The 144,179-nt window shown below is 38.2% G+C and overlaps 2 protein-coding genes across 4 annotated transcripts; both read right to left on the bottom strand.

The window, feature by feature from the left end:
- Nucleotides 1–49,108: 49,108 nt before the first annotated feature.
- Nucleotides 49,109–95,481, bottom strand: klhl4 (kelch-like family member 4). Of its 2 annotated transcripts, none has more exons than XM_036568547.1 (11): nucleotides 86,651–87,075; nucleotides 67,377–67,544; nucleotides 66,689–66,825; nucleotides 64,696–64,892; nucleotides 60,937–61,149; nucleotides 60,474–60,660; nucleotides 57,967–58,191; nucleotides 55,468–55,630; nucleotides 53,266–53,478; nucleotides 52,224–52,395; nucleotides 49,109–50,355 (listed from the first exon to the last, which is right to left on the bottom strand). In XM_036568547.1, exons 1-11 carry the CDS (start codon nucleotides 87,073–87,075, stop codon nucleotides 50,296–50,298), a joined length of 2,160 nt encoding a protein of 719 aa, XP_036424440.1. In that variant the 3' UTR covers nucleotides 49,109–50,295. The 2 variants fall into 2 exon arrangements, with proteins under 2 accessions (XP_036424440.1, XP_036424441.1); XM_036568548.1 differs by lacking the exon at nucleotides 86,651–87,075 and adding an exon at nucleotides 94,977–95,481 and having other exon boundaries at nucleotides 50,296–50,355.
- A 275-nt stretch (nucleotides 95,482–95,756) lies between these two features.
- ahnak (AHNAK nucleoprotein) lies at nucleotides 95,757–131,320 on the bottom strand. Of its 2 annotated transcripts, XM_036568545.1 has the most exons (6): nucleotides 131,075–131,255; nucleotides 122,646–122,699; nucleotides 117,323–117,386; nucleotides 116,584–116,740; nucleotides 116,241–116,446; nucleotides 95,757–115,987 (listed from the first exon to the last, which is right to left on the bottom strand). In XM_036568545.1, the coding sequence occupies exons 4-6, from the start codon at nucleotides 116,738–116,740 to the stop codon at nucleotides 96,578–96,580; spliced, it is 19,773 nt and encodes a 6,590-aa protein (XP_036424438.1). In that variant the 5' UTR covers nucleotides 117,323–117,386; nucleotides 122,646–122,699; nucleotides 131,075–131,255; the 3' UTR covers nucleotides 95,757–96,577. The 2 variants fall into 2 exon arrangements, with proteins under 2 accessions (XP_036424438.1, XP_036424439.1); XM_036568546.1 differs by lacking the exon at nucleotides 117,323–117,386 and having other exon boundaries at nucleotides 131,075–131,320.
- Between the last annotated feature and the right edge of the window lie 12,859 nt (nucleotides 131,321–144,179).

Below are 144,179 nucleotides of genomic sequence, written 5' to 3'. Positions count from 1 at the left end.
TGATACGTTCAACTGCTGCAGTAAAAATAGTATTTAAACAAAATGAACATACTTTTATAAATGTTCACTTGCTCGCTCACCTACGAAGATGAAATTTCAGTTCACCTCTGGTTTGGTTTATCATACACATTTTCATTGAAATATATTCCGTCAATACTCAGTGCCAAAAAGGGTTTTCCAGAGTTATGCCACAGAAATAATTACAATGACAAGTTCTTGGGAAACCTTTTTGTTTTGTTAATGAGATGTTTGAGCATGAAGAACTTTATTGAGAAGTTCCACATAATATAAAGGTTCTGGACCAATTAAATGCCTATCCATAACCCGACATCCAAGCCAAGAACCATATAGGAATCTTTGTTTTTAAGACTGTCTCTAGGATACATCATCTGCCTATAGTGAGAGCCTGCCTTCATTGAGGCGTTAGCAAACCACTGGTGTAATCAAACAATGTTGCAGTGTTCTGCTGAAGACTGGGGTCGTGAAAACTATATTCTGTGACAATCTGCAGCAAAAAGCAAGATGACTACAACACAGAAGAGAAGAAATAACAATCCAATTCCCTCAACAGTCTTTGCAATCACATATTGAAATGGAAATTACACCCTCTTGGAAGTGCGTAGCTGTTTCATGAATTACTTTTGCATTGATTGTGTATTTTGCATGTGCTAGAACAATTTTTCGCTCTTCACAATTGCTTTTAACATTTAGAGTATTGTAATTTAAAGCCAATTTTGTGTTGCTGGTGCTTGAAAGAGACACAAATCATTTTTGATCCTTTTTGCAAGATTTATTTTAATACTGCAAACCAGTGTGCCTATTTCCTACCAAGAGGTGGAAATGCATTAGAAATTATGGCATTGCAGGGCTGAGAGTATTATGTTGAAGAACAAATCAGACAGGCTGGAAAGCCCCCTTTTCAAAGGAAGCTTTGTGACACTCTAAAAAACACTCTCACCTTAGTCATTCATGGAGTGACATTATATGCCATGTGTTTTCCTCAAGCATTTACTTATTCGCAATGCAGTTTTGGAGTTATGAACGTGGACTCGTTCTAGATTCTAATATTATTTTACCACAGACTCCAAAGAAGGTGCAGTTCTGAGTCATGCCTTAAGTTAACTATGCCTTATTTTCTAATGCAATCCAGTAGATGAAAGTAGCTGTAGCTTTGCCAGCCATTTAACCAGCCTGTCAGCAAGTCCAGATTTTAAAGTAGGCACCTTTCATTTGACCTCATTTCTGTTCCAATATTGGTCCTCTTATGTACACTGGGTGACATGGCTGTTTCTAGCAGATAGTGCATCTCGCCCCAAGTCATTGTGATTTTTAGATATTGTGTTTGGCTTTGCCAGCTGATCAATATTCTATGAATTTTTGAAGCTCATTAAGACTCAGAGAGAGATCACTCAAACATGTGTTGGGGCACCTTCGAGCCGAGCACAAGGGGAGGAAAAATCTTGATTGTGAGAAGCTGTTCACCTCCACTGAGCCTCAGTTCTAATGTCTGTCACACTTGTTCATATTATTTCCATTGCTGTCAATATTTCATTTCTCTTAATGAAATGAAATATTGAACATTGGTGGCTATGATTTTCATATGTATTGCCTTTAAAATGTATGTTTGCAGACAAATGTATAAATTTATTCTTATACATAAGTCCTGTTCAACATAACAAGTTTCTAGTATTTAGTAGGACAGTAAGCTGTAAATAAAAATGAAGATGAACAGAGCTGTAGAAGATTCTGAAATGGCTGAAAAAGAGAATAATATAGAGCATTAAGCTATAATACAATTAATATCCAGAGTTCAACACAAATCAAAAGTGAAGATCATATTTCAAACAGATAACTTGACAAAAAGGATGTAAATAGATAATTAATATAATTATTTTGTGCTGAATAGCTGAATTATTTTGTGATTATTTTCCAACCCCTGGCAACTATGTGGATAGTATTGTCCAGAATATCCTGTCTTCTGCTTGGTTCTTCAGGCTTGGTAATGTCTTGTTCATGATTCCTCTGACTATATCAATCCATCTTGTTGCTGGCAACACTCATCCTTTTTACCTTCAACAGTTCCAAGCATAACTGTCTTTTTGAATGAATTCTTCTCATAATATGTCCAAAAATAAGTTTCATTTTGGTTATCTGGGCTTCGAGTGAATGATGTTTTTTTCATTTGGTCAAAGATCCATTTGTTTGTTTTCTTTGCTGTCCAGGGTACTTTAAAGTTCTTCAAAGGCATCAAGATTTTTCCTGACCCACTTTTTTTGTCCAGCTTTCACATCCAAAAAGAACCACAGAATAGACAATTCTGATCTTTGTTTGTAGAGATACATTACATTTGAAGATATTTTCTTTGTCCTGCTGAGTGACAATCTGTGTCATATTTCATGACTGCTGGATTCTTTGTTGATAATAATTGATCAAAGTAGGCAAAAGCTGTCCACTGCTTGTCAGCGGTGGATCTAGAAATTTTTACTCAAGGTTTTGGGAATTTTTAGCAGGTAGTTCTGGCAGGCAGGCTGAATGCGCGAGATGGTGGGGGGTGGGGGGGGGTGGTCAATGGAAAGAGTGGTTGGACAGGTGTTCTGCAGGTCACCAATAGCAAAACAACTTTCCCTTTAAAGGCAGAGCAGGAAAGAATACACATACTCGCAATGTGAATGTGCGAAGCAATGACACAACAAATGAATGAAAGTCAAACAAGCAAAATAGCTCTGTATAATCACTCGCCCCACAACCAGTAACATGGCAGAAATTTTGGGGTGGCATCTGGAGTGGCCAGTCAGATTTAAGGGAAGGTACTGGTCACCTCAGCCATCCCTTTAAAGCCACACATGACACTTGCACATCTTCGATGTCAACATTTTCTTTAACTATGCTTGGGTATGAGTGCTGTGTCATCCTCATATCGAGGGTCATTAATGTTTCTTCCACAAATCTACTGTTTTCAATCATATTTCTCTAGTTCTCCTTTTCCTATTAAACATTCAGCATACAGACAGAACAACTATGGTGATGAAAGAAACAATAATAGCATATTATTTATTTTATAACTTCTTTCTTTATAAAATTCCTAAAATATTGAATAAAACTAAAAATACCTTTGGGTGAACAGTCTGTAATAATATCATATATAGAATAACAAAAGTTGTTAACATTGCAAGTGTTTCCAAACTTTTCAATGGTAGTATATATACAAACACTGTGATTCAAAATGCAAGACATCATGGTTGTTTACACGGTTACATGGCCTTTAATAATTACTATCTATCCAGTGCGCAAATGTAAAGTTGTTTTTCTGTGTCTGCCTGGCTGTTAGTGAAATCATTGTCTCGCTCTACTGGCAGTGAATGCCTCTACTGTTTATTTTTCACTTGTAAATGCTCCTACAGTATTCAAAGACATGGGTCTGGATATGTACCGTACGTCCTTGAGTGCACTGCCAAGGAAGTTGCACTAAGGTGGTATATTATTACTAAGAAATTGCTGAAGGGCAAATACTTTAATTTGTGGAATAAAAGTCAGAGAATGAGGAGAGTTATTGTCTGATGAATCAGCTATTGGTAAGATCCACTCTTCTCATTTCAGGTATTCTATGTTTCAGGCAAAATCGTACAGATACTGGTCTGAGTCTGCACTCTATGCAAAGTCTCTTGCAGTATTTAACCTTTGATGAATATTACAGAGGGTGGTGGGATGTGGAATGTAAAGCTGATAACTCAGAAAAGTAACTTAACACACCAACACTTGGTTGCACCTACAAGGCTTGGGTTTTAACCTGGATTAAATCAAGGTTTATGAATTAAACTAGTTGTACTTTAAACCTTATTCCTGGTGATTTGTCATATACCCACTTAAACCTAGCAAAAACACATCTGTGCCTACATGTTATGTTTGAGTTTGATTTGACTGCTGCGAACAAAGACACTCATCCAGTCACGAGTGTGCATTTCTATGTTCTGCCTTTTTTTTTCCTGCCGTTGTTCGTTTTCCTCCCGCCATGCTACACAGTCACTGATAATGGGTCATTCTACAGAAACTTCCACTTTTCTATCTGTCCATAGGTGTCACTGGTGTTATCAAACCTCATTAGTGTTACATATAAGAAAGGTAACACCAGTGACAGTAACACCAGTGACATTTTTGATAAAAAATGCATTTTACAAAATGACTGCTACAGAGCATCAAACCACATGTTGTCAGTCATGGAATATCCACTAAAATATGTAATTTAATCCACTTGTATTCTATTTTTCCACAATGACCTAAGAGTAAAGTAGGTCACACCAGTGACTTCAACTAAAAGTTTTATATGAAATCATGAGCTAAATCAGAAAATTCCTGATAACTAAAAAATTAGCTTTTTTCATAGATCCTCAAAAAATAGGTAAAAGGAAGTCGTGATGTCATCAGTGTGATTTTTATTTCAAAATAAAAGATATTTTTTGTGATGCAGTAACACCAGTGACACAATTCCTGGGGACAACAACTTTCATTTTATATTTTATAATATTTATTTGCCATTTGTTTTCTTTGTCATTTAATTTATATATTCCGTAGTCATGTACAGATTATTGTGGTTAAAATAGCAGAAAAATGTGTTTTCTTCAAAATATGGCACTCAGCCTTTACACATGACTGTGGGGACAAGCAGTTCTGTGGTTCTTGGAATTCTAGATAATTGTTTTAAAAACCAATATTGCTAAATTCTTGGCTGAAGAAGGTGTAATTGTTAAAATAACTTATTGCTTTATTTTAAAATATAGATAAATTGTAACCCTAACATGTTTTTTAGTGTAATATATCTCTAAACGCTAGGGACACAAAAATGGACGTTTCTGTAGAACGACCCTATCACAGTACTGTAATGCTAACTGGCTAGCAACGAGCTAATCTGTGACAGTAGTCAGTAGCAGCACCAGGACTTAGACAGGAGTTCATTCCATGATACACTTCCACAAACATGTGTTGTGAAGATCAGTCTATGATAGATCTCTGTTCTTTAAATAAAAGAAGGTGGTCATCCCACTGATTGAAAACACCTGACTCTAATTTCACCTGTACAAATTATGTGCTAATCCTAAGGGTTCACATACTTTTGCCACTCATAGATATGTAATACTGGATCATTTCCCTCAAAAAATAAATGACCAAGTCTAATATTTTTGTCCAATTTGTTTAATTTGGTTCTCTTTATTTTCTATTATAATCTGACGAAGTTTTAGGTCAAATTTATGCAGAAATATAGAAAATTCTAAAGGGTTCAAAAACTTTCAAGCACCACTGTACATACGTAAACTGAGTACACTTTCATTTGTGTTTTGGTTGAATGATTAATGATTTCTTAATGCTGAAAGTCGTTCTAGGTGGGACAATGACAAAAGTGGGTGGGTCTAGGTCCACAGGTCCCAATCAATCTGCCACAGGCAGTACTGGATGAATGAAATTAACACATCAAAACACGTTATTCGAATTTATGAGGAACCATAAAGTTACGTCTGATGATGACAGTGACCCAAGCAGCCATGTTGCAGCTCCAAAACCAGTTCTGTTGATTAAATTCTCTTAACCTCAGTTCCTTTGATGAATGTTCAACTTTCACACATTCCAACATGAATCAGTTCACTGATGAAACATCAGTAAATGTTCTCATACTGTGTTGATACTGTGTTTGTATTTTCTTGCTATTCACAAGATTTCTAGACCAACTTTAGATTATAGAAATAACCTAGCTATATATCCAAGACATAAACACATATACAGTACCATTTAGTTTGGAATGTTGTCATATTAAGAGTTTTGTCATTTAATTCAATAGTAATTTATACAGTGTAGATTTAAACCTCTTAGAATTGTCTCATTAAAGTGTTTATGGTACAGACACACACACTTTGTAATGGGGATTCCTCATAAAGACACAGTATACCCACCTATCCAGTACTACTACACCACTAAGCAAGATTACTATCAGTATGAAGTATTTCAGACTATATGTCATCTTAATTACTTAAATGAAGTACTAGAATAATACACTTCTGAAAATATGAATAATTAAATAGCAGTTTTTAAAGGATTATTATTTTCAGGATTACATTTTTGATTAGGTAACATTAACAAATGAATTCTTAATTTACAGAATGCATCCATTACCTGCATAATAGCTGTGTCACTCTGACTGATAATGACAGTTACATGTAGTTTTGGGAGAAGGAATGGAATAAAAAAGAAGAGAGAGAGAATATTAATGCTGAATCTTAATCTGTATGGAACCTATTTGGTAATTAAGAAATTAAATCAAATTTGAACAGTTAGATATTCCAAATGTAATCTTATTAGATTTCATACTCTGGACGATTTTTACTGATTACATTTTTCATCATGTAGCATGCAATCAGCATCACATTACATTTCTTAAGCAATCTCCCCAACACTGATTACTATTTATTACTCTTCAATTATTAATAATTGGTATACAGTTGTATGCAAAAGTCTGGTCAATTTGCATGTTTTGTTAATGCTCAATTATTGTTTATTAACTGAATTTAACATGCTGGGAAAAAAATAAAACATAAAATATGGTCTGTGCAATATTTTGGGCATATTTTCTGTTTTATGTTTGCATTTACATGTAAAATAAATAGGAATTGTGCACTACAATTTGCAGAAAACACCATTTTTTTTGTGAATTTAAGGCTATATGAGTTGCAGTCCAGCTTGCAGTACCACAACAAGTATAAGCTCCTGTGTATTTCCCATCAGAATGAATTTTTAAGCAGAAGTAAGTAATGAACTGGTCTGTGTTTGTGGTCTTATGTACCATTTGAGATGTTTGTCAACATCACAGGTTTCACATACTAAACGCCAAGCTGACTGACTACTCATTACAACGTGTCTTGCACACATTTTTGCACATTCTTGCTCCACATGATTTTGGCAGCGCTCTTCTGAAAGGGAATGAGTTCGCATTTTGATAGGATCTCTTTGTTCTGTATCTGTACCATGGATACGCTCTGGACACAGTGTCCACATCCTGCGGAGACATCATCCATCAGAAACAATTTACTCATTTAAATATTCCGCCAGAGGAAAGACGTCTGAATGCAGATGCAAAGGCTGGGTTGAAATGGACTGATGAACTGTGTCTCGAGCAACTAGTGAATCAATCACTGTGACTGGCATACAGTGGTCAGACATTACTGCAAGACATAAACAAGGTGTAGACAGAGTCTTAGCAGTTGATGCTGTTTACCAGTAGAACCACTGTTGTAAATAAGTGAGAAGAACAATTTTAAGCTTAAAAAACCTCTGGATTGTCCCAATATAAGGAGATGCTGGAGGCAGGATGTAGATGTGAGTTTCCGAAAACAGATGTATTAAAAACAAAGTACCACTAACAATAAAGAAAACGCAGCTCATTGAACACAGAACATGGAACAAACTGGTTTAGCATACTCAGCTAACATGAAGACTCAAGACCAGGCATAGAACACTGGGAAGGATTACAAGGGGGTACAAGGTGAGGGACGTGACACAAGCACAGAATCAAATTACTATAAGACCCTTATTTTATATCAACGTTCCTCATAATCACACATTTCTTTTTCAAAGATGGTTCTTCAGGGAACCAAAAGTGGTTCTTCTTTGCTAAGAACCCTATTTCTTAAGCATATGGTATAGATCCTTTACATTATGTGGATATTCTTTAAAATTTAAAAAAGGTTCCTCGCAATCACACATCTCATTTACAAACAATGATCTTTAAAGAACCACCTGTTAAAAGGTTCTTTAGGAAACTAAAAGTGATTCTTCTGTTCTTATGTTACCCCAAATAACCTTTTTGGAGCCTTTATTTTTAAGAGTGTAACATAAAAGCTTAATGAAAAAAAATAACTGTGCAAAAATAAGACTATACTCTTCATTTTCAGTCAAAATGACCATTAAATACAAGTTATTCATTTTTAGGATATATTTGTGAGATGTCCCCTTGTATAATGGAGGTTAAAGTTAAAGGAACATAAATGAAAAAACAGTAGTTTCCAAAAATCTTAGCAGATATAAAGAAAATGGGAATCCCAACAACCATGTAAGACCTGGTGGACCACCAAGACTGTCACCATCTAATAGACAGTACTTAAAGCTGTCATCTTTGAGGGAGAGGAGAAAATCAAGTTCCACTCTTACTTCGGATCTGAAAAAATCCACAGGTGTTTCTGTTCATCCTTCCACTGTGAGAAGACAACTCAACATGATGAGTCTGTAAGGATGTGCAGCTGTTAAGAAGCTGTTACTGAGAAAATGAAACAGACACTAATAAAGAATCAAACAAAGAAGATGCTGGTGATCTCAGAACAAAAGACTGACCACCCCATGTTGAGTCCAGACCGCAACATCATTGAATGTTTTTTGAATTTCATGGATTGTGAGAATAAAATACAACCAACTTCTAAGACTGAACTTTGGAGGTGTAGTGGAATATCCCCGCAGGTTTATTTTTAAAAAATGAAGGTGAACACTGTAAAAGCTGAAAATATTATATCAAGGTGATGAGGCTTCTCTCTTGTGTTCTGTTCTCTCTTGTGAATGTTTTCTGTTTTTTCCTCTGACACTGAAAAATGAATAAGCCATTTTGACTGCAATTTAAATAAATGAGTCAAAAGTTTCTGACATTTGCAAATACTATGTGTAATATTTCTTAAATGTTTGCATCCTGCTGATTAACCTCCTCCACCTTGCTTTCAGAATAGTTGACCTATGAATCTTTGGATTAATTGTTTTGGAGAGACTGACTGTAAAACTGTCAATTATACTCAGTTAATCAACCAGTGTAAAACCTAATATCTGACTACAAGGTTGATTTGTACCTTATCTGTAATCACAACAGCCACATGCATCTTTCAAGAGATGATTTGTGCTGAAGAACCGTCCCTCGAGGAAACTCACCAGCAGCTGACCACATGATCACATATTTGGTCACTTGTCCGGGGGATAAATTAAATATGGCTGCAGATAAAGTTAATGATTAGATGTGCACCCTGCTCCAAGAAAAAAAAAAATCACATCATCTAGCATCATTAGCACTCTTTCCCCCAGAGGAGTAAAGCTTGTGGCACTGTGTGGAACTGAAATTAATTCCCAGACCTAATCACAACTGCTATCCAAGATTTGGGTTTGATTTTCTATTGCGGTGCAACAGAATTTATTAGATAACCCCTCTTCAATTTGGAGTCCATAATTATGATTATAGCCAAGCAATTAGGCTACATCCAGTAGACATTCTGCACTCTGCTGAAACACATACAAACACATTCGGCTGCTAGTTTCTTCCTTCTAATAAACATTTTGATTTATGTTAATGCTATTGCTATCACATTCGTGCATGTACAAACAATTACTATTAACAAGGTTTTTTTGAATCAACCTGAGGTCATTTGGACTGGTTTATATGTGAATTTATTATCAGTTACATCAGAACATGTAGGTAGAGTTTTCACAAAAAAAGCTTATGAAAGTATAAATCTGATAAGAAGGAGATTTGTTGTTATATACAATGAGGTACACTAGTTCACCTTCATTACATTTCTTTGCATTCTCTGTGACGACTGGCCAGGATGTATCCTGCCTTTCGCCCAGTGACTGCTGTGATAGGCTCTTGCACCCCCACCAAACACTCCTGTGTGTGTATTTCTTTGTTGAGGCTTCTTTTCATGAGTTTCATCCATTTTTATTTTTTTAATAAAGATTGTGTTAATAATAACATAGTATTGGTATTTGTACATATAAAGCCCCTTCTAGAAATGTATATCATAAAGGAAAAGAAAATTCTTGAAACTGGTCTATATTGTGTTTTGCAACTGCTTATATTACTGATGTTGAAAATGATTAACTTACCTAGCGACTGTTTTGACTGGAAATTTAAGAAATGAAGGGTCTACATATATAGTGGTAGACAAAAGTATACAGGGCAAATTATGTTTTGTTGATTTTCTGAGCAAAAATAAGTCAACACATTCTCTACAGTGAATACACTTCTGTTCATTTTAATGCACATTTATTGTTTATTGGCTGAATTTAACATTGGGGAAAAAAACATAAAGTGTGGTCTCTGCAGAAGTTATTGCACATTTTTGTAATTTTTTCAAGCCCCGGTGATGCTACAGCCATCTGTGGCCGAGGGTCCAAGAGAGAACAATTGGCTTTGCTCTCCCTGGGTGGGTAAGACGGTCCTTCCTCTCTCCCCATCACTCAGCATGATTCTAGCCAGCACAGATATCTGTTAGCTGACGTAATAGAACTGGCAGTTGATGCTTTCCTCTGAGCACATTCAGCTGTCAGTTCAGCGGCAGTTTGAAAAGACGCGGTGGCTGGCTTCACAGGACTTGGAGGAAGCTTGTGTTTGCTTTTGTCCTCCTAGCACTGGTGGGTTCATGTGATTTGGGGGGTCCTAGCTAGTGGTTAGAATTGAATACAACTAAATTGGGGAGAAAAATGGAAAAAAAAAAAAATTATAAATATAAACAGCAGAAAAAAATTTGAAGATTTCCTGTAGTGTGTAATTTGACAGAGGGTGTTCAAACTTTTGCAATTTATGACTCTATATATGTATACATATATATTCATATACATGCATAGTGGCGACCCACTCGGGAGGCATGGCCATGTGAGCGGCCATGGGTGGAGGCTTGTGGTAGGCAAGCGCCCTCCTGTGGGGGACTGCTTGTTGTTGTTGTTTAAGTTGTGTGTGTGTTGTTTGTGTGGTTTTGTGTCAAGGGTGGGTCTGCCATGACGGTGAAGCCTGTGGCTAGTAGTGACTTCCCCTATAGGTTCATGCTTCAGTATGTGCCTTTCTGCTTGGAGAATAAAGAGCATTTCTTGTGATGGAATCATAGCTCTATACAGTCTTATATACATACTACTACTACTGTTAATAATAATAATAAGTAATAATAATAATAATAATAATAATAATAATACATTTTTATAGATCAGTTTCATACACAAAGCACAAAAAAACAACAAAAACAGAAAAAAATGACAACAGTATTTTAAATAAAGACTAGGTTAAAAAGATATTTTCTCAAATGTTTCTTAAAAATTTGTACTGAACTTGACTGCCTATTTGTAAAAGATAGTAAGTTCCACAGTTTAGAAGTATAAAACAGGAGGAAGTCTCTCCACTGTTTCTGTAGTTTACTGAGGGAATTTGGAAAAGGCCACAATCTGCTGGTCTAAGATCACAGGTTGGAACAGAAAGTAAGACATTCAGTTAGGTACACAGGTCCTAGAAAATTTAAGCCTTTAAAACCCATGATATAATCAATAGTGCTAGCCATAAACACCAACAAGTAAACTCAACAGCAGATTGGTAGTATTAGCAAATTACATATGACGTGTTAATAGGTTAACTAATTGTGATGGACTAGTACAAGTAAAATTTGTATGATTTTCTGCAGTGTGGTCCATCAAGCAAGATGACTCTTGAACTTACCTTTCCTCTTTAGCATTGCACTGAGGCTAAAGCTGCTAACAAGCAGAGAAAGCTATGCATGCTGAATATGCAGATAAGTTAAATGAACTAATGTGACTGTTGCTGGCACTTCAACATCACTGAATGCATTGCACTCCTCAAAGTTAGGGGAGTATTTACAATGCAGTGCAACTCACTGGAGGATAACAAGTGCTTGTGCAGGTAATTTATTCAAATCCTAAGCCTAAGTGCAAAAATTATCTCAGATCTGTCACCTCATGTCTGTGTCAGGGATATCAGTGCTCATTAGCATGTGGTCACACTGTATGAAATATTATAAATATATATTTTTGTTATAATGTAGTTAAAGAGAATCAGCCTCAAAAGCACTGAAAAAGTAATGCATTGAACTGACATGATTTGAAAGTGTACATCATTCACAGTAATAACAATGAAATATACTACCCCAATTTTGTATTTCATACATTTCATTATTGAGAAAATTATCTTGAAAAGGTTACTAAGGCTCACTAAACACTAACATTAGAAAAAATACAAATAATATAAATGAAAAAAGTAGTCTAATATAACATTAGAATAAATATTAACAATAACTAATATATATATATATATATATATATATATATATATATATATATATATATATATATATATATATATATATATATATACTTCTTATAGTGTGCTATGAGAAAAATAACCTATAACAAAAACATTGAAATATGCGATGAAGACCATGTAATCCGAATGGGTGCAATACCACGAGCCTCCAATACCACACGATTCCAAGCCAAGAGGCAAAGTCTGCCCTCTTGATTGGTTCATATCTTAATTTGGCCACAAGGCCGCAGCTGTCACAAACATGAACTTACTTGCTTGAATGCCTCTTTAGTAGTGACAGGACACTGTGAAATATGCTTTTAGACATGACCCTATGTGCATGCCAGAGCCATAGTCTTCCCACTACATGCCACAATGTATTTGAATCATCCTCACACCATCCTGTGCGTCTGTGGGATTTTGTTTTATTTTTTAATTATTTGTTGAGATATAGAGTATATTTGGAGCACTATTCTTTATGCTTGGTTTAACTGAGTGATGGCTGATATAAACATCAAAACTTTTTTTATCAGCTTTTAATGATCTGTATAATTTATTTGGCAGTATTTATGTCCAAGATAAATTTCCTTATGTGACAAATAAAGCAATCTTAAATCTTGAAAGCTAACAGCAGAGATGCTGGTTACGGATTACAGTTACAATCTAAATTCTGCACACACCACATGCTCCAGTTGTCATAAATTATTCTTCTGGGTTGATCCATTTTTGCAGTGTTTCAGCAATGTAGCTGGCACAGGGGATAAGTGTAACTAAAAGGCTCATTGGAATTCCTCGAGTAACTTCGTGTGGGAGCTGAACTGAAGCACACAATAATTAATTGAGGAGTAATGACCGCATCCTGACACAAGTCTCAATTTTACATCAGCCAGAGTGGGTCGGAACAGGACTGTAACCTCACTGAGAGTGCAAGGTACATATACTGGTTGTTAAAACATACTAAGTCTGGCAATTGAACCCCGGTCACTGAGCATTAGGTTTGAGCAAAAATGTGGACCATCTGGGGGGTCCTGAAGACTGGTTTGAGCAGATCTACCAGAAAGACTTGAGAGGGGAGGTTAAAGGAATAAACTTTAATCCTCGAGAGGATTTTACAATTTGAAAGATAACAATTCTGAGAAATTAACATTCTTTGGCATAGGTCTTGTCATCGGCCCAGGTCTTGGAACATCTTGGAACATCTTGCAGATCCTGCCATATAGGGATGGCAGGGATGGACAACTGGGTGGGGACCAAACTGGTGGCAGCAGGGAGGAGGGAGAGTAGCATTGAAACGTTGGTACCTGAAAGCAGCAGAACAAGTACATAAGTCAAGTAATTTTAAAGTAGAGTAATTAGTGATATAGCATTGAAGTCTCCCTGGTAGAATTTGCACTAAAGCTTTTATTTCTATCAGAGAGTTTTCATGGTCTTCCAGATCCTGCCTTGACTTCCACAGTTCCCCTTAACTGCCATTTTTAGATAAATGGAAATTTATATACACCCTTATAAATAAAGGTTCCTAAATGGCTCTTGGCTTTGTAGTGTGAAAAGACCTTTACCTTTTACCAAGCTGAAAGGATGAAGGCTAGCATGTATTTCCTCCAAGACACAAGATGCCATCCACCACATTTTTAATTACCCCTAATCCAATATCTTTGGACAGCTCAACACACTTGTAGGAGGACGCTAACTGCCAATTCTGTTTGTAGTTCATTAGTAGAAAGTTTTTTCACCCTCACACATCTCTCTTCAAAGAATCATCAGTTAAAAGGTTCCTTTAAGACGCCAAATGTTCAGCATCACTCCAAGGAACCTTTGTTTTTAAGAGTATAGATCATTAATTTGAAAAAAAAAAGATGTAGGTCATCAATCAAATAAAATAGCTGGAATGTTTGCACAGCATGTCTTTTAAAAGCAGGTAATTCAATGGAACACAGATGACGTAAAGAAGCAGCTTCCTAGGAGTTTCAGCTTAATCTGAAGTAGATTTGGCACCTGTGTCGCCTTGAACCTAAGCATATGTGTTATCGACCAGATGAGGAAGAGGATGTCTCTGTTAGTGTAAAGCAGGATTTAAGTAAACTCTGAAACAGTGCTTATTTCTCAGTTATCCACTTTTGCTGTAATGAAAAGCATGTCCTGAATCTGTCATGGGAGATTAGATGAATGTGATTACTGTTGTCCTTTTGCCAAAGGAGATTTCTATCCAGCAGGATTTCAGTCAAACCGTCTGGATTTGTATTATCTTTTCCTCTGCCAAGGGAACATTCAAAAAGGTTGGATGGGTGATAAAGAGTTGAAGTAAACAGGTGTCATCAAATTACACTCGAGAAAGGAAAAAAAAACACTCCACCGCATGAAGTCAATGATGTTTATCATCATCACTGAGCTGTTCAGGGCCATTTGTAGTGATTTAATCACAGGGTTCATTTACTTGATATGCTTCTATAGTAATGTCGTCCTATTACTTCTTGTACGTTTACTATGCTAGCCGAACAGAATTGTAGTGACCATTACCTGTGTTCTCATAAGACAACTTTCCATCTGAATTCACTGAGCACTTTCCATCCTACACTCTTAGCAAATGTTCTTGCTATATAGAACATTTTTTTAAATAGTTCTTTGAAGAACCCAATACAACTGGGTTTTGATCATAGGGAAGAACCATTTGACCATGCAGAGAACCATTTATGCATTCAGATGGTTCTTTCAGTGTGTGTGTTTCTTCTGCATAGAACCATTGCCTTTACTAAAGAACCCTTGAAGAACCATTTTTAATAGCATAGATGTGCAGGTAAACATATTTTCTGGTACAGATTACTGATATTCTGTTAAAGATTGTAATCTGTAACCTGATCCAAAGGATAACGGTAGTAAAGTAATGTAATCTGATTATTTTCCATTCCTTTTAGATTACTTGTCTTTTTGAAGTCATAATTAAATGTAGATAAGAAAAAAACAGTAACAAGATGACTTTAAAGTAACACAAGGCGAACAGGAAAACTGCACTGTTTGATAAATCTAAACGATATTATCGGTGACTGAACTGGCTGTTCTTTATACCAAAGTTAAAAAAGGTCAGTCTAGCAGACATCTTTTCAGACCCCTCACCAACAATGTTTCTAAATCAAACCCACTATTAAAACTCTAACTGACCATCATTCGTGTTATGTCTGTTAAAAGGCCTGTAGTGGCTTATTAGGCTTTATATTGGTGTGTCATGCTCACAAAATCAACATGTCCTATGAGTTTCAAAAGCAAAAAAAAAATGGGAGTTGATTTTTTTTTTAGTTACCAATAATGATCAATTGGGCATTTAAACATGTTTGCATCCACCATTTGGAAATTTCAAAGAACAAAATCATTTATGTAAAAATGAAAATTTTACCACTCACAAGACTCACAAGACTTTCACATTTATTCCTCTGTTCCACATTATTCTTCTTAGTTAATGTTAATGTTAACTCAACTCAGCACATCAGCAAAGTTAGATTCATAGCTAGTCAAACTGTACAAGTTTATGTGGAGAATAAGAGACCTTACTTACAGTTTGCTGTGGAAGAATCTGGCATTAAAAGTGCGATTTTAAGATTTCTAGTTTAAAATATTCCAAGATTGACTAAAATTATCAACAAAATGTGAGGAAACAACAGTTTTGATGTTGTGTCAAAGACAATATGTATCATGTTGCAGAGATATCTACTGAGGTTACCATGCTAACCACCTAGCTCCAGCTTATCCCATCTCGTGACTACTACTTTGTACCCCAAGAGGCGATAGTGGGTCACTGTAACATCGAGTCTGCCATCACTTCACCTGAACACTTGACATCACACATTGGTTCTTAGCTTGGACATACAGTACTGTGCAAAAGGCACAGACTACACTTCATTTTTTTCCATTTCCAGTCAAAACAACCATTAAGTACAAGTTATTCATTTTCAATGAAAAAAAGAAAGCACATATTTAACAGAAAACTACACAGAAGCCTCAACAATCAAATGTTATATAAATGCTCAGTACTATTAGTGTGTCACCCTTTGCTTTTATTACAGCTCCCATTCTTTTCGAAAGGCTTGCTTTATGTTTTTCTAAGAAACCTGCAGGGATATTTTTCCACAGCTCTAAAGTTCAGTCTTAGAAGTTGTTTGCATTTTCTGATTCTTATTTTCTAGGTAATCCCAAACACATTCAATGATCTGGACTCTGGAGTGGTCAGTTCTTTGTTTTGAGAACACCAGCAGCTTTTTTGTTGGATTTGCACATGGTCTTTCTTTTTTGTCTGTTTCCTTTTCTGAGTGACAGCTTCTTGACATCCTTTCAGATCTACAGCGTTGAGTTGTCTTCTCACAGTGGAGGGATGGACAGGAACACCTGTGGAATAGTTAAAAGGTAAAGAATGGAGCTTGATTTTCTCCTCTCTCTCCAGGAGGAAAGCTTTCAATGCTGTTTATCTGATGGTGACCGTTCTGGTGGTCTACCAGGTTTTACACAGTCCCATTTTTTCTGTATCTTTTAATCATTTTCAAACTCCAGTTTGGGAAATTTCTGGGTTTTTTAATTTTCCTTGACTTTCCCTTTCATTGTAAAAGGGAATTATCTCATATCTAATCTCCTCAGAAAGATCTCCAGATTTTGTACTTAATGACTGTTGAGACTGGAAATTAAATAAACGAATGGTGGTCTCTTTTTTTTTTGCACAGTACTGTACAGTTCTAGGAAAACCCCTCAATTGGTACGGATCATGGTTCATTTAAAGGGTTTGTCACAGTTATACATGTACAAAAAAAGGTTCTTTGAAGAAGCATCCATTGTAAGCTTCTTTAGAGAACCAAAATTGGTTCTTGTATGGCAGCGGTCTCAAACCCTTGTCCTGGAGAGCTACCTTCTTGCAGAGTTTAGCTCCTACCTGTAACCAATAACCTGCCCCTCCACTTACTTAACTCTAATACATCTAATCCAGCCAATCAGTGACTTGGGAAGATGCTGATTAGCTGGTGCAGATGTGGAAAACTATGGTTGCAACTAGGCTCTGCAGGAGGGTAGCTCTCCAGGACCAGAGTTGGAGACCACTCTTCTATGGCATCACTCCAAAGAACCTTTTTTGATGTCTTCATTTTTAAGGGTTTTCATAATCTGTATTGGTAGTTCCACAAGTCACCATGGCACATTCAGTTTAATAAAAAAGTACGTTTTACTGGTGTGAGACTAGAAGCTAAATATTTAATAGTTTAAAATATTAAAATAATATCTGAATAGGATTATATGACAGTCTCAGTATCACACAAGAATGAAGTGTCACAGCTGTCTGATACCATCTATTTAAGATCATCTGAGAAAATAGGGTCTCTCAAGCATTACAGTAATAGGGTAATTTCTGTAATGGTTCAATTGTGGGCTTCAAAGATGTTATCGTGAGGTTTTGGCTCTTGATTTGGATTCTTCTGACCTTCTAACAAGACCAGCTCACATCTGACTATTTTGGAATTTTCTCCTTTTGGATATTTTTTTTGCATTTGATGATGCAAATATGCACAAACAGTATTTCAGATATCTGTCACAGGTGGAAGGGAGCCTGAGGCACTCAATGATTTGATGCTGAATGACACAATTATTTTAATTGACTTAAAATCAAGATTTTCCTGATTACCAAAATACATTACGTTCTCTTTATATGTTTTCTTTGTAACGATAAATGCCAAAGGCTTTCGACAGGATCATTTCCTCTCTTATCTCTCATCTCTCATCAATACTACGTAAGCAACGGTACAAACATTTGGCTATTCTCTGATGGTGCCCAGTGAGATGAATGACTCAGTTTAAAAACTGAAGCCAGTTCGATGTGTTTGATGAATAGCCTGATGAAATATTAATGCAACATCCTCATTAGAGCCATATCTGGTGCATAAAGAGGCTGAGGTAATGTCAAAACGTTCATTTCTTTCACCATTTCAAGGCACTGGTGGTTTTAAAACTCATTGTGGGAGTGGCCTCACCATCAGTCATGTTTGGTGATTGAAAGGGGGAGAGAGAGCCGGCTTAATTAGCTTCATTTGAGGAATTATTAAGCGCTAATATAATGGCGTGATTCATCTCTCCCACCATCTGGTCCAGGAGAAGTGCTTCTCCGGTGCTGATTGCTTTCCCTGGTGCAGTGTGGAGGTAATAGGCTGTTCAAAGGCTGTTCTGCCATGGACAGCTGAACAGAGGTGGGGCTGGAGCAGCTGGGGCTCGGGCTCACACCAGCTGCCTGTCATTCTAGCACCCTCACTAGCAAACCCATCTTGGATTATGTGCTTATGTTGAGGGGGATCTAATCATTGAGTCTCTAAAGATCTGTCAAATGGAAGACATGAATGAAGGTTGACAGGATGTTTTTTTTCTTAATGAAAACAATTTTTAACCCCTTTACACACCAATAGATTTGTAGAACACTCTTGGGGATTCCTAACACTTTCCAGAGTTAGAGGCTTATTGAGCTCTTGCAAATTGATTTTATTTTAAAGGTGAGTGCCATTCTTTTAATATGAATGTAATGCCAATGGACAGAAATCAACACAGAGCTCAGGACTGAGGGGAAATATGCACTGAAATTGTAATAGGCATTATAGTATTATTGAAAATACATAATAAATATAAGAAATCTTAGAAATAAAGAACAGGGATATGAAACTAACTGGCTAAAACAATTAATAATCAGCATCAATTCGATCAGCATTTTCTAGCGATTAACAAGACAGCCTACAAAGCTATAAAAATCATCATGCCATACCCAAGGTAGCTTTCCTTATCCTGGAGAGCAACTACCCTGCAGAGCCAATACTAGTTCCAACCACAGTTTACCATACCTGCTCCAGCTTATCAAACTCTTCCCAAGGCCCTGATTGGCTGGATCAGATGTATTAGAGTTAGGTAAAGAGTGGGACAGCTTATTGGATACAAGTTGCAACTAAACTCTGCAGGAAGGTAGCTCTCTAGGACCACGGTTGGAGACCACTCAGCTAAAAGTTCCCCATTTAATATCACGTCTAATATCTCTCCCCATCTAGAACTTCGCCAGGCTGATTATTTCTTTGAAAGACTGAGATAGGAGATATTAAGTAGTGAGTAAAAATGGAAATCCAAACATGTAGTTTTAACTGCTGAACAACACTCAGCAGGATGAAGCTGAAAACTTCTTCAGTCACTTGTATAGTCTGTAAGGAACTGAGAAAACAGAGGGATAACCAGGTGGCTAACCGATTTAGCTGACAGGTGAATACTATGAACTGCCTTTACAGATTAATATCAGTACCAAACACAGAAATAACACACCAAGTCATTAGCCACGTTTACATGCAGCCTAATAACCCGCTAATAATCCGACTAATAGCTCAATCGGAATAGAATACGTCCATGTATACACTTCAATTGGAATAGTCTAGTCCAATTGAGACCATTTGAGATACAATTTCTATCTGATTGAACGAGGTGGGTAATCCTGTAAATAATCCATTAAATAGAAGAATAATAGCCATATAAACACTTGTATCTGATTACATTTCCAATTGGAATGTGTGAGCACGTTCTGCGCATGTGCGTTCACGTTATAGCAAAAGTTTATAACGTTCAACATGGCGGGAGCAGAAACTGGTCTGCAAAGGACGTCAGAGGGACGGGTGTCCAGCTTATGTGTCTCAGAACACGACATCTTCCTCTCAACTGTCTTTAATTAGCATATGTGAAATACGTTTTCCTGAGTCTGACATCATTTTAAGGCAATTAAAAACACAAGCGTGCCAACTGAAAACTCATCTCACTCTGACTGGACCTCACGTGATGTTCGCTGTCATGGTAACGTGTACTCTAAGTGGTACTCCACGCATGCGCATCATTTTGGATCGGATTACTTGTAGTGCGCATGTAAACAAAGATTTTCATCAGATTGTTGAGTAGAATGAGCATATAAACACCCCAGTCTTAATCTGTAATCAGAATGTATTCAATCGGATTGGCAAAAATCTTTGCATGTAAACACAGCCACTGATACTAAATGAGATTTATGTTCGACCCCTGAAGTTATTTCACGCACAATGGAACATGAAGTTGTTTATGTGTTCAGTAAACCAGCTTTTAAAAGGTTGACGTCTTACAAACTTACTTCCATTATCATTTCTATATGGATAAGCAGAAATCATTTTACATGTCTGATAAATATCTGTGCACTCTTTTAAGTCAAAAGCGATGAGTGTTTGTAGTTCCCCCTTGTAAAGAATAATCAGACTGCTGAACACTTACGACCTGTAGATATGCTGTTTATCATTCACTGGGCTGAAACATTAAGAATCAACATTTTAATTGATCACGTTTTTAATAATTGCCTATTAATTTAAATTTATTTAAATGAATATGAAATGTAAGCGGCATAGCGCCCCCTTGTGGAGAAAATTTCGACTGCTGAACACGGCTTTATAAAGACCTACAGACACAATGTTTAGCAATCAATTTGCAAACTAATCACTAAGCTGATTCATCAACAATGAAAATGTTTAATCATTTTTATCTGAGATATTGTGATAGCCCTAAACTCAATTTTGCACATTTTATTTGTTTATACCTTTCATTTGCATATATTTAATATACCAGTTGCCCTTTACAATGTGTGAACAATTCACAATGATAATAGAAATGCGAAATTACTTGGGATAAAATCTTGATATATTAGCTTATATTAAAGTTATTTTTTCAGAAATTTTGTAGGACCGATACTGTCTGAGTACATAATAACATTACCCATTTATTTAATACTGCGACGGTTACTTTAAAATTGGATTCTGTTATTGTTTACTGTTTCCCTGTTATGGCTTATGTAATTCATAATCCTGTTATGTATTCTCTCATTGCTCACCATTGAAAAAGTGTACGCCTATAGCATAGCGAATTACAATTCACAGATACACTGTGAGGAACTTGAAACAGATCAACATTGTGTCCACTTTTGACAGGACTGTCAAAAAAATGCTCGACACAGCAGTAACAAGCATTATTCATCAAGTCGCTGCCCGTGCCCTCGCCCTCCGAGCCCTCAGTGTGTGACACGAGAATCTGGGGGTCTAATTTAGAGCAGTGAGTAATTACAGACAGTGGATGTCATTGTGCAGATGATGCGTGGCTGAGGCCAGTTCTCCGCTTTGATATTAGCCAGCCCCCCTCACAATTAAATGGCTGGTGGCACAGGAGGGAGGCCTCTTTTCACACAAACAAATTATCTAGAACTATTCTTGTTTCTTAAACTCGTGGTGCATGAAGCACATTACCTGTGATTTCAATCCAAAGGCCCAATTAAAACTGCACAGAGCTTGCACTTCATTACCTGGGCTCCAGGCGATTTTTGGGCCATTAAGCTCCAACTTGTATCACTGGAAATGTTTTAGAGGTGAACATCTGGAGGTTATGAGACAGAGCATGAAATGAAATGTCTCTGCCTTCTCTCACTGCCTCGTGTCCTGAGAGGCCAAGGATAATGAAATGTAATGCCATAAACAGAGCACCATGAGATAAAGATCTTGGCAGCAACTCCTCAAATCTAACCTCTACCTTGTATACAAAGCATGTCTGTGCTATGAGAAAGGGTAGAAAGTCTGAAAAGTGCTGGTTTCTGGACTCTTCATAGACTACTTTAACATGTCAATACTGAAAGCGATGGCTGAAAATCATCTTGGTCATGCACTTTGTTAAATGGCACGCATAGTGTGTTAATGCATTCAAGTTCTTCTTAGTCCTTGGGGAAAAAAGATTCCATGCTGTCTTTTTCAACTTAATCAACCTCTCGCTGATATATCTATTCTGTTCGCACCTAAATAGACACTGCAGCCTTTGTACATTTTAAACGGTAACCACATAGCACAACGCTGTGGGCTGATGAGGCACCACACAATTCCTCAAGACCTCTGGGGCAGGAACATTTTTCATTGCTTCATTCATTGTCTTCTTTATCTGTGGACTTCCTGCAGAATCAATGGCAATGCGTCTGACACATCATACAGGCAGTGAGACTTCTGAATAACCTCTCTGACTCATTCCCTCAAAGCCCCCAGAACCTGTGCGCTGGTAAGATGGATCTTTGCTGCAAAAACAGTAAGAAGAACCCTTAGCTGATAGCCTCTATTCCATCAAAATAACTTCCTTCTGCAAAGTCTTTGCCTCTGCACCAGGCTGCTGATCATTGCTACAAGGACTGTACAAATATATTTCTTTAATTTATGTTTGCTTGAATAATTTAGCTGTTCATCTATGTTAAATGTCCCTTTCCTCTTAGTAGATCCACACCCAGTTAAAGGTAGCCTTGGGCTGATTTTGCAAAGTCTTGGTTAATCAATATTTTTAAAGCAGAGATCCAAACTAAATCTTTCATCACCTATTAACTCAGTGCTTTCCAAAGGTTCCATAAGTAAACTTTGAGAAAGGTTGCACAATTAATATATATCATGTTTTAGATTGTGGAATGTATGCCAATAAGACAAACATTTCATGATCTTTGAAAAGCTCTTGAACTGTAGCCTCATAATAACCATGTAATATTTCACCCTTTCAATATTTTTTTCCTTCTGAACTCTATACACCAAAAATTTGTTAAAGATTGGACTAGAATTAGAATTTCCAGACATCACTGCCAATTATTGAATTCAGATTGCACCCATTACTAAAACAGGTGTTCAATTGTGCACAGATCTTGTATAATTTCCATAGAAAAGCCAATAGAATGAGACACTCTACAGCAGGCACAAATGAGCCAAAGGTCACCGTGGCCAATGCCAAGCATTGGCTTACAGGGGTATGAAGCCCCCCAGCACTGGGCTGCGGAGCAGTACAACTGTGATCTCTGGAGTGTTAGAGCACCATGCAATATGTCTGGGATGAGTTGGAGTGGCGTTTGTGGCCCAGAACTAATCATCCAACATCAGTTCCTGACTTCACAGCAATGTTACAACATGTAGCGTAGCCTTCCCAGAAGAGCAGAGACTGTTACTGCGGCAAATGTGGGACGAACTGCCTATTAATACCCTTGATTTCTGAAAAATGTTGGATGTCCACACACTTTTGAATGTATAATGTATAAGGTACGTTTTGGCCAAAGGAAGGAAAACAGCCTTATGAATCTGTTTTAAACATGTTTACTTGTCTTTAATAGTTCTGAAGCAGAACTTCCCCATTTGAATACCGGGAACACTCCTGTCTGATAATGTATCTTGCAGTTGGAAGTAAATCTTAAAGAACTACATTTACTTAGAGGTGGGCAGTTTTTTCACCAGCTGGCTCACTAGCTTGTGCCATTGTAGAAGGAATGTGTCATGTTTAAGGTACAAGTAAGCTAGATTGCGAGCACTGGTGCTAGGAAGCCAATAACTCTTTATTTTAAGGAGCACATAGTGGGTGGGTTCTTTGATCAAAAATGACCCTCAATAAAGCCCAAATTAGACACTTTTAAATGGACTGTTCACCGCACGTTAAGCTTTATTCATTATGACCTGTATTGCTAGCATTTCATGATCTTTGAAACGTTCATTCGTGGGCTGTTACATGAAAAAAAAATATTATTACTTGTAATAATGAACATAAAACACTTAAGACACTGTGGTGCAGAGTAATTGGCATAAATGAAACATATTAGTGTATAATTGGCAACACTTTATTCCCAAAAAGCCAGTTTGAATCACAAAATCAATACATATTCATGATATTTTGATTGCAATTGCCAAAAAATAACAATAACAAAAAACATTAAAATCTCTTCAAGTGTTCAATTTATTCACATTTGGTTGTTAAAATGTGATGAAATTAATTTAAATTATTCCCAACTTTGTTATACACTAATAAGATGTGAATGTAAGCAAATGTTTGCATAATAATGTCTTATTGTTTTTATGGGGCGTTATTACAACATTGGAATTCTTAGTTAGTTTCACATAACAGACCTCCAATAAAGGGAAAGAAATGACCTGTCAGACAAGGACAAGAAGCTAAAACATAACATTAGCAATTTAGCTACCTAGCAAGACAGCTCTGTTACCTCTCTGGCTTAGCACTGGTTAACACAGTAATTCAGCATTCTTCCTCATAGTCCTCTGGTCTGAAGTGCCACTTCAGTGCACACCTGTAGTGCATAACATCTTTTATTATAGACACCTTTTTGACACCTACTTCTCAAATCTCACACATTGACTATGAAACTCACACATTGGGCCAAATCTCAGTCTCACACCAAACCATTCAGATCTCAAGTAAAACAGAAAATTTTGGCCAAATCTTAAAAGCATATTAGTAAATTTGTGAAATATATGATATGGCGTTAACCACCGCATGCTGTGGAAAAATAAGGGACATCTTGTGTTCATATGCTGGTGTTGCAGTTGTGTGTTGTATAAGCTGGGGTTTCCAAACTTTTGCAACATGCTGCTCAAGTAACTGACCACAAGAAGGTTTATCAGCCATGGTAAAAAGCACTATACCAATACGTTTGAATGGATTTAATTTGAATTGAATTGAATTGAATGTAGCTTATCCAATTTCACATAACCATATAATTATGCAACATAATAAACACCAAAACAGCAAAACAGAAATAACAATCATGAAAACAATCTGAGAAAATATGCACAGTTATGTCGCTATGTTGGTTACATAGTTTATGCATTTTTCCAGAACAATCACTGACCTTGACATTAATATTTTGGTGTTTCGTTTTTGTAAATAAATATCACAACAATAATATTTGTTATAATTTAAACTGTGGGTTGAGTTTACTTTCTATATATTGTGCTGAAGTTTTACAGATAAAAAAAAATCTATATTAAATGACTGCCAACTGCCCCTTGCTGCACCATCATGGCACACTGGGGAGCTGTGGCCCATAGGTTGAAAACCACTGGTCTAAGCAATAGAACATGAAAGGAAGTATGTTATCACAGATAACATCATGGCTGTAATCTGGTAGCAGATAATCACAGCCATGATGTTGTTCACGATAATACACTCCCTCTCATGTTCTATTGCCTTTATATTACCATTCTACAAAATAAAGAAAAAACAAAGCAAAGAAGCCCTGAAGATTGTTTCAAACACGCAATTCCTTCCACCAAAAAAGTAGTTTCCTTTTACTGATATTACTTTTCAAAGCCATAAAACTGTCTCAATATCAGACTTTTTCAGCTTTTTCAGTATTTGCCAGATTAACCTGGATGTCATGTTTATCACAAAAAAACAAGTGTGAAATGCTTTTCTATCAGTCAGACTGTATTGTTAGAACTAGCTGTTGTCTAAAGCAGAGATTAATGATTATGTGCATTCTCTACACATTTTCTCACTTTCTCACATCGATCAGGGAGCTTTTCCTTACCAACCTAGTGGTTTTCCTCACTGGGCGAGGAGCTGTCTTCCTCCGATCGGTGAGATTGTAAAAAAAATTGAGAGATATGTTCAAATCTTTTTTGGAAAAACAACTAAAAACAACACCTTGACATTTCCATTTTCTTATCCAGAGCAGCCCGACTTACAATGGCAGGGGAATGTGTTTCTGAGTCTTGCCCCAGGGCTCTTCTTGGTATAGCAGTGGTGCTCCTCCCTGGAGTAATCAAACCGTTGATTTTCCAAAGGTTTGTATTATCCACTGTGCCATCCAACTGCTTTATCTTTTGCCTCTCCATATTTCCACACCTGGGAACACTGCATATCACAAATATTCTTCCACTGAATTTGGTCTTTGATAAAGAGAAAAATTATCTTCTTCCATGACCAACTGATATAGGCATTATCGGATAGTGCAGATGTTTTAATTCTCCCTATGAAAATATTGATAATGGACTTGATAACAGATTAAATGATGCATTCTGATGTATCTCTATGATCAGGTAAGTTAAAGGCATGACTGCATTATGAAAGTCATAACTTGTGGGCATGAAGTGAGTACCACTACCCACCTGTGCTGCCAGGTGCTGCTCCACAGGTGTTTAATGGTGATGCCATCCAAGCCTCAGTAGTTGTAGTCTGTTTTGGAGAAATGCTCAGAAAAATTGTATTTCTGCCTTTAAGTGTCAGCTACTTATTTTGGAAAATTGCTATAGTGTCCAATATAACTGAATAAGGGTGTGACACAGCACACTACAACAAATAATGTATTATTTATGCTAGTTTCATGCCAGTATGCCCCTTAGGCCCAAGGTAAATTGAATCAGACATATATGGGATATTTAAATGTTTTAAATATTTGCTTACTTTGATCTGTTTTGGACTCAAATACAATACAATAATTGTATTCGTGAATTTATTTTTTGACATTATTTTTATATACTAGTTTCACATTGTGTGAAAATTTCTTGATGAATGTACCAACAGAAATGGTCCAAAACTGATCAGAATAAAATCTCTTGACATTAACTCCTTAAAATCCCAGGCTTATTATGCACTAAGGCTTATTATTCAGAAACTACAGAGACTCCAATGCAAACGAGTTGAGCTATTCTTAGGTTATATAAGTGTGTAATACAACTTTGGGCCTACCAGTGGGCCCATGGCCTTTGAATCATGCAAAGGAGCACACCAAAGCAGAAATACAAGACCTGAGGGAGTGATAGAGGAGGAGGCAATACTGATAATGGTAACATGAAAGGTAAACAAGATGGCACATTTGGCAGGTCATGGTTAAAGTAATACCAGTGCATATTCTAATAGGCTTGTAAATGAACGAGCATACTAATAATCTTACTAATGCTTCATTCATTACATTAAGCTTTGTGAAGTTGGCTACTTAAAACACAATCGCAATCTCACGCCATTGATCTTTGCTAAATGCCGGTGTAATTATGAGTTCTTTCACAGACTTTTGTCTAGACCATCTTCTAAATCTTTATAAGCAGATGTCATTACCTCCAAATTTCTGTCCAAATATCTGGATTCTTGCAGTGTCTTCAAAGACTTCTGTGATGATGTTAATAACACTTAGCCAAGATGTCAATATCTTACAAAAAAGCAGTGGAAAGAAGTTTTCACACCACATTTATGTGTTTGGAAATACCTGTGATGTATGACTTTTTTCTTTCGTTTGCTGAAGTGACATGCCCAGTGTGTAAACATTAAAGGTTTTCTACAGACGGAACTTGTGGAACATTGCTTTTTGTGGTGTTAAATCATCATTCTACATAGTCTTCTGTCTCAGAAGGTGTTGTGATTCCTTCAAGAAGAAGGAGATTCTTTTGGCTACCCGAAGTGAAGCCAAAACCATTTTTGTGAATACTTCAGAGGTTCCTTTTTGTGCACTGCTGACTGCTAAATCAGTAAAAGTTCTGGTTTTAGTTACCTGCATGGAAGTTTTATGTTCAGTTTGTGATTTTCATATATTGTTATGAGGCTTGTATCATGTAAGCAAACAGTTTGGTGAATACTTAAGGGTCTCTGTCTTAGCAGTTGACCGCTGTGGTCAATTACCAACCAGCACCTAATAAGACTTGGGACCACTTTGTTATAGGGAGCATTATAATGTCCTTGTAAAGCCCTTATTAAGCCATAGCAAGCAAGTAATAAGCAACTGGTTTCTCATCACTAGTTTATTAAGCAATATCAAGGGTGAATTATGCATCTAAGAATTCCATTTTTTTCTTATGTCTAACACATCATAATCTTTCGCTCAACATCTTAGGTGTTCATATTATTAAGCCATATTAAGCCAATAGCTGGACACTAACATTAAGCCAATAAATGCTGATCCCAATACTTATCCAATGCTACTTTATTAAGCAATTAAACTATTCAATTTGTGTATTATGCATCATATTCATGTGCACAAAATTACCTAGGCATCGGGTCTATAATATGCTATTGCTTTTGTTTCCTACCAATACTTCACTAATGAGCTCTAAATAAGCTCAAACTGACAATTTATTCTAAAGTGAAGATTTCTAATTAACAAGTAATAATAAACACTAATGTTAGCTTTGAGTGCATAGACCTCATTTGGACCCTGGGTCTGTGCTTAGTAACAGCTTGTGGTTGGATTGAGTCTCAGCAAATTGGCTTAGCAAGCACTAGTTTGATGTCTTCATATCAGTAAATAATGCAGTGCAAAAGATTATGATGTTTATTATTGCTTTTTTGCTTAATAAGACAGTAATGAGCAACAAGGTAATTACTAGCTACTGACTCAATATGACTTACTAAGGGCATCACACAGGCATTATAATGTCCCTCTATACTAGATTCAACATCTAGACATACTTTTGGATGCAAAAACCTTTAAATTCTAGATAATTCTAGATGTATCCAGCAATGTGTCCAGTAACACATTTCCCTAAGCATTGAGATGTAAGTAAAACAGATATGTGTTAATCGTTTTAGATCAAATTGACAATTTTGAATGGATTAAAAAAGGGAAATTCACTTTTGGGATCATTACACTTCTTTACAAGGTCTGAACTTTCTGATTTGACATGCATGCTAGAATATCCATGTCCACCTTTTCCTTGTAAAAACTGTGCAAAGGCAGTACAAAGGGATTTGAATGAAAAGGTATTAGTAATCTGATGGAACCATGGCAGAATCCCAGAGAACGAAAAATGTAGACCTAATGGGCAACATTTTGCTATGCAAAGACAAGTGTAGAGATCACCATCCCAGATATTATCAATTTGACTTTTTGCCTCTCTCATCTCAGTAACAGATGAATTAATATTAATGTCTAGGTTTGTGAAACCTTCTATGGTGGAGGTGATGGGAAAGTACAAAGGTAAAGTTATTGAGATACAACTGGGCAGCACTTAACCTCAAATGTGAAAGAAGCATTTGAGTAAGAATAAGAAGAGATGGTCAGTGAGTGGATGTAAAAAAATGCAGTTAACCTTTTAAAAGTGCAGTGTGTAAGAATAAAGTATGAGAACCAAGTTTTCTTACGAATCATTGTGTCTTCATTAGCTTAGAATGAGCCCTTCATATCTACACAGGGTGCAGGCCCTCTTCCAACAGTGGCCTCCATGTCGCACCACTATCTTTCTACAGTAGCCCAGAATGGACAAACCAAACACTGGCTCTAGTGTCTTTCGTGTTTTTACATTGAAGCAGCAGCTTGAATTTGGTGGCACTATAGTACATAGAAAGAAGAAGAATCAGTGGTTGCTGCCAGTGCTGGCTAGCCATTATGTGTTGTGAAAAATTTGAAAACCCAAATTTTGATAAATGGAGAATCAAACTTATTATTAGGGTGAATCCTCATCATCAAAAAAGTGGAAAAAAAGTGAAAAAGCAAAATGAAAAAACGAATGTCGATTGTAGTTTCTATTACATGCTTGGAAAGGGAAGGGTGAGGGAAGGGTATTCAGTTGTTTGCGATCTGCATCCTCCCCACATAATGTAAATAAATCTTACACACTGCACCTTTAATGTCTTCCTGTGCCATAATGACTGCTGAAGTATTGCTATTGCTTCTTCCTGGACTTAGAAACTTTATATAATCCACTTCTCATACAACACTTTATTATAATGAGAATGCTTTGTTGTCTGTCTTATGATTTGGTTTCTGAAGATTATGGTGCTGTTGGCCTAAATTACAGCTGCACAGTGAAGAACAATGCCAACTGCATACTCTTTCTTCCCTCACTCTGCCTGTACTGGGAAGAAAACGATTGTCACAGGTACAGGACCAGAATATGAATCAATGTTGCCATCTTGTGGAATGCTAATACCTGGTGACATGGTCAGTATTCCAAAGGGTAATGTTTCCTATGGTTATCTACAATATGTCCTAAATACATTTATAAAAACATATGTAATGTGCAATCTCACATAAAGATGATGCAAAACTGGTACATCCAGTAAAGGTAGACTCTTCAAAGTAAAGGTGGCAAACAGAGTTCTGCCTTGGGAGAACTCCCTAAAGAACCCTTCATTTATAGCAGCATCCATTGAAAGGTGAACCTGTTCTTCTGTTGTATTGCTTACAAGAACTCTTAATTTTTAAGAGAGTGTGCTAATGACATTAAAATTAGACTTGTTTCTAAACTAGAGTATTTTAAAGCATAAGCTTAGTGCTAGACCAATATTTTGGACAAATACTCATCATTTTACCAGCCCCATTCCCATCGCTCCAATTACAGTCTAAATCCATCAAATTTACTCTGACATTAGTGTGTTGTAAAATCTTGAGCATATAACACTGAGTGGAGGAAGTCAAGCATCATTACTATTTTTAGCAGTGGAAATGTTCCTCTTTGGTTATAACTTTGAAAGCTGCTCTCATTGTGAGAGAAGTGGCCAGCATAGCTCATGGGAATTCCACACATTTCTTGTGTTAAAGTAATACTGTTAAAAGGACTGTTACATTGTGGTAGTAGTTCTGTCCGTGGTGTATCCAGTCTAAAGGACTTTCAGTGCATCAGATGCATGTGGTGCTTCTATGTGAGCCTGCTCAGAAGTCTTATGATCACTTTCAGAGCTGTTGTGAGTTGGCTGTACAGAGAGTCTGTAAACCGTCTGTTATCATAGTCAAACAGTATTTAGAATCTCGCTGGGGATTTGGGCAGTGTGCGTTGTATTCAGGATGATACACAGTAATCAGCTCCTTTGAGTCCCTCATTCTAAGCTGCTGCACAACTTGCTGTGTCTTTATGTTACATCATTCTCCACATGGCACATTATTAAGCTTTTGGGAGCGAGCTGGAAGAAAGCCTTGTCTTCAGATTTGTCTTTGCACTGAGCTAATATTGTTACAAGAGCAGATGAATCACTCGCTGACCAGCCCAGCATATGCTGGGAGAAATTAATTTATGCTCAGTTTTGGAGCACAGAGCACATTCTCAGCATTGACAAAGCTTGCATCGCTGTGATGTTTTCCCTTTGCGTGTGATATTAATGACACCAGTTTGTTTGGTCAGAGGCACGGGCTTCCAAATAGAACAAAAGCAGCAGGCTCCTTGTGCCAGTTCTCCACCATTGCTGCTCCAACTGAAATTCCAGACAGGTGCGATGTCATGGTGATGCTTAGTTATGCGTTGGTATTTAGCGCCGCCGCTGCGGCAGATTATTGTTACTTAACATGCCACGCTGGACTCTCAGATGCTTTTCGTGGTCCACCATTGTGCTAGCTGAGCTTGGTCAGGATGCCACTCCCGTAAATGGTGTGAAGGACATGTTTAGGGAGGCTTCGAGCTTGAAACACAATGAAAGTGGCTTTTGTGTCATAGTGACTGCTAGTTGCTACTGCTCCACTCCCTGTGACAGGACTGTGACTTCAAAGCTCTGGCAGAAGGCATTGGTGGAGGAAAAAAAAAGCCTCCCACTGGCAGTCACAGCATGGCTCTGTCCCGCTCTGCAGCATCACATCCAATAGATCTGATTGAGACTAATTGCATCTTCTAATACAAGCTTGTTTAAAGCATTCAGCCTTTGGAGAGATTCTACTCAATAAGAGTACTGCGCATAAGTCAGAGACCGCCCTTTTGTTTATGCCATTTCCATTCAAAATGGATTTTAAGTACATTTTTCAAAAAGAAAGCAGAAAACATTTCTTTAATGGACATTTAACATCCAATGCTAAGTGTAACATCAAATCAGTATTTAATCTGTCCGCTCTTTACTTTTGTGCACCGACTGCCACTTTAATTCTTCCATCCTTCCAATCTTAAAACCAACCAGTTACATCTGAGTCCTCCAAACTAAACATGTTTCCAAAGGAGTCACTGATATTGTTACCCTCCAAAGAGACACACAAGCAAGCAAATGTACTTGGGCTGCCTCACAAATTTCACCTTTCAAATAAGTGAAGAAAACAGAAGTTTCCAGAAAATGGGACTCCTAACAACCATACAAGACCTGGTAGGCCACTAAAACTGTCACCATCAGATAAACAGTACTTAAAGCTTTTATCTTTGAGAGAGAGGAGAAAATCAAGCTCCACTCTCGCTTCAGATCTGAAAACATCCACAGATGTTTCTGTCCATCCTTCCACTGTGAGTAGACAACTCAACACTATGAGTCTGAAAGGAGGTGAAGCTGTCAAGAGGCCGTTACTGAGAAACTCTGCTTCAGAACTTAGAAACTGGACATCTGAGCTATGGAGTAAGGTTTTATGCACTGATGAGTCTAAATTTGTACCTGAGATTATGAGAAGCAGACAATGCAACCTAGTTCTAACCTGGAATTTTCAAAAAATATCTTTTAAAATATCTTATGAAAAGAATAATAACTATAATAAAAGTTATTATAAGTTTGAACACCCTGAGTAAAATGACATGCTTTGTTGATTTTCTAAGAGAAAATATGTTAACATATTGTCTACGCTCTCAGAAATAAAGGTATGAAACTGTCACTGGGGCAGTACTCCTCTTGTCACTGGGGTGGTACCCTCAAGGGTACATCTCAGTACCTTTAGTCAGGGAACATAATTGTACCATAATCCATTGAAATTATATTTTCTAAGTTGTATTGACTCCACACACCCCATCTCCTCTCCAGGCTTTTTACTTTGTTGCTCTGTTTTAAAACATTAAGAAAAATGTATTAAAGGGTGCCTACATTTTGCATACAGCTGTATGTCGCTGCTGTCGGAACAAAACCTTGTATCTCCAAAATGGTAACTTTACAGGAGATGGGAAGAACATACTTCACCTTTAATGTAAGTCAATGGAACCAGAATTATTTTCAAGTAATTTTGGCCCATTTCTTTTGGTCCATTCATCATAAAAAAATATGCACAATGTAAAGGGCAACAGGTATTTTCAAATTATGCCAAAAACTGAAAAACAACAAAAATGGAGATACAAGGTTTTGTTCCGACAGCATCGATATGTCCCCTTCTTTTTTTTTCCTGGCACAAAAATGAATAACTTGTACTTAATAGCCATTTCGACTTGAAATTAAAAAATCAAAGGGTAGTCTCTGAATTTTGCACAGTACAGTATAGCTCTGTTTTATGTGTATGTGTGGGTGGGTGGGGGGAGGGGGCTTTGAAGAGATATGTTTAAAGTCTCTAGACAGTAATCTCAAATGTCAAATTACTTCATGACTTACAAAACTGCAGATTTCTTCTGCAGTAGACTCCTTTGACACCTTCTTAAGTATGCTTTTGTAAGTGCTAGCCTTATTAATACTATACAAACTGTGGCTTAATTATTATTTCAAAGGTTCAAGTTTGTTGCCCTTGAACAGTTCATTGCATACTTTGTCATGTTCAGAATGCCTGTTTCGATTTATAGGCCTTGAGAAAACTCTAAGTTGTGGTGGGCAAAAGATTAATGTGTACACATGTTTGTTCTTCGCCAAAGGCGATGTGCAGGTTAAGGTCACAGAGACTCAAGCAGTGAGATGTCTTATGAAGGTTATGTGGTTACCATGGCGCTGGGGCGCTTTACGTTCAAGGACGGGTATGTTTTCTGTTAAAGGATTCAGACTAGACAGCATACGGGTGGCAACGTATGTGTCAGAGCAAACTGTGAAATAAAGCATGAGTGTCATGTTGCTGAAGCAGGTTATTTTCTTTCTTTTTGCCCTGAAATTTCACTGGCTTGAAATGGCCATTATTTCCTTAATAACACCTTTTTACTGTTACCTGCTGAATATTGCCATTCTTGATTTAAGGTCAAACTCATGAGGCTCAGCACGGTGTTTTATGCGTCAAAACATAGTTCTTGAATGTGACTATTCCCCAAGAGGCTTTTAGTAATTTCATGATGCATGCAAACTGAATGTGAATAAATGATACAAATGCCCTAAATAAGGAATTGCAGCAGCCTTGTTGAAAATAAGAATTGTCTCAGCTCAGTAAATGTAATGCACGAAGTCTACTCTGTGTTCTAAAACCTCAGAAACTTCAGTTCTTCCTAAATCACACGAAGCTTGTTAAAGACTAAAGAATGGTTTTGGAGAGAAGCTCGGAGCTTGAATTTTTAAAGGAGAAACCTGGCTTACAAAGCTGAAGGCTACCATGTGCCAACTTATACCAAGAACTGTGGCTCAGTTGTTAAATGCATGGTAAGATCAAATTAATCTTCTGACATTGTTAACAGGGATCGGCACAAATCCATACTCAGAAGAGCGCTATCAGGATCAGGGAGGTGCAGGGTGTGCGATGCTAGGGGCAGGCCTCCTGGCAGTGTGCTGGGGTTATAGGCTTCAGCTGTTTAAAACTGTTCCGCATGGTGAAGCCACCTACAGAGAGCTCCAAAAGTGATTAAATTAACGCAGGACACTGCCGTTCTGATGCCCCCTCGCTGGCAGCTATAGGACATGACCTTGGGTTTAAGCACTGTCACCTCTGCCATGGTTCCAGTGTTTATTCTCTGAATATTCTAGGAAATAGTCTAGCGAAAATAACTCAGAGCTCCAGGCTTGCTTATATTAAAACCTCATAAGTCCATATGTTTTTTGTTTGGTTGTTTGTTTGTTTGTTTGCTTGTTTTTACTATTTGAAATCATTAGCTACTCTATACATTGTCTGAACAAATCATGAATGGATGAATAGAAATAGATGAATGGACGAATAGAAATAGGCCAGAATTACTTGAATGTGAGTTATCTTAAGAATTTAACTTACATTAAGAATTTTTCTTTCTGCTATAAAGTTATCATGTTGAAGGTACAAGCTTTCACGATGACATTGATGTCATATATGTAACTCCTACTGATGTTGGATGACTAGCTCTGAATCATACATGCACTCCAACCTCATCACAGGTAGTGGTGAACGCAGGGGGGCATTAAAACCCATGGTGACCTTTGGATGCTGTGTGGCTGCTCATCTGTACTTTTCTATGGAGATTATGCATGCACAACTGAATTCCTGTGTCTGCAATGGGTGCACTTTAAAGCAGTTATTCAGCAATTAGAAGTGATATATATGTATGTTTTCTGCCAGACGGAAGTTGCAAACAGAGGTTAAACGTCATGATGGCTCTCTGGCACCTACCTCATTGCTCTGACACAGGGGCATCCTGGGTTGTTCGAAGCTCCATATACTGAGGAGCACATTGCATGTTGTTTTGTTCAGATTGCTTCGTTCTAGCGAGAGTTATTACAGAATATTCAGGGCCTCTTTCAAGTGAATATCCCTATAATATAATATATAATATAATACTATATATATATAATATATATATATATATATATATATATATAGTCAGAAGAAAACCTTGTATCTCCAAAGTGATAACTGCTGTACAGATACATACTTTGAAAATGTCTGTTGCCCTTTACATTGCGTGTAAATTTCATGAAGAACGGACCAAAAGAAACAGCCCAAAATGCCTTGGGAAAAAGGTCTGGTTCCATTGACTTACATTAAAAGTGAAGTAGGTTTTTTCCTTTTCCTGTACAGTTATCATTTTGGAGAAACAAGGTTTTCTTACGACAACGGCGATGTATATATATATATATATATATGTATATATATATATAGACTTCTAACAACTGAAGACCTGATAGAACACCAAAACGGTCACTATAAGCCAAATAGTACTTAAAGCTTTCATCTTTGAGAGATGCTATCAACTTCTTAACTGAACTGGAAATACCTTTGCAGATTTCTTTGCAAAACTGAAAGCAAATCTCACAAAAAGAATGGAAGCTGTAATAAAGTGTTTATAGACTAAATACTGAAAAAAAATCACATTATATTTATTTCTATTGTTGAGTCTTATGTTTTATGCTTTTTTTTCTGATGCTGAACAATGTTTTTAAATGTTCCAGATGGATTTTGAGCTGTAAATGTGTATTCATTATTGCTAACTCGCTTTTGATTAAATGCTGCATCTTTAGTATGTTTGCTGCTCCACAGACAGTCCTTGCTTTTTTAAGGCTTGCTGTTGGAAGCACTCACACTTGAAAAGAGCCCCAATTTCACGAGGAATTGGACAAACCCAGCCTGAGCTCTTTTTAAGGCAGTTAGGCATTAAGGGTAACCTCTATTCAGGCAGAGTAATGGTCTGTAACTTTAATTGTCATGGGTAGTTCATCTTCACTAACAAAAGCAGCTAACAATAAGGTCTCGGAAGAAAGCCCACCTTTTCGACAACACCAGTGATTAAGCTTTCTTGACTTTTTCCAGCAGGATGTTGTACGGGGCAGAGCAATTCCCGAGAGAACTGTACATGTTAGTCCATCAAGTGGTACAATTGTCCCAGTCTACATTTAATCTGTCTGTAATCTTGGCTCCATTTAACTTAGATTGACTTTGATCACTAACTAATTTTGCTGGTTTATTAAACAACCGCGTATTTAACAGCTCTTTCACTCTTAAGACCAGAGTGCTTAGAAATAAAGTGAAAGTAGAACTTTATGAAAGGTTGCCCGAGGTCTGTTTTTCTTTTGCATTGCTTAGTGCTTTTGTACATAAAAATTGTTTGTCTCTTTTTCAAGCCTTTCTATTTTTATCTCCTATCTTAAAACTTGAGAGGCATTATCTTTTGCGGTGCATGTCAATGTTCCTTAGACCAGACATCAGAACCAGTTAAAGAGAGAAGGTTATTCAATTAATCAAAGCTCTTTTCCGCTGCACCGTCTGCAACCTGCGGGGAAATTTTGATGTAATTGTATTATTTACCTGCATGAAACACAAAGCTGTCAGGTCTGTGAAGCTGAGGTGTAAGATTTGGAATCAGATGGGCTTGTGATATCTTTAGAGAATCAGATGATGAAATTATCAAGTGTGAATATTTCTGTGCTGGGTTCAGTTTTATGTACTTTTGCATATTCTTCCTTTTCTGCCACTTCTTCTGAGAGAACTGAAGATATTTCATTTGACAGACAAATATTTCTGGTGTAATAAAAAATATAACCAGCTTTGGTCTCTTAAACACATGCTCTCTCAGTCCTTTGTTTTCAAAGTACAGGTTTGATTTTGTTAAGATGAAGTTGATGTTTGTTTTTTACTTGAACTAAAATGCCTTCCAAGTGAATAGACTTCTGATTAACACGCAAACTGTTCTGCCAGATTGAAGTCTAACTGGGACTGTGATTGTCATTTGTTATATTATTCCGTCTGTATAATTGCAGGACATATTTTTAGTACGGCAGCATGAATAAGGTGTTACGAATGGTTATTTTTTTATGAAACTGCTTCAAATGAATGAACCATTCGTGAACACTTTAAACGATTTTAAATTTGTGTATGGCAGAAATAAATGTTCATTAGGAGATCGTGAGTTGAATCCCCGGTGAGGTGCTGGAGTACAACCGAGCACAATTGGCCTCGCTGTCTCTGGGTGGGTAGGATGGCCCTCCCCCTCCCCCATCACTCACTCAATGCTATCCAGTGCCAGTGTCTGTTAGCTGACGTGACAGAACTGGCAGTTAGCATTCTCCTCCAAGTGTGTTCAGCTGTCCAGTGGCACTGCGTTAGTGGCAGTTTGAAAAGATGCAGTGGCTGGCTTCACATAACTTGGAGGAATCATGTACTAGCATGCTACCAGTGCTGGTAGTTTCATGTGATTGGGGAATACCTGGCTACATGGATTGAAAAAAGGAAGAGGAAAAAAAAACATTGTCCGACAGACAACAAGCCTAGATGCAATGCAAGTAACGTAAGTTAGAATGGCTGAAAAGTTCCCCAGAAAGCTCCAATTAAGAATTTTGGGGTGAGTTTTAGAGGGATGTACCATTGTTAGCTGCAGATTTTGCTGCAAAAAGATTAACAACTTAAACAATTTATGAGATCAGGTCTGAAATCATGAGAGTCATCAGAAAGCACCATCTTGTGGATTGAAAAAGAAGAGTATTTTGGTTGTCTATTAGCCTAACACTGGGGCTTACTAAATGTATGAATATTCATAATTCAAAAATAAACGATTGATCTTTGGGGCTCAATTTTTTAAAACCTAAAATATCACAAAACTTTAATATATTGATTTCCCCCCAACCCTATTAGATACACTTATCAATGAAATGTCTTCGTGTCAACAAATTGGTGATTAGCTTAGCTCGGCCACTGGCACAGTGGACCCGTTTATTCTTTTGTGTTTGAAGCAGTGACTCAGTGCATGTAGTCTCCAAATTATAAAGCATCTCCCATGAAAATTGAAGCCCATTAAAATGATAGATTGCATTGTGTCATAGTTTATGCCGAGGGACAGTTTACACCCACAAAGCAGTCTAATTGCATTCATTCTGGTGGAGAGTCCACAAACGAGTCCGCAAAAGGGTGACTTGGCAGCAGCCTGCGTGACAGGAGAGGACTGCCTTTGAGGAAGAGGAACGCAAATGTAAATCCTGACAAACAAAAAACAAGCAGTGTCCAAATCATCTGTCGCCTGGTGACAGGCCTACTATGCATAATTTCAAAGGCAGAACAAGCAATCAATGGCTGGGCTCGTTTTCATCTTAGAAGCTTGTTGATCTGTGCGTTCCCGCTCATCGTATCTTGTTAAAATGTGTGGTAATCAGTGGATCATTTCAGTCTCAGAGATTCAGTTGTTGGCCTTGTCATGAGCTTAGAACATCTAAAGATGCTAGCTTGTATTCTTCTTTCAAGCGGCTTGTCTTGCATGGGTATTGCAGAAAACGTCTATGATTTTTGTGCTCGTTTGAGCTGCAGTTAAGAAATCCTTCAAACAGTGTTGATAGGTCACCAGGAACTATATTTCTCTGATTCTTCTTCTTTCTTTCGACCTTTCATGTTTTCAGTAATTGTCAAAATCATTATTTTTGCTGTAAATGTGATATTGGTCAGTGTTGTTGCTTGTTGCTTAGAACTTCTTGTATTGCAATGCTTATTATAGAGAACAGAGATCAGGGATGCCAGGGATGCTGGAAGATGTTTTGATTTGGAGGTTCGGATTTTTAAGCAGTATCAGAGAATTTGTACTGCCACTCATGTCTTCCAGGTCAGTCAGATGGTAGAGGGCGCTCCCAAGCGTGTCCAAAATGAATGGGTTTCTATGGAGCTTAATTTTAATTTATAAGCACCCATTTTTTGAGTTTACTTAAAATGCAATGTGTCAAAATGTGCTATAATATGACAGGAGACAACAATACACACATCACATCACATCAAACTTCTGATGTACGCTCTGTTCTCTCTCCATCTGGACAAACTTTATCCAAGTAAGCCGAGCAGCAGCCAATGAGGTCGGTGATATGTGTCGCCGCAATTGACTGTGTCATGCCCATGATCAAGCTACATGCTGTAGATTCAGTACTCGAATGCACAATGAGTGGAAGATGTAATGGTTGGAAATAAATGATATACTAATAACATAATATACAAATAACATTTACTTTTCAACATTTTTTAAACATATTAGGTCGCAAAGCGATTAGTCTTGCTATAATGAAAATGCAAATATATATAAAACATAAAACATAAAATGAAAATACAAACTCCATCCTAAAACAAATGCAGTTTTTTATTGTGCTCATAGTATCATACTAAAATTAGTATTAGACATTTTCAGCACCCCCATTTCCCACACCCCTGAAGAAGACAGTTAATAGAAATGATCTCCAAAGTTATAAGGTTATTGTGTAAAATGCATTCACAGTAAAAAAGCCTTTCAGATAGTTTTGATAGGGCACTAGGATCTAGGTTTCTCTCATGTTATGTACATTATTGATCCTACAAGGAAAATTTGTCATGGGACCATTACAGCATCACGAGATCACAGCCTGGGGCAGTGAGAAGTTAAGTGCCTTGACCAAGTGCACAACCAGGTATACCCAGTCAGCCCTGGGATTGAAACCCATGCCCTTCCGGTTGTTCACTTACATTTTTGGTGTATATGTGATACTGGATACTGGTTTGAGTGTGTTATTGCACTTTTTTATAAGGGGAAAGCATATAACAGAGAAGATTTATATGAGAAACATTTGAAAGAAAGTGATAGGGACCATCTCTAAAGTGATAAGGGTTAAAAAAAACAGTTGTAAAATGCACACTACAGATTAGCATATGTTGTAAGTAGTCCTCCTTAATGTTTCAGCCATACTGTATTTGACCAAGCTCTGAATTTGTGTTTTTTTTAATCTAACTTTTCCTCCAAGCTCATGCATTAAGGTTTACAGTAGGTCTTTTATCAAAAGCTGAGCTCCATTGGCTAGATTGTGTATAATACGTGGAGCCCAGGACCAGTGCTGATAAATTGTCTGTGTGATCCAGTATGTTTTTTGTGATTAAGGCAAACATAAAATAAGAAGGAATCTGATTCTACATCAGCATTCGCACTCTCAGATGCTTCTAGAATAACAGCTCAGGTGTTATATGTACAAGTCCTTCATGCCCTGTACCTGAACACTCTCTCTCACTCTCTCTCTCCCTCTCTTGCTCTCTCCTCTTAAGCTTGAAGGGAACTGAGAAGAAAGCAGTAGAAACCCATTTTCTCTTTTGAGACATGGCACTCCAGTGACTTTGTGGGTACAGTGGGCGCATCTAATCTTTGACACTGAGTGTTTTGTGACTGGCGCTCTGGTGAAGTACTCTTAGCTAGATTTTGATCCTCCCACTCTGTCATATATTGTAAGATCAATTCCTTTGCTCTTCGATTTCTCAGACAGTCACTCAGTCCACCCCTTCAGCAGACACAGGTGAACCTAATCCTTGTATAGTTCTATCACTGCAATGCTCAAACGCATTAAAAGAAGTACCCCTAGTGGCACATAGGGTGAAAGAATGGATTAGCTGTTCAGTTGTGAGATCTTCTCCTGGGATTCAGGTTCAAATCCCATCTGTGCAATGTGCAGCCCATGGTCAAGAGTCCTTGGAAAGTAAGCCTTGTTCTCGTCTCAGTTATTCTCATTTTCATTTGTATTATGGCTCTCGTCTGAGAGGACAGAGGTGCTTGAAGATGATGCTGCATGACCATGAACACATAACCTGATGCATTTTGTGCTGTGCCTTAGGACTAGTGCAGTGCCTGTAAGGGCAGGATGTGTGAATTCTGCTTCTACTTTTATGGTATCAGACAAATTCCTTCAATACCACAGAGCATCAAAAAAATCTGTCATTCAATACCAAATTTCAGAACCTAAGTAGTTGGTCTGATCAGCATCAGTGTGCCATAAGCTCTATATCAACATCGGCAGTTGAACAACTGTATAATAAGGACAAATATAAACAGCAGTGTCTCTGAACACCCCTACTACACAGTCGCCAAAATACAACACTGCTAGGTACAATGCTGACTGGCAATTTTGGAATATATTTTGGAAGAGAATAAGCTACTTAAATAACAGAAAAACTAATGAGAATTAATTCATATTTGTATTTATATATATTTAAAATGCTTGTTGTCCTTTACATTGTGTGTGAATTTCATGATGAATGACCCAAAATAACATGGAAAATTGTTTTGTTCCATTGACCTAACATTTTTACAAATATCATTTTTACAGCTCCCGTATTTGTCAGGAAACTTTTTCAAATAAATCTGCAGGGATATTTCTCCACACCTACAAAGTTCAGTCTTAGAAGTTGGTTGCATTTTCTGCATTTTCTCTCGATCCAGGAAATCCCAAACACGTTCAGTGATGTCAAGGTCTGGAATCTGCAATGGTCAGTTCATTGTTCTGAAAACACCAGCAGCTGCTTTGTTTGATTTGCAAATTATCTTCTTTTTGTCTATTTCCTTTTCTCAGGAATGGCTTCTTGACAGCTACACATTCTTTCAGACCCACAGCACTAAGTTGTCTTCTTACACTTCCAGATCTGAAGTTTCATTTTCTCCTCTCTCTCAAAGCTTTAAGTACTGTGACAGTTTTGATGGTCTACCAGGTCTTGCACAATTATTAGGGGTTGAAATTGAAATTCAAATTTTGAAAACTCCTATTTTTTTTATTTGTTTTCTTTTTTATTTTTTTCCCTTCTTGACATTCCTCTTCCTTATGCAAGTGGATTATCTTATATCTAATTTTCTGAAAAACCTCTCCTGAAAAATGAACTTTTACTTCACAGCTAATTTGAACAGTGAATGAATGGTAGTGTCTGACTTTCACACAGCACTTTTGCACAGCACTGTAGTTAGATTGCAGTACTTTATAAATTCCCAAGGGGAGAGTTGTGGATATCAAAGTCAAGGTACTGGTATCGAAATCATACTCAGTGTAGAGACAGAATCTTTAATCTGAAACCCTCACCTCCTTTTGACCTCACTTTTCTCTCCCAGCACATAATAACTGTTTATATGAACAGGGAACCAATGTTTGCATGGTGCCCTGCGATGGACTGGCGACCTGTCCAGGGTGTTTCCTGCCCTCTGCCCAATGACCGCTGGGACAGGCTTCAGCACCCCCCGCGACCCAGGAGGATGAGTGGCTTAGATAATGTGTGTGTGTGTGTGTGGTCATTGCCTGGGGAGTGAACACAGACAAAATAGTGCCTGTGTCTGAAAGACAAAAACCCCCCAAAAAATGACATTCTATCACAGACGTTAGCACGAGGAATATAGCAAACACCCAATTATCCAGCTATCACAGGCTGTTTCCCTCTAAATCACTTAGGTTTCAATACTACTTACATACAACTAAAATAAAATTCAGCTTGTGTTGCATGGGCAGTCTGAAATAGGGTTTATCAAAAAAAATGTAATAAAATTCCCTTGAAAAACTGATTTAAGCTGATTTGAAAGCTTTCTTGCCAGCAGTGAGGTGTGTTATTACAATGATGTTGAATACTTTAGATCCAAGACCCTCAGAGTGGCAGTTTTGTCTGGTTAATAGTATAAAGTATTGCATTACATTACCGATGTTCAAATTTTGTCCTTACATGACCAGCATAAGCCGTGGCCTGATCAGATGTTTTGATCAGACATACTGTGGTTTGATATGTACCTTCGTTTAGATGTCAGCACAGGAAACTCTTTGCATATTATTTCTTCATATTTCATCAGCCTGACCCGATAATTATTCAGGATTATTTGCTCAATTATTTGTCCTTGACCCAGTTGATGCTGGTTGACATTTATTGTTTGCAGCAAGAAGAGCTGGCCTTTGATTTTTCCTTGTGTTTGTGAAGAGTGTCCAAAAGACTGCTGCAGTACAACAGCGCCATCTGCTGTCAGGCCAGAGAAAAAATCATTCCAGATGGCAAGGTCAGATGTTTTGAAAAAACTCAAGGCTTATTGACAATGTTTAATTTTGGCACACATGGAAGCAGCAAGTGTTTAATTAAATTCTGTACTTTGTTTCTAATCATAAGTAGCAATAAGTTTAAGGAGGGCTATGTTAGGATGCATATACTCTTAGTAGATGCCATCTTTATTTAAGGTGGTTTCATATGGATTTCAGACGTAAGTGGGTGACTGACAGACATGCACATTAGTCCACTGTTTGAGTTGATTAAGTAGGAAGAGAGTATTTAATTTAAGTCAGTTTATGTTACAGTTAGTAGAAACGTGTTTTCATCCAATTAAATGGCCCACATCCTAGGATGGATTACTGATTACTCGGCTGCTGCCCAGAGGCTTCTCACTGCCAGGGGCCCTGCGGGGTATCAGAGCACAAGGTTTGAGATAGCTTAAAAACTCAGGATAGTCCACTGCAGATGCAAAAATTAGATGAACTCTTTCATATATGACTTAATAAATGAAATCAAGGTCCTACACTGAAGCATCATATTTAAAGTAATTAAAATATTATGTAGATATATATATACACACATAATATTTTCAGAAATTTAAATGTGCAGGAAATAAAAGGCCATTGCACATTACTTGAAAATCAGTATATTTTGTTTTCTGTTTATTAAAGATTGATGAAACACTCCTTCTAACTTTAAAGTGATTGAGTTGGTGCTGTATGCAGATATATGTAAATGTTATGATTCTTGTGACAGTACAGGAACAATTATTTCAAAACGGACTGTTTTTGCATCTTAGTTTCCATATACGGACCATATGGACTAGGAGGTGAATGGCATGTCTTAAACCTTTAATATTGTTTACGTTTTACATTTAATCAAACTTTCTGTTATCAAAAAAGTGAGGAAAATTTGTTTTTAACATGATAAGGGTCACTTCAATTTGTTTTGATTATACAGCTGTCTCAGTTATTGATCAGACTTCTGTGTTGAGCTGTGCTTGTTTTAAACAGAGATGCTTTTAATGCTACCAGCGCAGACATCTTTTCACAAAAATAGCAGAGTAAGATGTTCTTGCAGACCAAGTGTAATGTGGACTGTCTGTCCTTGAGTGTTTCAGTTGGCTATACTCCTCAGACAGACACATGGTTCTACCTGCACTTAAAAGCAAAGCGCATTTGAAAAAAGTAATATTCTTTGACAAAATTACTTGACAGTAGCAAAGGTTAGTAGCTTTGGTTACTGGGAATGTTTATTTGTATTAATCTGTTCTCAAACTATTTTTTAACTATACCCCAAATGTAGTCTATCAAAAAGTCTCACAAAAATGCTTCTGTGGTTTTTGACACTTTATGACATACTATTACCTATAAAAACAGAAAAGGTACATCACATGGCTAAAAACAGTAGTAGCGGCTATCTTGACACTCTGAATTTTGTCTGAATCTTTCTGTATATTATAACACCATACTGCACATATAGTATATTGCAATGTTATATATAATATATTATATTATAATATCATACAGTATCTCAAACAAAGCCAGGAAACACTCAGGCAAGTCTTGACATTTGTTAAACACAGTTTGAGAGAAGAATGAAACAGTTTTGCCCTGCAGATTGCACAGTGCTGATTGGTGGCCACATTAGCCTTATAGCTTCAGTGCAGTGCTAAAAATCAATCAACAAATAACTTGATTCATTCTTTCATTTCTTTCTTTATCCTTTTTAAATTAGTTTAGTGAATAATTTTAACAGGAATATCATAAATAAATCCAGTTATACAGCTGCAACCAATCTAGCACAGTGTAAGCAATTTTCAGTTTTGATTGTTTGTAATAATTTTCTTAGTTTATTTTCCAAAAATAAAAGGCTGTGCGCATTTAAAATATGTTTAAACAGATTTAAAACTGCTTACATCTTGTATGCAGTACAGTAATCTGAGTGGTCTGAGGGTGGACCTGGAGTGGTCACCAGTACAGTACATACAGTCAGTGGGATGCAGACCTTATCAAGCCAGAGGACCAATATATGGTTGCTATCTAGGTTTAAACAAATAACTTGATTTATTTACATCATCTTTTTTTATAAATACAGATAGCCACTGGATGTAGATCCTCTAAAAGTAGTTCTCCTCTTCACATTTATTTTATATTGCCTTTCCAAGAAAGTCTAAAAGTTTGTCTGTGCTTATCTCATATTTCCCAAGACCCCAGAAGATCTCATACTAAGAATGACTCACCATGTGATTGATGTGATTCTCTTCACCCAAAAACTTATAAGCCTCAGCTAGACAGCTCCTCAAAAAACTAAATTTTGTGGACTGCATCTACTATCTTGTCCCAAAGTTGAGCATTGCAGTGTTATGTGTTTGTGTTTTCAGATAAAGTGCAAACGGAGCCCAATGTGCACGACTAATTGCAAACTAAATGCACCCTTTCCCAAATACTGTATCAAAGACATTAGGCAAAGTGTACATGCAACAGTTCAACACACTGGTGATGTTCTAATGCGTTATTTTGGAAATATCATGCAAGAATGTGTAATGCCTTGTCTCTATGGTTGGTCCTCAATTGCCCACACACATGAGGACTGCAAGGCTGTAGGAGTTTGTAGCAAAAGACAGAAGACAAACATAAAGACAAAAGATACATCTGAACGTTCACAGTCTTAACAAGCTTTTTGCACATTTTTGCCAACTTTAGGAATACATTGTGTAATTGTACACTTAAGTAAAACCACATACTGTGGGATACATAAGTATACTATGTAAGTGTGGCCTTTGGCAGAGGTCACCCGTATCTGTTTGGTTACAGCAGAGATATTTAGATATGTTGTGACCTGTTGCATACACTGCCCCCTATAGTTTGGGATAATATCAGTTTGCCACAAAGATAAAACAGTAGGCCTACAAGGAGAATAAACAGGTGTTCATATTTTGCACCTGGTGGAACACGCTCATTAAAATACCACATCGTGTATTATTAGGTTTTTAAATGCTTCATTTATGAATACCATTGAGTTATGAGGTGATTCAAAAAATGCAAAACACAAAACACACATATCTCAAAATCAGCTTGAAGCCCCACCTCTCTATGTAGCAGACAAGTCACAAGCGTGAAGGCAAGCATCTGCTTCTACTGGAGCTCTAGTTACCAATCAGTGCATGGTTTCAATGTCATAGCTGCAGGCATGTGGAGGAAAATGCTGACTGCCTAATTTTTAGTCTTGCTGTGCCAGACATGATCTTGTAATGAGAATGTCTGGGGACAACTCATGAGAAATTTTGGTTAAATGTGGATAGAAATGTAGACTTATGAGAATAAGCTGAAACAATCAAACATTCTGTGTTTAATTGCCTTGTTGCAGAAGGAGGAAAAATGATAGCCAGACAGACTTTATCAAAAGTTCTTCATGTATTTTCTTATTATTGATCAAATGTAAAACAGATTGACCTTTTCACGTTGGTATAAATTGGTACATATAAGCTGCAGATTTTGATTAAATAAGTCAAAATACCACACAAGCGTTTCAATTTCTGACATAACTTGTAATTGCAAAGTTGTTCTGCTAGAAAAACTGAATCATATTAGACCTGTTATTTATCTGTAGGAAGAAGAAAACAATAGCAATTGGACTTTAAATAATTTTAAGTCTCAGCTGTAGCACCCCCTGAAGGCCAATCTGGGTCAAATTTTGCACACTTTGTCTAAATCTCATTTCATATAATCGCTTTAAATTTTGAGGAGATGAGACTATTTTTGTGTTATAGCAATTTAATTCAGGATTGCAGAGGTTGCAATGTTCAATGCAACATATATTTATTACATAACATATATAATATATATTGCATATATATTTGATAATCATGCACCCACAGATGCAAGAGATCATTTCAAGTCCAATTTTGAAATGATCAAAATTGTAAGACTAGTTTGCAATGGGCTGTTTTTAAACAACTTACAGTAGAAGGAATACATTACATTTTATGAAAACACTTGTATTTGCAAAGTTATGAGGTTCACTAAATTGCATTATTTGAATCCATTTTCATGTTCTCAAAGGAAACGATGTGTAAGGTATACTTGATTGGTTGTCAGCAATCCAGTAGTGTCCCCAGATGCTAGTTCTTTTGAAGGGTAATTGAGAGTCCCTACATTGACACATCATTTAAATTTTATGATGATTGGTCAATGTTAAACCTGTAAAATGCCTGCTGAAAGCTGACTAACTGATGGGGACCACAGTTTTCTAGTTATCAGGTCAGTTTCAAAAACCAACTTATAAACAAGCTCAACTCAGCATGCAAAATCTCAGCTTAGTCGAATATACGGATGCTGAGAAAGAGCTGTTGCACTTTTATAGCAAACCCTATTGACAAACAAGCCTCAACATTGCTGGGCTATCTCAGAATCCTTTGACATATTATAAAGTTTCATTAGAATCAGACAAAGCCTTCATGAGTTACTTTGGTTTAATAACAAAGCTCTTATCCAGAATTATTGATTGGAATGTGGCAGCCATGCTATTTACAAATGTCAATATTTTTTGGATGATTATTGAGGTTCAGGTTCTTTTTCCATGGGGGCCATTTTGAGTTTTTAATGAATTTTAGTTTAATATGGGCCAAGAATTCAGCAGCACCCAAATTATATCTGTAAGCTTCACAGTGTAGGAGGTATGAGCCAAAACATAACACATTATGCTGTAGCACCCCTCTCAGGCCAATCAGGTTCATCTCATGTGGCGGAGTAGCTGGAGGGAGTGCTAGTTTTAGTTCTGTAGGCCTTACAGTCTGCATAATTTGTTTCAGGCTAGAAAAATAATTTATGCAAATCAGAAAAATTAACAAAAAGGATCCAGCACATTTGGTGCTTGGACCCCTAATAATAACCACTCTGCTTACATTTTTTCTTATGTGACACTCTGTGTCCAAAGCACAGAACATGTCATAATTTGTGATCTTAGTTCACTGTGATCTTTTAGCTTTGCTAAATGTGAGTGTACTTTTATCTACTGTACAGCCTTGTTCTTGTTTCATCTGGTGTTATAACAAGGATTTTCTGGACAGGTGGGGAATAGACTGCCTAGATGAAGCTCTCCATGAGGTCATGAATTGGAGGGCAGGTATCTTCAGAGCCCCTTTCAAACACTACCATCTCCAGCATCCACAGGATCCAAAACAACACCTGCACTCTTCCGGCCCTCTTTTGATGTGGTGCAACCATCACTCTTCATTTATAATCAATTTTAATCCCTTTGAAACATCCAATCATGCTCTTTCCCTTGTTATCTTGGAGAACAAAGGCTACTTGCAATCTTGCATGCCTTGGTCATCTTGCCAGCTCCTTTCAGTGGGTCAGTTACACCACTTTCATCTCCTGACATTTGAGAATATCAACAAATAAATCATTAATTTTTTTAAAGGTTAAGGTACAATAGCTTTGTTCTTTCTTTTTCTCCCAAGTGCAATAACGTCCAGCCTAACAGAAATACATTGTGATTATTAGAGCAGCCAGATACCTTGAATCTATCATCAATAATCTTGTGCTGCACTACTGACAGTAGTTACAAAAGAGATGCTACCTGATTGCATGACCTTATTGATCCAAAAATCCAAAATAACTATGATAGAGTGCAATTCAGGATGGGTATGATCATAATTTCATGCCATTGACATTTTGGGCCTCTTGTCAATACTATAAAATATTGCATAGTAAGAGCACTCAATCAATACTACCTTCCATAATAATATATAACTGATACAGGGTCTTTAGGGATTTTGTAGTGGCTAAATTAGTCTCTGTGAAACTGATTAACCAAACCTGATATACATCTGGCTTCCTTTGGAGGGCAGTATTCAGCTCTTTCTTCTGTCTAATAAGTAAAATATTCAGATATGTAATGATCTGTGATACCAAAACTACTGACCAGAAAAACAGGAGATAAACGCACACAGAGGATAACATTGTCAGGGAAATAAACAATCAGATACAGAGTAAAGAGGAAAAAAAGTTTATTTATGTTTGCATGCTATATAAAATAATGAAAATTGAAATATTTTGAATTTGTGAATCTCACTTACTACAAAACCTCACTTGCAAAATTCATTTAGACTCCATAAAGTTCTAATTCAGAAATTTCAGGTCAGTGTTTCGTGTGAAATGCTCATCTACATTGCCAAGGAAAAAAAACAACTCAAACTCAAAAAATGTCAGAATTCAAATAATGCATCAGTGCTGACTTCTGTAAATGGATTTTGAGAGCATTAGAAAGCATTACAGAATGGCATTCAAATATACTGAAGCAGCATGCCAAAAACAATATGATCCTAAATTACATTTAACACAGATTCTGGAAATATGTACATGGCTTAATTACAAAAAACTATACAGTAATGTGAAATATCAATATGATATATTTGTAAATTCACTATTTTGTAAACGTTGAAAGTCATGACTACTATCACGTGGTAATTACTTTGGTGTTTTTGCAGCTACTTTAAAGACAGCTTCTTAAAAGAAATGTCCATTTCGTGCTATATCTAGTCTTACATTTAAAAAAAAGTGTAATTAAATGACTTTTGTGTATGAATGGTCTCCAAAAAAGGTTGTGGGTGTTTAGTTGGCAAGCTCACAACTGCATGTACTCACAGTGGTCTTCAAAAATGCATTGTCAAGAGTCAAATTACACTTTTTGTTCCACAAAACACACAAAAAATTAAATAAACACGTTTGTAGCTGTCCTATCCTTTAACATACATTTCATTTTTATGTCACTGAAAGTTAGTAACACATGATAATACTGACCTCAAATTGTATGATGAGGTAAACACGATATATATGGTGAGGTAAACAGGATATGAAAACTAATAGCTCTGATAAAAGTGACTTTTGATACACATTTTTCATGAATTCACTGGTGTAGATCATTTCTATGTGAAAAATTTTGATTTCCAAAAGTTGGATGTAAAATCTGGTAAGCACTGATATAATAAATCACACTGTTTTTCTCTGTCTACCGTAGCAACACTCAGCTATTAGGCCCCTCACATTCTTGTCATCCGCGCCAGAGAGGAATGAGCACGAAAGAACATTCCAAGTGTTGACATCAAGAGTTCTTTTTCTTTTTTTTCTCTACTGCTGGTGTGTCTGCTGTAAGAGCATGGCTCAGAAAGCCTGAGCGCTCAAGGCAATTTCACCACCACCACGCAGGCCCCGGCTCTGCCGATGTTCAGAGGGACCTCCTAGAACAGCGAGAGAGACAGAGGTTAATGGCCAATGTCCATAAGCCTGACCCCACCAAATGCACTCTTCTGTGCTCCCACTCAGCATACAGACGAACACTTCTTGGACAGATTATCTTGCTCTACTGCAGGTCTTTCTTAGAGAGAGTTTGTGTGGAAGGGGAAAGGGTTCAGAAACAGGGAATTGCCGGTCTGAGCGCAACACACTGTCGCTGTCAATTATTTGTTTTGTTTATTTTTTTTTATATACAATTTGAAAAGGTGACAGGTGCCCTTTACAGCGTGTGAATATTTCACAATGATTGGATTGATACAAATGGTCCAGATTTACTTTTAAGTTTTTGTATGCTATGTTAAAGAGCCCATATCCTACATTTTTCCTCAAGTTTATTTCATTGAGGTCAACTTAAGACATTTATCTGGTTGGTGTAACATAAATGGGTAATCCTGCTTCCATCCACACAGCAGTCTGGGTTTGATTCCCTGCCTGGACAAGGTCACCACACTACATCAATAAAGTCCTTGGAAAAGACTCCTAAAGGCCACCTGATGCATCATGTTCCACAGCATACAAAAAATCAAAAGAACTGGTTTTAGGGAAGGCACACACTATCGCTGACATGTCATGCAGAGTGTTTAGCTTTTTGCATTACTATATTAAATTACAGCCATATAGAGACCACAGAAGGCCACAGCAGATGACATATGGCTTGAAAGGCAGTCAGTCTTTTAGATCAGCAGACAAATTCTAAAGGTCTGTCACCTCAGCTGAAGTTACCATCCTTGTATTTTTTTTCACCTTGTATCTTTCAGCTCGAGTTTGTACAGAGCTAGTAAACTGATGATAAGTGTGATAAATAACGTTAAAAGTTTTATTTTATTAAATCTATATGAGTAGAGCGTGAAAGTGAACTTCACATTTATCGGTGCTGTCACTGCGACGCATTATAGTATAGCAATGCTCTGCTACATGATGCTATGCGACATTGTGCTGCGTGGCGTAATGCATCCAGTGTGTGGCAGCCTTAATGCTACGTTCGCTACAACTCTCCAATATAATTGTATATTACAATATTATTATTATTATTATTATTAACTGTAGGCTGCTCTGGATAAATGCATAAATGTAAATGTTAAAAGAGTCATGATTCATTTTGCATGACCACTGTCCAACACATCTTTATCCCTCAAAACTGAACACTGTTTTTGTTACTGTGGATATACGTAAATACGTTCGTTTTGTGACATCACAAAAACAATGAATTCAAAAGAGGTCCTTTTTTGCAGCTTAGTTTCCAAATATGGACTGTATGGACTGGAGACTAAAAGGTATATTTAAAACTCTAAATTGAGTGCATAATATTAGTGTTATTTAAAATAATCTTCAAATTTGGTAAATTTGGTTTTGCATGATATGGGCCCTTTAACAGGCATTAAGACGTTTTTCTTTTCTCCTATAAAGTTACGCTTACAGAAATATGAGGTTTTCTAAGAATATTGACAACATAAGTGCTGGATGAATAACACATGTTCATTAAATCACTGTGGGGTTAACTCTGTGCTGTGCGCTTGCTATTGTGGTGAAGTGGAAAAAGAGATGAATAGCAGGAAAGGCTTTCACTTCCTTTTCGTGAATGCTCACAGAATGTTTTGCTTCACAGCTTTTCACATTCTAAGACCCTAAAACAAAAAACGGTGATGTTTAATTAAATAAAACACCTGGAGTGTTCTTTAAAATAAACAAGTGCTATTTTATTCCAGGGCCATCAAACTTTAATAGACCTTGAACAATGTGGTGAACAGGTGTGGAGAATAAATAAAATGTGTAAATCTGACCATAAAGAAAGTGTAACATTAATCAAAGTTACCTCAGTCCACTCGTTGTTCTGCGCGTCGTAGGACTCCACACTGTTTAGGTAGGACTGACCATCATAGCCGCCGACCGCATACAGTCTGTCCCCAAGCAAACATACTCCCACTGCGTCACGAGGCACACTGAGGGACGACACCGTGGTCCACGTGTCTGTTTTTGGGTCATACCTGCAACGACAGCGCAGAGAGACCAAAGCTGAAATCCAGCTTCAAGCAACTGTAAAAACAAAAAGAAACCTTCACTGAAGCTATTACAACACAGGACAGTGATTTTTATTGGAAGAGAAATTGACAGAAGTTAAGCACACTGATATCCAATAGCAGGGACCAGTGCTCATTATATTTTGCCTGTGTTACAGTGCTAGGCACTTCAGATAAAGGTGGACTAAAGAAGGCAAATTGTGGCTCCATAAAATCAATTAATAGTGCAAGTCCATTAAATTCACTGTTTGACAGATTGCGCATTTATGTTAGCAGAAGATAATGGCAGCACCTACTGAGCGATATGACAATGCATGGGTAAACAGCAGCTTTCTCTTCAGTCATTTTTATGACTGTCTCAGATGACCATCTGCTGAGTGTAGATTTGATTAATTTACTGCATTATTTTACAGCTAGCGCAAAGAAATATCAAGCAATTCAATAAAAAAATGGTTCTCCCCCTACTGCATACTGTGCTGGCTCATTGTTATTCATTCTTTGATTATGTTTTATTTAGGTGGGTTTAATTCATCCAGCAATCTGTCATGCTGTTTAATTTGAGTCTACCGCTGAGATCAACATACTGCAGGTGAAGGCTGCTGTTCCCTGCAGCATCAGCAGGGGGTGTATGAAGCCAGATTATGGATGGAAATGTGCGCTGGAAAACACATTCCACAGTGGTAAGGTAACTGCGGTTTCACTGAGAAAGGTGTGACTAGTGGCACAGACAGAAAAATCTTTCATGAACTGCAGCCCTTTCGGTGCCTGAGCCATCAGGACGTTTGCTAGCACAGTAATGAGCTGTTCTGAGGAGAGCATTTTACTGCTAATTCTTACCTCTCCACACAGTCGGACAGGCGAGAGCAGTGGTTTGAAGCTGGTGCGTCATGGCCACCGACTGCATAGAGGAAACTGTTGTATGTGGCCACACCCACGCCCCCTCTCCTCTTCGCCATTGGTGCACACATACTCCATTTGTTTGTATGGGGATCAAAACACTCCATCGACCGCAAACAAGAGCTCCCATCACGACCACCCACAGCAAACAATCTGAAACAATGCATTGCAGATAATAAAATCAGAATTCTCCTCAAACAGAATGTAAATATAATTTATTAATGTACTATTCATATCATATTGATCTACTATATGGACCATTCTACCAAATAAATAAAAAAAAAGATTGAGACCTTAGATATTTACTGAGACCTTAGATATGACTTAGATATTACAAGAATTATGCTATGCCTTAAGCCATTAATTGAGATAGTAATAAATACATCCTATGCAAAATACACAGAAAATCATAATTTATAGGCTACTTTCTATTGGGAGGTGGCTGCCCCAGATCCCAACCCCTAAATGTCTTGTGAAAATAATATTTTTTTTTCCAACTTCATTTTTTTTTGGTCCTTTTTAGGTTTACATTTATCATGATTTAGATTTAGATTCAGATTTATCATGAGTTTAATTTTAGAGCAGAAAGTGAGACTGCATCCCTGCCCCTCATGGCTACATGGTGAGCAGTTAGATCCCATTGCTTTGAAGAAAATGTCAGTGTGAAACCTTAAGAACTGTCACTACCGAAACACATTTTCTGCAAATGTTTTAATGAAAAATATTATACTTTCATGTGTGTACAATGGTTCAAAGTTGTGTTTGCTAGTATTTTTATGTCCTGCTCAAAATTATTTAAAATTGTCACTACTGAAATAGTTATTACCGAAAGAGTTGGTAAAGTTTCGGTAGTGTTATGATTGTTTTGGTAGTGACAAAATGGAATGCTCAGTCATATATTCTAACAAAATAAACATAAATAGTGCATAGTCATTCAAAACAAAAAGTCTAAAGTCCAGGTCAGTCAAAAGTCCAAAATAGCTTTTGAACTCTTTGAACCAATTTAGTATAATGATACATGTAAACTACTAATAAATAAATGTATTTGTTACAAGCTCTTCTTCAGCAGCTGTTTTAAAAACTTGTCTAGTCTGTGAGTCCACTTAGTGAATCACTTTGAAAAGTAGGCCACAAGGCTTGAAAGGTAGCGTGAAGGTTGTGATTTTGACCCGAATTCAGAAATGCCCCAGGGTGTGTCAGTCAATGTTCTCAGTGAGACATACAGCTGGCCTCTGTTTTCCTCAGATAGAAAAAACACCAGCACGACCTCTGTCGGTTTTTCAAACAACTCTAATGTAAAAGGCATTGGAGACTTGTGGGTCTCAGAGCCCATTACTTCTCTGGCCAGACATTCGAGAGCAACACTGCATGCTGGAGGCAGCACCTATAGCAGGCTATGCCATCACGATTAAGCCCCAGGAGACAACAATAAACCAAGAAGTGCAACACATAAACTCATCGCTGTGGGTGATCTTCCACATTCCCCTTCAGTTACATAATTAATTCTATACTAAATTAAAACGATTAATACGTGAATGACCTTGTTAATCTTAGTTGGGCATTTCTGTCGCTATGAGGAAATGTACTAAAAATTTAATCTTCACCATAATTAACCCTTCAGTGCATATACAAAAAGCGGCTATGTTTCCCCCTTAAACTCTTTGAGGTTATGTCTCAACATAATGTCACATTTGTTTGCATATGCAAAGAACATTATCTCATAAAGCCAAAACATTTTATTTGTGTCACAAATATAGCAAATACATGAACAGGAACACACTTCATGTGTTCATTCTGCCTACACTATGTGAGGTATGGAGTTTGTTTGTTTTTTTTTAAAAGGATAATAGAAATCAACCAAAAAAAATTATCCGTCAGCCAATTTGGCTATAAAGAAATCAGAATCGGAATCAGCCATAATAATTCATTATTGATGCACTGCTAGTATCTACTGTTAAATAAAGCATTCATTTCAAATGTTCCCTCAGTCTTTTAATCGTTGAAGCAGATCTATAACAACTACCAAATAAAACATTTCTATCTTTGCTCTATGTGAAAAATGTGTGTTAAATATTGTAGGGGGGAAAAATGTGTGAAATATATTGTTCAGCTGGAGAAGGATCAAAAGAGAAAATCCCTTACTTTCCATTAAGAGCAGTGACTCCCACAGTGCTCCGAGGAGTAGACATACTAGCCACATAATTCCACTGTCTGGCCTGGGGGTCCCACCTCTCCACTGTGTTCAGATAGCTCCATCCATCATGACCTCCCACTGCATACATAGGCCCTTCCAGCACGGCAATCCCTTATCAATGAAAGAAAAAAAGAGCATGTGCTTTTGTCCAAAATAATGATATGTATCTTCAAAGGCTTATTATCGCTCAGAAGATGCCTTTTGTTGTAAGCAGCGCTACAAAAAAATCATAAAATTTAAATGGCACTCTCATTTGAATTAATTGAGATGAAAATCAAAAGGGCTTCCCCTTAAACAAAGCACCAGGAGCTGAATAAATTTCCCAGTGGCCAGACCCTGAGGACAGAAGCACTGAGACACTAGAGCATGCATTATGTATTCATGCTGCATCTTGCTGCCACCTCTGCAGAAAAGGTCCCTCATGCTTCTGTTATAAATCTCTGACTGTTGCTTTTTGGCTCTTGACGTATAAATTGCCCCTTGACCGACATTTTAAAATGATTCTGGTATTGCAATGTTGTGCAGACCTCGTAGTGCAACCTCCATGCACTGGTTTTATGAAGGTACTGTAAATTACACAGAAGTACACGGCAGTCCATTTTCTTCATACTGGATATAAAATTGCCTGCCATGTACAGTGCAAATATCAGAGACCACCCTTCATTTAACTTACAGCCAAAACAGCCATTAAGTAGAAGCTTCATTCATTTTTCAGCATCAGAAAAGAACAGAAAATAAATATAACAAAAATTACAAATAATGCCTCAACAACTTAATACAATCTAAAATTATTTAGCATTTAGTATGTCCACCCTTTTCCTTTACTAGCACTTCCATTTTTCCAGGAGACTTGCAGATATACTTTTCCACACCTCCAAAGTTCAGTCTTAGAAGTTGGTTGCATTTTCTCCTTCTCACTAAGCAAGTAATGCCAAACAAATTCAATGATGCTGAGGTCTGGACTCTGGGCCAGTCAGTCCTGTTCTGAGAACACCATCAGCTTCTTTATTTGATTTGCAAATGTTCTTCATTTTGTTTATTTTCTTTTCTCAGTAACAGCTTCCTAACAGTTACACATCCTTTCAGACCCACAGCACTGAGTTGTCTTCTCAGAGTGGAAGAATGGACAGAAACACCCGTGACTTTTTTCAGATTCTGAAACAAGAGTGGAGCTTGATGTTCTCCTCTCTCTCAAAGAGGAAAGCTTTAATTACTGTTTATCTGATGGTGACAGTTTTAGTGGTCTACCAAGTATTGTACAGTTGTGAGGTCTACTATCTCTATCTTTTAACCACTGTTTGAACAGTTTCAGAAAGTCCTGTTTTTATAACTAACCTCCTCAGAAATATCTCCTGAAAAATGAATGACTTGTACTTAATAGCCATTTTGATATGTTAAATAAATGAAGGGTGGTGTCTGACCTTTGCACAGCACTGTATTTGATGCATTTGCTGGTTGCTCAACACTGCATTTGATGTATTGTGTGCTACATTTTAGATTTAGCCCTTATAAGATGATCTGTCCACGCAAGATAATGGCCCTAGTGCAATTACTGAAATAGATGTGGGCTATTGATAAGTTTGCATTTCTTGGTACTTTGTTCATATGCATACAGTTAGCCTCCGACTAATCATCTTGTGTTTTCTTGTCAGAATGAGTCAATTTTGTCTTTGGGGAATAAATACATCTCTACTGGCCCATGGGCCAATCTTGTATTGATACCGCACTTGTAATGTTCACAACAGACACATTCTCTACTCCCTTATACTGCTAATAGTCTTAATAGTCTAAATTAGAACTGTAAAATGATAGAACCTTCCTATGCATGGCCAATTTTCACTACTTCAAATCCTTCTGTTATTTTACTACTTTCAACTTAAAACATTATTGGCATATATTTCAATTTATTTTAGAAATTTGAAATTGCCTTCAGTAAGGTATCTCTGGGAATTGCTCCTTCCCTACTTTTGTGAGAAATGTATTTTTATTTATATTTTATGCATTTCTCACCTTCTGGAGCAGGTCTTGTTTTCATCAACAAACCATAGTGCTAGCTATGGTTAGAGATGTTGAAACACATTTTAAATGAGTCATCTGTGTTTTATGGACAAGCTTGAGTGGGCTAACAGGAAGGCACTTAACGTTGAGGGTGATTCCTGGTGCTGCAGTGATAAGGGAAAAATACAGTGTGTTTCCTGCCCACAATGGCACTCTATATTGGCTTTTTAACTATATATGTCTTTTCCCTGTGAGTCAGCAACAGTAACTTCTACTTTTTCACTCCCCCAAGAGAAAGAAATGTTCTGAAACTAAGAAATGTTCTAAGCTCTGGTAATGATTGCAATTTGTAAGGCTCCCATTACAAAGTAGATTCAGGCAATGTATGTGTCAAATTACAATCAAATCATACAAAGAAATACTAATAAAAGAGCCCAGAAAAAACATACCTAGCCCATGTCTGTGGGTTGACATAGGTGGCATAGTACACCACACTTTAGTGATTGGATCATAGCACTCTACCATGTTGGATGTCTTAAGGCCATCCCTTCCGCCAACCACATAGAGCTTATTATCGATGACCGCCACACCAAACTGAAGCCTCCGGCCATTCATGATGCCAACCTGGATCCAAGTGTTTGTGCGCAGGTCATACTTCTCTATTGTCGTAGAACCTGAAAAAATATACACAGTCAATTTCAGGTTTCATCCCCTGGAAGCTGGATCAGCTGCTCTATTTAAATGCCAAAGTTAATAGGTGTCAACCTATATGGCTTACCCATATAAAATGTTTTTGGTACTAAAAAGATACTACACAGGTATCACTGAATTGATACACTTGGGAAGCTATGGATATAAGGATTGCAGTTTCCAGAGGATGACACAGATGGATATTGGTAGTGCACCCTGTGTTTATTTGCCACAATCCCACTGATTCTCAGTTATTATACGTTTAATGGGCTCCTGTTCTACATTTTTCTAGTATTTATTTTTCCCTGAGGTTCACTTATAAAGTTTGTGAGTTTATGCACCAAGAACAATTCATTTTTATGAGACCATTTTCAAACCACTCTTTATCCCTTTAGAATTAAACAGGCTGTTTTAGTTACTATGATATATAGAAATAAACTCTGTTCTAACTGGCCGTATTGTGCCTCATTAACCCCTTAACCCTTGTGTGGTGTTCAGGTCTGTGGGACCCATTTTAAATGTTTACCAAAATAAAAAATGATGTGATTTATTATTATTTCAACCTCAGATCCCTTGGCCTTTGCTCATTTTCTGTAAAGAACATATGAAATAACACATTTTCAATGACTTCACACTGTACACCCCCTATACATTTATATTACACACATGGTGTTCGAGTGAACCCGCGGGGGCTAAAAGTGTGGAGGTGCTGTGTCCCTTCACTCTGTTCTCCTCCTACATGGCCTTCTGTGTGTGTGTGTGTGTGTCTGTGTGTGTATGTGTTTGTATATGTGTGTGTGTGAGGGTGGTCAACATGGACACGCTGCTGACTGGCTACAGCTGCTAAAGGAGAACTCTACACTGACCACTTGTGATATTTTAAACATCTGGTATTTTTAAATAAATCGTTATGGTTATGATTTTAAAAAACAATAATGCGGTGAGTCCACCGGACCCCTGAGTAACAAAAACATGAACACCACACAACGTTTAAAATCCCAGGCTTATTACATACTAAGTATTATTATTCAGTAACTACAGGGACATCAAAGCAAACTGGTTGAGCTTTTCTTAGGTTAAATACTTTTTGCCTGCCTGTGGGCCCTGGCCCTTTACAGGGTTAAAAAAAAACAGTCCAAGCTGAAACTTGCTTATATGCTTATGCTTATAACTTCTGTGTGAAAGGGTGGAGCTAAACTGCTATAGGCTGAATAAGCAGATATGTAAATGTGTTGTTTTTCGTGATGAAAATAGTGATACATTTTCAAACTTTAACAGTATTTAATACTACATCAAAAGTTTTATTTCAAAACTGCAGAAAATGAAATTTTCCATGATGTGGGCACTTTCAAAGGATAGTTCATTCAACAATTAATTTTACACTATTGTCAGCTTACCCCAAATCAGTCACCCAAGATGCTGTGGTGTCACAAATGTATGTCTTTACGTTTGCCATGGGGCTATTAGTCTAGTGTACCTAACAAATAATGGAATCTTCCATTCCATTAATTTGCATAATACTAACCGCTTACCTAAATCATCACACACTTGCCTTGAATCACACACTACTGTCGAGTTCCTAAGCAATCTCAAAGCGACTTGCCATGGTTTCTGACACTGTATAACATAAAAAATCAACAAACAATACAGGTCACATAGCACACGTATGACTCAAGTGGGTACGGCTTTTATAATGTGGCAGATTGATTTTTTGTCACGAATCTGAAGCCCTAGACATGTATGTTTGGAGTTTGAACTGGAATACACTAGTGAGGAAATCCAACTTCTGTCACACTGCAACAAACTGTTTGGTAGCTAACTAACTTGAGTAGAGGGATAACACTAGGGTTCTTCTGAAGACTAAAAAATGCAAGGCCTTTTATGTTGCTTTTATTCCAAGCAGTTTACAATGTGTCTTTTGTATGCAAAAACTGCTTGCAAAAGTTGTCGCTGTCACTGAAAACAGTTTCGAAAAAGTGTTGCAAAATTACGCACAACGTGACAATCGGTACCAGCGAGAAGCGCAGCTAAAAGCTGCCTTCAAAGCTGCATTTCAAATGCTAGGTCACAGCTGAGAAAGGTGGGTCCTCATTTTTATCACATAATGCAAATCAGTCGGTCAGTGCAAAGAATTCAATTTTGTTTTTCTAAAATGCCTGATGAAAGATTTTAACTAATAGAATGGTAGTCAACTGTTTAACAAGGAACAGTATGGCATGGTGTTTTGAGGTTAAGTTTAACTCAGAGGAAACAAATAATGACTCACCTTTTGAGGCATCCATTCCTCCTACAGCATAGAGTGCCCCAACAGTGGATTTGCGAGGTTTGGTCCTTGGGCTCTGTAGCATTGGGCGGCGCTCTGGCAGCAAATGGTATTTCATGGCCTCCATCAGTAGCTTTTGGCATTCCAGATCTTCAGAAAACATCTTATTATTTTCCAAATCAGCAAGAAGCTAGAAAATAATGAGTATTATCATTACTTAACACCACATATCTTGGTTGAGGAATAATTCAATAAAATGTTTATGTAGGCTATTAATATTTGTTTCACTATTTTATAATTTCAGCTCAACCACAGGGAATATTTGATATGTTAGAAGCACTTAAAGACATTTAAAAGCAAGAAAAAGGTTTAAACTTTTGATGTCCTTTGTTCCTTGGTATTGAGTTATTGCATTATATTGCATCAAATGCCACGTCCCATTATAAACTGTGTGTCATAAGCAAACCTGAGGTGGCAGAAGGGGTAGGCGGATATACGCAAGTAGCACTCCCAGATCTCGTTGTCGGTGCTGCACGTCGTAGCGCACCCACATCATCAGTGCCTGGAAAATAGTCTCTTCATCTGGAACATTGATGTCATCACTGGCCAGCAGTTTCACTATTTCCATTGTAGGAAGCAGGAGAAACTCCTGGTTCTGAATGACTTCTAGAAAGTGTTCCTGAAAGATCAATGCCAAATTATATTCAATCACTAAAGTCCAACCTAAGCTGCAGTATCCAGTTGATAGCATATGCCTCATAAATATATATATTGTACTGAACCTCACTAATTCATGATTTATCCTTAGCTGTACATATTGTACTACTTTGTGATGAAGAAGTCACACTGACATTGGACATTCTAAAGGTCAATTAAAAAAAAACTAGTTCAGATCTCCTTTAGATCTAGCGAATGTACTTGTCACGTTTCTCTTTTCTCTGGCTCTCATCCTCCTGGCGTAGTGATTTGCTTGGTTGTCATTTCAAGGGCATCTGAGACTGTTGTCTAAAACTGCTTTGTAATCTTCTATGTGAAAGATTTAAAAAGGTAATACTTAATAAGGTTTTCATCACTTACAGTGCTTCAAGTGTTTCCTCTTCACAAGGACTGTGATTCTTTTTGATTAAATTATGTAATGAATAAGAGCTGCAAACATCGTATTGATCAATAATCAGATTCAAGTAGCGGTGTATCACCTAAAGCTATCTGCGGGATTTGAGAGCTTAACTCAGAAGCTGAATGCATTGATTTTTTTTCCAGCCACTCCTTCATATAGATTTTACTTGCATTTTCTTTACTGTGTGACATTGATGCAGATTCATTATTTGCAATTATTAGCACACATCCATTTTCAGCAATTAATACTGTTTAACCACAATCACTGGCTTAAGGGCCACTTAAAGGCAAATATTTTAAGGAAGTATGTTATGTGGCTGTTTGCAACATTGATCTGAAATAGACTCAAAGGGGAATTCCACAGATTTTCCAAAATTTCTGTATGATTAAATCCTCAAGATGTAAACAAAGTCATCCGGTGTTGTTTGGCATGAAATGCTTAATTCTAGATTAACTTAAAGAGTCAGATTTACATACTGAGGTGATGATAAGAACCAAACTGAACTGTTAAATGTCTCTAAAGGCTACCTCACAGATAGCTGTTATGTGACATGGTTATAAACATATTGCCTGATGCCAAAGACACTGTCTTTCAAAAGGTTTCAGATAAAAGTTTTTAAAAGTTTTTGATAGATACACACAGGATGCTGTGAGGCAAAATAGTCCCCCAAAAACTAACTTTTTCAGATTTACCACTATTTTACCATTATCAAAATTCCGTATAAAAGCTCAGAAGACACATGTAGGCTCACTGGTCATTTCGGATAGTAAATAAAATAGCTATATTTGTGTTAGTCATCGAGACCCCTGGTTCCTATCACCACCACTGTAAACACATCTCATTCAGTAACTATTTCTACAATTCACGTTTTTACATCAAAACACTCTGAGCGGTTTGCTGTGAAATGCTCCATTCTAGAGAAACTGCAAAGACAACTTACTGAGTCAGATTTTGTCACAGTTATGGTGTTTGGAGCCATTTGATGAGCTTAATTCCTTTAAAATCCTTCTCACAGAAAGCGATTAAATGAAATGGTTGTGAATACGCTGCCTGATGCCTAAAACATTCTTTCACGATAGTTTTGAGATGTGATTTTGGCCTAAAAGGTGTTTTCTAAAAGCTGTTTATAGTGAGGGGGTACATGTGGGTGTTTGCAACACTGATTTGAAAAAGTGGACAAGGTGGTACGCTGATCAAGTGAAAACAAATAGGCCAAAATGTTTTTGGTTCGTTTTTTTTGTGCTATCAGTTTCTGCCTATTATCAAAAAGTGGCCACTAAAATTCTTGATTCTCTTTGCAGGCACACAGCAAACAGTGTCATTTTCAAAAGTTTCCCCACTCTGAGACAGCTAAATGCCAATGACATCTCTAACTCAGACATGGAGCAGCACAGTGCTTAAACTACTGCCACACTGTTAGTCTCTCACAAAGAGACAGGATGTCGGGATTGCACAGCGAAAAGAGGAAAGAAATGCCTTATCAAAATGGAACTTTTTAATCTGGATACAACGGATGGTAGACCAGGAAGCTCTGTTCACCCCATGTCCATTACTGAAGTGATTGAAAAGGAAGTTTCCCTGCTTGTGCTCTGTGATTAGATTAACCTCGCTGATCTGGGAAGCCCTATGTAAACAGCCTGTGCAGATGTCCTTCAGGAGATAACGGCCATCTTCCTCAGTTGTTTCCGCACTTTGGCAGAGGCATATCATCTCACAAACGTGTACAGAGGATCCTGAAGCCCCTGAGAATACTTAATGTAGCTTTTCCTACATTTCTCACACACCGAGAGGTCAGTTCAGACACCCTGAAATCAATCACTTAATGGGAAAATAAAATGTGCATAGGTTTGTGGATGCGTTAATAATTAGGTTTATATTAATTCATTAAACGCGTTACTAGGGCTGTCGGAGTTAACACGGTAATAATGTGTTACAGCAAAAAAATATTAACACCACTAATTTTGTTGACCCTTAGAACCACCCAAAGAATTACAGGCAGAAGCCCAGCTGCTCATACAGTGTATTTTCCTATGATTGAATCTGTGATTGTAGCCCTCTATTTCAAATACAGCTTTAAAATTGCAATGTGATACCTTCAGCACAGAGTACCCTGGACAGTGCTTGTGGGAGACATATGGATAAATACACAAGGAGCAAAACTAACAAAAGCAACAGCAAAGTGGAAAGCAACAGTTAATCTGAAGAGGCTCCACTGTAATAAGAATCCAGGACCTGTACGAACGATAATGAAAGTGAGAGGACTACAATCACACTATCGACTGCAAAAGTTTGGCCGTCCCTAGTCAAATGACATGTTTTGTAGATTTTCTTAAGTTAAAAAAATTAACACATCCTCTACAGAGAACACTCTTCTCCACATTTTGATGCACAATTACTCTTTATTAGCTGAATTTAACATATTGGGAAAACTATAAAACATAAAATAAGACCTGTGCAAATGTTTTGACATATTTCATGTTTTATTTTTCTCCAATATGTCAAACTCAGCAAATAAACAGAAATTGTTCACTAAAATTATCAGAAAATTACATGTTTACATTTGTTCCCTGTAAAGGATGTGTTAACTTATTTTCACTTATAAAATTAACTAAATGTAACGCTCAAATCTTTGCATACAACTGTATGACTTAACAAGAATCGACACGCTGTACTAGGGCTGGACAATGTCACAATATTCATCATTATTGTGAAAAATTCCCTCACTTTCTGTCACAAATCATTGTTTTTACTGTTTTAATAGTGTTTAAAACACTGACTTATCAAATGTCAGGAAAAAATAAATATTATCACATATCGTGTATCTTAAAAACTTTCTGAAGTATCGTGATATTACATTTTTGTCTTATCGCCAAGCTCTAAGCTATAAGAATGATAAGGAGAGCGAGATAACGATTGCAGAGGAGTTAGAATCACAGTGTATATGTGATGTACAGATGATACATCACATATACACTCATGCAGCCACTGTTGCTCTCACTGGACATCAGTGATGAAAACTGGAACATTATTACAGTAAAATACTCCTTCAAGCTTTCATTTAATTTTTGTTTTCAAAAAAACTGTAAAAAAGTAATGCAGCAGTCTTACCATAGTGTAGCTGTGGGCCACGTTTAACAGGTCCATGCACCCTTGAGCATCAGCAAACGAGCGTATCCCCAGGCAGTTGGACGGGTGAAGTTGTTTCATTAGAAAGTTGCAGCAGACCTCAATAACTTGTGAGAGCTGGAGAAGACATGCTGCAGCTAATAGGCTCTCGATCGTCTCTTCCTTCAGCTCAAGGACACCTGTGAAGTTGAAGAAAAAAGTGGGACATCTCAGAAACCCTGTTAACACCCTGTACCGAACAGGATTTGTTGACTGAAATAATTCTAGCAGCTGTGCCGGAGATACTACACACAGCAGTGTGTATGGACAGACAGAGTCTTGAAATTTCCTTTTGTTAGAAGTTAGCGACAGAAACTTGACAGACCCAAAAACCATATATGGGAGCTAGATAGGAGGATGTGCAGCTGTAAACTGTTAGGCGTACTGGTAATCTTTAATACATGTTCATGTATTAATATGGATTATAGCGTGCAATAGCTAACGTTATATAAAACCTTAAAGTGCATGTTTGACAAATTTAATACTTTACTCTTAGTAAATTGTTCTGTGTAGTAGGTATGCGCATTGGGATGACTAATTTCCATATCCGAGCATCCGTATGAACGGATTTCCGGGAAGGAAAAACAGCGCCGAAAATTAAAAATAAAATAATATCGGCTAATATTACAATAATTGGCTGAAAATAGTACAGCATAAGGCTGTAGGCTAACCTTATTATGCGACAGCCCTGGAGTTGTAGCACGCAGAGGAACATGTTTTATTATTGAAAAACAGCTGAGGAAAATCGGTAGGTTTTCGTGTTGGATGAGTAAATGAGGCCACTTCAGATAAGAGCTAACAGAGCTAACCAGGGTCACGTTGAATGCTAATGAGGACTCGTTGTCATTTAGTTACCTTTTACACAAGGTAGTTTCTTCTCAGTGCGAACGCTGTGTCAACATGTTGTTTCTCAGACAAATATATTCTCATTGTTTCTGGACCTATCTAACATTAGCTAGCTAGTTAGAGTAGTTAGTTAGCTAGCTGGCCTAGATAGCGATACAACCGCACAGTCTCTGTCTTCTCAGTCTGGTCCTTGACAGCGCGCTCGCGTACAAACACAGCACACTTGTTCACAAATACAAGCTAAAGTGTGACATTTCACTGAATTGTTAGTCCGTAAGGTGTATTTTTCTGTCTTCTCGAGATGAAACGTAAGAAATATCCAAATAGTGATTTTAGTATTCAACTAGGGGCGCTTCGAGCGGTTAACCGAGTAATAGGAGACGCGTAGCCGTGCACACCCATACTGTATAGCACCAAAAGGCTTCTGGCCTTGTTACAAGTCGCAGAGCCTTTGGTGATGAGCGCGGCTACGGGTCCTCTAGTACTCGGTTAACCGCTCGAGGTGCCCCTATTCCCCTATATGTATATATGTGTATATCATGGGCTATTTTGTAAGGATGCACTGATCATGAATTTGTATGTCTGAATCTAATTTCTTCAGCCAGACTGACTAATGGCTATTTTTTTTTTTTCTCAAAATCACATTGTGAACACATGAAATACATAAAATGCATTTTAATGAGCCAAACAAATTTAAAGTTCTCAAACAAAATCAGTTGCTTATTTTGTAACAGGACTTATAAAATGCTACATCAAAGATAAGAGGATACAAGCTGTTTAGCACAATAAATTATACATAATTATGCTATGGCATTTTGGTATAGGTGTAGCAGCAGCTTTCAAATCCAGTGCAAGGGTGCTTCCCTGCCTCACATTATTTATTTCATAAAATTGCAATACAGATCAGCCAAAATAAAAATACACTGGCTGATTGCCGAATGCAAAAACTCTGCTGGTCATGGCCAATTCTGATTGTGCATGCCTACTATTTTGTGTAGACAACTTGATAAAAGAGCATAACCATTATACATAACCATTGCCTTTACTAAAGAACCCCTGAAGAAGAGTGTGCAGAGACATAGGTACTGACCAGTGTATGCGAAATGAACTAATGATCTTAGTGCCTCCGGATCAACACCTTCCATTTTAATCTCCTCTTGTTTGGCCTCCCGCACATCGTTGGTGAACATGGCAGCGAAGTAGTCGGAAACAGCGCTTAGAACAAGTCTGTCATTAAAGGGAAGGAAAAGAAAACAACAAAAAGCTTAGTATAGGCTTAGATGCATGTTGTTTCTTAATAGCGAGTCTTCATAAGAAAGGCTGGTTCTTCTTATCATGCTCTGTGTTTAAGGGAGAGGCATTAATCACACCTTAGTGTGTGGTGCAGCATTTATTTTCACCAGACTAAATCATGCAGAGCTAGACAGACCTTGATTGAGTTCAGTGCCACGTTGAGGTACTCAATGAAGCTTGACTACTGAGAGCATTCTCCTACTGAGTAACATCAAAAACACAGGAGCTAATGGTATACAAGAGAAAACACTTACAAGCAGAATTCAAACTGTTGCTGTGGCTGGCTGATGCATATCTGCAGATCATTACTTTTTTATTGCAAAAGCTCAAGCAGTGAAGTACAGAAGTAAAGAAGTGCTGCATGTATGCATAAGGCATTTGAAAAATTAAATGTTGCTCAGGATAAATATACCCCTTTTCAGTCGTGTCTGTTCTGCTTGCAGGAGATCTATAAAACCTTTTGATTTGGCTGGGAGAATACTGACCTGTGTGCAGGGATTTTATGATCTCCGGCTATCAAGAGCACATCACACAGCTGCTTGTGCTGCAGGTAAGTCTCCATCTTGCGGAAGGTCTGTTCCGCATGGTTTGTGGCCTGGAAAAACTCGTCTGAGCAGTTGGAGCTCATCTTAGAGTAACTGCTCAAAATCAACCTGTGAAGAGCCAGAAAGACAGCGGTTTGGTCCCCAGTGCATTAGAGGTCATTCAGTGAAGCTGGTAATAAGTACACCTGTCTGCCGCATAGCTTTGCTGTTTGACATGTAAGAAATGTCAGTGAGAACTGAGCTTAACGCACCGTAAGGTCGATATATCTGTCAATGCTTTATTATTATTGTACACCTTGACTGACCTATCATTTGTGTGAATCCACCTTCTTCACTGAGTGACAGTGATAGCATGTGGCGGAATGGAAATGTCCAGTTAATGCACTCTAGGGCCTGTAAGTACATTGGTGTTTACCACAATTTTTAGATAGTTTGCTACTTTACTTACGCCAGAATTTAGTCATGTTGTTTGATGAAATGTTGTGGAAAGTGTGCAGTCAATGCTGTGCAGAGAAGTGATGCAGTAACATATTTGTTTGACACACCCCAGTTGGAAATGTGCGATACTCCACATATCTCTTTCCTTCACACTTGTCAGGGCTCAAATTAAAACCATTAAAGCTAAACTCCGTAAATAAGTGGATTGAGAACCAGAGTATTCCAAAGGGGGCAGCTTACCATTTTTTTTTTTAAACAAACTTTCCTCTATTTTTTCGATAGACATGGACTTTACACAGAATCTGGCTTCTTCCCAGTGCTGTGATAATGTTAATTCTGAGCTCCTCTCCCTGCAGACCGGTAGATTACATGCTATTGTGAAGCATTGCAATAATCCCTCAGACCCGTGGCAAACAATTCAAAACTGTTATTTTGGTGTCCTTCATGGAGCAAATCCACCGCTGACATTTAACTAGTTAAAAGTCTGGACCCCATTCTACAAAGTCTTGTTGTCTGGGAAAAAGTTGTGGTGAAGAATTCTCATAACTTTGGAACTCTGCATAATTCATGGCACATGGAGAAAAAACAAGGCATTGTATTTACTTGATTCCAATTAGTATTGGAAGGTGCAGACCCTGGCTCTAAAACGCGGTATAGGTATCAGCAGTGGTGATGCTGATATCTGTGAGTCGATACCACAAAATAATTTCTGACATGCATTCGTATCAGCAGTGTGGATTGACAAGCATCAGTGAAAATGCTCATGGCAAAATTTGTAATGCCGATATTTTGTGAGAAAGCAGTAGTGGGTGTATGCGCAGCATGTTGCTTCAACCAAGCCAAAAACTGCTGAGAACCGCTGCTACTGATAGCCTGAGTAAATGTAATATTTACAGAACTCCAGCATAGTCTGACAATGTAGCACAAGTGTACGGGACACGTGTGATATAAATTACTTAAATAATTTGGATGTGAAACAACATTCAGCAACATTTTTGCAGAGCCAGAGAAGCTGCAGTGGTCTAACGAGTACATGCCTCAGGTTAACCTATAAATATTGTTTAGTTCTGTTTTTAACTATTTTACATAGTTTGTTAAAAACTGTTTACACAGTTGTTAAATATGATTCTTATTACTAATTATATAATAGTAAATACTACTAATATATAATATAATTTTAGACACACACACATATCTGTGTACCTGTATGTGCATATACATATTTACATATGCCAATCAGCCACAACATTAAAAATCTTTGTTCCTACACTCATTGTCCATCTTATCAGCTCCACTCACCATTTAGGTGCACTTTGTAGTTCTACAATTACAGGTTGCGGTCCATCAGTTTCTCTGCATACTTTGTTAGCCCCTATTTCCCTGTTCTTCAATGGCCAGAACCACCACAGGTCAGGTACTATTTAGGTGGTGGATCATTCTCAGCACTGCAGTGACACTAACATGGTGGTGTGTTAGTGTGTGTTGCGCTGCTATGAGTGAATCAGACACAGCAGTGCTGCTGGAGTTTTTCAACTCCTCAGATTTTTTAAGCCATCAAAAAATATCCCTGTAGATTTCTTTGAAACACTAAAAGCAAGTCTGCTGAAAATAGCAGAAGCTATAGTAAAAAATGAATATTATATTTAGTTGTGTAGGTTTCTGTGTTGTTTTTTGTTAAGTATATGCTTTTTCCTGATGCAGAAAAATGAATAAGATGTATATGATAGCCGTTTTCACAGTAAATTAAATGAACCTTTGCACAATACTGTACTTTTGGCAACAAGCGTGTTGATGCACACATTGTAATTAGGGATGAAGCGATATGACTTTTTTGCTTCTGATACCGATACCTGATCCTTAAATGTCGACCAGATTCAAGTACTGACACCAGTACTAACTTTGTCTAACTGAAGTAATTTATAAGTCTTGACACACATTCTTAAAAGTGATGGTTCTTCAAGAGTTCTTTAGTAAAGAAAATGATTCTGCATAGAACCATGAACCCTCAAAGAGCCCTTTGCATGATTAAAGCGTTCTTTACATCGTTAAATGGTTCTTCAGATTGATGGAGAAGGTGCTGTAGATGGTTCTATATAGAAGGTTTTGAAAAGAGTTTTATATAGCACCAAAAATGGTTCTTCTATTGTTATGATGTCAAACCTGCAATAATAGAAGAACCCTTTTTGGTGCTATAAAGAACCATATAAAACACATTATTCATCAATCTGAAGAACATTTCATGATGCAGAGAACCCTTTAATCATGCAAAGGGTGACTGAGAGCACCCTGCGTGTATATTGCTGTACTGTATTGCTTTTAATGTAATTTAATGAATTACATATTATGTGTTTCAGTGCATTAAGAAGAGGCTGATTTCCAGAATGTCAAAACCTTGAAAGGACACTAATGAGTATTACAATTTTAAACTTATAGTTAGACTATAATCTTTATTGTTTGCTGTTAAACTCAATATTATGCGTTCACTTTAAGTAACACATCCAGCTACATCTGCTTGACTGTTAAAAAAAGAAATAGGCATCTATAAAACACAGGAGCACTGTCTCTGGATTGCACACTGGTACTAAAGATGTAATTACTTAGTAAATCTCACTGAAGGCTGTGTTAGTGGTATCAGTGGCCTTATGAACTGTGACTCCATCCAGAAAAACAGCATGTGAAGCAGAATCCACCCTTGTGTCCTAGCCTCAAAGGGCAGACGTGTACTGCCATCGTAAGTCAGATCTGAGCATACGGCGGTTCAAATTAGATTAATTACAGAGTTCACACCCTAGCTATTTTTAGCCGCGGAGAATTATTCCCTGTGATCTGGTCTGTTTACGGTATAGAGAGATGAAACTATGCTATTCGAGTTCAGCAAGGTGATTCTCATACAGAATACATTATCATATCTCTCTGGACAGCTGTCAAGGCCGGGTGATCGCGCTGATATTTACAAGCTGCGAGAATCACATCCAAACATATGAAAGCGTCTTAAGGTGACTCTGATTTTTTGCCACAACTGCCACAGCCAGTTATAATCACTGCTGGACTGCGGATCATAGAGCACGGACTAAATCCTCAGATACAAGGTATTCACATATGTTCTGCTCCCAAAAACTCCTTTATGGCATTGCCTTCATTTCCCTTTCTCCTTAATTAAACATAACCTATAACACGAGGTCCTTTTGCTCTGAGAGAAAGGGGGCGAAAGGGGCCAGTGGGGCTTTGCTTTAGTTATGGAGGAACATATCAGCACTGCTTCAACCGAATGTTTAATTTCCGTGGCTCTGTTCACTTGAGACCCCTTACATGATCTGCATACGTGATTTACTACATGCGCCAGGGTCCTCAAGTCATTAATATTTTAAGGCTAATAGTTGCTAATGATACAGTGGCCGTTCAGAGGTTTAAAACACAATTACACGTGTGTTGCATTTTGTTTAAATGTGTTAAATATTTTTAATTAACACCCTGTAGTACCCGCTTTTGTCCTGAAGATGTATCGAACACCAGAACCTGATTGTTTTGATTGTACCTCATGCCCTTCTCCAACCCTGATATAGTCTTTCCCGAGCTGTTTTCCTTTACGTTAAATAGCCTGGTAATTTATCGCTCTGCCACTATAACTGGTCTCAGGCACAGCACTGAGTGTGCTGAATAAGAAATAAGGTGCTGTAAGAGGGGTTGTAAAGATGAGATGCATTACTTCTGTATCAGCTCCAAGAAAAGGCAAAAGGACTTTTTATGACTGCCAGTATGTGAGGACCTAATTGCTTTTGTATTACTCTCTCAACAGCCATAAATTGACCAAAAATATTTACTGAAAATATTCCTCCCCATAGAACTGACTTTGTTTTATGATGGGAAAGGGGTGTCATTACTACCCAAAATGCATCTGAGGGATAATGTTTAATTCACTGTAGATACTTTATATGTTGAATGTAAATTTTGTGACAGTATTTCAACAGTTGTATTACATTACCTACAGTACTGTGCAAAAGCCAGAGAATACCCTTCCTTTATTAAATTTCCTGTGAAAACAAAGTACAATTTTCAGTGTCAGGAACAAAGAAGGAAACATATTTAACAGAAAATTACACAGAAGCCTCAACGACTACAAATAATTTATTTTTTAATTTATTTAATGTTTCCTCCCTTTGCCTTTATTACAGCCTTCATTCTTTTGTGACTTGCTTTCAGTTTTTCAAAGAAATCTGCAGGGATCTTTTTCCACACCTCCAAAGCTCAGTCTTAGAAGTTGGTTGCATTAACTCAGTTTTACTCTTTTACTCAAACTTAGTCTATAAAACCTTACTCTGCATCTCAGATATCCAGTTCCGGTGTTCTAGCACAAATTTTCTTTGTCTATTTATCTATTTCCTTTTCTCAGTAACAGATTTTTGACATCTACACATCCTTTCAGACCCACAGCATTGATTTGTCTTTCTCACAGTGGAAGGATGGACAGAAACACCTGTGGATTTATTCAGATCTGAAGTAAGAGTGGAGCTTGATTTTCTCCTCTCTCTCAAAGATGAAAGCGTTAAGTGCTGTTAATCTGATGTTGACGGTTTGGTGGTCTACCAGGTCTTGCACGGGTGTTGGAAGTCCCATTTTCTCTGTATCTTTTAATCTTTATTTTTTTATTTTGGTAACTCACGTTTTTTCACACATTTTTCTTTGACTTTTTACAAAAAATGAAAAACATATACTTAAACTCTGTTTTCACTGGCAATGAAATACATGAGATCTAAATTAAATAATAAGACCTAAAGGTACAATCTTAAAAAATGGCTCTTGGCTTGAATATAAGTTTCTAGGAAAAAAAAACCTTTAGGAAGTTAAGAAATATTTTTTACATTATGTGGAGGTTATTTAAACTTTATAAAGGTTCTTCACACTCACAAACAAAACTGGTTCTGTAAAGAACCATCTGTTGAAAGGTTAAGGTAGGGAACGAGCTTGAGGTTCTTCTATGGCATTACTCCCAAACCTCTTTTGGCACATTTATTTTTTTAAATATTGTTATCTTAAAAATAACCATTATTTTGAATAATGAAAACAAAATGTTGCAGATTTAACGCTGCTCAGTGGAGTGCAGAACAGGATCCTCCCACACATGGTAAGTGCACTAGCTTGCACTCCTCTCCATGCTAGCTTTGATACTTTCTCTAGAGAGAATTCCTATAAATACTTCATAGTTTAAGATTCAAATCTGACCATATAACATGGTCATTGCAAAAGCATTACTAGGCTTTTAAAATGCTTTTTCTTAGCTCATAGACGGCCTGTGTATAATATAAATGATATGTTTATATAATATGTGTATACTATGAATTATACAAATCTTAAACATATAAAAAAAACGTAAATGTCTTACTGCCTGGACAAAGCAAACAGATCCATTAGTTATGGTACAGAGTGAGTGATGCAGCTCATTGTATCTCCATATCAGAGTAATGTCTCTGCAGTTACTGGACTTGCACAATTTAATCGATCAATAGTTAGTGGGTGGTTGCTGCAGTTGCCTGAGTGCATTTTGATCGTACAAATCTTAAACAGACCAAAACAGAGGACAATCTCAAGGGGCTACCTTAGTACTGTATGTTAAGTGTGTCTAAGTATGGTCATTATTTTAAGAGTGTCCAAATGTTTGTTGGTGGGAGATGAATTTTTGATTTATTGAATATTATGGGTTTAAGCCTTATGGTGAAAAAATATATTATAAAACCCGCAGTTCCGGTTCCAGTTGCCTAAATCACATTTAATACACATATAAAGTACTGTTTAAAAGTCTTAGGCAGCCATGAAAATTATTTAAAGCTTTTAATCTTGAAGTAAGTGCGTTGTTTGCCAGTAAAATACTACATAACATTAGTATAAGCATAAAAGCATAAAGCATAAAAAGTGTGAAGTGAGCTGTGAGAGTGTGAAATTTGAACCTGACCTGAACCCGACTGACTTGAGTAGTCAGGTCCCGATGGGTTCAGACAAATATTTCAAGCTCTATGACAGACATAAAATCATGTGTTGTTTATTTGTTTATTTGTATTTATTCCAATGGTAGTGTTTTTATTTGGAACAAATATTTGATTACTGCCCAGATAAATAGCGTGTTATATATAATTTTCCCAGATGCTTAAGACATTTGAACATGACTGTGTATTGTGCTGTTCATAGTGCATGGAATAATTGTTGATTGTTATGTTTCTTGGCATCCATAGACAACTGTTCCTGCTGTATTGCTTGGTGGAAAAAATGTTTTGTGATTATTAATAATAATAAATTACACAAAGTATTTATTGCACATTATTTTATCATACTGTACTCTGCTTTCAGTAATTCATTAAATCAAATAATTCACTGCCTCTCATGGCATATCACTTTATTTTATGAGAGATAAAAGCATTGTAACTGTCCTGGACACAAAATCAACTGATCAGGTTTACTGGCTTAAAATTGGTCCCATTTTGACGTTGAAAAATGTTTGTCAAAAAGATGTAAAGGCCATTTTGACGTGTTCTTTAATAAAGGGAACATACAGAGACTGGCAAGTAAATACGTATGTTATTTACATGCACTATACTGAGGGTAGTATTCATCAACATATGGTTTCCCTGGCACGTCACATCATCCTAAATGTTGCTCTTTGTTTCTCTGCTGTAGTCAGCTGCATATTTCTGTGCAGCAGTGGTTGGTGAAAGCAGCTTTGCTAGCCTGCAGACAGGATTCTGCCATGTAATTCAAGGTTCTCATATCAGAATTTGTGTCAGCGTCACTGCACACATCCTCTGCACTGAGCAGGGATATGCTTGACCTTTCAAGAAATAGCCAGTGGCAAGTTCCAATCACACACTGATGTAGCCCAGAGCTATTTTATTTGGCAGGATTTTATTCCTCGTAGTATCAACATCGTGCCTCTGCCTCATTTTTTGACGCATGCTCTACTTTCCAAGATGCATATCGAGCTTGTCAGTTTTTGTCAGAACGAAGTGCCCTTAGAATTTGTATTGCTCTTACAAGCCCAATGTTAGAAAAACCGCAAAGCATAGGAAGCCAATATTTTAATATTTTAATTTAGTTGCATCTTAATCTGGACTCTACAGTCTACAGTACATCATAAAGCATCAAGGTTCTTATATGTTCCTCTCAGCGTAGACTATGTAATTCATACTGATTCATTGAATGATATGTAATCTAGTGCATATAATAATAGCTTTACCTATTTACATTTCTCTCATTTTAGGCTCCTTAGACGTCTTTGCCACATAGTAGTAGCCACGATTAGGTTATGTCCTGAGCAGAAAGTGGAACCCTAATAATCTATCTTGTCTGTCCAACAGACAATTCCAAATCCCCCCCACCCCAAAATAGAAAAAAAGGAGAAGGAGGAAAAAAAAGAACCTGAAAGAAGATGAATGAACTCTACTTTTAAAGAGGATTACAGCTACCCACAGTCCCTCATGGCTATGTGTTGCGGAAAATCTTTATCACCCAGACAGCTTGACTGGGTACATATTCCTCCAGATCATTTTCCTGCTGTCCTTTAAAGTCAGATGAATTGGGTACAGAGGGGCTCGAGCTACTTTTTGCACTGAATCTGTATTCATGTAATCCCTAGGATTTGTGCCCAAAGAATTATTTTCATTCAGTTCAGTCACTCCATTCTAACAATCAAACAGCTCGTCTGTTTTGGAGATAAATTTCCAGTCATCAGCATTCAGAGAAGGCTCTGTGTTCCTGGAGGCATTTATCATTTTCTCTGTCCGTCAACATGGGTCGAAATAAACAGATTTAGTATTCTTTGATGAAAGTGTATTAAATGCAGCCATAAAAATACAATTCTGACCGTATTATGTTGCACAGAAAGCGCTTTTGCATGCAGCAGGAGTGGAATGATAAATCTTAATTTTAAATAGTGTCTAACTGACTTCTAGCCTCTATTTTGTGGTAACGAGAAATCATTTTAAATGAGATTACATACAATTAAATGAAAAAATAGAATATTAATGTTTTACCCCAGTCTTAATGTAAATATACCTGCTTCTCATTTCATTTTGAATGCCACTTAAAACCATTATTATTAGCTGTGGTTTCTCTTACCGCACTAAGATGAGTGTGTCTATCTGTTGGAACCAGTGTGGCCCTTTTGTGTCCAAGAGCAAATGAAAATTGCTACTGCTGTAGTAATGGAAATAACTTATTGCCTCAACATGCCTTCCTGGCTATTTATGAATCCCACTTGTCATAATGGAAAAGTTATATAAGCATAATTTCTGCCTTGGCTGAATAGCGGTTCAAAGGTATCGCTGGTCTGAAATTGATTAATTCGCCAATATTAAAGCCTATATCAGAAGACAAAATAGCCATTTTTATGTCTGAACTCAGGATGTACTGTAGCCTGCTGAGACATAACAGTTGGATTTTCACTCGAGTCAAGCTTCATATCACATTTTGATGAGAGGTGAAGATGGGGTCTGTATAAGGAGATTAAATTGGCAAGTTGTGCAGTAAGGGGATTCGCAGGGTCTGCAGCTTCTGCTTTGGTATTCAGCGCTCTACTCTGTTGCTGGATGTTGCTCCACAGGAATCAGGAAACTGCAGTACCTGAGATTACACTGAGCTTCTAACACTGAGGGTGCTATATCATTGTGCTGAAGCTGCTTTTTTTGCAGGTAGCTTTTTTTTTTAAGATGATAAGATTGTTGCTTGTCAAAAATGTAGGAATGCACAGATCTAGCTTTTTCTCTCCTGATATTTGAACTGAGTGTATCGGCATACATCGTGCGCAGTATGTTAGACATAATATTGTTTCTTGTTACACCACTGTTATGAGTAGGTAGGTAGTGCTTGTGTGCAGTATTATTTATCTCATCTTCTTACTATTATCTTCTCTATTGTCGTTCCAGATGTTCTATTACAAATTAACCCAAAGTAAAACCACATAAATACACTGTAGAGTTCAATGTACCTCTGTGGATCATTCTTTTTAGAACTGTGTTTAGAACCATATTTTTGATTATGTTGTTCTAGAAAAGAAAGTTCAGAAAAGAGCACTGTTACAATGTTATAACTACCATGGCTAAGAAACTAGGTTTGTTAAAATATTGATAATATCAATAATATATAGATGCCTGTGGAAAACCATGAAGTATTACATTTTCATTATTTTACAACTTATCTGAACCACCAGGATGCTTAAACAGTAGGCGGAATGCTGAGAATTTACTCAGATGGCATGGCATGGTGGAAGATTTACTCTGTATTAATTTGTTGTTTCAGTAGTAAAAGGGAATACAATATTATTATCTTATTTAATACTATTTAGCAAGCTGTTTAAAATTAGATTAGCCCTCTATAGTTCTCTCTCAGTTTTCCATCATGGCTATTATCATCGTCGTCAATATCTGATGACATTACCCTGTTGCCCAGGCCTATATGAAACAGCATCAAATACAGTCATGTCTAGGCAATATCTGATCTTTATTTATTGCTATCAGTGCCCATACTGATCCAGTATATTGAATCAGTGCATCACTACTAAAATTCAGCCACCAATTCCACTGTCCTGTGAACAGCTTCTGTAGGTTTAGAACTGGTAAATAAAACAACAAATATGTCCAACAACTGGAGGTCAGATTTAATAAGTAATATCCATGATATGATCACATCATGGATGTATTATCCATGCACATATAATAACAGCTCATAAACTCATCAGTGAACTCATGGTTATTTTACTTTTGTGTAGGTATGATTAGACCACTCCATGGGTACATTCTAACTAAGCCCTGTAAGACAAAATCCTGACTGCATCTCTTTGCATTTGAGAACTAAAAAGATATTTTATGCTGCTAGACTGCATTGCACACATTTTGAAAAGAACCCCAAAGAATCCCACCAGCCAGGACCTCGTGCCAAAAGCGTACAAAGATGAAAGAGGTTTTCAGAGTATCTAGCTATCAAGCCCTGCCTGTCACTGTTGTTCTTGCTGCTTTATCCGACTGGGAATAAGCAGTACTATAGCATTTTCTTCAAGTACTTAGCCCTGTTTTATAATGTCTCTTCACATTATTGATGTCCATGTGTTCTCGTCTCTATGTGATTACTGAGTATGAAAAAAGAACAAAAAAGTACAGTCAAAATGCATCACACTTCAGACATGGTGGACCAGTACAATTTGGGAGTTAGGATTAAAGAAAGGTTGTAATCTCATGTTGTAACATCAGGCTGAGTTTCCTCATTTATTCTCAGAAGCAAAATGAAGTCAGCTGTTTGTGATGTGTGCATGTCATGTTTTTCCAATAATACAGTCTCAGCAGCTGCCAATTATGGGCTGCTACCAATTAGGTTGAGGCTAATGGGCATGTGGAAATTATAATTTCACCACAGTGTTAGCAGGATTTATTGCTTGGCTTTAGTATATTGAATGTGAATGAAAGAAATCCTGATGCATCAATAATTCTAATAACAGCTGCATTTCAAATAACTGTTTATTTCAGCAGTATGTTAAAGTCTGCTCATTAAAATTAAAACACATATGCATGGATGTTTTTCATAATTTATATGTTTGGACATTATAGACACCTTTCATTAAAACTATCATGATAAATGCTTTAATACCAAAGCATGTATATGAATATAAGACATACTGATACTGAAATTATGTGAAAAATCAGTTTAAATGCTGTTCAAATTTGTTCATTTAGATGTCTAATTGTATAGTGACTGCACCTCACTGAAGCAAGCCAGTGTCCATTGTTTACTAATTATTATTGCATAGATTTGAACTGACCATCAGAACAACATACAGTTTTTAACACAGTTAAAATGATTGATGATCATTTCACATTTTGAAGGGAGCAATCATTTTCAAACATTCCTCCTCTTTTTTCAGGGCTTTTAGGCAGGGTAACCATTTGCCATTTTCATTTGAATGCATTCAAATTTTGCTAAAGCCCATGATTAGTCATCGAGTCATCAATAAGCCCTACAACTAAAGCATGCTTGGCATGAAATTCAGGCTGAAAACTGAAATGAAAAACATTCTTTCATTTTTGTCCTTCTGTTGGAAACTTGAAACATGTTTCGTTATAATAATTGCCCAGTTTGAGTTTTCTGTATTTGTTGAAATTTCAATCACTGGCACGGCTGTTGTATCACATCACACATGTGGAGTGCTGTTCTTGTTACAAACAGCAGGAATCGTTTCTCATTTCCACCTAGTTAAAGTCTTTTCTCAAAGGGGAATTCCACCAATTTTTAACACTTTCCACATAAATCAAACAAGGTCACTGTAGGGAAAATGAGAGAAAATTAGATTCTACAATGGCGGTGATAGTCATTTTGTTTACTATCCAAAACCACCAGTGAACCTGTTTGTGCCTTCTGAGTTTTGTAATGTTGAGAATGTGGTAAATATGACAAAAATACATTTTTTTGAGTACTATTTTTCTTACAATACCCTGCATTTGCCTCTTCACCATGAATATATTAAAAAAATATATGCTGTGGACTGCTTCACAAAGCTGTCATGAACCTGTTTCATGCATCAGGCAGCATATTCATAAACATGTCATGTAACAGCTATCTGTGAGGTAGCCTTCAGAGGCATTAAACACTTCAAACATCTGGTCCCACCACTGTGAACAATTCTGAGTTGGAGCATTTCATATCAGACCACTCTGCATGACTGTTTACATCTTAATCGTTTAATAAAGCAATGAAGCCTTGAAGATTTTGAGTTCGCTTTTATATATAGCTGACTATGATTTCCCTGCTACAATTCAATGTATTGCTTGTCTTATGTTGTTCTAGATAACGCTGGCAAAAATCAAAGGACAAGATCATTTAATTCATTACTGTGGCATTTCCTCACACAGTACAGATCTCATACTACTCTGATTAGAAAATTGGACAATGACATACCCTCTTTCAGTGGAATTCATTTCACTGAACCTGGACAATGACATCCAAGGTGTCAACATTTTATGAACATACCATGAATATCCACTTGAGATGAAGCCCAGAGATGACATATGACTTACTGCTCCCACTAGGATAGGACTAGATAGTGTCATTATTTTCCAAGGCAGTTGAGAGGGAATTGAGATATCATTCAAAGTAACAGCTGCTGACTCAAACCTCTACTGTTCCCCTTATTAAAGGGTCAGGGCCAAAATTCCTCTCGCATACGGTGCTTCATCAAAAGCGGAGAAAGGTCTTTTGTTGATAAGGGCAGCTTAGCAGAGGACTTCAACTTGAAGAGGTTGAGATTGAGCACTACTGTAACAGTAACAGACAAATGTGTCTATTATTCAGTTGACGGTTCAGCAAAAATGTCAACTACATCTAACCTATAATAATTAATGAAAACATGACTGCATGCACAACAAATCATGTAGATGTGCTTTGGTTAAATACATCATCCGTCTACATTATAGGTTAGATCTGTTCTTTATTTTCTGAAAGATTAAGTATCCTCCAAATGAAGGCAATGTGATTGTCCTGTAAACGTCCACTGACTATTCAGTATTCTTTTTGTACTTTCTCAATTCTTCCACTCCGTTTTCTGCTCCAGGGAACGTGTCTCACTTGGATTCTATTTCATCACATAGTTTGTCCTTTGATCCACTCAGCCACAGTACATTCAAATATCACTGTTCATTTTCTAGAGAACAAACAAGCCCTTCTGTTGTGACATTCTCTATATTGTGAAGATGCAAATCACAAAGATTTTAATTAATGCCTAATGTTTAGCAAAAACAAAGTCATTAAACCTGTTCTATGAAAGTATGTTTTCATGTATTCTTGTATGAATTATATTTGTTTCTGGTAATCCAATTTAAGCCTAATGCTCAGCCCTAAATTTCCACAGCACAAAGTACTTCTGGAAGGGTGTTACTAGCACTGATGTCATTTTTGATTGCTCTGTGATTTCATAAGCAAGCTCAAGATGGGATCATGTTTGCACAGTGCCATATGCTGTAGTTGCTGTAGACCTTGTGACACTGTTGCAAGCCAACCTGCTGTCAGGCCGATAGTCCAGTAAAACAAATGATAAGTCACAGAGCCGAGGTGGCTGCGAACCCCGTATATTTTCAGGCAAGCAAAGCGTGGAAAGCATATTGCCTTCTCCCGCTGGTCATGTTCTTTAAAGAGAGCTGAAATATACATTTCACTGGGGTATGCACTTGATGTCACAACTGAAGATGTGCCAAGATGTCAGATTATGAAAGGCACATCTCTTGGGCGCCTGTGTAACTTGAGATTCCAGATGCTATCTTATCACCAATGTATTATTATTTCCACTGTTGTACAATAGAACTGTAGAATAGCTGCACCAATGTGGGAAGGATGGACAATACGTACAAATTCTGGAAACACTTTACTTGAATGCTGCTACATAACATTGACATGACCAAGCCATAAACATGCCATGGAAGATGTAATATGCTATCATGAGTTGTCATGATGGATTATGTCCAGTAATATAACAGTGTCTTGTTACCATGACTGGTAATTGTCATGACAGATATCCTAACATTTGATGTTATGACGGCAAAATAGAAACTTGGGAAAAATTATGTCAGTGTTATGTAGCAGGGTTCAAGTAAAGTGTACTAAGTGATTCTGAAGCATAATTGAGTTCCTCAGTATAACACCAGATTCTCATTTTTGTTACATAGCAATGGGAGAAAGACAAACTCTGCTGTCTTTTCCTTTGGGATTCAGCTACAGACGGCACATAGCACAGCTGGAATGTTATCCTCAAACTCAATGGCAGAGTTCACCTCTGTCCTGCTAAGCAGTGCTTTTAACGGGTGCACCCCCAAGGGTACTATGAGGCCATTTTGAGAGGGAACAGAGCTTATTAGCATGAATAGAAAGGAAAATTTATCACATCTCCTACTGAGGCTCATATTCAAGATTATGACAAATTATGCATCTCCGGTTTATGATGTGAAATTAAATGGGAAAACCCAGCTGGCACTGCAAATTGGTGTGAATCTCTTTGTCAGGACCACATCTGCTCAGCAACCATGGAACATGTATCTAAAGAATCATCATAAGCTACTGCCCTTAACTCCATCCAAATGGCACCATTTAGGGTTAACTAAAAAGCTGATTGTGCATCCCATGAACCTCTCTTTAACAGATGCGCCGCAGTTTTATCAGCCTCATAAACCAAAAAGATATTGTCTTTCTCAATGATCATTACTTAATATGCCCCAATCTGTAACAAGTGACCCTAAGGTCAAAAGAACATGACAATTCTAGTGATCACATCTGCATTCCACCCACTATATATGTGCTGTAGGAGCTGAGAGTCAACCTCTACTACATTTTGCCCTGAAGCTGACCAGCCACACTCCCTCTATCCTTGGTTGTATTAGCATACACTGCATTCACCCTCTTCTTTTCTCTGCCTCTAAGAAAGAAAAATAGCATTAAAAACTTTGAATAACTCATGCTGAATAATTCATGAAGCCCAGGCCTGAACCCTGGCAGGGATACTGTAAGAGATCGACAGAAACATTCTAAATGTAGTACTCAGCATATTTTATGAATTGCCATGGTGATACTGTTTCAAGGTGGAATCCAAATTGATTTCTTCACCAGAATATTTAATTTATTATGTGATGCTTCACAACAGAGTCAAACCAGTTTAAGGCTGTAAATCTGGTGAACTCTGTTCAGGTATCATCTCAGAGTCATTCTAACATTTACAGTGTACTATTAGATATTACTATTAGAACATACCACATTTGGCTTAGCAGATTACTGCATGGTTACCTATGGATTTCAAGCATTGCAATATTGCTTGGATAATAAACACTGTGCACTTGGCCCTACTTCTTGAGCGATATTTGTCATTATTTCTCCTAGCAATTTACTGCCACAAAAGGATTTAAACAGAGATTCTTGTCAAAAGTCAGAGACCACCCTTCTTTTATTTAATTTCCGGTCAAAATGGCCATTGAGGACAAGTTAATCGTTTCTCAGGAGATATTTCTGAAGTGATTAGATATAAGGTATTCAGTCTCTACAAGGGAGAGGGTAAAATGGAAAAACAGGAGTTTCCAAAACTAGAGTGAAAGAAAAATATTAAAAGATACAGAGAAAATGGGACTCCTAACAACCATGCAAGACCTATTAGACCACTATCATCAGAAAAAATACTTAAAGCTTTTAACTTTAAGAGATATGAGAAAATCAAGCTCCACTCTTGCTTCAGATCTAAAAAAAATCCACAGGTGTTTCTGTCCATCCTTCCACTGTGAGAAGACAACTCAGTGCTGTGGGTCTGAAAGAATGTGTAACTGTCAAGAAGCCATTACTGAGAAAAGGAAATACACAAAGAAGAAGAAAATTTGCAAATCGAACAAAGAAGCTTCTGATGTTCTCAGAACAATGGACTGACCACACCAGAGTACAGACTACATCTCTGAATGTGTTTGTGATTACTTAGATTGTGGGAAGCAGAAAATGCTACTTTTGTGAAGTACTGTACTTTGTTTTAACACAGCCACAGTGTGGGCCAGGCCTAAGAGAGCAAGCTTTTACTAAAACCCATTGGTCAACACATTTTAACTGATCTGGAAATCATCAAGCTTAAACCCTGTATGAGAGCTCTGAATCTCTTTTACTAAGTCAACTGAATGAATCTAGCATGCTTCAGACGGACTCAAAAACATCCTTTAAAATTATTGGGAATGTTCTAATTTGCCCTATTGTGACTGTCAACACTTTGCTAGCTAATTAATACAGGGGCTTATAGGAAGGATGGACTATATTGCTAACTGTACAGTTGTTAAAGTTAAGTGGGACTATTGATAGGCTCCCTCCTGTGTAAAAGAACGAATACCTTTCTGTTGTCTGTATTCTGCCATTAGATTTATAAAATAAAAGAGGCTGTTATCATTAACATTTTGTGGTATTACAACCTCCCCTCAGTCCTGCAGACTATCACTTTTTATGCAGTACTTCAGCCAAGCATCTTCTCAGGACTGTAATTTAGATTTGTGGTTTGCAAATATTGAACCCCATGGCATGGGTATTGTCTTACTGCCTTGGTCTGATTCCAGGTAATCTTAAAGAAGGCATCAGCCCTATTTACATTCAGTTCAGAAATGTATCAATGCACTAAAGCTGCCTTCTCAATTTGCTTTCACATATAAGCAGCTAATGGCATAGGAGCACATTTCACTGGCTACTTATTTCAGCAGACCCTCAGTGGGTCGTTATTTTCAGTCTCTTGGTGAAACAGTGTGGCGAGAGACCTGATGGTCATGCTTTTGTTAATAAATCACACACTTAGTGTGTGTACACTGGAGACATATTGAATTGCCTTTGTGGCCTCATTTCCATCACAGTGTACCTACATGGATAAACAACAAACAAAATAAAACACATGCAGCGCAACAATATATCGAGTGTATCATATTTTCATAAGATATAAAATACATAAAATGTAAAATAGTCAGAATTTAAGTATTATTCTGTAATTTCTTGTTTCTTGTTGTTAAATAATATTAAATTAGATTAGATTTTACATTGCTAAAGAGTTCCCATCTGTCCATTCTGTTGAGTAGTGAAGCTTTTAGGGTGCTTGTTTTAATACCACTGATGTAATGGCATTTTCTGTGGTGAGGTTCATAAGACTGTATCAATCAACAGTGAAGGCCATTAACACCATGTAGGCTTTTAGGCCATTGTAGTAATAACCATGCGCTTTTAAAGGGTCAGGCCATCGTAGTTGCAAAGACCATTTCTGGTAAATATATATAACCCAGAGGTGGATCACTAAATGTTTAAGTAATCTTAATTGATTGAATTTGAAAGTGCCTCTTTGCCTATTAAGCATGCACTATAAGGAAAGGTTAAAATGTCAAGCTCTTTAAATACAGAACGGTACATTACAAATATTGATTTGAGAAGATTCCCCTGCTCATCTTTTGAAAGTCTTCTCATCATGGTTTCAAATACGCAGTTTTCAGTGGTACACTGGCAAGTATATCTAGGTCAAGGGGTAAAAAAAATCCTCATGGTCAAGGAGAAGGTAATAGCTTGTATTGGTTGCTCCACCTGACCCAGCAAGTCTGCCAAGCTTACAGGCTACCATTTTTCAAATGCAGGTCATTGCAGTTAGAATAAAGTGTATTTGACCTTGCTGATATTAGCCTGTGTGTTCTTACAGGTAGCCTGTAGAGCTGATTATCACAACCAAAGCTACACTACCATGGAAGGTAGTTTAATGAGGACTATTCAGAAGGAGAATGCCTCAAATGAGTAAGTATGCAACTATTGTACAAAGTGTACATGTGTTGTAAGCCTATGATTTTAAAAAGGAAAATGTTCAATTACCATTGATTATTATGCTACAGTTGTTGTGTTTATGTTTGCGCCTGGGCACTGGCTCAAGTAGTTACACCACCAAGCCTCTGCTGCTCAATTCATAATGCAGTTTGAAATGTCACTGTCTCAGTTTGTAGCAAATTATAGTATTCTGACTGCAGTTACACGTAACAAGTTCTCAGTCAAGTGTTGCTGTACTTGGGCATGCACTGAGGCACGCTTTATCTTTTTAAGTGCTTAATATATACATATGGCTGTTTGATATGATGCATTTCAAAGCTTTCTGTCTTAGGCACTTGTCCTGAGATCTCATAAGACAGGGCAAGGAAGCCAGATTTGTTTTGCAGGCCAGTCTCTTTCCTCTCTGAGAGAAACGTGTTTACTTCCTACCAAAGCATGTTGTGACCTTACATGAGACACAGTGCACTAGAGTCGCTTGAAGAAGGAAAACAAGCAGGTATTTTCTCCTGAAGACAAAGCACTTAGGGGATGAATATAAGCAGCAACGGAAGCGTGGCTTTATAATCTCGTAAATTTCGATCGACTGGCAAATTTAATGCCGTCTTTCCTTGAACTGCACTTATACGTAAATATCATGCCATGTATAGATAATTCATGTTTTTGCCCTTCGCAATTTTATAGCTCTTGCACCAGCGGTCTCCAGTGTAATAGTGCTCTCTCTGCAACATTTAAAACTCTGAGCATGAATGCATTAACATGCACTGAAATATTCCCGCTGCAGGTTATGAAAATGCAGGGTAAAACTCCCCATGAATGACGCTGTATATTACAGTATGTGTTATCTGTGTGATAAAAAAGCACAAGCCTGGTCTGCCTCAGCGGTTGCCAGCGAGATGTCTGCCTAATGAATAATTTATCCTGGGATATTTCAGAGAGCTGTGTTTCTACGCTGCGCGTGCCATGTGAATGAACTATCCCCAGGTGAGCAGTGGTGGCAGCTGCGTCGTGGAGTTGATTGGAAAATGATATCCTCTGAGGACAAAGCCAACATGTTAGTAGTGCTGCTGAGTAGTAAACATAGCAAATGAGAATAAAACAAACCCTGTGATTAGTGTGCACGTGACTGGCATAATCAGCTTGAGTAAAGTGGCGGTTTAATACTGTAGTCTCTACATAATGCTGGTTAAACCACTCAAGGCTGACTCTCGGTGAGGCTTACTGTAAATCCGCACAGTGTTGTAATAATAGCTCTATCATTCAACTTTCTCAGCCCAGTACAGTCAGTCAGTTCATTACGGCATGTGATTAAATTCTGGCGTTTGGGGAAAAAACTGCACCTGTGCTTCATGCCTACAAGCATAACTTAACGGGTTCCTCTGTGACGTTAGCTGACAGCTGCAGGCACATCTTCACATGTATGCTCGGTGTTTCTATTTCTGCTCAGAGCTTTTTTTTACCTGTCTGTGGCTTCCTCCTCGGAGGGCTCCTGTGGGTTGCTCTTCACATGCTCCTGGCTGCTCTTGCTGTCCTCTTTCCTGGCGCTGGTGGGCGAGTTGTTCTTTGGAGAGTCCTCGCTGGCTTGGAGATGCTGGATGATGTTCTGCTGGTGCCATGATTGATTGCCTGGCCTGACATAGACAGGTGTGGGGCTGGGAGTGGGAGCCAGAATGCTGTGCACTGGGCTGTTGCTCTTGCGAAGTCCCCCTCTGTCCCGGGAGTGACTCTTCAGTCGGCTCTGGACCGGTGTACCTCGGTGGTCGAAGCCCTCTTGCTGAATATAGCCCCCATTGCCAGCTGAGGTCTGCGAGGAATGACTGAACCAGCGCCAGCGAAGCCTGAGGATCTGCTTCACGTCGAACTCCTTCTTCCCTGACACCGACATCCTATTTGCCCTCAGCGCGATGCTCGTGGCTCATGGAATCCTGGCAGTAACGAGGCGAAGAGCCTAAGCCTCAGCTTCAGCAGCTTTCCTTCTTTTGTCTTTGTTGCTGGTTGTGGTCGGTGAGGGAACAGTCTGCAGCTTTTGTCTGAGCTTACTCTCTCTTCTCTAACCCCCCCCACCCCTTTCTAACTCTGTCTACTGCTCCTGGTGCTCAGTTATAGCACATGCATGATGTACTCTGTCTCTATCGCCCTCTTTCCTCCCCTCTGTCATTCCGTGGCTCTGTGGGCACACAGAAAATAAGCCAAAATGAAGAGCACTCCCACAAGCCCTGCCCACTTTCCAGCCGTCGATGATGTTGAGCAGAGATGGTAACGAAGCAGAGGTCAAATCTTAGTTGAGTAGATCATGTAGCACAGGAAGGAAAAGCAGCACTAGCACTGTCTTCCTCCAGAAGCAGCAGCATCCTCTTTGCTCTGGGTTATACTCTGCCTGTCTCTTTTATGCTTGCACACATGCACACCCACACTTGCTCCGTCTCTCTCTCTCTCTCTCTCTCTCTCGCTCTCACTCACATCCTCTATCACACACATGCACACAGACATACACATGCGCTCCACAGTCTCCTCATCTGGTGAGGTCCCATGGGAGACAGGCTCAATCTATCAATGCAGAAAACCATGTAGAAAAAAATCAGCCTAGGTGACGACTAAACATTTAGTTCCAAAGTCAGAAGAGACACTTTTTTTAACTGCAAATTTACACTTGATGTTCGTTTATGATCTTTAACAAGTTTTTTTTTTCTTCAGTATGTCTTAAAATATGTGACAAGACAAGTTGACCAATTTTTTCGCATCTTAGGTTGTGTCTTGACACTTTCTGGGATGAAATAACATCATTTTGAACAATTTAATGTAATTATCTGTTTAGAATAACGTTATGTGCCGCAAGATTGCCACAGAATGAGCACAGTAGCGAGAAAATGTTGCAAAGCAAAGAGGCACAGTTTCCCATTTCTACATTTGAATTTTGCAATCTTTCTAGCTTGGTGGTGAGTGTGATAATTAAATTTCAAATGCATTGTTACTGAGTACAAATGCATATTTTGTGAATAGCATTTCAATTATCATTTTGACACCATTATTTCATAATCACATGAAACATATTCATCCAGTTTAGGAAATGTTTTAATTTAAATGAAGATACTCATGAAGCATCCAAATCTCTGTGTGAATGAGATGTCAATACTAGTATACCAAATGGCAATTTAAAATCGCAGTACTGAATTTGAAGTTTCATTTTGAGCTTAATATTGCATATATGAGTGGGAAATTTAGATGCAAACATTCAAATACATCACCATTTTACATGTTACATTTTCATTTTAATTTTGATACTGATATGCATCCATACTGTTTCCCCTTTAACATTTGAATTTTGCTATTTTGCTAGCTTGGTGGTGAGTTTGATAATTACATTTGAATCGCATTGTTACTGAGTACAAATGCATATTAGGTGAGTAGCATTTTAATATTCATTTTGACACCATTATTTCATAATCATCCAGTTTAGGAAATACATTTTAATTTAAATAAAGCTGAAGTGTCCAAATCTCTGTGTAAATGAAATATCAGTAGTAATATATCAAATGGCAAATGTAAATGGAGTTACTGAATTTGAATTTTCTTTTTGAACTCAAACTTGCACGAATGAGTGGGAAATGTAAACTCAAACTCAAATATTTTCTTATTAATTTTGATATGCTTCAATAGTTAGAATAGTTAGATTTTAACTGTTGAAATATTTGAATCCATAAAAAGCACTGACAATATTCTCAGTGACTCCAAGTGGAGCCTAGTGTCCAGATAGAACCCAAAAGCCTGTTGTACAAGTATTTTGTACAGTTATGATTTTTGCTTCAGTGAATCGGCCATAAATTTGGTGATGGCTTCAGTAAGGTTCTATGGGCTGTGCTTCCACTGGCTTCCTCAAACAAATTCATGCAGACTATACTGTCTGTCACATGCAGCTCATGTTAAATAAACAAACCACACCACCGTGCAGTGATACAGAGTAGAAATTGTTTCACAAAAAATACTGAATTTCTGTGTGAGTGATGAGTGATATAGAAGCTTGTTAAGATTTTCAGGTTCTGAAATTGTAGGGAAAGCTGTGTAGTGTTAAAGCAACTGCCTGCAATCCATACCGATGACATTAGGTATGCCATTGGACACTGGAGCATGACACAATGGCTCTGCTTGGCCTGCCATATTATTTCAATAAACTATAACGAATCAAGAGGGAGGAATTTCACATTCTCATTGAGCCGTTGGAACAAATGTGCAGGATTTGTCTATTGTTAACTGTTGTTTTTATAGTTACGTTGAAGCAACTTGAAGCTACCATATGTGCAGTACTTAACAGCCAACACAAGTCCTTTTCCACGAAAATTCTGGAACAATATCAGGATGCAATCTCAGACTCACAATCCTTATTTTAAAGCCATTCTATGTAAGGTTTGAGGGCCTGAAGACCACTCTGGTGGAAACGTTTAATGTGCAATCCTAAGAAAACAATACAACAAAATGCAACAGCACAGTATCCTAACAAAAACAAAAAAGAGCTCATATCATACTTGTTTTGAAAGAAATTCACTGGCCGTCTATATCTTTTTGCATAGATTTTAAAGTTCTGTTACTAGGTTTTAAAGCTCTAAATGGCCTAGTTCCTGCATACCAGCAGATCTTAGATCTGCAGATACTGGCCTTTTGCAAATACCTTCTGTAAAATACAGAAAATGTCTTTTTGTTATTATGCTTCTAAAAAATGGAAGTCAATTCCATTTTTTATTAGATAGACATGCTCAGTACATGCTTTCAAGAAACATTTGAAAACGGATCTCTTTAAATTTTGTAACGTCAGTTGTGCTTTGGATCCCTTCCCCGAGCAGATGAATCTGATGATTGTGAGGACATTGAAAGAGTATTCCAGTCCAAACTTGGTGGTCTTGGTGTATTATCTACTATTGTGATCATACCTTCATCAGTATAATGTTCATTTTGCATTTGAGACCTAAACATCGAGGCAGACCTTCTTTTAGAGTCTGTGCGTGTGACATTAATGCATAAAGACATATGACATGGTCTTAAATCCAACCCGACACCTCTGACTTTAAAATGATTATTTCAGGCTTTACAGGGAGACTCACATCAGAGCACCAACACCATATTTCAGTGTCTTTCTTTTTTCCTGCCTCAGTAATGCTACTTCAGTTTTAACAAAAAAATTGCATAGTGTGGCATAGTGTTCTGTTGCAGACTGGATATGGCTACATGCAGACTCTTAAAAATATTTCAGTGTGCAGCACAATATATCCCAGAGTTTATCATCTACTTCTGCACACAAGCACTTGGTATTCCTATACCAGTGGTACAGTCAATGATTTATTAATGTGCTGTTGACTGTTCTACTGTCAGGCCTGAAAATATAAGAACGGCTCTCCTTTAAAATCAGTGGGCTCTGTTGAAGAACAGTATGTATTGGGAAGAACTTGACCATCTTATTCTCTTGTGGGATAGAGGAGCTTTAAACCCCTGGCAAAATTTTTCACACTAAATTGGAAATGTTAGCAAAGTGTGATCACATAATACATATGAAGTAATTCCATTTTAAAGGTTCATGAACCAGAACTAGAGAAAATAGACACAGACTTACTATCGAAAATGGACATAGATCATTATGTTACATAATTTCCATATTATTAAGAGCTGTTGATTTTGTACACACATGCTGCAATGTATGCCATCTCAGTTATCAAATATTATTTTAATATAGTAACCAGAATAAAATGAAGTAAGCATATCTTTCTTATGTGAGAGGTACTTACACAGACCCAGTGTATACAAAGGTTTAAGTGCCCCCCGTCAGGTTAAATTACATATTTATTTGATTTTCTAAGTGAAAACAAGTTAACACATCCTCTACAGAGAACACACTTCTGCACAGTTTCATACATAATGACTGTTTGTTGTATTTAGCATATCCTCTTGAGACCCAGAAACAAGTTTGAGAATTTCAGTAATTTTAAGATGAAAACCGATCAGGCATAACATTATGACCACCTCCTTGCTTCTACGCTCATTGTCCATTTTATCAACTCCACTAACTATAAATGTGCACTTTGTAGTTCTACAATTACAGACTGTAGTCCATCTGTTTCTCTGCATACTTTGTTAGCCCCCTTTTACCCTGTTCTTCAGTGGTCAGGACTCCCATGGACCCTCACAGAGCAGGTACTATTTGGGTGGTGGATCATTCTCAGCACTGCAGTAACACTGATGTGGTGGTGATGTGTTAGTGTGTGTTGCGCTGGTCTGAGTGGATCAGACACAGCAGTGCTGCTGGAGTATGCAGAGAAACAGATGGACTGCAGTCTGTAATTGTAGAACTACAAAGTGTACCTACATAGTAAGTGGAGCTGATAAAATGAACAATGAGCGTAGAAACAAGGAGGTGGTCATAATGTTATGCCTGATCAGTGTAAGTCTGGCTGAAAGAATACTGTAACTTTTTTTTTCAAAAACACCTTTTTAATTCAATCTTTATGTAATGTCCTTTGTAGTGGACAACAGGACCTTGCAAAAAAATTATGTTGATGTCATATTTCTTGTTTGTATTCTGCATCAGACCAACTTCAGCAACCACTTCAAAACCCTTGTCATCAATGTACTGCTCAAATTAATGACAGGGCATCCAGTCAGTACGGCTTTGGGTGTTGTCATTTAGCAGCAAGCTCTGTTCTATGGTAGGGATGAATCTTAGGTGTAAACGGAGAGGGAAGAGAATTAATTTTATTTTAATGTTTATGTAAAAGGCGATTTTCTAATAAATTAGGAAATTAAATAAGGTTCAGATCCCCAGCACACCAAAAAGAAAAAAAATATAGTTATATCACAGTAATTTAACTGCTAAGCTTACATGTTATTGCTCTAACCCAAACTAGATCAAGAGAGTTGTGAGCATCTTTTAATTTTCTCTGCCTAAGTCAAATTCCTGTCAGCTGTGCTACCATGAATTTCATATAAAAACAGATTTAGTAAGTTCCCATGTCCACCAAGAGGACGTTAAAAAAGTATGTTGTTACGTGGTTAAACGTTTATGCATATCAATAAAAAATTGCTTTGAAAACATTTTTCTACCTAAAACATATCAACTAAAGACTTCAGAAACATCATAAACGCATATTTCTCAACTAGTCACTTCTCTTGCATTTAAATGTGGTTGCTGAAATGGCAGCCGCAGAACTCCTGTTGTGAATGAAACCCCCCAACAAATGATGTACCATTGGAAAGGCCAGGATGTCCTCTATATGGTGCACCAGCACTGTATCCTATAGGGTTTTTGAAATATCCTTTGGGGACACGTCCTCCAGACAACAAAAGTGGATTACCAGGTTTTAGGAAGATTTTAAAAATATAAAAATGAAAAAAAAATAAAATAAAAGTTTTTGTATTTTTAACATATTAAAATATAAAAATAAAACTTCAAATTTAATATCGTCTGTTTGGCACATTTTATATATGTTATTTGTTTCCAATATGTTTTATTCTACAATGCTGTGTAATAAACATAACATAAAATAACAAAAAATGAAAAACAATTCTTTTGTAAAAGTTGTATTAATCATAATGTAGCATTTATATTTCCTGTATATCATGAAAATACCATATTTAACTTAAAATCAACAAAACATGTTATTTAACCAGGGGTATTCAAACATTTGCATGCAATTGTATGTAGAAAATCATTTTTGTCAACTTAGATCATTAAAAAACATTAGGTACATCTGGTAGTTCTTATTTTTTCACTCCTGGCTGTGTGAAAAGGTTTAATTACAGATAGCGTATATTTGACATCTCGGTAGCTTGATGCATTATTTAAGGTAATTTATGCAGGGAACAGCAGGGAGTAGAGGGCACGTGTCTGGGATGGATGGATTTCCTTTTGTTTGGATCTACTCTGTTATGACTGTAGGCTCATGAGAGCAGTATTACCTTGCTTATTTACCGCTTGATGTTTCTCTGAAAGTCCACTGTTTTAATTTCATTGCTTGTTTTGTGCATCATTAGCTTAGCATTGTTTTAACCATAAGACTCATACAAATTGTACACTTGACACTTCTTAATTTGGGAACGGCCTGCTATTGATTATTTTGATTTATGTAAAGCTATTATCCTCTGCGTACTGTTGATAAGGATCAATGAAGATTATTTTGTTTTAAATGAGAAATAAAGCAATTTTGTCACTTCATTGTCAATAACAACAACCATAACAAAAAAAGTGCCTCACTTAGCATGATAAATGTCTTACAGCTGTTTCTAAAATGCTATGGCGACCTGTCCAGGGTGTATTCTTCCTTCTGCCCAATGACCGCTGGAATAGGCTCAAGCACCCCCCCGCGACCCAGAAGGATAAGCGGTTTAGATAATGTGTGTGTGTGTGTGGATATGAATGGATTTCCAGGTAATCTGTAATACATGTTTACAGTATATTACATTTTGTGCTAAGTGGTACAGTCTAGCCACAGGCTTTCATATGCAGTGTGCCTTTCAGGGTCAGAAGTAACTCATACACTCTCATTTTTTAAATGGAACTGTGGAGCCATATGTGACACATGAATAATATTAATATGTTCACCAGGCAAATTAATAAAACAGTGAAACAAGCGTGGATTTGAACTTGCTGGTGCAGTCAGTATCTTGTATCAAATTTTAATTTATGGACATAATCTGAAATATATCATGCTCATGATAACCTCTTTAATTGCAGAAGGAATCAAGGACACTGTCTGCTCCTTTTAAGGCAAGAGGTGCCAGTTCAGACTGGCATTGTACTATCAGCAAACAAATGCCTTTTTTCATTTAAAATCAAAATAAAAATTGTACCTCACTTAAAATTTTGTGCCATGATGACTTTCTTTGCCCTTTATAAAAATTTCAAATTTCAAAAATATAAAATGACTGAAAACTGGAAATGCAAATATTGGTAAAATTGTCAATGTTTCCATAAAATTTTGTATGACTAATGTAATTAATTAGGATAGAAATACATTTGCGGAATAAATAATGCAACTAGAATAAAGTCATATGACTGCTTATGTTTGTGATTTTCTCCATAGCTACAAAACAAGACAGAAAACAGCAGGTACCAGTACAGAGATGAAGAAATGCAAATGTGCCTTTATCTTATCAGATAAGATAGAGAAAAAGGCATTATGGAGATATTAGACTGTGTACAGATGCCTGCAGCTGACTAATGGACATTTCCTAAGCCATTATGTTTACCAGTGCATGCTGTCTCCAAGCTTGTATGATTTAAAATATAGCCATAAAATGAAACAAAACAGCAACAAAAAGCTGCCCAACATTAAAGATTTCTTTTTAAATTCTCTACAGTTCAGAATAAAGTCAAACTTTCTATCTTTTTAGAAGCTTGTTTAAACTGTCTTGTACTACCATTAAACCATAGGTTATTAATTACCATGATTGGGCTTTATCTCTGTTTTCTTTATTTTAAAGAATAAAGAATCATCAGATCCCATAATTCAAGAAAGTAACATAGTTTTTTTATCATAATTTATACTTAAATCTATTTAGCCTTTTAATTACATTTGCATCCTGCATTAGTTACTTTAAACAAGAAAAAGCCACACTGATTTTTTTTATAAATATTAATTCCCTAGTATTCTTTCCTTTGCTCTCATAAATAAAAGTGTTGATTATAATAAAGAGCAGAATATTAAAATGTTTCTTATTCATTCTCTCATGAGAACGCTGCAAATAATTGGTCCTTACAAGTATTGTGTACTAAGAGATGTATTAAGAGGAAAAATTAGGTCTTACCTTTCAAATTTTACAGTAAAATCGCTGTGTTGGTCAGTATTCCCTGTTACAGAAAGCAGCAAATGTGTCTAACTAGGATTGGCTTTTCTTAGTTTTAAGTGAATCCAAACAGGGTTCTCCTTTGTTCTGCAAAGCTCTGCTCCACTGGCAAGCACTTGCACACTAAAAAGAATTGCATTTTCCTCCCAGAGAGGAAATTCGTTCCTTCCTCAGCATTGGCCTCAATGGCTAGGTTTGAACAACCAGGAAACCAGGCATCATTTCCTGTTTTCTTGGCTCTACTGCCATTTTAAAAACCCTCAGTTTGAAGTACTGATGATGACTGACTTGAGCATGTATCAGTTTCCTCATACATGTGATGAGTAGGTGTGGAAGTGAGAACAGAGTTTTGTTGGATCACATTCATAAAGTAAGACTTGTATATTTGTTTAACTTAAAAACATAGGAACATTTGTACGTATTGAACACACATACACAGTAGTAATTGAACACTTTATTTGGCTTGTTTTGCAGCTGACACAGGAAACAAAATAAGTAACAGTTTAGAAACTTGTAGCATAAATGTCCCATATGGGCATTGCCCTATTCAATAAGTCTGTAGTCATTCTTTTACAATTCAGCACAGCCTTTCACTGAATGAAAATCAGTTGAGTGGGAGGGAGAGAGAGAGATTCAACTGAAAATAAAACGAGAGAAATATCTAAGTGTTTTCATTGAAACAGTAATGGCTGATAACTGATAGTCTGTTGTGTAGGTTTGATGTGCATTGGATTGTTAATCTTTTTTTTTTTTTCAGTAAAATAGTCTAATTGGATATAAATACCTAGGGAGCTGATCTTGGGACAAACTACATAATGATGAGATACAGTTTTTGTGTTTGTTTTACTTGTAACAAAAAGTCATGCCCCTCCTCCATGTGTTTTATTACATAAGCTGTTTATTTACATTTTTTTACAATCCTAATATATAAAGTGGCAGTTGAATGCACTGTCACTTTTAAATTTACTAACTCATGTTATAAGTACTATACAGCACTGATTACTTATCTTAAGCTTCAAAATGATAAAATCTCAAATATAACATTTAGTTTATTTGATTTATTTATTTTCATGAAACTTTATATGTGAACAGGCATTCTTGTAAGTAGCAAGTAAGGCACTATTTATGACAGATGATTGCAAAACCATTTCCCCTTAAAGGTTAAAAAATACAAAAATATAATATCACAAAATGTTTAAATCCAGATGCAGATATGTAATTTCAACTAGTGATCTGTTGTGGTATTGAATTTAAAATGTGATAGTAGGCTCATTTTTTCTATTTACAAATGACGTTTAAAATTACAATACAGATTTCTCTTATTTACAGTTAAATTGTGAGTTCAAAAGACATGACCTGTACCCCATGAAAATTAAAAGAAAATAATTGGGGAGGGGGTGGTAAAGAAATGAAACAAACCTAAAGCGTCTGTTTATGACAGTGCACTGTATTTATGTAAGGCTTAAAAAGTAGCTTTCTAGCTTAAAACATGGAAGAATATGCCAACAGATAGTACAGATAATGGCTAGAACATAAGTGCCTTTTAATAGTATCGCAATGCATTATTTCTTTGGTGAAACAGCTATTTCAACTCGTGGGAAACGAAAACCACTCTTTGAACCACTATCACTGCTAGATGATGATGAAACTCTGGATTTCTTTAAAGGAAGATCACCTCCACTAGCTCCTTCTATCTTGGCTTCACTATCATCTCCAAGTGTTACTTCATAGGAACCTTTGGATTTTGAGCCAAACCCGCCGAATGTGCCAAACTTCAACTTTCCTTTTTTGCCTTTCACCTTAGCATCTCCAACATCCACAGAAATATTACCACCCTCTGTCTGTAAATGCCCTTCCACAGAAGTGGGGGAAGCTAGTTCTCCTTCATCACTCAGAGAAGAAGAGCGATGCCTTGATTTTTTGTAAAGATCAAGTGAAGCAGATTTACTCTTTGGTGAAATTTTCAAACCAGAACCCCCCTCTACCATCTTGCCACCTATCAGCTCCCCTGAACTCAGACTTAACTCTTTAGACACCTTGGCACCGCCCTCACTTGTGAATGCAATTTCAGGTCCCTGAAAAGTAAGATCAGCTGCACTTCCACCCTTGGTTTTAGACTTGCCAAAGAATCTTGGCTTTTTAACTTTGACTTTTCCACCACTGCTTTTCACATCTGGACTATGCATCTCCAGGCTCTGTGAACTAACATCAGTTCTAGCAGTTAATTCTCCCGAACCTACATCAACACCTATCTCCCTTCCCTCTGCCTGAGGCAAAGCAATTCCAAACTTTGGCACTTTGATCTTAGGAAAGCTTACATTACCCTCAGGACATTCCATTTTACCAGACACTCCTGCATCTGTACTTACTCCTATTTCTCCTTGTTTCTGTTCTGTACTAACTCCATGGGGTAATCTGACCTTTACAGCTGGCATCTTCAACTCCACATCCTGAGTTCCTGCTTCTATTTTAACACCTTCAGCATCAATTGTGTGATCTTTAACTCCACCTTCAACACTTCCCTTTAATGTACCAGACACTGATTTTGAAGTTCCAGACACTGAGCCACCACCTTTACCTTTTGGGGATTTAATGTCAAATTCCACACCAGGAAAATGGAGTTTTCCAAAGAGTGGCTTCTTTACCTTGGGCCCCTTGAGGTGCATGTCAGGTGAGTCTACATTTAACTCAGCAGTTTTGGTATTTATGTCAATGTCCGTTTTCATCTTCCCTTTCATCTTTGGCATTTTGAATTTATCCTTCTTTCCTTTGAGATTAATTTCCACATCTTGGCCTTCTAGACTGCTATCAATATCAGGGCCCTTGCCAGTAATCTTAGGAGCTTTGATATCAATACCTGGTCCTTTTATGTCAGCTTGAGCTTTGGCAAGATTTATGTCCATGTCAGAGCCCTCCACTTTAGGGCCCCTTATTCCAAAGGATGGCACTTTGATTTTGGGTATCTTAAAACCTCCTTCTGGCCCTTCAATACTAAGATCTGGGCCCTCAATGTCTGCCTTTGGAGTCTTTATACCAACTTCAGTCTTTGGAGCAGACATATCCACATCTCCCTTCAGTTTTGGTCCCTTAAGGTGGAGATTCACATCAGGAACAGATACTTCAGGACCTTTGATTTTGCCTTCAAGTCCACCAATCTTAGTATCTGTACTTTTTATGTCAATCTTGGGGCCTCTCATGTCAATATTGGCCTTTGGCAAATTTACATCAATGTCAGTACCCTCCACTGTTGTACCCTTAACTCCAAATGACGGCATTTTTATTTTGGGGATTTTGAAACCTCCTTCTGGTCCCTCAATGTTAACATCAGGTCCCCCAATATCAACTTTTGGTGCTTTGATGTCACCTTTAATCTCTGGAACCCTTCCCTCGACATCAACATCTACACCTCCAATATCTACCTTCGGTGGTTTGAATTCACCTTTAATTTTTGGAACTGAGACATCCATATCTCCTTTTAGTTTAGGGCCTTTAACATTGAGGTCCACATCAGGCATGGCAATCTTTGGACCAGATATGGTGGGCATTTTGAACTTGGGACCCTTGATTTTTCCTTCTGGTCCTTCAATTTCAATGTCTGGGCTTTTAACGTCAATCTTCGGACCTTTAATGTCAAAATCACCCTTTGGTAGATTTACATCAATATCAGGGCCCTCCACTTTTGGCCCTTTCATTCCAAATGATGGCATTTTGATTTTGGGCATCTTGAAACCACCTTCTGGTCCTTCCACATCAAACTCTGGACCTTCAATGTCTACTTTTGGTGCTTTCATATCACCTTCAATCTTTGGAACTGAGATATCCATGTCTCCCTTGATTTTAGGGCCTTTAACATTGAGGTCTACATCAGGCATAGAAATTTTTGGACCAGAGATTGTGGGCATTTTGAATTTGGGACCCTTGATTTTTCCTTCTGGTCCTTCAATGTCAACCTCTGGGCTTTTAACGTCAATCTTGGGACCTTTTATGTTGATATCACCCTTTGGCAAATTTACATCAACATCAGGGCCCTCCACTTTTGGCCCTTTCAATCCAAATGATGGCATTTTGATTTTGGGCATCTTGAAACCGCCTTCTGGTCCTTCCACATCAATCTCTGGACCTTCAATATCAACTTTGGGTGCTTTAATGTCACCTTGAATTTTTGGAACTGAGATATCCATGTCTCCTTTTATTTTAGGGCCTTTAACATTGAGGTCTACATCGGGCATAGAAATTTTTGGACCAGATATGGTGGGCATTTTGAATTTGGGACCTTTGATTTTTCCCTCTGGCCCTTCAATGTCAATCTCTGGACTTTTGACGTCAATCTTGGGACCTTTAATGTCGATATCACCCTTGGGCAAATTTACATCAACATCAGGGCCCTCCACTTTTGGCCCTTTCATTCCAAATGATGGCATTTTGATTTTGGGCATCTTGAAACCGCCTTCTGGTCCCTCCACATCAATCTCTGGACCTTCAATATCTATTTTTGGTGCTTTCATGTCGCCTTCGATCTTTGGAACTGAGATATCCATGTCTCCCTTTAGTTTAGGGCCTTTAACATTGAGGTCTACATCAGGCATGGAAATCTTTGGACCAGATAATGTAGGCATTTTGAATTTTGGACCCTTGATTTTCCCTTCTGGTCCTTGAATGTCAACCTCTGGGCTTTTAACGTCAATCTTGGGACCTTTAATGTCGATATCGCCCTTTGGCAAATTTACATCAACATCAGGGCCCTCCACTTTTGGCCCTTTAAATCCAAATGATGGCATTTTGAATTTAGGCATCTTGAAACCGCCCTCTGGTCCCTCCACATCAATCTGTGGACCTTCAATGTCTACTTTGGGTGCTTTGATGTCACCTTCAATCTTTGGAACTGAGATATCCATGTCTCCCTTGATTTTAGGGCCTTTAACATTGAAGTCTACATCAGGCATGGACATTTTTGGTCCAGATATGGTGGGCATTTTGAATTTGGGACCTTTGATTTTTCCTTCTGGTCCTTCAATGTCAACCTCTGGGCTTTTAATGTCAATCTTGGGACCTTTCATGTCGATATCACCCTTTGGCAAATCTACATCAATATCAGGGCCCTCCACCTTTGGCCCTTTAAATCCAAATGATGGCATTTTGAATCTGGGCATCTTGAAACCACCTTCTGGTCCCTCCACATCAAGCTCTGGACCTTCAATGTCTACTTTGGGTGCTTTAATGTCGCCTTCAATCTTTGGAATTGAGACATCCACATCTCCCTTTAGTTTAGGGCCTTTAACATTGAAGTCTACATCAGGCATGGAAAGTTTTGGACCAGATATGGTAGGCATTTTGAATTTGGGACCCTTGATTTTTCCTTCTGGTCCTTCAATGTCAATCTCTGGGCTTTTAACGTCAATCTTGGGACCTTTAATGTCGATATCACCCTTTGGCAAATTTACATCAACATCAGGGCCCTCCAGTTTTGGCCCTTTCATTCCAAATGATGGCATTTTGATTTTGGGCATCTTGAAACCACCTTCTGGTCCCTCCACATCAAATTCTGGACCTTCAATGTCTACTTTGGGTGCTTTAATGTCACCTTCGATCTTTGGAACTGAGATATCCACATCTCCCTTAAGTTTAGGGCCTTTAACATTGAAGTCTACATCAGGCATGGAAAGTTTTGGACCAGATAATGTGGGCATTTTGAATTTGGGACCCTTGATTTTCCCTTCTGGTCCTTCAATGTCAACCTCTGGGCTTTTAACGTCAATCTTGGGACCTTTAATGTCGATATCACCCTTTGGCAGTTTTACATCAACATCAGGTCCCTCCACTTTTGGCCCTTTAAATCCAAATGATGGCATTTTGATTTTGGGCATCTTGAAACCGCCTTCTGGTCCCTCCACATCAAGCTCTGGACCTTCAATGTCTACTTTGGGTGCTTTAATGTCGCCTTCAATCTTTGGAACTGAGATATCCGCATCTCCCTTTAGTTTAGGGCCTTTAACATTGAAGTCTACATCAGGCATGGAAAGTTTTGGTCCAGATATGGTGGGCATTTTGAATTTTGGACCCTTGATTTTCCCTTCTGGTCCTTCAATGTCAACATGTGGGCTTTTAACGTCAATCTTGGGACCTTTCATGTCGATATCACCCTTTGGCAAATTTACATCAACATCAGGGCCCTCCACTTTTGGCCCTTTCATTCCAAATGATGGCATTTTGATTTTGGGCATCTTGAAACCACCTTCTGGTCCCTCCACATCAAATTCTGGACCTTCAATGTCTACTTTGGGTGCTTTAATGTCACCTTCGATCTTTGGAACTGAGATATCCACATCTCCCTTAAGTTTAGGGCCTTTAACGTTGAAGTCTACATCAGGCATGGAAAGTTTTGGACCAGATATAGTGGGCATTTTGAATTTGGGACCCTTGATTTTCCCTTCTGGTCCTTCAATGTCAACCTCTGGGCTTTTAACGTCAATCTTGGGACCTTTAATGTCGATATCACCCTTTGGCAGTTTTACATCAACATCAGGTCCCTCCACTTTTGGCCCTTTAAATCCAAATGATGGCATTTTGATTTTGGGCATCTTGAAACCGCCTTCTGGTCCCTCCACATCAAATTCTGGACCTTCAATGTCTACTTTGGGTGCTTTCATGTCGCCTTCGATCTTTGGAACTGAGATATCAACATCTCCCTTTAGTTTAGGGCCTTTAACATTGAGGTCTACATCAGGCATGGAAATCTTTGGACCAGAGATTGTGGGCATTTTGAATTTTGGACCCTTGATTTTTCCTTCTGGTCCTTCAATGTCAACCTCTGGGCTTTTAACGTCAATCTTGGGACCTTTAATGTCGATATCACCCTTTGGCAAATTTACATCAACATCAGGGCCCTCCACTTTTGGCCCTTTAAATCCAAATGATGGCATTTTGATTTTGGGCATCTTGAAACCACCTTCTGGTCCCTCCACATCAAATTCTGGACCTTCAATGTCTACTTTGGGTGCTTTGATGTCACCTTCGATCTTTGGAACTGAGATATCCACATCTCCCTTTAGTTTAGGGCCTTTAACATTGAAGTCTACATCAGGCATGGAAAGTTTTGGACCAGATATAGTGGGCATTTTGAATTTGGGACCCTTAATTTTTCCTTCTGGTCCTTCAATGTCAACCTCTGGGCTTTTAACGTCAATCTTGGGACCTTTTATGTCGATATCACCCTTTGGCAATTTTACGTCAACATCAGGGCCCTCCACTTTTGGCCCTTTGAATCCAAATGATGGCATTTTGATTTTGGGCATCTTGAAACCACCTTCTGGTCCCTCCACATCAAATTCTGGACCTTCAATGTCTACTTTGGGTGCTTTAATGTCACCTTCGATCTTTGGAACTGAGATATCCACATCTCCCTTTAGTTTAGGGCCTTTAACATTGAAGTCTACATCAGGCATGGAAAGTTTTGGACCAGATATAGTGGGCATTTTGAATTTTGGACCCTTGATTTTTCCTTCTGGTCCTTCAATGTCAACCTCTGGGCTTTTAACGTCAATCTTGGGACCTTTAATGTCGATATCACCCTTTGGCAATTTTACATCAACATCAGGGCCCTCTACTTTTGGCCCTTTCAATCCAAATGATGGCATTTTGATTTTGGGCATCTTGAAACCACCTTCTGGTCCCTCCACATCAAATTCTGGACCTTCAATGTCTACTTTGGGTGCTTTAATGTCACCTTCAATCTTTGGAACTGAGATATCAACATCTCCCTTTAGTTTAGGGCCTTTAACATTGAAGTCTACATCAGGCATGGAAAGTTTTGGACCAGATATAGTGGGCATTTTGAATTTGGGACCCTTGATTTTTCCTTCTGGTCCTTCAATGTCAACCTCTGGGCTTTTAACGTCAATCTTGGGACCTTTTATGTCGATATCACCCTTTGGCAATTTTACGTCAACATCAGGGCCCTCCACTTTTGGCCCTTTGAATCCAAATGATGGCATTTTGATTTTGGGCATCTTGAAACCACCTTCTGGTCCCTCCACATCAAACTCTGGACCTTCAATGTCTACTTTGGGTGCTTTAATGTCACCTTCGATCTTTGGAACTGAGATATCCACATCTCCCTTTAGTTTAGGGCCTTTAACATTGAAGTCTACATCAGGCATGGAAAGTTTTGGACCAGATATAGTGGGCATTTTGAATTTGGGACCCTTGATTTTTCCTTCTGGTCCTTCAATGTCAACCTCTGGGCTTTTAACGTCAATCTTGGGACCTTTAATGTCGATATCACCCTTTGGCAATTTTACATCAACATCAGGGCCCTCTACTTTTGGCCCTTTCAATCCAAATGATGGCATTTTGATTTTGGGCATCTTGAAACCACCTTCTGGTCCCTCCACATCAAATTCTGGACCTTCAATGTCTACTTTTGGTGCTTTCATGTCGCCTTCGATCTTTGGAACTGAGATATCCACATCTCCCTTTAGTTTAGGGCCTTTAACATTGAAGTCGACATCAGGCATGGAAATCTTTGGACCAGAGATTGTAGGCATTTTGAATTTTGGACCTTTGATTTTCCCTTCTGGTCCTTCAATGTCAACCTCTGGGCTTTTAACGTCGATCTTGGGACCTTTAATGTCGATATCACCCTTTGGCAAATTCACATCAACATCAGGGCCCTCCACTTTTGGCCCTTTAAATCCAAATGATGGCATTTTGAATTTGGGCATCTTGAAACCGCCTTCTGGTCCCTCCACATCAAGCTCTGGACCTTCAGTGTCTACTTTGGGTGCTTTTATGTCACCTTCGATTCTAGGAACTGAGATATCCACATCTCCCTTTAGTTTAGGACCTTTAACATTGAGGTCCACATCAGGCATAGAAATTTTTGGACCAGATATGGTGGGCATTTTGAATTTTGGACCCTTGATTTTTCCTTCTGGTCCTTCAATGTCAACCTCTGGGCTTTTAACGTCAATCTTGGGACCTTTAATGTCAATATCACCCTTTGGTAGATTTACATCAACATCAGGGCCCTCCACTTTTGGCCCTTTCATTCCAAATGATGGCATTTTGATTTTGGGCATCTTGAAACCACCTTCTGGTCCCTCCACATCAAACTCTGGACCTTCAATGTCTACTTTGGGTGCTTTAATGTCGCCTTCGATCTTTGGAACTGAGATATCCACATCTCCCTTTAGTTTAGGGCCTTTAACATTGAAGTCTACATCAGGCATGGAAATCTTTGGACCAGAGATTGTGGGCATTTTGAATTTTGGACCCTTGATTTTTCCTTCTGGTCCTTCAATGTCAACCTCTGGGCTTGTAACATTGATCTTGGGACCTTTAATGTCGATATCACCCTTGGGCAAATTTACATCAACATCAGGGCCCTCCACTTTTGGCCCTTTAAATCCAAATGATGGCATTTTGAATTTGGGCATCTTGAAACCGCCTTCTGGTCCCTCCACATCAAGCTCTGGACCTTCAATGTCTACTTTGGGTGCTTTTATGTCACCTTCGATCTTAGGAACTGAGATATCCACATCTCCCTTTAGTTTAGGGCCTTTAACATTGAGATCCACATCAGGCATAGAAATTTTTGGACCAGATATAGTGGGCATTTTGAATTTGGGACCCTTGATTTTTCCTTCTGGTCCTTCAATGTCAACCTCTGGGCTTTTAACGTCAATCTTGGGACCTTTAATGTCGATATCACCTTTTGGCAAATTTACATCAACATCAGGGCCCTCCAGTTTTGGCCCTTTAAATCCAAATGATGGCATTTTGATTTTGGGCATCTTGAAACCGCCTTCTGGTCCCTCCACATCAAATTCTGGACCTTCAATGTCTACTTTTGGTGCTTTCATGTCACCTTCGATCTTTGGAACTGAGATATCCACATCTCCCTTTAGTTTAGGGCCTTTAACCTTGAGGTCTACATCAGGCATGGAAATCTTGGGACCAGATAATGTAGGCATTTTGAATTTGGGACCCTTGATTTTCCCTTCTGGTCCTTCAATGTCAATCTCTGGGCTTTTAACGTCAATCTTGGGACCTTTAATGTCGATATCACCCTTTGGCAAATTCACGTCAACATCAGGTCCCTCCAATTTTGGCCCTTTCATTCCAAATGATGGCATTTTGATTTTAGGCATCTTGAAACCACCTTCTGGTCCCTCCACATCAAGCTCTGGACCTTCAATGTCTACTTTGGGTGCTTTAATGTCGCCTTCAATCTTTGGAACTGAGATATCCATGTTTCCCTTTAGTTTAGGACCTTTAACATTGAAGTCTACATCAGGCATCGAGATGTTTGGTCCAGATAATGTGGGCATTTTGAATTTGGGACCCTTGATTTTTCCTTCTGGTCCTTCAATGTCAACCTCTGGGCTTTTAACGTCAATCTTGGGACCTTTAATGTCGATATCACCCTTGGGCAAATTCACGTCAACATCAGGTCCCTCCAATTTGGGCCCTTTCAATCCAAATGATGGCATTTTGATTTTAGGCATCTTGAAACCACCTTCTGGTCCCTCCACATCAAACTCTGGACCTTCAATGTCTACTTTGGGTGCTTTAATGTCGCCCTCAATCTTAGGAGCTGAGATATCCACATCTCCCTTTAGTTTAGGGCCTTTAACACTGAGGTCTACATCAGGCATGGAAAGTTTTGGTCCAGATATGGTGGGCATTTTGAATTTTGGACCCTTGATTTTCCCTTCTGGTCCTTCAATGTCAACCTCTGGGCTTTTAACATCTATCTTGGGACCTTTAATGTTGATATCGCCCTTTGGCAAATTTACATCAACATCAGGGCCCTCCACTTTTGGCCCTTTCATTCCAAATGATGGCATTTTGATTTTGGGCATCTTGAAACCACCTTCTGGTCCTTCCACATCAAGCTCTGGACCTTCAATGTCTACTTTGGGTGCTTTCATGTCACCCTCAATCTTTGGTACTGAGACATCAACATCTCCCTTTATTTTAGGGCCTTTAACATTAAAGTCAACATCAGGCATGGAAATTTTTGGACCAGATAATGTGGGCATTTTGAATTTGGGACCCTTGATTTTCCCTTCTGGTCCTTCAATGTCAACCTCTGGGCTTTTAACATCAATCTTGGGACCTTTAATGTCGATATCACCCTTTGGCAAATTTACATCAACATCAGGGCCCTCCAGTTTTGGTCCTTTCAGTCCAAATGATGGCATTTTGATTTTAGGCATCCTGAAACCACCTTCTGGTCCCTCCACATCAATTTCTGGACCTTCAATGTCTATTTTGGGTGGTTTCATGTCACCTTCGATCTTCGGTGCAGAGACGTCCACCTCTCCCTCAATTTTTGGTCCTTTAAGATTGACGTCTACATCAGGCAAAGAGATTTTGGGACCAGAGATTGATGGCATTTTAATTTTGGGACCTTTAATCTTTCCTTCTGGTACTTCTAGGTCTAGAGATGGACTCTTGATGTTAACATCAGGTGCTTTAAGGTCAATATCTGCTTTGGGCACATTTATTTCAACACTGGGCATATCTGCCTTAGGCGATTTAAATCCAAACTTTGGCATTTTGAATTTTGGCAACTTGAATCCACCTTCTGGACTTTTAGCATCCACATTAATATCACCCTTTGCAGGTTTGACCTCAACATCTGGCCCTTCAATCTTTGACCCTTTCAATCCAAATTTTGGCATTTTGAACTTTGATTTCTTCAAACTAGCTTCAGGAACATCCAGGTCAACTTTGGGGCCTTCAATTTCTACTTTGGGGACAGCAATGTCTCCCTCAACTGTTGGAACAGACATGTCCACGTCACTTTTCATTTTGGGTCCTTTAAGCTTGAAGTCCACATCAGGCATAGAAATCTTTGGGCCTGATACAGATGGTATCTTGAATTTTGGACCCTTGATTTTTCCACTAGATCCATCAATGTCAAAATCTGGGGACTTAATATCAATACCAGGACATTCAATATCAACCTTTGGTGATTTAATGTCTCCTTCAATCTTTGGAACTGAAACATCTGCATCACCCTTTAAGTTTATGTCTACATCAGGCATGGAGATTTTTGGACCAGAGAGAGTTGGCATCTTAAATTTTGGACCTTTCACTTTTCCGTCAGGTCCCTCAATGTCAACATCTGGGACATTTATGTCTAGACCTGGTCCCTTTATATCAACTTCAGCTTTGGGAAGACTTACATCAACGTCAGGGCCCTCAACCTTTGGACCTTTAAGCCCAAATGATGGCATTTTGATTTTTGGCATCTTGAATCCACCTTCAGGGCCTTCAATGTCAACATCTAGTCCTTTGATATCTATTTTTGGTGCCTTCACATCCCCTTCCATCTTAGGAACTGAAACATCAACATCCCCTTTTACTTTAGGGCCTTTCAGGTTGAAATCCACATCTGGCATAGAAATCTTTGGACCCGAGATGGTTGGCATCTTAAATTTGGGACCTTTCACTTTTCCATCAGGTCCCTCAATGTCAACATCGGGGACATTTATGTCTACAGCTGGCCCCTTTATATCAACTTCAGCTTTGGGAAGGCTTACATCAACATCAGGGCCCTCAACCTTTGGACCTTTAAGCCCAAATGATGGCATTTTGATTTTTGGCATCTTGAAACCACCTTCAGGGCCTTCAAGGTCAACATCTGGTCCTTTGATATCTACTTTTGGGGCCTTCACATCCGTTTCCATCTTAGGAACTGAAACATCAACATCCCCTTTTAATTTAGGGCCTTTCAGGTTGAAATCCAAATCTGGCATAGAAATCTTTGGACCCGAGATGGTTGGCATCTTAAATTTGGGACCTTTCACTTTTCCATCAGGTCCCTCAATGTCAACATCTGGGACATTTATGTCTACGGCTGGTCCCTTTATATCAACTTCAGCTTTGGGAAGGCTTACATCAACATCAGGGCCTTCAACCTTTGGACCTTTAAGCCCAAATGATGGCATTTTGATTTTTGGCATCTTGAAACCACCTTCAGGGCCTTCAATGTCAACATCTGGTCCTTTGATATCTACTTTTGGGGCCTTTATATCCGCTTCCATCTTAGGAACAGAAACATCAACATCTCCTTTTACTTTAGGGCCTTTCAGGTTGAAATCCACATCTGGCATAGAAATCTTTGGACCCGAGATGGTTGGCATCTTAAATTTGGGACCTTTAATTTTTCCGTCAGGTCCCTCAATGTCAACATCTGGGACATTTATGTCTAGACCTGGTCCCTTTATATCAACTTCAGCTTTGGGAAGGCTTACATCAACATCAGGGCCCTCAACCTTTGGACCTTTAAGCCCAAATGATGGCATTTTGATTTTTGGCATCTTGAAACCACCTTCAGGGCCTTCAATGTCAACATCTGGTCCTTTGATATCTACTTTTGGGGCCTTCACATCCGCTTCCATCTTAGGAACTGAAACATCAACATCCCCTTTCACTTTAGGGCCTTTTAGGTTGAAATCCACATCTGGCATAGAAATCTTTGGACCAGAGATGGTTGGCATCTTAAATTTGGGACCTTTCACTTTTCCATCAGGTCCCTCAATGTCGACATCTGGGACATTTATGTCTACAGCTGGTCCCTTTATGTCAACTTCAGCTTTGGGAAGGCTTACATCAACATCAGGACCCTCAACCTTTGGACCTTTAAGCCCAAATGATGGTATTTTGATTTTTGGCATCTTGAAACCACCTTCAGGGCCTTCAATGTCAACATCTGGTCCTTTGATATCTACTTTTGGGGCCTTCACATCCGCTTCCATCTTAGGAACTGAAACATCAACATCTCCTTTTACTTTAGGGCCTTTCAGGTTGAAATCCACATCTGGCATAGAAATCTTTGGACCAGAGATGGTTGGCATCTTAAATTTGGGACCTTTCACTTTTCCATCAGGTCCCTCAATGTCAACATCTGGGACATTTATGTCTACGGCTGGTCCCTTTATATCAACTTCAGCTTTGGGAAGGCTTACATCAACATCAGGGCCTTCAACCTTTGGACCTTTAAGCCCAAATGATGGCAGTTTGATTTTTGGCATCTTGAAACCACCTTCAGGGCCTTCAATGTCAACATCTGGTCCTTTGATATCTACTTTTGGGGCCTTTATATCCGCTTCCATCTTAGGAACAGAAACATCAACATCTCCTTTCACTTTAGGGCCTTTCAGGTTGAAATCCACATCTGGCATAGAAATCTTTGGACCCGAGATGGTTGGCATCTTAAATTTGGGTCCTTTCACTTTTCCATCAGGTCCCTCAATGTCAACATCTGGGACATTTATGTCTACGGCTGGTCCCTTTATATCAACTTCAGCTTTGGGAAGGCTTACATCAACATCAGGGCCTTCAACCTTTGGACCTTTAAGCCCAAATGATGGCAATTTGATTTTTGGCATCTTGAAACCACCTTCAGGGCCTTCAATGTCAACATCTGGTCCTTTGATATCTACTTTTGGGGCCTTCACATCCGCTTCCATCTTAGGAACTGAAACATCAACATCCCCTTTCACTTTAGGGCCTTTCAGGTTGAAATCCACATCTGGCATAGAAATCTTTGGACCCGAGATGGTTGGCATCTTAAATTTGGGACCTTTAATTTTTCCGTCAGGTCCCTCAATGTCAACATCTGGGACATTTACGTCTACGGCTGGTCCCTTTATGTCAACTTCAGCTTTGGGAAGGCTTACATCAACATCAGGGCCCTCAACCTTTGGACCTTTAAGCCCAAATGATGGCATTTTGATTTTTGGCATCTTGAAACCACCTTCAGGGCCTTCAATGTCAACATCTGGTCCTTTGATATCTACTTTTGGGGCCTTCACATCTGCTTCCATCTTAGGAACTGAAACATCAACATCCCCTTTTACTTTAGGGCCTTTCAGATTGAAATCCACATCTGGCATAGAAATCTTTGGACCAGAGATGGTTGGCATCTTAAATTTGGGACCTTTCACTTTTCCATCAGGTCCCTCAATGTCAACATCTGGGACATTTATGTCTACGGCTGGTCCCTTTATATCAACTTCAGCTTTGGGAAGGCTTACATCAACATCAGGGCCCTCAACCTTTGGACCTTTAAGCCCAAATGATGGCATTTTGATTTTTGGCATCTTGAAACCACCTTCAGGGCCTTCAATGTCAACATCTGGTCCTTTGATATCTACTTTCGGGGCCTTCACATCCGCTTCCATCTTAGGAACTGAAACATCAACATCCCCTTTTACTTTAGGGCCTTTCAGGTTGAAATCCACATCTGGCATAGAAATCTTTGGACCAGAGATGGTTGGCATCTTAAATTTGGGACCTTTAACTTTTCCGTCAGGTCCCTCAATGTCAACATCTGGGACACTTATATCTACGGCTGGTCCCTTTATATCAACGTCAGCTTTGGGAAGGCTTACATCAACATCAGGGCCTTCAACCTTTGGACCTTTAAGCCCAAATGATGGCATTTTGATTTTTGGCATCTTGAATCCACCTTCAGGGCCTTCAATGTCAACATCTGGTCCTTTGATATCTACTTTTGGGGCCTTCACATCCACTTCCATCTTAGGAACTGAAACATCAACATCCCCTTTTACTTTAGGGCCTTTCAGGTTGAAATCCACATCTGGCATAGAAATCTTTGGACCAGAGATGGTTGGCATCTTAAATTTGGGACCTTTAATTTTTCCTTCAGGTCCCTCAATTTCAACATCAGGTGTCTTCACATCTATGGCTGGTCCTTTTATTTCAGCATCTCCTTTTGGAAGGCTTACATCAACTTCAGGGCCCTCCACTTTGGGTCCTTTAAGACCGAAAGACGGCATTTTGATTTTTGGCATTTTGAATCCTCCTTCAGGTCCCTCAATATCAATGTCTGCACATTTAATATCCACTTTTGGTGCTTTGATATCCCCCTCAACCTTTGGTACTGAAATGTCTGCATCACCTTTGAATTTTGGACCCTTTATGTCTATATCAGGCATGGAGATCTTTGGACCTGAAAGAGATGGCATCTTGAATTTGCGACCTTTAACTTTTCCATCAGGTCCCTCAATGTCAACATCTGGGACATTTATGTCTACGGCTGGTCCCTTTATATCAACTTCAGCTTTGGGAAGGCTTACATCAACATCAGGGCCCTCAACCTTTGGACCTTTAAGCCCAAATGATGGCATTTTGATTTTTGGCATCTTGAAACCACCTTCAGGGCCTTCAATGTCAACATCTGGTCCTTTGATATCTACTTTTGGGGCCTTCACATCCGCTTCCATCTTAGGAACTGAAACATCAACATCCCCTTTTACTTTAGGGCCTTTCAGGTTGAAATCCACATCTGGCATAGAAATCTTTGGACCCGAGATGGTTGGCATCTTGAATTTGGGACCTTTAACTTTTCCATCAGGTCCCTCAATGTCAACATCTGGGACATTTATGTCTATGGCTGGTCCCTTTATATCAACTTCAGCTTTGGGGAGGCTTACATCAACATCAGGGCCCTCAACCTTTGGACCTTTAAGCCCAAATGATGGCATTTTGATTTTTGGCATCTTGAATCCACCTTCAGGGCCTTCAATGTCAACATCTGGTCCTTTGATATCTACTTTCGGGGCCTTCACATCCGCTTCCATCTTAGGAACTGAAACATCAACATCCCCTTTTAATTTAGGGCCTTTCAGGTTGAAATCCAAATCTGGCATAGAAATCTTTGGACCAGAGATGGTTGGCATCTTAAATTTGGGACCTTTCACTTTTCCATCAGGTCCCTCAATGTCAACATCTGGGACATTTATGTCTACGGCTGGTCCCTTTATATCAACTTCAGCTTTGGGAAGGCTTACATCAACATCAGGGCCCTCAACCTTTGGACCTTTAAGCCCAAATGATGGCATTTTGATTTTTGGCATCTTGAAACCACCTTCAAGGCCTTCAATGTCAACATCTGGTCCTTTGATATCTACTTTTGGGGCCTTCACATCCGCTTCCATCTTAGGAACTGAAACATCAACATCTCCTTTCACTTTGGGACCTTTCAGGTTGAAATCCACATCTGGCATAGAGATCTTTGGACCCGAAATAGTTGGCATCTTAAATTTTGGACCTTTAACTTTTCCGTCAGGTCCCTCAATGTCAACATCTGGGACGTTTATGTCTACAGCTGGTCCCTTTATATCAACTTCAGCTTTGGGAAGGCTTACATCAACATCAGGGCCCTCAACCTTTGGACCTTTAAGCCCAAATGATGGCATTTTGATTTTTGGCATCTTGAAACCACCTTCAGGGCCTTCAAGGTCAACATCTGGTCCTTTGATATCTACTTTTGGGGCCTTCACATCCGCTTCTATCTTAGGAACTGAAACATCAACATCCCCTTTTACTTTAGGGCCTTTCAGGTTGAAATCCACATCTGGCATAGAAATCTTTGGACCAGAGATGGTTGGCATCTTAAATTTGGGACCTTTCACTTTTCCATCAGGTCCCTCAATGTCAACATCTGGGACATTTATGTCTACGGCTGGTCCCTTTATATCAACTTCAGCTTTGGGAAGGCTTACATCAACATCAGGGCCCTCAACCTTTGGACCTTTAAGCCCAAATGATGGCATTTTGATTTTTGGCATCTTGAAACCACCTTCAGGGCCTTCAAGGTCAACATCTGGTCCTTTGATATCTACTTTTGGGGCCTTCACATCCGCTTCCATCTTAGGAACTGAAACATCAACATCCCCTTTTACTTTAGGGCCTTTCAGGTTGAAATCCACATCTGGCATAGAGATCTTTGGACCAGAGATGGTAGGCATCTTAAATTTGGGGCCTTTAATTTTTCCTTCAGGTCCCTCAATTTCAACATCTGGTGTCTTCACATCTATGGCTGGTCCTTTTATTTCAGCATCTCCTTTGGGAAGACTTACATCAACTTCAGGGCCCTCCATTTTGGGTCCTTTAAAACCGAACGACGGCATTTTGATTTTTGGCATTTTGAATCCTCCTTCAGGTCCCTCAATATCAACATCTGGTTCTTTAATATCCACATTTGGTGCTTTGATATCACCCTCTACCTTTGGTACTGAAACTTCTGCATCGCCTTTGAATTTTGGACCCTTTAGGTTTATGTCTACATCAGGCATGGAGATCTTTGGACCAGAAAGAGATGGCATCTTGAATTTGGGACCTTTAACTTTTCCATTAGGTCCCTCAATGTCAACATCGGGGACATTTATGTCTACGGCTGGTCCCTTTATATCAACTTCAGCTTTGGGAAGGCTTACGTCGACATCAGGGCCCTCAACCTTTGGACCTTTAAGCCCAAATGATGGCATTTTGATTTTTGGCATCTTGAAACCACCTTCAGGGCCTTCAATGTCAACATCTGGTCCTTTGATATCTACTTTTGGGGCCTTCACATCTGCTTCCATCTTAGGAACTGAAACATCAACATCCCCTTTTACTTTAGGGCCTTTCAGGTTCAGATCGACATCTGGCATAGAAATCTTTGGACCAGTGATGGTTGGCATCTTAAATTTAGGACCTTTGATTTTTCCTTCAGGTCCCTCAATGTCAACATCAGGTGTCTTCACATCTATGGCTGGTCCTTTTATTTCAGCATCTCCTTTTGGAAGGCTTACATCAACTTCAGGGCCCTCCACTTTGGGTCCTTTAAGACCGAAAGACGGCATTTTGATTTTTGGCATTTTGAATCCTCCTTCAGGTCCCTCAGTATCAACCTCTGGACCTTTAATATCCACTTTAGGTGCTTTGATATCCCCCTCAACCTTTGGTACTGAGATTTCTGCATCGCCTTTAAATTTTGGACCCTTTAGGTTTATGTCAACATCAGGCATGGACATCTTTGGACCAGAAAGAGAAGGCATCTTGAATTTGGGACCTTTTACTTTTCCATCACGTCCCTCAATGTCAACGCCTGGGACATTTATGTCTACGGCTGGTCCCTTTATATCAACTTCAGCTTTGGGAAGGCTTACATCGACGTCAGGGCCTTCAACCTTTGGACCTTTAAGCCCAAATGATGGCATTTTGATTTTTGGCATCTTGAATCCACCTTCATGTCCCTCAATATCAATGTCTGTACCTTTAATGTCCACTTTAGGTGCTTTGATATCCCCCTCAATCTTTGGTGCTGAGACTTCTGCATCACTTTTGATTTTTGGACCCTTTATGTCTAACTTAGGCATAGAGATCTCTGGACCAGAGATGGAGGGCATCTTTAATTTTGGACCCTTCACGTTTCCCTCAGGTCCCTCAATGTCAGCATTAGAAGCTTTTACATCTATTGTTTGTCCTTTAATGTCAAGTTCAGGTTTGGACAGTTTAACATCTATATCTGTGCCTTCAACCTTTGGACCTTTTAGCCCAAAAGAAGGCATTTTGATTTTTGTCGTCTTAGGGCCTTCTTCAGGTCCTTCAACGTCAACATTTGGACTTTTAATATCCACTTTGGGTGCTTTGATGTCCCCTGCAACTTTTGGTAGTGAAAGATCTGCATTACCTTTAATTTGCAGACCTTTTATGTTAATGTCCACATCAGGCATGGAACTCTTAGGATCAGAAGGACAGGGCATCTTGGCATCAATGCTAGCATCGGGAGCTTTGATATCTATGGCTGGTCCCTTTACGTCGACTTCAGCTTTGGGAAGGCTTATTTCTACATGAGGACCTTCAACCTTTGGACCTTTAAATCCAAATGATGGCATTTTGATTTTTGATTCTGTCCCATGAGTATTCACTTTTGGGTCTTTAATATCTACTTTTGCAACAGAAACATCTACATCTCCTTTCATTTTTGGGCCCTTTATGTCCACATCAGTCCGGGAAATAGCTGGACATTTTATATCTGCTTGCATTTCTGGAACTGGGACATCTCCTTTCAGTTTTTGACCCTTGATGTTCAAATTCACCTCTTGCATAGATATTTTTGGTCCAGTGATGGATGGCATCTTATTTCCCCCAATTTCAAGTTCTGTCACCTTGATATCCCCCTTAATTTGTGGAACTGACACATCTATATGCCCAGTTTCTTGCTTTGGTGGCTTTACACTACCTTCTACTTTGAACCCTTTTACATCTATGCTAGGTTTTGGCAGCTTTATTTCACCAGAAGGTGAAGTGTCTTTCCATGACATTTTGCTGTCTTGTGATCCCACTCTCATGGAAAAACCTGAAACAAACTCTGTTCCTCCTTTCACATTTGAACCTTTCACCTCAGATTCAGTATCTGGTTTGGAAACAACAATTGTATGTTCTGTTAAATGTGGAGTAATGATCTCTCCTTTGTTCACACTGATGCTGAATCCTTTTCCACTGTCTTTCAAGTGCTGATCACTAATGCTTACGTGACCTGCATCTTGGTCTAACTCCATGCCCACTTTACCTGAGAGACCCACATTACCTGTACCTGTGTCCGCGGTGACTGAACCTTTGCTTATTCCACTCATCTCATGTTGAATCCACCCAGAATGTCCCAGTTCCCCTTGTGTTTTTTCCCCTGACAGTCCAGTGTCAGACAAATTAAATTTCAGATCCTTCCCACTCCCCTCTATCCCTCTTTTTGTAATTGTTGTTTTGACATGTGCTGTACTCCAGTGCTTCTCAGAAGAACTAGTGGCTTCTGGATCTCTAAGTCTTACTTCCCCCACATCTACACCCTCTTGGGTACCAACTTTGTTTATAAGGCTCCCATGCGGTAATCTGATCTGAGCAGAGCTCCCCTCTTGCTGCTCGTGTTGTGAAACATGAATTTTAAACTCTGGGCTTGAAATATCAATCTGTTGCTGGCCAGATGCCCCCGGTATGTCCACAGTGTAGGTAGTGATACGGCGAGTAATGGTAGTTATAGTGCTGCCGTCACTGCTGGTGCTGCTGTGACGTTCTGTACGTACATCAACTCCCTCTGCAAGGTCCTCAGACTTCAGTCTGGGCTTAATTTTCTTAGTGTAGATTCTCTTGTAGTCCTCATCATCCCCACTCTGCACAGACAGAAATCAGAAGTGAATATTTTCTTTAAAAAAATAAAAAAACTAAAAAAGTAACTTTCAGTTTTTCCATAACTCCATATAGATACAACCCTAAACAGCCACCAGCAAAAGAACTGAAAGCTGGCATGATGAATTGTGCTTTAAGAAGTTATTTCTAATTTCAAAGAAAATACATGCTCAAAACTTATCATTACTAAATAGAAGTTCATTTTTAAAAAACAAAAATAAGAAATGATTATCATACTAGGATGATGTCAGGGCTAGAGCCTCCAAATCCACTTCGTCCTTCCCATGACAGTGTGCCCATGGGAGACCGGCAAGGTGACTTGTCTCCTGTCTTGTGCTGTAGTTTTAGTCCCACTTTGTGTCGGTTAAGCGTCTTCAGTAACTCAGCTGTTTCATCTGAGCTCATGTTCTCAAAGTAAATGGTGGCACCCACAATTTGATCACCTGTGAGAGTGGGTGAGATGCATTAGAGAAATGAGACAGCAGATGCACAATGTCTTTGGAAATTATTGGAATTTAATTATGGAGTGTAAAGTTATATTGATTTTATATCGTGATCAAGTTAACAGCCTGTTCTTTACCTTCAAACACTCTCCCAGTGTGAGCAGCAGGGGACTCTTCTTTCACTTCTTTGATGAAAATCTCTCCTTGAGCTTTTTGCTCTATTGTAAGCCCATGTTTATCAGCACCCATCCACTGTGGGAAGAGCACTTCCCTTGTATCTTCTTCGTCAGCCATCTTGAAAACAGAGAAAGAATCTAAATGAATGTTTTCAGTGGGACAATGAACACAACTTTTTCAACTTTGATATTCTGGGGTAAGTCATGTCTTTCACTGGCACTGTTTCAACCAGTACACCACTGATAAAAAGCATAGGCTACTTTTATGTGCAGTAAAAGAAAGAAAAGCCACAGGGCAAAGATGGTATACCAAAAGACTTACATAAAAGACTAATTACAGTACACTTGTCTGATCATTCACTGACAACAATGTCAAATTCAGTTCTTTACTGACACCTGGTGGTATATATTTCCATGTCCCTATCTAAGGAAATTCTCCCATTCTGAAAGCAGCTGCAGAATTATTTAGTCTATTCTAAAGTTACGCTAGATTGGAATATGCACTTTTATGTAATCTGTACTTCATGTTCATATGAGTAACATATAAATTCTGCTAATATGTATATTTATTATGCATTACAGATCAAATAATGACAACACAATCGTATTTTTCCAGTATTTAACAGTGCAAGCTAGTGTTTTGCTTTCCGTAATTCATTAAACAGTAACAGAACATTTAATACTCAGCACATATGCTTACTTCAAATCCTGTTTCTCTTTGACCTGTCCCCTGAAATGGACTGTATCAGACCTAGTTTCACTCCCTGAAATCAAACAAAACAAGGCTGTTGACATTCTTGATGAAAATAGTTATTTAATAACTACCAGATATCAGTGCATGATCAAAATCTGCAGGGCTGCAAAGATATCTGATTTCACATTTTCAGGTTACAGGGTTTATTTTTCTAATTAAAAAAAGTTTATAAATGACTAGCAAATTGCCCAGTTTTTGAACTATGAGAAATGAAGACGAAGTTCTAGCAGTATACCACTAGATGGCATTAAAAAGCTTGTCTAAAAACAAGCAGGTTTTAAACTAAAATGAATCCCTCACTGAATCTGTCTGAACTAGAAGGATAGTTGAAGATAAACCACACCCAAAGCCTCAGGATACACAGTTTGCTCATAGCTCAGATCAAATGTCTGTATAGAGAACAATGCTGTTACAGCTACCTCACACAACACAGGAAAATACATCTGCTGATGGCAAGCGCTCGAATATATAGTATAAGCATTGTTATTTTTTTTAAATAAATATATAAATTACTTAATTATATACATTCAGTATGTTATTTCACATTGATTTCAAGCTATGTCTATGTCTGTCCTATATTTTGCAAATTAGACTGCAGGAAAATCAAATTGCTGTGGAAGTTACATTTATTCATTTTGCTGCATTATTCATATTACAATAATGTCATTTCAGTTCAGAATATCTGCATGTAATGCTCCAAGCATACATAAAAAAAGCTATAATACTAGGCAGCCTGTGTGTAGAGTTGTCCAGTAAACATGTGGGTCTGCCATTCCAGCTTCAAACACAGACATCTCATTGTTTCATTATTACCACCCCCTCAGCCATCCACTCATTACATAAGACCTTTTGGTTATGAATACACCTACATGCATATTTTATATAATAGCGTCAAGATCAAGACTCTGATTATGATTTATGTCGACTGATTACTGGAAAACACCAGATATTTTAAACAAAAGCGTATCGTGTATTAATTTTCTAAAACCAATAAAAAGCAAGCAAAACATGTGCCCCTCACACTTACATTGGTTTGATTTACAACTCTACACCATGAAAAGGAATAAAAAGCATAGTTAAACTATAAGTTTATTATTTTTGTTTTGCCTGAAGAAAATTATGAGCGGGAACTAATAGCTTTGCAAGGGATAACTGTTTCTTCCTTTAACTTTTCAGTTATGTTGCTGCTCTTTTCCATTGAGAATCTGTCTCACTCTTCTGCTGCAAACATCTGAGCAGGGGGTATTTCAAAAAGCAGGATTTTCAGTTTAGCCAGATAACTTAAGCCCAAAGTCAAGCCTGTCCAATAGGAAAAGAACCGAAGGATATTCTTATTGGACCGTCCTCATCTTTGGGCTTAAGTTATCTGGCTACTGAGAAGTCCTGCTTTATTAAACATCCCCCCAGGTGTTAACTCTCACACTCTCACACACTCACACACACACACACACACACACACACACACACAGTCTAAGCTTCTTATCCTCCTGTGTCATGGAGAGTGCTGGAGCTATACCAGCACTCATTGGACAGAAGACAGGAAACACCCTGGACAGGTCGCCAGTCCATCACAGGGCAGACTCACAGACATACACACTCACACACACACACTCACACCTAGGGCCAATATAGCGTCTCCAGTTCGCCTGACTGCATGTCTTTGGACTGTGGGAGGAAACCCACGCAGACACAGGGAGAACATGCAAACTCCTCACAGAAAGGACCCTGGTTGCCTGGCCAGGGGGTGTCAATGTTAAATGAATGAATGTATTAATTAATTAATTATCAAAAGCAAACTGTTTTCTGGTTCAGCTTTCTGGTTCAGAGTGAAAATTCCAAGAATGGCAGTATATTGAACCATCTCTATATCCCTGTTTGCACCTCCCAAGGCAACGTGATATCAGTTGTGGAAAACTAATGATATGTAATCCACACAAGTGTTAGTCTAGCAAGAGATTGGCAGGATAGGGGCCAAATCAGTGGTGTCTGTTTTCAGTTTGCTTCATAACTTTGCCTCATAAGTACTCTATAAGAATTCAATTTCCTACTGCCCAATTCAGTTGAATGACATTATGTACAAAGATATTGCAAATCTGTGAACTGGCTATCGTGACATGTACAACAACAAAATACTGCAACACAAACAGAAGCCTTTCCAATCAGTGACACCTGAGATATTACACAAGATTCTATGGTGATTTGAAGTATTGTTATCAGGCAGCAAACACATAGAGGTATAGGCATTTCTACATCAGATGTCTCTTTGAAATGGTTCGAGCGTGGAAGTCCTTAAAAATACTGGCTTGTAGTCAACCTTAAAAGTTAAGCAAGTCTAATACAATAAACACAACAATGAGCAAGTAGAAATTAAACACCAATTCTCCATTCCATCAACTTCCTGTCGAGAAAGAGAAGACTGGGTGCCAAAATTCAGTACTTTAACAACACTGACTGAATTACCTCAATACTACAAATTATCCAGACATCTATATCACATTCCACTTGCATGTTATTAACATCAGCACCTCTTGGTTAGCCTGTAATTCATTACTGTTAGTAAATATACCTTCTTCCAGCACCTCACACTCATTTCTTTATTTCACCACAACCACCTTCAGTTTGTAAGCAAAATAAGGTATTGAAAAAAGTACTGTTCAGGATATATCAATATCAAATATATCAAATCAGTATTGAAAAAAATATCCAATCCTTGAAAGCAGAAATCCATAACGAGGCAAGCTTAAAATAACAAAACCAAGTGTTGAGGAACGCAGAGCTAACACACCAGCTGACATCTTCTAGGATCGCTTTACAGTAAGCAGAGAGACTTGAATGCAAACAAAATAACTTCTACTCCTGACAGTCCTCAAACATCACCAGGAGACACACAATACGCGCATTTAGTTTAACTTTACAATCAACATGAACCATTATTTTACAGAACTGCAGGTTTTGTTGAATCCATACAAGGTATTTCAGTAATTCTGATCCCTGCTGAATCAAAAATAGCATGTATACACACTTCTGAAAAAAGCCTGACCTTGACCTCCAGGAAATTCCAAAGGAATGCTCAGACACACAACAATAGCCTAGTATTTTGTTGTAATGCCGAAGATGGCACCATGATGTCCCTGTTATAATCAGCTTATTGTGAAGAGCTACATTCTCTTTCTAGTTAGTGGAAGAAAAGAACAATTTGACAGAATGAGATAAGTTAATTTGGTCATTTTAGTACCCTTGAGTAACTGACTGTTCATTCTTAAAGTCATTGGAAACAAGACAAATTAGAGTAACACACCGTTTAGATATACTGCAGTTTAAAATGCCTTTACTGAATTCTGTTCCAACAAATCACACTGTGCTTATACAGTATCCTTAACCCTCGTTACAGTAAACACTACTGATCCAAGCAGCATTACTTGCCATCACTTTGCCTGGTCAACTGTGCAAATTAGTGTCAGTTTTCAAAGTAGAAATGCATACATATTGCATTTTGCATTTGTTTTCTTCATTCTATCAAACCTTCTATTATACTTTACAACCTGTATATGTCTTTGAAATCTCTTAGCCCTTACAGAAACAGGGACACGCTAAAGTTGTGTGCTCCAACTCTGAAACAAGGCTCATTATTATTGTTGGCTCACACAGGTATTTACAAAAGCCGTAGGAGGGAAAAACTAACTAAGTGTTAGATTCTCACCAACTCCCAGCAAGTGGAGGAATGGCCTGTTTTTCCTCTCCCTGCCTCATGCTTGTTTTAAAATGTACCATGATGCCACACCCTTCCTGCTCTGCTTCTCTGATGGGGTTAGCACATTCCCCTAACCTTAATATCAATCACTGCAGCATAGATTTTTCCTGAATATGTTTAGCAGTGCAGTATGGCAGTAATTTACCTGATCAAGTCAAGTTAATAAAATCACTGCAAACCGAAATAAACTGGAAACAAATGAGGAAAAACAGGACGTATGTTTGAAAGTGAGAGACAAAGAGAATGGAAATGCAGCTATGGCTTGTTAGCAGCAGCAAGTTTTTAGTGAGCAAAGCAGATTTATCATATTTTCAGAGTGCTAGTTGCAGGTGCACTAACCCAAACCCTAACATTGGACTTCTCCTTAATTTAATGAAGGATTAATGAGCAAAAACAAATAATTTTATGACAAATGCAAATAATACCAGGCTGCCAAGAGGAGAGTTTTGGAAATGGTTAAACAAAACATACTAACATACATAAAATCACAAAATAGTGTATTATCGTTATTTGTATGTGTCTAATATATGTGTTTTTTCGTGTAAGGAAATAAACTCACTTCAGAAATCACTTCAGAGATAAACAGCATCTTAAATATATTGACCATGATTAAGTAATCAAATAAGTAAAAGTGTCCTTTAAACATGCAACTGAAATGGCCTAAAGAAAGGAAGGAGGGGCTTTAGTCACAAGTCAGTATCATGACAGACATATACAATGACACCACAATGCTTCTCCACCATGCTCAAGTCACATATACAAACCGCGTCAACAGCCCAGCATAATTCATTTGGCCTTTAAATTGTCTTTGTGCATGTACAGTTTTTTCCATACAGTAGTTTAAAAACAGATCCATTTTGAATGTCGGTCATGAGAATATTTCTGCAGCTGCTTTCAACCAGCTGCTGACGTGAACTGGGCAGTCCTGAAAGGCCAGGCAATGGCATGGGGAAATGGGCGTCACGAACAGGTGGCCAGGCAGTACTACGAGAGGGCAAACACAGTGGGCGCGAAGTGTCAAATTTCTCAGTGCAGGCCTTTCACAGCAGGCACGGTTGTATGACCTTCAGCATGGAGTCCAGCATGGATTTCATGACTAGCATTCCATAAACGCTCTGCAGTTTGGCTTTGGTTTATAATCACTGGCTTAATCATTTACTTAGTGATGTTCAAGAGCACTGGATGTTCACAAATCTAGTGTCTGATTCCGTATTTCAATTGTCAGTATACTGTTTATGCACTAAAGAATGCTGTGATGTTATTTGACATACACTTGAGATACATAAAGAAAATAGGAATTTGCTCAAACAGACAATAATGTAATTCATGACGTATGTGTATGTTTGTGCTTTTCTTGCAGCATTTTTAGGAATTTAACAAGAAATAAGCCACAATAGGGAAGGTGTGGTGACAAATGTGACCAGTGGCAGCTATCTAAAGATTCTATTTTTGCTCCAACCAGACTTTTTTGGTTTTTTAATATTTTTTGGACAATAGAAAGAAAAAAAAGGAACTTACCTTGTGCTCAGGCACAACGTGACACCTCGTGCCACCCCTGTGTTACTTTGTTTTCTGAAAAAAAAGTAAAAGAAAAAAGGCACAACTTTAGACGTGTTTAAGAGGACCACAAGGATTTCACTGCAAACACAATCAGTATATTCTGCCTGCTGTACATACTGCAAGGGTGTGCTCTATGAACAGGCTTTTTTTCCCTTTTCCTTCAAAATACAACCCCACCCATTGCTCTGCACTTTCTCTTCATCCAGCGACAGTGACTGAAACAGATACTGCATAAACACACAATACAGAATTCCTTCACACTGACCAAAGCCATCTAAGTGTGCGCACACCCAAAAGCTGCCCTTCAGTGTTTTCCTGCCAAATATCTGTTTAACTAGTTTTATTAAACATATCGTACATATCATAAACTGACAGGATTAATTATTAAGTTGATTGAAGGTGTAGTTAAATTATGATCCTCCCTAAAAATAAACATATCCACCTACTGCTCTGGATCACATCCAAGTGTTTTGTCTAGCCTTATTAAGAGCAATAAAACACATTTCAGAAGACGGGCATGCCAAACTCATATGGAAACAATAATATTTTCTTTCACGTCGGACTTTAAAATTTTTGTGTAAAGGAAACTTAAGATGAGTGCAAACTAAAAACATGCAGCCCCAGCAGCTATACCTTTAACATCATTCCTTTAGGTATTTGAAGACACAATGCAAAACAGAGGCCCTTTAAGGTTTCACCACGGGGAAGCAAACATCCAATCATGTGCAAATCCTCATTTGAATAAACAATCTTGCAGTCCTACTGTATATCACCTTTTCATATTGCATGCTACATTACCCAACAAGCCCTATCTTGCTTCAACAAGCCAGCTCCAAATCATAGTCATTTCGTTTCATCATCCACAGCAGCTCAATGTTTGCTCTAGTATTCTACCTCTCACTGTATTAAAACCAACACCAGTGTCAGCAGCTAGTCAAAGCAAACCTTATCAGCGGCACAGACTCTTTGAGAGTGAGTGTGTCGCAGCATGTATCAATGCATGGCTTATCAACACATTCTAGACAGACAATTACCTGAACAAGCAGTTACTGAAGTGTAGCAACGGATTAACTGATACACATAACTATTTACGCGGTCCATAAGTCCAGAACATTGAGGCTTGAATGCTGGACATAATGTGCCAGACTGCCAGTTAATTGTGGTTGTGTTGCCATATGCAAAGCACATTTGGTTGCTTCAGATTAGTCCAACTCATCTACAGGTGGTTCACAAGCTCTGTGTTATTAGATTGAGTTCCCCACTTTAAACATGACAATGTGGTTGTTGACAATGCAGGCCAAATTTAAAACGGCAGCTCTTGCAATTTGAAAATTGCACTCTTTAAATTGTGATTTAAGTATAAAACCGATTAATCTTTCATCTCTACCTCCTGTACATCAATTGAAAATTTGTATTTAAATCCAAAACTGTATAACTAAACATGATTATTGATGAGGAAATGGCATAATTTTTTAGGTTTTGTGTTTTGTTTTTCTACTTTTTAGATATTTTTTAGTAGGGATGCACATAATGCATACATATTGGAAGCATATCATTATTAGATTTGACCGATATTTTAAGCTGATACTTGATGATTATATATTAATATAACATTAATATATTAATGTTACTCCGAACAGAATGTCTAATTGATGTACGACTATGGTGCTAAAATATCTGCATTTTATTCATTTCCTGCCCTCTAAAGATAATGATGTTAATCCAGGTGGTTTATGTATCTGCAGCATCAGATTTGTAAAAAATATCAGCAAACCATTCCCATATTGATGCATTCCTACTTTTAAGTACCACCCCATGATACTTCACAAGCTACTATTTGGAGCAGCCTATATGGCGCATCATAAACTCAAGAGGAGAACAAAGAACGTCTGTTTTACGTGTGTCATCCTGTGTCAGAAAAAAGTAGATGTGCCTTTCAGCGCAACAATAAATGATGCATGACAGGATATGATGCAAGCCAATTGACATGCAGACATCTAATGTGATTAAGATCACTCCAATGAGACTCCAATTAAGCTAAATTATCTCTAAACAGGCGTATACTGTTGCTAAGCATTGACACAGCTTTATGCATTCAGATAACCTATTTAAATGTCATGGCAATATCTCTACTGTGTTATGGTCTTGATATAGTACTGCTAAGTCATAAACTAAAGCAATTCAAGTTGAACAATGCAAAGTGTTGAGGTTTGTCTTTGCACAACATCACGTGTACTACGACTATGACAACATTTCTATTAATTCACAAGAGTTTAACTCTTAAAGCTCCTTGTAAACATTTTCATCATTGAGTCTATAACACTGAGTAACACGTAGCAAGAAGAAAGTGTCTTTAAAGCTCTGAGAAACTGAGCCTTTTTTTTCAGGAAGGCTTCATTCCCCTTCCAAGACCAGCGCCTTTTCAAGACGAGTGCCTGGGGCAGTTAAAGGGGGAAAACTTTATTGACACTGAAAAGAAATGCTGGAGTCAGTACAGACAGGTATCTGCCAGTGTAGACCTGCCCTAGAAAGTGTTGCAGAACAACTGTAATTATGTCTCTTCAGTGTGGTTTAACTTTTAACTCTTAATGACCATTCAGGTCTCCAAGAAAACAGCAATTTACAGCAACACTGTAAATAAAGTGATACCCTGTCTTCATGAGCTGCACAGTCACCTTAATATAAAGTCAACGGAAATGCTGATTAAGATCTTTCAATAGGTGCACTTTCCCATTTGGGGGTTATTTCATTTTCAAAATCGCAATAATCCTAAAAATCTTGGCTAAAGATCTGTAATTAAAGCTTATTTCCTTGGTGTCTAACTCACCTCAAACGGCAGAGGGAGGAGGAGGACTTGACAAGTCTGTGTTGGTGGTATCAATAATACCGAACTGTTCATAAACAGCAGGGAAGCATGTTCTTCTCAACTGCCCATAGCTCATTATGAGCTATGATTATGAAAACTTAGCCAGAACCTCTCACTGCCCTGTTGTTTCATTATACAGCTAGTTATTTCTGAGCTGTGACTGAAATAGACATGGACCAGTGGCAATAAAGGCCAGCCTGGATGTGCTTGTCACTGTGTTTGCACAGAACAATGCGTGGCAGAGCAGCTGTGTACACTCTAAAGAGTGACATCCATGAGACTTCTACTGATTTCTATTAGTTCTGCTGTCACCTTGCTAAGGAGTGACTTCCTTTTGCAAAATATCTGGAATTGAATGGACCAGAGCAGTGGTAAACAAATGTTGTATGTAAAATAAAAGCAAAAGTTACAATGCTCAGGCGTTTCATGGCAAAACAGTGGTAAATTTCAACAATCTTCTAGCATGTTACATCCTAGTTACATCCAAGTACATCCTAGTCGTTGCATACTGCATCTAAAGTACAGACCACACCCTATGTTGAACAAGAGAGCAGCAATGGGCTTGCCATCTCCTATGCTCACAGAGTAAAGCACAGTGGGCCCCACCCTGGCCTCCAGTCACACACATTCCTTGATAGAGCCGTCAGGCCAGCTGGAAGAGTGCCCGGCCTCTCCTGCAGTGACTAACTCCAAAGCAATGTCCTACACTCTGTTCACCCACTGTGTCTGTACCACAAAAACAGGATACCAATTTTATTACTTTTTACTGATTGCTATCCAATGAAGACAAAATCACTGGGACGATAACTTCCCATATTTATAAAAGCACCTGAGAAACTTTAAGTAAAAGTAGAATATAATCTCTCACTAAACCCAAATAACATACAAAGCCACTGAGCAACAAAAACGTTTTGGCGAGACATCAGTATTTCAGCGAGGTTTCCCATAACCATCTATCATAATTACAATCCGTTCCCAAACCTCCTCCCACCAACGAAAAAACACAAAAACTGGTTTATAACACAAGATATCCATGCTCAGTCTTTGCGGCCTGTTGTTTTAATTAAACAGTTGTACTGTTTAATTGGAGGAGTTTGCACATGCCAAGTTAGCCTTCAGACAACACAAAAGTCAATAAATCAAGCAGTTGTGGCCTTTGACAAGCACAAATGTTCTTCACAAGTACTTCATTAATCACTGTGCATATTGGGGTTATGCTGCAGCACAACTGACTTCAGACAAGGGCTGACTCACTTATGGAAAATCAGTGATAACTACTAAGTGGTAAAATGTTCCATCTTCCCATCCAGATGGATTCAACTGAAAAGCCACATTCGGCCAAAGAACTTCAACCGAATTATTGTACGCTCTGCAGAGATAGAGAAAGACAAAAAAAATAAGTGAAAGCATACAGTGTGTGTACTGAAGCAATCGGTGGAATCATGATCCAAATTCTAAAAAATAAAAAAATTCTGGGATGCTCTTTCATGGAGTAGTTTTATAGATAATGAACAACATGCTGAAGAAATGAAAATGTTGCAGCCTACAGATGGACATTGACACTGGCAGTTAAGGTTTAGATATGCAAGATAAAAGGGAGGAGTGGGAGGATTCAGCGGCAGAAAAGTTAAGTGGCTAAACTGGTTAGGTGGTGTAGTTGAGTCTTTTTTCTTTTGATCACTATGAACAATGATTATATTAAGTAATCTTGAGAAGCAAAGTTGAAAAGTCAAAACGTATTATAGAAAAAAAAACTATACAGCTCAACAAGGCTTCCACTTATCATGTAACCAGGCTTAGGTTGACACAGTCAGTCATTCAGTCATCATCTATGGGTTAGGTGTTTTGGCCGCACTTTTGCCAGGATTTACTGCTTGCTTTGTAATACCGCTGTGAAAGATTTGGGTGTAGTCTAAAGGTCCGAAATGACTCATGTCTTTCTCAATTAATTAAAAAAAATAACAAGACAAAATACACAAATATGCCAAAGAGTATGCCTATAAAGCTTAATTACTGGATACTATCGCACATTACTATTAACACAACCAATTTAATCCCTATGTAATGTATACTGATAATAAATAAGAATATAATCCATATTTGTAGAATCAGACTGAGACTGGACTGCTCAGTGCTTGACATAGAGCATGCTATGTAAGTGCAACTTTGTGTGTTACCGCAATGTGTGTGAAGAACAAAGAAAGGTGGTATACATGTCAGTTCATGCCTAGTTTCACTTGCCATGCTATTGGTTTTAGATAAAGATGTCATTAATTCTGCACATTCCTGTGTTTTTTTTTAAGGAACAGTTTGAAAGACAAACTTAAGATAAATGCCCATGAAAATACAACGAATACAAGATTCATATTATGGGATCTCTTCTCTAGAGCCCTCGTTTAGCTTGTTGTAACAGTTCAGTCAATAAATTGGGCAAGTATTAACATCTAAGTTGAGAAAGATCTGTTCTGCTCCTGAGGATCATCTTTAACACTCACATATCTTGAGTGAACATGAAGCGCTCAGAGTCATTATAATCTTTTCGTCAAGTTTGTTCTTGTAAGAGATACACTCAGAAATGTATACTTCTCACCCATCGCCACACGTTCTTTACTAAAGACAATGGTTCTCTATAGAACCATGAACACTCAAAGAACCATTGACATGCTTATGTAAGAACCTTTTTGAAAATAGCACCAAAAAGGGTTCTTCTATTGTTACAAGTTTGACATCGTAACAACAGAAGAATCCTATTTGATGGTATATTGAATCTTTTTCAAAAAGGTTACATATACAACCATATACAGCACATTCTCCATTAATCTAAAGAACCATTTCACTATGCAAAGAACCATAGCACTTAAAAGCAATGGCATACTTTTGCTTGGCCTAGATAAAAAAATAAATGATAATATTCACGGTTCTTTCTAAAGTCAGGAGTGATAAAGACAGTCATTCACATGTTGGAAAATTTGCTCATTTGATGTTTTTAATAAACCTTAAAAAAATATAAAAGGATATAAAAAAAATGCATTCCACATTGCATTCACCGGACTATTGCCGACAACAGAATCCAGTCACATGGAAAATGATGAAAAATCAACGTGTGGCTCTGAGTCACTGGGATGTTGGCAGGAGCTTGGCTTTTTGCTCAACCTAACTTCCAGAGTCAGTATTTCTCAACCCCTGGCTTAGTTTGGACAAGCTGAAACAAAGCGAAATAATGCAACAAAGGCAGAGGTTTCCAATACAGGAATGCCTCAAAAGAAAAAGATCATTGCTTCTTATTCCACAGTCATAAGTGCCTCATTCAGGTTTTTTTTTCCTTTTTCAACAGTTTCACATCTGTGGCTCTTGCTTATCTGTGATGGATAATCTAAACAAACAACTTTATAGATAACTGCATATGAATGCTCTCATTTAACTCTTTATCAAGAGGCTGCTGAATCAGAAACAATGCAAGATTACAGGTGAGAAAACAGACAGACAATAAATATAACACTTAGTTGTTAAGAGGGCTGTTCCTCCTTCCAACTGTTCTCCATTTGGTGTAAATGGCACAACCCTTTACAAGCCTGTAAGGAAATGACAGAGGAAGTGTGCGCGAGTCCAAACTCTTTCCGTTTCACACTGGCATAGCAAACTCCTCGGAGGCACCCCTCCTATCTATACTATCAACACTTCACAGGAGAAAGTGGTGCCTCCTGCTGAAACTAGTTGCTTTTACCAATGATGCTTCAACACTCAACATACAGTGTAGCCTATTTAACATGTACAAATCCTGTAGCAGATCCCTCATCCTGTGCTCCTCTGAAACACAAACACGCAACAACCTCAAGACAATCAAGGATGAACCATAATACGCTGGCGGACCTTGACAGATCCTGACTTTTGCTATCGCTGATTTTTTGCAACATAAAAACAGCCTGGAACAGAATGTGCAACACTTTCAAAGGGCTGTACTTCATCTTCACAGGCTCTATCAGCCCATCATGTTGATGTCCTCTGTCATATAGTGATACAGTTGACTACCAAAAAAAGGAGCGGGAAGGGTGTGGCAGGAGAGGGGGATGGGATCTAAATGCGCAGTTCCTCAGCTGCCATGTCTATCCATGTATATAATCACTAAATCGAGATTTAAGAAAAGATTTTGGGGGAAAGTCCAGGCTGGATAATCTCTACATTTTCCAAAAGAGAGGTGAACTCCACCTCTTTCTGTCTGTTTTTCCCCCCACCCTCTGAGACATACCTCAAAGTTTTCTCAGAGTACTTTAAGTTAGGATAGCCTTTCTATCCTAAAAAAAAACTCGAGTTAAATAAGAGCCGAGCGTGAATAAAACATTTTTGTCATCTAGCGAGCAGTACTTTTCCCTCTTGTGCTTCAGACCTGGTTTCAATTAGTAAGTCTTTCCAAACCACTACATTCCATCACCCCCCACCCCAACACCATCCCCCTCTTGCTCACTCTCCACACCCTGGCCAGACTCCCAGGTTAAGAAAATCGAGGGGGAAAAAATGGAGAATTTACCAAACTCCACCCATTTCAGTCCATTTAAGCTCCACTTCAGAGCTCTTCAGTTTGTTTTAATTAAACAGCCCATCCCAACTTCACTGTGGACCGTACAAACTCTTCACAAAGGCTTCAAGCACCAGAAAACTATTTTACCTTTTTTTTCCATTTCTAAAGCCATGCCGAGGAATATCTGCTGACGTTGCCCAAATCCTCTGTGACCACATTTGGTAGGGCATGGAATCCCATAACAGATTATGAGGAGAAACTCAAAAACGCAAGCATGGCAGCAATACAGTAATACAGTAATCTCTTATTAGCAGCATTCCCATAAAAAGAAATAGACCACAAGCTTCAACAGAGACTTCCATGAGGGTGGAAAACTTTTCTCCCTCACGAAAAAGTTTTCGTGCGTTTCCAGCTCCTGCTGAGTGTGTGCGTGCGTACACACACACACACACACACACACACCGAGCTTATCCACGTTGCACAGCCAAACTCAACTGGGGCTTTTTCTAACAACATCTAGGGTGTGGGGATATACTTTGCATAGCATGCAAAAGCATCAGAACACTTTCCTTACAATTAGTCCGCTCTGCCTTTCTTAATACGCAAGACAGGCTTTCAGCACTTCGCAGGCGCTGCTTGTGCCACAGCATAGGCAACTATTAGAGTTGATCACTGCTCCATTTACAGAGTAAGAAAGCTTTGAACTTTTATAATCCGACTATGATAGTCTCAAGACAATAGTGCGTAACAAAGATGTCAATTGTGCAACCAGATACACACCCACCACCACCTCTCCTCATGTTCCCTGTTCCCTCTGGTCTTCACTTAGAGGGGCGTCACAAACGCGCATTTAAGAGAGAAAAACTATCAGAGCGCACTACAAGTTTGGTAATTATGGTCTTAACAGTTTCAGACGCTGCGTTACACCAGGGAACAATGAAATAGCTGCGAATTGCAAGGACTAGGCTGCAGACTTTGAGGGATGAAAAGAAAGCATTTTCTTACCTGGAGCAGATCCTGCTTCCAAAACTTTAACACCTCGGCATGAGCATCCTCAGCCGGCCACGTCTTTTCTGCCACAGCCCCCGAAAAGTTTTCTCCCCCACTGCTGTCTGAAACTTGTTCTTTGAGAACTTACTTTCTCTCTCTCTCTCTTTTTTCTCACAAGGCTTGAAAGCCTTTCTGACTTCTGCTCTCTCTCTCCCTCTCACTTTTTCGCTGTGCGGTCGTAACTTGGGGCTATGGAGAATGGCTGAGTGCAGGGCAGGGCAGGGATCTTCAGGAGGAAAGAGGGTTGGGGAGGGAACGGTGTGGCAGGGAGGCGTTGTTTTTTCTTTTTTCCCCACCCGCTTTGCGAAAAGCCCCGCCCACACGCGCTACAGATTGGCTAACAGTACACACTTCCAAGCAGACCGCCGCTACAGTGAGTGTGAGCTACTAGCCGAGCCCAGCGAAGAGGGGCGGGGCTTTGTCGGAAAACGGGTGGGTTTAAAAAAAAAAGGCCAGGGAGTGGTCGTCTAACGCTGTGCTACAGCCCGCCCACTGTTGTCGCGATACGTTGGGGAAGGACGTGAGGGCCCAAAGTTTCAAAGAGCGTGAACGTAGTTGAGGTGGTAATAACTGAGCGGGTTAATGCGGGCGTTGACTCTTCTGTTTGCGCTCGATTTACATTGTAGTCACAGTTATAGATGGATAACGGCGAAATGATGAATGGTGTCTGCTTGAGATGGTGGTTCCTGTGACTCACCGCGGTTGAGACACTTCATCTTTCAGTAATGCAAAATGAAGAGGTGGGCAGTAACTGCAGTTACTCAGCACCCTGCACCAAAATGTCAGTTCACATGTTAAAGAGCCTAAATCTTGGAAAACTTTTCCCAATTTTCCCAGCTTTTTAAAGGGTAACCTGACTGTTAAGACATGCGAGCCTCAATATGGTGTACATGGCCAGTACTGTTGAAATATATTGTAAATGTATATGTATAAGCAAAACTTTATTTATTATTAAATATAGACAACATTGCCCTGGTAATAGGTTGCCATTTTTACTGAGGCATCAAATGGTTGCTCTCTTTTCTCTGGGGGGCGGTCATGGGCTGGAGGTTAGGGAACCGGCCCTGTAACCGGAAAGTCGCCGGCTCGATCCCCAGAGCCGACAGTGCGTGCCTGAGGTGTCCCTGAGCAAGGGACCCAACCCCCAACTGCTCCCCGGGCGCTGTGGATAGGGCTGCCCACCGCCCTGGGCAAGTGTGCTCACTGCCCCCTAGTGTGTGTGTGCTCACTAGTGTGTATGTGGTGTTTCACTTCACGGATGGGTTAAATGCAGCGGTGAAATTTCCCCGTTGTGGGACTAATAAGGGTCACTTAATCACTTTCTTGCACACTGATAAAGGGACAGTGAGATAAACATGTCATATAACTCATAACTAAAACTTTTTGCCTTATTTTCTGTAGCACTGACTCCACTGCAACCATATGACATCATCACAGTATGACAATGGCGACCTACTAGTAGAAGGATTTTGCCTATTTGTCATGTTTTTATAGTAAATGAAACATTTCCATTTAGATTATACTTAATGTTTTAATAGAATTGGGCATGCAAACTTTTTTACAGCACACAAGTTCTATAAGTCAAGGTTCCCTAAGAGTTTCAAAAGAATTTGGCGTAATGCAGTAGTTTGATGTACATCCACATACGGAAACTAAGCTGCAAAAACAATCTGTTTTGTATTTGTTGTTTTTGCGAGATCACAAAACATAATGCATTTACATATATACACTTTTTATATATGCATCAGTTTAGCCCCGCCCATTCATACCAAAGTTATAAGGAGTGTTTCAGCAGGAACAGAGAGCAGAACAGAGATTATGCACATGTATCAGTCTTAAAGGCACAGTAACAAAAACAGCCTGTTTACTTTTTTTTAAGGATAAGCAAAGGTTGTAAAATGGTCATATAAAAATGAACTATGATTGGTTATGGTACATAAAATGAAGAAATTACGGTGGACCTCAGAAAATATAGGTTATGGCCCCTTTGTTGGACTATTTTTATGTATATGCACATGTTTGTGAGGAAGAGAATCTACTATTTACTGTTCCTCTTGCTGTTTGCATATTTATTTCATTTTAGTCATTCACATTTAGCTCCTAATTCATTTTAGAGTTGAATTTCATTTTGTTATTTTGGTGACAGCACCTGGATACACAGCACACAGTATACCCAAAAGAGGAGAATAGTGCCAAACTTTATTTTCACTTCTTGAGTCATTATTTCAGTATTTTTATTTGAGTACGGTTTTAACCCAGTCTGTCTACTACTGGCAGAATGTCCCTACGATATGGGGAATAAACAGTAATGTATAGAGTATCTAATGATCTTAGTGTAACAGGGAATGATGGCATTGCACATTTTAAATGACAGCATACATTATCTCCACACATATCATGTCCACAAATATGTGTGTGTATGTATAGAAGTCAGAATCCTACTTTTAAATAACTTGTTATTCCAGTCATCGTGTCAGAACTCATTTGGAATTAACCTGTCCTTATCTAGTGCAGAGTGATTTCCCTCAAGCAAGTAGTCTTAGGATCATCAGAACTGTTAGACAGCGCACTCATATTACAGTATTTCAGCCATTTTGTGACAAACTTAGCAGTTCGGTTCTTTAATAAACTCAAAGTTTAATTTTTCACTTGTTCTGGTCATCTGAGAATTAATTGTAGCAAAGACAGCAGCATGTAAATTGTTTTATATATTTAAACCATGTATTACTTACAGAAAAGCAACTTAATATATAGTGCAGTGCAAAAGTCAGAGACTACCCTTTATTCTGTTCATTTCAAAACGGCCATTAAGCACATTTATTTGGCCATTAAATACATTTACTCATTTTCATTCATGAAATATAATAAATATAAATAAATATAAAAATATATAAATATAATAAATAATGTCATGTTTTCTGTATTTTGTGTGTCCACATGCCTTCATTACAGCTTCCATGCTTTTTGGGAGACTTGCTTTGATTATTTCATATAAATCTGCAGGGATATTTTTCCACACCTCTAAAGTTCAGTCTTAGAAGTTGGTTGCATTCTCTGCTTCTCATGATCCAATAAACCCAAAGAAATTCAGTGATGTTGTCTGGATTCTGGGGTGGACAGTCCATTCTTCTGACAAGACCAGCAGCTTCTATGTTTCATTTGCAAATTATGTTGTCTTCAGTTGTCTTCTCAGAGTGGACGGATGGACAGAAACACTTTATTTTGAGTTTTCCTTTCTTTATGCAAGTGGATTGTCTTATATCTCCTCATAAATATCTCCTGAAAAATGAATAACTTATACTTAATGGTCACTTTGACTGGAAATTGAAAAAACAAAGGATGATCACTGACTTTTGCACAGTGCTATATATATCATGCACAGGTGAGAATATGATTTTTGGAAAGTAAATGAACCTTTATATTCGTGTCTTGTTTAAGGTTTGATGGTAAAAGCATTGCAGATGAATTTGGTTCGTGTTTTAGAATTTAAAACCCTTCTCGACATGAATTAGTCGTTGAAAGGGCAGAACCGCTACGCTCAACAAGACCATAAAATCTAACCTGCAGACACATCTGCGTCCATTACCTGATTTACATTGCCGTTGTGCTACCTGATAGACCTGTAATGCTAATCAAATGTTCTAAGCAACCTCATCCACTGGCAATCTTTTAAGTCCTTCCTGCCTGTAATTTTACTGCAGAGACATGTAGAGTTTCAAAGTATGCCCTACAGCTGCTGCCTAAGTTACCCACCGCTATCAAAACAGTCTTTCAGCAAGGCCTCTCACTGCTTTCTCGAAACCCCCACAGAGTCCTCCATTGTTCTAACCTTCCTTAACAACCACGTAGCCATAAATATTGTAGTTACTTACATCACAAGGTCTTATACGTGAGACTCAATGTGGAAATGCATTTAATCATCATTACAGTTAATGCAGAAATTGATTTCAAACATTAATCAAGAATCTTCAAGCAACGCCTCACAGTAGCTCATGTGGTTGTTTTTTTTTCTCTTTATATTAATCAATATAATTATACCAATCAATTCATCAAAACATTATGTGGTGGTATTTGCAATTTACAAGTCCCGTGGTTGCATTGATTATGCAGGAAAGGTTGATTATGTAGGATCAAACACTTGCTTGCACGAAATGTACCCTGCTTAATAAACAACAAGAGAAGATTCTCAAGGCAAAACCTTCATTACTTGTTTAATATTATTAAGGGCTTTTGTTTTACTGAATTAACAAGTTTTTTTTACTGTATCTACAGTCACATGCAAAAGTTTGGGGACCTCGGTCTCGTTGTTTTGTTGAAAGTAAGTACACATTCTCTACAAGGAATGTACTTCACCGTTTATTTGCTAAACTTGAAAATTTAGGGGAAAAAATAGTACACAAAATTTGCTGTGTGCAAAAGTTACGGCACATTTTTAGTTTATTTATTTAATTATTTATTTACAATCTGTTACACTCAGCAAGTAAATAGAAACTGTGCACTAAAATGATCAGAAAAATGGCATATTTACCTTTGTTCCCTGTAGAGGATGTGTTTCACTTAGAAAATCAGCAGAACGTAATTTGACTGGGGTGTTCAAACTTTTGCACACAGTTGTATGTTGCAGCATGTTCTGAATATATTATCAGTGAAAGTTGTCTTTCCACTACTTTTGTCTATATACACTCGCAGTGTGTTAAGCTGTGTTGCTTTAAAAATAGAATTGTCATAACTGTTTTTTTTCCAGTTTTCCATAGCTTCGGGCCAAATCAGCTTTTGGTTTTTTTTATGCATCTTCCCAAAAGTTAATTATAGCATGAATCAGTGAGCTAATCTTACACATATCAGTAAGTGAATCACATAAACTGTAACTGTAGGCTGGCAAAAATGTAATACAAAAAAGTAAACAAAGTACTTTTCAGAAGTGTTTTTTGAGTTAAAGGCACTTTCTAATGCTTACTTTCATCCCTTCTTCTTAGCATACTTTCGTCTCAGTATGAAGGTAAATGGCTGCGACAGTCTTGAGAAACGTGTTGCCGCCTACCACGAGTGATCATACCATGTAATTTGGACAACAGTGTTTTGGGGAAGCTCAACGCTAGAGTCATTTATTGGCCTGATATCCCTGCTACATTACTCATAGGCATTGCAGCAGACACGTACATACAGACATACAGTACAATAATGTCCAGGTAAACATGTTGTGTGTGTCTCTGCAAGTGTGTGTGTGTGTGTGAGTGTGAAAGAGAGAGGCTTAACTTTTAAACGCTCGCTCAACAAATCCATATCACACCCATATTCAGTGCAGAGAAATAGCAAACAGCAGATGAATTCAGTAAACAGAGAAGGAGTTATTATACTGTCTGTCTTTGCAGAGAACAGCAGGGTGTGGCGAGCCACTATGGGTGAAGAAAGTGATTTTAGTGAAGAAATGCCGATGGCAGCCTTCTCGTGCCTGAAAACCTCAACAGGGAGAGAAAAGAAGAAAGATCATGTTCTGCAAGCATGAGAAAAAGAAAAGCAGATGTTTTAGCAACAGTTCAGACCGTGCATACGTGCCTAACATAGTAAAAAGTTTGGCACTGTAACTTTTACTGCGTACTCTCCCAGCACTCTGCGTAGGAGTTTTGTCTCTGTGCTGCAATAAAGAATCTGGATTACAAACTGGCCAAAAATGTCAAAGAACAAAACATCTCCACTTTTATGGCTGATGTTCTGAAAGCATGGCAAAGGGGGCAACATGCAGTGATGGGAAAGAAGTATTCAGACGTTTTGTTTTTGTTGTTTAATGTACTTAGAGTGCATTTATCCACTTTAGAATTACAGAAATAATGTCTTCAGACTTCGTATAAACATGCATTTGTAAGATGTTTGAAAAATAACATTGATTGGGGAAAAAGTATTCAGACACTATATGAAATATATATGTGAAGGTTCTAGATATAAAAATGTCCTCCTGCAATTTGCTCCTGGTGTCATTATAAAAGACACTGCCTTTGGTTGGGATGGTTTCACACAGCAAGTAGTAATAATAGTGAAGATGACGGAGTTTCCTAACGTTCCTAGGGACAACATTATTTAAACAACAATAGAATTGGACAAGCTACAGAACTACAGAGCCATAGCAAAGACTTAAACATCCCGATCAGTACAAATGGTTTAATGATATGCAAGTTTATGGAACCACAACTAATCATCCTTGGACAGTAGCACCATGAAAGATTTCATAATGCGCTCTCAGTCTAATAATAAGGAAGATAAAGACAGAAGCTAGCAGCCACTCAAAAAGAGTTGTGGGATGACCTGAAGGCAGCAGGTACACAGAGCTCCTGCGTACCTACAACCCACGCAAAACTCCTCCTCTAAAAAAGCATAGAGATACATATTGGAATTGGACCTGTTTTGGAACAATGTGCTCTAGACAGATGAAACAAAAATAGAAAATTCCTGTTGCTGTGTTTTGGAGAAAGAAGTGTTGTGCATATAATCCCAAGAACACCATACCCACAGTGAAGTATGAGGGTGGGAGCATCACAATATGAAACTGCTTCTCTGCAAACAGTACTGGGGCATTACATGTCTTCAAAGAAAACATGAATGGAGAAATGTACCAGGACGCATTAGAGGAGAATTTGATCTTATCAGCCAAGAAACTAAATCTGATAAAAAGATTTTTTAACAAGACAATGACCCCCAACATACTGCCAAAGTAACTCAAGACTGGTTTCTAAAAAACACGGTGAAGGTGCTTATAAGGCCTAGCCAATCCTATTTATGGAAGATTCTGAAACTCTAAGCCAGTTTGCCAAGAGGAACAGCCTAAAATTGAACTACAATGCTGCAAAAAGCTTATCTCAGAGCTGTAAAGCTGTAAGCAATGGCTGTGCAGCAAAACACTACTGTTATTAATTTGTAAATTCTAAATGCTTTTCTTACTTTTCCCTATTAATTTTATTTTTAGACAAATCTGTGTTTATGCTCATAAATATATAATTCTTTATGGATATTTATGAGTAAAAAGTCAAAAAACAATAGTGTAAATTCGAAGTGGGTATATGCACTGGAAATATATTAAACAACAAAAACTGAGTGGCACAGTGGAGTGACTGTAATTCGGAGTGGTCCTTGGTGTCCCCATGTTTCTAGTTAGAGCAAACTATGAGTGCCGCTGATGTTGGGGCTAGTCATGAAAAATGGAATGTCTCAATAGTTCAATACTAGGATATGTGGGAACGGGTGTGTTTCCTGGAGAGCTGTGCATAGGTGTGTCTGCTTCTATGCACTAGTGCAAATAACAAGAGTGAGTGTTGGTGTGTCAGGATGAGTCACACCGTATGACTACAATACTCGCCGTGCCACTCATGCAGGGAGCGAAGCAAAGGAAAAGAACAAGGAGGGGCCGTGGGGGCTGAATTTGTTGGGTGTGTCCTGAGATCAACTTCAGAGGATAAGAGGAGCTACTTTTCTCATAGGTTAAACAAAACAGGGAATAAAGCATGACAAAAAGCGCACGCTGAAAACTCTTTCTCGCTGCTTTTGTGGTCGTGTTATACTATTACCAATCAAAACAATCATATTCATTCTCAGTCAGCTTAAAACCATCTGTTGAAAAGGCTCCTCTTGGATAGTAATGATGCTTACTATTAGCTAAACAATGGACCCAAATCAAATTCCTGTCCACTCCAACAATGCAAGCAGTGTGTTTGCAAGGGAGGAGCATGCGCTGCTGTTTCATCTCACAGATCATTTGATAGATCACGCGGTAGTGTCCGTCCTAACAACCCTGGAAGGCCTTTCCTCAACACAGCTCTTCTAAATAGGTCCTGCATATTTTTTTGAGGTGGAAATACACAGCGGGACACTTTTCTAAACGATTAGGCCGCAGAAGGCCACAGAAGGTCTGGACCATAATAAAAAGGGCGTTATCCAGCTTTAGTCATGCTTTTTTTTTTTCTCAACTTAAAAGCTGTTGACAACTAAATGTTTTTTGTATTATTCCATGTCATGTGGAAATGTAGTTGCTTTTTAAGGCATTTTGCAGTGATGTAAAGTTTCGGTCTATGTTGCAGCCTATTATTGTGGGCACATGCGAGTCTCATTAGTGGGTTGTTTTTCTGAGAACAACAGCAGAACTGTGGAAACAAGCCATCGCATCCCTCTTGAGCTAAACAAAAAAGAACACCAAGCACATCAAGCAACTGTGTGCACAAAAGACCTCTTTTAGCAGGAACTCTATAGACTTGTCCATTCAGGGCGTGCCAGTACAGGAGATGATGTGGATAGTTACCTGTTTATGAGGCACTGCTAGTATTAACTTCCAAAACTAGAAAACATAAAACCGCAATTGAGGATCAACACTGCCTGTATAGTGCATAGAACTCTTATAATTCAGCTCATCATGTTTGGAGAAAGGAGGGCTGCACATATGATCCCAAGAACACCATACTCACAGTGAAGTATGAAGGTGGGAGTATCATGATATGGGGATGCTTCTCTGCAGATGGTACTGGGTCATTAAGACATCAAAGGAAACATCAATGGAGCAGTGTACCAGATGTATTAGAGTCAATCTCATTTAATCACTCTCAGTAAGATGATGTTGATGGTAACTCTGTTTATGATGCCCTGCTATTATTAACTTCCAAAACCAGAAAACATAAAATTGTCAAAACTGTCTGTATAGTGTACATTCCTCTGTGCTTGGCTTGTGTTATACTGCTTTGTAGTTGTATATAGATGCTATCATAACAAAACCTCTTGACTCCTTTGTTCAATAATACCTTCAAATGAAAAAAAGATTTTAAAGGGGAATTCCACAAATTTTCAAAATGTCCATATATAAATCATTTGTAAACAAGGTCTTTCAGAGTGGTTTGATATGAAATGTGTAATTCTAGAGAAACTTACTTAGAATTGTTCACAGTGGTGGTGATGGGAACCAGACGTCTGAAGAGTTTAATGTCTCTAATAGCTAACTCACACAAATGTATTAAATTATGAATTATTAATGCAATACCTGATGCCTAAAACATTGTTTTATGATAGTTGTGAGGTAAAAATTTAGACTAATTTTTTATCTATTTGTGGCAAAGAGGTACATAGTATCTTACAGGCAAAAATAGTATCTTTAAAAAATGTAATTTTTAAGGACCTATTACTGTTTTAACATTCTCAACATTGCATTTACAAAACTCCAAAGACTGGTCATTTGTTATAGTAAACAAAATGGCTATACTTGTGTTGTAGCCATGGCAACCCCTGCTTCCTGTCACCACCACTGTAAAGAAATCAGTGTTGGAAAGTTTCTCTGCAATGCATTGTTCCATAGTAAGCCATTTGGAATGACTTTGCTCACATCCCAGCCATTAAATAATGTAGTATCTTTGAAAAATCAGTAGAATTCCCTTTTAAATGTATTGTATGTTAATGTGAGAAGATTTTATTTTTGCTATTAAGTGATTGTGGATCATTTCCATTGGTGTCTTCGTCACAAAATGTTCCCACAGTGCAAAGGGCAGCCAGCAAAAACAGAAAACATTACAAATGAAGTTAAGAGATTCTGATGTGACAGTGATAATATAGAACGCAGCACCTTCTGCAGGGCATGCCCCAGTTTTACCTATGAAAGCACATTCCAGTTTAACTACTTCACCGAATAGTGGTTCCTATACCACTGGCACATACCGTTTGGAGGCGGAGTAGAGGAATGTATGCATGTGGATATGGTTCTCATTTACCACATTCCCTTTCTGAAAGAGAGCACTTGGATTTTTTCCTCTCTCACGCTCTCTCTTTTCATCACACATGTAAAATGTAAGCATGTGAATCGATGTGGTACACTAAACATCTGGCCAGTCTCCTATAGCAGATAGGTTTATTCATCTTGGCAGTTGCTATGGCGACAGTGTTTTGTGGGTTTATTGTCCTGGGGCTTCCCTCCGTTAGATCTCGTGATTCAGAGAGGCTATCCCAAACTTCCAGTAAGAAAAGAGGGAAGATAGAAGAGCGCAGAATGTCAGACGGATTGAATTGTGGTTTCCCCTGCAGATTATGACTCACCAACACGAGGGAGGGACGGGCCGAAAAGGACTATTCTGGGATGGCTGCCGTGGCAACATAATAAGCAGGGGGGCAGGTTACTGCAGGGATGTTTCCATAGCAATGGCCTGTGTGTATATAAATATGGGATGCCAAAACGCTGCTTGCGAAGTTCTAAAAATCTGATACAGCGTACTCAGTCGGTCAAGGCGTCGCAATGACAAAGCGATGACACCAAGCAACGTAATATCAGCGTCTGCTTCCACTAAAGCAGCTCTCTTGTGTAAACCTTATGTATGTGCTAAGTGACACTAGCTGCATTGTTGATGCCAACATAGACAACTAGTATGTTTACCATACCAGCCTGTGATATAAAGCACTGCTGTTTATATCTGGGTTTGTACTCAAATGTAATTTGTCTCAGTTGACTAAGAACTTTCACATCTCCAATTTTGCCTCACTGGCACAAAACAATGCAGCACTTCTCTTCAGCCTAAGTGAGTTAAATCAGCACATTACTCAACCACTGCTCCACCTAGAATTCCTACAGATATCTGCTGATCTACACACTGCTATCGCCCTCAGTTTTAATCTTTGCTCTGAAACCTGTGAAAATGCTCTTAGCTTATACATAGGTTTTTACATACAGAATAAATACACTTCATATGAAATTATTACATTTTACATGATACATACTACCTATTCAACATAATGATTATATGTGGTTTTCATGCCTTTTTTTCCTGCTTTTATATGAGAGGCTTCCTATAAGCATTACATTCCAGTCATAGTTTTTAAGTATTTCAACAGTCTAGTGGGTGGTATTTAGCCCTCAAGCCTTGCACAAGTTAACTCAGGACTCTTTTGAAAAGAAAAGCAATCTATCATCTGATAATGCACCCTAGATAAGGTACAAGGGGTAAATTTCCTAGAATGTGTCACAGCACAAAGAACAGGCATTGTCACTCTAAATACTCTGTCTAGCAGTAAAGAGCCACACTCTGTAATTTTAAAAGGTCTTTGAACACTCCCTTCAGCTTTAAAGAGTGGGATCACCTCAGTTTTTAAAGTCGCAGACTACATCTGTAATATCTTTTGAAAAACTGGACCAAGACCCATTTTGATGGCCAGACAACAAATAATGTGCTACGTATTTATGTTATTACTGTTCTATCTGTTCGGAAATAAAATAAACAAGCAAAGAAAGTTTCCTAATCTATCATAATTCCAGGACAAACTAGACCAGGGCTGCCCGGAGAGTGGCCTGTGGGCTAGGGTTGGCTTGTGAAAACATTTGATTTGACCTGCCAGAAAGTTACCCTCATATCATTCCCAAAGAAAATAAACCAAAGAGAGAACAAACGTATTTTTATTATACAGTCATATCAAATGTTTGAACACCCCTGTCAAATTATTTGTTTTGTTGATTTTCTAAGTGATAATAAGTTAACACATGCTCTAGAGAAAACAAACTTAAAAATGACAATTTACTTCCAGTTTTTGTGCACAATTTCTGTTTCTGTCAAAACTATTAATTTTGCTGAGTTTAACATATTGGAAGTAACCTTTCCTGTTTATTTAAATAAACAGTAATTGTGTATTAAAATATGCAGAAGTGTGTTCTCTGTAGAGGATAGGTAAACTTATTTTCACTTAGTAAATCAACAAAATGTATTTTTACCAGGGGCACCCAAATTTTTTAAGACTGTATATAACTTATTACATTCTTCTTTCTGAGTATTTTACTAACAAAATATCGTGTGATGCTACAAAATACATTTTTAAAACTTGATTTGAAACCTGCCAATGTTGTTTAATATTTTGTCAAGGCAACTTACTATTCTTCTTCTTATCATTCTATGCTTTTTTGTACCATTACCCATAAAACTCTACAGGATCGTAGAGCCTATATAGGAATGGTGACTACATGCACGGTTTTTGTACAAAGTTCATTCAAACATGATTTTGAAAGACTGTTTGAATGAACTCTAACTTGAATGACAAAATGTTCACTTATACACATAGCAACAACCACCAGGAAAAACATAGCAACAGCCTAGCAATCCCTTAGCAACCACCTAGGATACCATAGCAACTACTTAGCAACACCATAGCAACCACTTGGGATACAATAGCAGCAGCATAGTGACACCTTAGCAAGCGCCTGGGATACCACTGCAACAGCACAGCAACACCTGTTACTCTGTTACTAAGCACTTCACCTACCAGCCAGGTACTACAATCATTGAGAAATCTGAACTTGTTTCTTTCTCCTAATTATCTGACTTTGTTTCTCAGATGAAGTGTTCCACCTCTACTGCTGATGTTCTTCCATCTTGGCTATTTAAAGAAGCCTTTGAGACAATCAGACATTATGTTTTGTCTATAATAAATGTAAGTCTAGTCCCTGGTTCAGTTCCTGTTTTAAACGTGCTGTGGTTAATGGTCTATTAAAGAAGCAAAACCTGGATGTGGGGGGGCTGAGTAACTTTCCTATTTCAAAATTATAGTTTTTTGCAAAGGTTCTGGAAAAGGTTCACATCTTGCATCCTTCTTAAACAAACATTTTCAAGCTGTTCATAGCACTGAGTCTGCTCTTGTAAAAGTGATTAATGACCCCTTCCTAAATGCCAATTCTAGTGATTGTTCTATCCTGGTTTTGCTGGACTTTTGCTGCGTTCGACAATGTTGGTAATGATATTCTCATTGAGTGCCTCAAACATACGTTTTAGTTAAGGGTTTGGCACTCAATTGGTTTATTTCTTATTTCCTTTATTAAAAATAGGACTTTTTCAGTGAACATTGGAAAATACTTTTCTTCATCAGCTACAATAACATGCAGAGTTCCCCAAGGGCCCATTTTGGGGCCTGCCTTGTTTTCAGTATATGATCCCCATATTAGACAAATTACACAGTTCACTGTTATGCGGATGATTGTATCTAACTTTAAAATTTGGTAATCAGTGTTCCAGAAAAAAAAGACTAAATGAATGTATAAAAGACATAATAGAATGACCAATAGTTT

Source organism: Colossoma macropomum, unplaced genomic scaffold (assembly GCF_904425465.1).
Source record: "Colossoma macropomum unplaced genomic scaffold, Colossoma_macropomum, whole genome shotgun sequence".
NCBI classification, from domain to species: domain Eukaryota; kingdom Metazoa; phylum Chordata; class Actinopteri; order Characiformes; family Serrasalmidae; genus Colossoma; species Colossoma macropomum.
Note: the sequence above shows the minus strand (reverse complement) of the source record. Positions and strands in the feature narration are given on the sequence as shown.

What these genes read in the sequence shown, in the direction of transcription:
- klhl4 (XM_036568547.1), bottom strand. Translation starts at nt 87,075, where the DNA reads ATGTCGGTGTCAGGGAAGAAGGAGTTCGACGTGAAGCAGATCCTCAGG. An exon ending in AACCCACAGACATGGGCTAG is followed by an intron (nt 55,631 to 57,966) that starts GTATGTTTTTTC and finishes TTCATTGATAAG; the next exon opens with GGATTGCCGTGCTGGAAGGG. An exon ending in CTGTCCGACTGTGTGGAGAG is followed by an intron (nt 52,396 to 53,265) that starts GTAAGAATTAGC and finishes CTGTCGTTGCAG; the next exon opens with GTATGACCCAAAAACAGACA.
- ahnak (XM_036568546.1), bottom strand. Translation starts at nt 116,740, where the DNA reads ATGGCTGACGAAGAAGATACAAGGGAAGTGCTCTTCCCACAGTGGATG. An exon ending in CACTGGGAGAGTGTTTGAAG is followed by an intron (nt 116,447 to 116,583) that starts GTAAAGAACAGG and finishes CCACTCTCACAG; the next exon opens with GTGATCAAATTGTGGGTGCC. An exon ending in CTAGCCCTGACATCATCCTA is followed by an intron (nt 115,988 to 116,240) that starts GTATGATAATCA and finishes CTGTCTGTGCAG; the next exon opens with AGTGGGGATGATGAGGACTA.